This window comes from Giraffa tippelskirchi, chromosome X (genome assembly GCF_054371585.1).
Source record: "Giraffa tippelskirchi isolate mGirTip1 chromosome X, T2T-mGirTip1v1.2.pri, whole genome shotgun sequence".
NCBI classification, from domain to species: domain Eukaryota; kingdom Metazoa; phylum Chordata; class Mammalia; order Artiodactyla; family Giraffidae; genus Giraffa; species Giraffa tippelskirchi.
The window spans coordinates 81,947,982-82,092,160 of NC_137289.1; the positions used below are offsets into that span (position 1 = coordinate 81,947,982).

General features: G+C 37.8%; 1 protein-coding gene across 1 annotated transcript; it reads right to left on the reverse strand.

Annotated features, from left to right (window-relative positions):
• Positions 1-31,017: 31,017 nt before the first annotated feature.
• On the reverse strand, positions 31,018-33,056 carry LPAR4 (lysophosphatidic acid receptor 4). Its single transcript, XM_081567901.1, has one exon. It carries the CDS (start codon positions 33,054-33,056, stop codon positions 31,944-31,946), a length of 1,113 nt encoding a protein of 370 aa, XP_081424027.1. The 3' UTR covers positions 31,018-31,943.
• Positions 33,057-144,179: the final 111,123 nt, after the last annotated feature.

Sequence of the window (144,179 nt, forward strand, 5' to 3'; positions counted from 1 at the left end):
GTCCAAGAAACCCAGAGAGTCCCAAACAGGATAAACCCAAGGCGAAACACCCCAAGACACATAATAATCGAATTAACAAAGATCAATCACAAAAAAAAATATTAAAAGCAGCAAGGGAAAAACAACAAATAACACACAAGGGGATTCCCATAAGGATAACAGCTGATCTTTCAACAGAAACTCTTCAGGCCAGAAGTGAATGGCAGAACATACTTAAAGTGATGAAAGAACATAATCTACAGCCCAGATTACTGTATCCTGCAAGAATCTGATTCAAATACGAAGGAGAATTCAAAAGCTTTACACACAAGCAAAAGCTCAGAGAATGCAGCACCACCAAACCACCTTTCCAGCAAATGCTAAAGGATCTTCTCTAGACAGGAAACACAGAAAGGGTGTATAATCTCGAACCCAAAATAATAAAGTAAATGGCAATGGGATCATACTTATAAATAATTACCTTAAATGAAAATTGGTTGAATGCCCCAACCCAAAGACAAAGACTGGCTGAATGGATACAAAAACAAGACCCCTATATATGTTGTCTACAAGAGACCCACCTCGAAACAAGGGATAAATACAGAATGAAAGTGAAGGACTGGAAAAAGATATTTCAAGCAAATACAGATCAAAAGAAAGCAGGAGTAGCAATACTCATATCAGATGAAATAGACTTTAAAACAAAGGCGGTGAAAAGAGACAAAGATGGACAGTTCATAATGATCAAATGATCAATCCAACAAGAAGATATAAAAATTATAAATATACATGCACCCAACATAGGAGCACCACAATATGTAAGGCAAATGCTAACAAGTACGAAAGGGGAAATTAACTATAGCACAATAATAGTGTGAGACTTTAATACCCCACTCACACCTATGGACAGATCAACTAAACAGAAAATTAACAAGGAAACACAAACTTTAAATGATACAATCGACCAGTTACACCTAATTGATATCTGTAGGTCATTTCAGTGCAAAACGACGAATTTCACCTTTTTCTCAAGAGCACACGGAACCCTCTCGAGAACGGACAACATCCTGGGCCATAAATCCAGCCTTGGTAAATTAAAAAAAAATGAAATCATTGAAAGCATCTTTTCTGACCACAATACGGTAAGATTAGATGTTAATTACTGGAGAAAAACTATTAAAAATTCCAACATATGGAGGCTGAAGAACACACTGCTGAATAACCAACAAATCCCAGAAGAAATCAAAAAAGAAATCAAAATATGCGTAGAAACGAATGAAAATGAAAACACAACAACCCAAAACCTATGGGACACTGTAAAAGCAGTGCTAAGGGGAAGATTCATAGCAATACAGGTTCACCTCAAGAAACAAGAAAAAAGTCAAATAAATAACCTAACAACACCTAAAGCAACTAGAAAAGGAAGAAATGAAGAACCCCAGAGTTAGCAGAAGGAAACAAATATTAAAAATTACGACAGAAATAAATGCAAAATAAACAAAAGAAACCGTAGCAAAAATCAATAAAGCCAAAAGCTGGTTCTTTGAGAAGATAAATAAAATTGACAAGCCATTAGCCAGACTCTTCAAGAAACAAAGGGGGAAGAATCAAAACAACAAAATTAGAAATGAAAACAGAGAGATCACAACAGACAATACAGAAATACAAGGGATCATAAGAGACTATTATCAGCAACCTTTTGCAAATAAAATGGACAACTTGGAAGAAATGGATAAATTCTTAGAAAAGTACAACTTCCCAAAACTGAACCAGCAAGAAATAGAAAATCTCAACAGTCACATCACAAGCACAGAAATTGAAACTGTAATCAGAAATTTTACAGCAAACAAAAGCCCAGGACCAGAAGGCTTCACGGCTGAATTCTACCAAAAATTTAAAGAAGAGCTAACACCTATCCTACTCAAACTCTTCCAGAAAATTGCAGAGGAAGGTAAACTTCCAAACTCATTCTATGAGGCCACCATCACCCTAATACCAAAACCTGACAAAGATGCCACAAAAAAAGAAAACTACAGGCCGATATCACTGATGAACATAGATGCAAAAATCCTCGCAAACAGAATCCAACAACATATTTAAAAGATAATACATCATGACCAAGTGGGCTTTATCCCAGGGATGCAAGGGTTCTTCAATATCTACAAATCAATCAACATAATACACCACAGAAACAAATTGAAAAATAAAAACATACGATTATTTCAATAAAGGCAGAGAAAATCTTTGACAAAATTAAACATCCATTTGTTATAAAAACCCTCCAAACAGCAGGAATAGAAGGAACATACCTCAACATAATAAAACTATATATGACAAACCCACAGCAAACATTATCCTCAATGGTGAAAAACTGAAAGCATTTCCCCTAAAGTCAGGAACAAGACAAGGATGCCCACTCTCACCACTGCTATTCAACATAGTTTTGGAAGTTTTGGCCACAGCAATCAGAGCTGAAAAAGAAATAAAAGGAATCCAGATTGGAAAAGAAGAAATAAAACTCTCACTGTTTGCAGATGATATGATCCTCTACATAGAAAACTCTAAAGACTCCACCAGAAAATTACTAGAGTTAATTAATGGATATGGTAAAGTTGCAGGATATAAAATTAACACACAGAAATCCCTTGCATTCCTATACACTAAAAATGAGAAAACAGAAAGAGAAATTAAGGAAACAATTCCATTCACCATTGCAACAAAAAGAATAAAACACTTAGGAATATATCTACCTAAAGAAACAAAAGACCTATATATAGAAAACGATAAAACACTGGTGAAAGAAATCAAAGAGGGCAAAAATAGATGGAGAAATATACCGTGTTCATGGCTTGGAAGACTCAATATAATGAAAATGAGTATACAACTCAAAGCAACCTATAGAGTCAATGCAATCCCTATCAAGCTGCCAATGGTATTTTTCAGAGAACTAGAACAAATAATTTCACAATTTGTATGGAAATACAAAAAAAAAAAACTCGAATAGCCAAAGCAATCTTGAGAAAGAAGAATGGAACTGACTTCAGGCTCTACCACAAAGCCACAGTCATCAAGACAGTATGGTACTGACACAAGGACAGAAATATAGATCAATGGAACAAAATAGAAAGTCCAGAGATAAATCCACACACCTATGGACACCTTATCTTTGACAAAGGAGGCAAGAATATACAATGGAGAAAAGACAATCTCTTTAACAAGTGGTGCTGGGAAAACTGGTCAACCACTTGTAAAAGAATGAAACTAGAACACTTTCTAACACCATACACAAAAATAAACCCAAAATGGATTAAAGATCTAAACATAAGACCAGAAACTATAAAACTCCTAGAGGAAAACATAGGCTAAACACTCTCCGACATTAACCACAGCAGGATCCTCTATGACCCACCTCCCAGAATATTGGAAATAAAAGCAAAAATAAACAAATGGGACCTAATTAAAATTACAAGCTTTTGCACAACAAAGGAAACTATAAGCAAGGTGAAAAGACAGCCTTCAGAATGGGAGAAAATAATAGCAAACGAAGCAATGGACAAACAATTAATCTCAAAAATATACAAGCAACTCCTGCAGCTCAATTCCAGAAAAATAAACGACCCAATCAAAAATTTGGCCAAAGAACTAAACAGACACTTCTCCAAAGAAGATATACAGGTGGCTAACAAACACATGAAAAGATGCTCAACATCACTCATTATCAGAGAAATGCAAATCAAAACCACTGAAGTACCATTTCACACCTGTCAGAATGGCTGCTATTCAAAAGTCCACAAGCAATAAATGCTGGAGAAGTTGTGGAGAAAAGGGAACCCTCTTACACTGTTGGTGGGAATGCTAACTAGTACAGCCACTATGGAGAACAGTGTGGAGATTCCTCAAGAAACTGGAAATAGAACTGCCATATGACCCAGAAATCCCACTGCTGGGCATACACACTGAGGAAACCAGAATTGAAAGAGACATGTGTACCCCAGTGTTCATCTCCTCACTGTTTTTAATAGCCAGGACATGGAAGCAGCCTAGATGCTCATCAGCAGACGAATGGATAAGGAAGCTGTGGTACATATATGCAATGGAATATTACTCAGCCATTAAAAAGAATACATTCGAATCAGTTCTAATGAAGTGGATGAAACTGGAGCCTATTATGCAGAGTGAAGTAAACCAGAAAGAAAAACACCAATACAGTGTACTAACACATATATATATGGAATTTAGTAAATCGGTAAAGATAACCCTGTATGTGAGACATCAAAAGAGACACAGATAAATAGAATAGTATTATGGACTCTATGGGAGAGGGCAAGGGCAGGATGATATGGGAGAATGGCATGGAAGCATGTAAATTATCATATTTGAAATGAATCACCAGTCCAGGTTCGATGCATGATACAGGGTGCTTGGGGATGGTGCAGCGGGATGACCCGGAGGGATGGGATGGGGAGGGAGGTGGGAGGGCGGTTCTAGAAGGGGAAATCATGTACACCCGTGGTAGATTCATGTCAATGTATGGCAAAACAAATACAATATTGTAAAGTTAAAAAATAGATAAATAAACTAATGTAAAAAAAAGAAAAAGAAAAAACGCAGAACCAAGCCTGTGCACCTATGGCCAATTGATCTATGACAAAGAGGCAAGAGTACACAATGTTAAAGACAGTCTCTTCAACAAATGGTTCTGGGAACATTGGACAGCTGCATGTAAAAAAATAAAATGAGGTTATTTATTAATGCCATTCTCAAATATAACAGATTGAAGACAAAATGGATTAAAGACCTAAATCTGAGATTAGACACCATAAAACTCCTAGAGGAAAGCATAGGCAGAACACCCTCTGACATAAATCACAGCCATATGTTTTTCAACCTGTCTCCCAGAATAATGAAAGTGAAAAAAAAATGATAGCTACTTAAACTCAAAAGCTTATGCACAGCAGAGCAAACAATAAAAAGAAGATTAAAAGAAAACCTACAGATTGGGAGAAAACATTTGCCTATAATGTGACCAATAAGTGATCAGTCTCCAAAATTTACAAACAGCCTTTGATGTTTAACAGCATCAAAACAAATAACCCAATCAAAAAATTGGCAGAAAACCTAAATACACAATAAAGAACAGAAATGGTGTGGACCTAAGAGAAGCACAAAATATTAAGAACAGGTGGCAAGAATGAACAGAAGAGCTGTACAAAAATCTCTTGTTCAATCACTCAGTCATGTCAGACTCTTGGTGACCCCATGGAATGCATCACGCCAGGCTTCCCTATCCACAATTTCCCAGAGTTTGCTCAAACTCATATCCATCCAGTTGGTGATGTCATCAAACCATCTCATCCTCTGTAGTCCCCTTCTTCTCCTGCCTTCAATCTTTCCCAGCATCAGGGTCTTTTCCAATGAGTCAGCTCTTTGAAACAGGTGGCCCAAGTTTTGGAGCTTCAACATTGTCTTTCCAATGAATATTCAGGGTTGATTTCCTTTAGTATTGACTGGTTTGCTCTCCTTTCAGTCCAAGGTATTCTCAAAAGCCTTCTCCAGCACCACAGTTAGAAGGCATCAATTCTTTGGTGTTAACCTTTTTTTTATTGTCCAGCTCTCACATCCATACATGAGTACTGGGAATGCCATAGTTTGACTATATGGATCTTTGTCAGCAAGTAATGACCCAGATAACCATGATGGTGTGATCACTCACCTAGAGCCAGCCATCTTGGAGTTCAAACTCAAATGGGCTTTGCAAAGTATTACTATGAAAAAAGCTACAGGGTGTGATGAAATTTCAGCTGAGCTATTTCAAATCCTAAAAGGTGATGCTGCTAAAATGCTGAACTCTGTATGCCATCAAATTTAGAAAATTCAGCAGTGGCCACAGGCCTGGAAAAGGTCAGTTTTCATTCCAGTCCCTTAAAGGAAAATGCCAAAGAATGTTCAAACTAATGCACAATTGTGCTCATTTCACATGCTAGCAAGGTGACGACCAAAATTCATCACTCTAGGCTTCAACAGTACATGTACCAAAAATGTATAGGTGTATAGGCTGGACTTAGAACAGGTAGAGGAACCAGAGATAAAAGTGCAAACATCCGTTGGGTCAAAGAAAATGCAAGAGAGTTCCAGAAAACATCTATTTCTGCTTCATTGACTATGCTAAATCCTTCAACTGTGTGGATCACAACAACTGTGAAAAATTCATAAAGATATGGGAATACAGACCACCTTACTTGTCTCCTGAGAAACCTGTATGCAGGTCAAGAAGCAACAGTTAAAACTGAACTTGGCACAATGAACTGGTTCCAAATTGGGAATGGACTATGTCAAGGCTATATATTGTCACCCTGCTTATTTAACTTACATGCAGAGTACATCATGTGAAATGCTAGGCTGGAAGAAGCACAAGCTAGAATTAACATTGCCCAGAGAAATATCAATAACCTCAGATATGCAGATGAAACCACCATAGTGGCAGAAATTGAAGAGGAACTAAAGAGTCTCTTGATGAAGATTAAAGAGGAGAGTGAAAAATCTGACTTAAAACTCAACGTTCAAAAAACAAAGATCATGCCAGCTGGCACCATCATTTCATGGCAAATAGATGGGGAAATGATGGAAACAGTGACAGACTTTATTTTCTTGGGCTCCAAAATCACTGCAGACTATGACTGTGGTCATGAAACTAAAAGATGCTTACTCCTTGGAAGAAAAGCTGTGACAAACCTAGGCAGTATATTGAAAAGCAGAGACATCACTTTGCAGACAATGGTCCATCTAGTCAAAGATATGGTAGTTGGATCATAAAGAAGGGTGAACACCAAAGAATTGATGTCTCCAAGCTGTGGTGCTGGAAAGACTCTTGACAGTCTCATGGACACCAAAAAGATCAAAACAGTCAATCCTAAAGGATATCAACCCTGAATATTCATTGGAAGGACTGATGCTGAAACTGAAGTTCCAATACTTTGGCCACCTGATGAGAAGAGTTGACTCATTGGAAACTCTTTCCTTGTTGCTGGGAAAGATTCGGCATAGGAGGAGAAGGTGGTGACAGAGAATGAGGGGGTTGGATGGCATCATCTACTCAATGGACATGAGTTTGTGTAAACTCCAGGAAATAGTGAAGGACAGAGAAGCCTGGAGTACTGCAGTCCACGGGGTTGACTGAGAGATTGAACAACAGCTAAATAAATAAATAGATATTCTCCAAAGAGGACATACAGATGGTCAAGATACCCATGAAAAGATGTTCAGCATCCCTATTAGAAAAATGCAGATCAAAACTACAATGAGATGTCACCTCATACCAGCCAGAATGGCTCTCATCAAAAAATTCACAAATAATAAATACTGGAGAGAGTGTGAAGAGAAGGGAACCCTCCTACACTGTTGGTGAGAATGTAAATTGGTACAGTCACTGCGAAAACAATATGGAGGTTCCTTAAAAAACTAAGCATAGAGCCACCATATGACCCTGCAATCCCATCCTGTTCATATATCCAGATAAAAACATGATCCAAAAGGAAACATGAACCCCAGTTTTCATCACAGCACTGTTTACAATAGACAAAACATGGAAGCAACCTAAATGTCCATCAACAGAGGAATGGATAAAGAAGATGTGGTACATATATAAATGGAATATTATTCAGTCATTAAAAAGAATGAAATTATGCCATTTGCAGCAACATGGATGGGCCTAGAGAGTGTCATACTGAGTGGTATAACTCAGACAGAGAAGGAGAAATACCGTATGACATTCTTTATCTGTGGAATCTAGAAAGATATGATACAAATGAACTAACTTACAAAACAGAGACTCACAGACTTAGAGAAAGAACTTGTGGTTGCCAGGGGTATAGGATAGTTAGGGAGTTTGGGATGGACATGTACACACTGAAATATTTAAAATGGGTAACAAACAAGGACCTATTTGTACACAACATGGAACTCTGCCCAATGTTATATGGCAGCCTTGACAGAAGTGGGGTTTGATGGAGAACACAAGCCGTATATGTATGGCTGAGTCCCTTTGCTGTTCACCTGAAACTACCACAACATTGTTAACTGGCTATGCCCCAATGCAAGTTAAAAAGTTTAAAAGAAAAAAAAAAGATTAAAACAAAAACAAAAAATAAGTGGCAGACCAGGAATGTCAGGCTGTACACTTAATTCTTATTTTATCCTGATTCACCTTATAATCTTCCTTCTTCTTTAATTTAATCAGACGTCTAATGCAAAGTTGTAATTTAGAATGATTATGAAGATAGGCTTTGGATTTAGACCTGGATTTGAATCCTGCTCTACCATTAACTAGCTGCCTGACCTTAAGCATTTTACTTAACTTTTCTGATCTTTCACTTCTTGCCTTTCATACAATAAGCCTAAAAACAACAACTAGGGGTTTATGTGACAAATAAATTTGCATGCTGAATATCACAGGCTTTGTACACAGTAGATATTCAGTTCATTATCCCCTTTCCTCAAAGAAATATACATATTGGCCATGACAACTAACCTCTAGATATTTAGCCTGTGTGTTTCACCACTCTTACTCTCACTATTACCACCAAAACTACTCAACTAGACCCATCCTTTGCTACCCAGCCTAATAACACCTCAAATTCATGTTTATACTGGTGTTCAAACTGAAGAATTTTTTCGCCTCCTCCCAAACTTCACTTACAGATCTCTGTGTTCTGTGAATGATAATGGCTATTAATATGTTACTCTTCTAAAGTTCAACATTTATTTGTGTTTTACTAGGACCACTTAAATACTTATCATCTAATCCCAGGGATAGCATCTATTTTTGTCTGCCCAGGACCATGAAGCCACAGAACAAAACAATCACAAGTTAAATGAAAAAAGGTATAAAAATTAGAACCTTGAATTCTAGTAAAATTAACTTTCAAAAATTTCTCACTGCCTCAAAGTGTTTGGGTTTGCTTCTTTTTGAGAACAAATAAAACACTCCTTTTACCCAAGTGTAAAGAAATAGAGAAAAATAAATTAAAATCAACAAATAAAATAAACAATAAGAGGTCAATCTCAAATTTCTTTGAGACAATTAGCAAACCCTGCATTAAGTGGCTCTCTTGCAGCTTCATCAAATAGTGACTTTGGTTCTCCTATGATTTCCACATCTCCAGGGGTGGCATTAGTAGCCTCCTTGCTCTCGTTGCCATGGCCAGACCAAAAATCTTTATCATGTATCACAATTGTTGTCCTTTGAGATAAATTCCATATGGCTCTACCATCCTATCCTTCCATTTTGATGCTATTTGTTGATCACTGCTCTATTCCTTTCACTTCAATTCAGTTTAGTCTCTCAGTCGTGTCCGACTTTTTGCAACCCCATGAATCGCAGCAAGCCAGGCCTCCCTGTCCATCACCAACTCCCAGAGTCTACCCAAACCCATGTCCATCAAGTCAGTGATACCATCCAACCATCTCATCCTCTGTCGTCCCCTTCTCCTCCTGCCCCCAATCCTTCCCAGCATCAGGGTCTTTTCCAATGAGTCAACTCTTCACATGAGGTGGCCAAAGTATTGGAGTTTCAGCTTCAACATCAGTCCTTCCAATGAACACCAAGGACTGCTCTCCTTCAGGATGGACCGGTTGGATCTCCTTGCAGTCCAAGGGACTCTCAAGAGTCTTCTCCAACACCACAGTTTAAAAGCATCAATTCTTCGGCACTCAGCTTTCTTCACTGTCCAACTCTCACATCCATACATGACCACTGGAAAAATCATAGGCTCGACTAGATGGACCTTTGTTGGCAAAGTAATGTCTCTGCTTTTCAATATGCTATCTAGGTTGGTCATAATCTTCCTTCCAAGGAGCAAGCGTCTTTTAATTTCATGGCTGCAATCACCATCAGCAGTGATTTTGGAGCCCAAAAAAATAAAGTCTGACACTGTTTGCACTGTTTCCCCATCTATTTCCCATGAAGTGATGGGACCAGATGCCATGATCTTAGTTTTTTTGAAGGTTGAGCTATTGAAGAGGTGGCAAAGCTCTTCAATGGTTTCAGTGTGTCTGCCCTCTGATGCCCTCTTGCAATATCTACCGTCTTACTTGGGTTTCTCTTACCTGTGATCCACACAGTCAAAGGCTTTGGCATAGTCAATAAAGCAGAAATAGGTGTTTTTCTGGATCTCTCTTGCTTTTTTGATGATCCAGCAGATGTTGGAAATTTGATCTCTATTCCTTTCATGAAGGCCCTATATCTAAGCTACTTTTCCACTTTAAATCTGCATGTCATCTAGAGAGATTTTTATGTCCATGTAAATAATCCAACTACTACCTTAGCCCTCTTTCATGGATCACAACATTGTTGTGGTGAAGGGGCTTGCATAACTCAATGAAACTGTGAGCCATGCCAGGCAGGACAACCAAGATGGACAGGTCATAGTGAAGAGTTCTAACAAAACTTGGTCCACAGGAGGAGGTAATGGAAAACCACTCCAGTATTCTCACCTGAAGAAACCCATAAGCATTATGAAAAGGCAAAAAGGTATGACATCATAAGATGAGCACCCCAGGTCAAAAGGTATCAAATATGCTACTGGGAGGGGGAGCAGAAGGCAATTATTAATAGCTCCAGAAAGGACGAAGTGGCTGGGCCAAAGCAGAAATGATGCTCAGTTGTGGATGTGTCGGGTGGTGAAATTAAAGTTTGATGCTGTAAAGAACAATATTGCATAGGAACCTAGACTGTTAGGCCCATGAATCAAGGTAAATTGGACGTGACCAAGCAGGAGATGACAAGAATGAACACTGACATTTTAGGAATCAGTGACCTAAAATGGACAGCCATGATTGAATTTAATTCAGATGACCATTATATCTACTACTGTGGGCAAGAATCCCTGAGAAGAAATGCAGTAGCCCTCATAGTCAACAAAAGATTTTGAAATGCAGTACTTGGGTGCAATCTCAAAAACAACAGAATGATCTGGGTATGTTTCCAAGGTAAACCATTCAACATCACAGTTATCCAAGTCTATGCCCCAACCACTGATGCTGAAGAAGCTGAAGTTGACCAGATCTATGAAGACCTACAACACCTTCTAGACCAAACACCAAAGACAGATGTCCTTTTCATCATAAAGGATTGAAATGCAAGAGTAGGAAGTCAAGTGATACCTGGAATAAGACACAAGTTTGGCCTAGGAGTACAAAATGAAACAGGGAAAAGGTTAACAGAGTTTTTTGTCAAGAGAAAACATCCTCTTCAAACAACACAAGAGACAAATGTACACGTGGACTGGTCAACACCAAAATCAGATTGATTCTATTCTTTGCAGCTGAAGATGGAGAAGCTGTATACAGTCAGCAAAAACAATACCTGGAGCTGACTGTGGCTTAGATCATGAGCCCCTTATTGCAAAATTCAGCCTTAAATGGAATAAAGTAGGGAAAACCACTAGGCTATTCAGGTATGACATAGATCAAATCTCTTATGATTGTACAGTGGAGATGAGGAATAGATTCAAGGGATTAGATCTGGTAGACCAAGTGCCTGAAGAACTGTGGATGGGAAAGCAGTGACCAAAACCATGCCAAAGAAAAATAAATGCAAGAAGGCAACGTGGTTGTCTGAGGAGGCCTTATAAACAGCTCTGAGAAGAAAAGAAGCAAAAGGCAAGGGATAAAGGGAAAGACACGCTAGCAAAGTAATGCTCAGAATTCTCCAAGCCAGGCTTCAACAATATCTGAACCGCGAACTTCCAGATGTTCAAGCTGGTTTTAGAGAAGGCAGAGGAACCAGAGATCAAATTGCCAACATCCACTGGATCATCGCAAAAGCAAGAGAGTTCCAGAAAAACATCTATTTCTGCTTTGATGACTATGCCAAAGCCTTTGACTGTGTGGATCACAATAAACTATAGAAAATTCTTAGAGAGATGGAAATATCAGACCATCTGACCTGTCTCTTGTGAAACCTGTATGCAGGTCAGGAAGCAACAGTTAGAACTGGACGTGGAACAACAGACTGGTTCCAAATAGGAAAAGGAGTACATCAAGGCTGTATATTGTCACCTGCTTATTTAACTTCTATGCAGAGTATATCATGAGAAACGCTGGGCTGGAGGAAACACAAGCTGGAATCAAGATTGCCGGGAGAAATATCAATAACCTCAGATATGCAGATGACACCACCCTTATGGCAGAAAGTGAAGAAGAACTAAAGAATCTCTTGATGAAAGTGAAACAGGAGAGTGAAAAAGTTGGCTTAAAGCTCAACATTCAGAAAACTAAGGTCATGGCATCCAGTCCCATCACTTCATGGGAAATAGATGGGGAAACAATGCAAACAGTGTCAGACTTTTTTTGGGGGGGCTCCAAAATCACTGCTGATGGTGATTGAAGTCATGAAATTAAAAGACACTTACTCCTTGGAAGGAAGATTATGACCAACCTAGATAGCATATTGAAAAGCAGAGACATTACTTTGCCAACAAAGGTCTGTCTAGTCAAGGCTATGGTTTTTCCAGTGGTCATGTATGGATGTGAGATTTGGACGGTGAAGAAAGCTGAGCGCCAAAGAACCGATGCTTTTAAACTGTGGTGTTTGAGAAGACTCTTGAGAGTCCCTTGGACTGCAAGGAGATCCAACCAGTTCATCCTAAAGGAGATCAGTCCTGGGTGTTCATTGGAAGGACTGATGTTGAAGCTGAAACTGCAATACTTTGGCCACCTCATGTGAAGAGTTGACTCATTGGAAAAGACCCTGATGCTGGGAAGGATTGGGGGCAGGAGGAGAAGGGGACGACAGAGGATGAGATGGCTGGATGGCATCACCGACTCGATGGACATGGGTTTGGGTAGACTCCAGCTGTTGGTGATGGACAAGGAGGCCTGACGTGCTGCGATTCATGGGGTCGCAAAGAGTCGGACACGACTGAGCGACTGAACTGAACTGAAAGGGAAAGATATACCCAACTGAATGCATAGTTCTAAAGAAGAGCAAGGAGAGATAAGAAGGCCTTCTTAAATGAACAATACAAAGAAATAGAGGGATAAAATAGATTAGGAAAGACTAAAGATCTCTTCTAGAAGTTCTACCAATCTTGAGGATGACAAAAAGGTAATACCAAGGCTGCTTGCTATCAGGGGGCAGTTTTTCTTAAAAACTGTCTTTGGATTGTTTGTCTACAGTTTACCTTTAAAGTTCAGGTGCTACTTACCAGCTTCCCTGGGAGTTTCTCTGAGGAGCCAGTAAAAGAAGAAAAAATGAAAAGGGGAAAAGGGACCTTCTCAAAGTATAAAATCATAGTGTTGGCTTATTTCCTTCACCGTCACTTCAGCTGCACCTTCGGGAATGGTTATAGGCATTAAGCAAAGTTACCAAAGAGTTAAGAACTATGCTCCAAGAAGACTGAAAGCACACCCAGCTTTCCTAGCATCTCCAGGGAAACAGCTTCTACGTTAGTCATGATCTCTGATCATTACAACAGCACTGTGAGGTAGATATTATTATGTATTTTCATTAAAAAAAAAAAGAAGCTATAATCCAAGAGTCAAGTAATTTGCCAAAAACTCATGTAAGTGCTAACTGAAAAAGTTGAGGTTTAAACTCTGGTCTAATTCCAAGGTGAATGTTCTTCAAACTACTTTTTTGCCTCTCACTTAGTGGTTAATTAGCCAACACAACTGCTCAGCAAATAGCATTTTTTTTCAAGCTAAGTGATCTGCTCTGGCTGGTTATTCCTCTCAGAAGAAAAGTAATTATTTCTTTCTGCAATACAGCAGAAACACTCTTTGTGCTAAATATTTCCTTCACCAGGTCAATAAAACCTCCTTTCCATAAGCTATTTCCTAAACCTTGGGAATGCTTCTGCTACAGTGAATTTCTCACCACAGAGACATTCCTTGCAAAGGGACTTGACGTATAGACAAATAGTGCCTATAACTCATTTTGCAAGAAAATGCATACACTATTAACATTTTATGGCATAAATTCCACAGAATAAAACAACATTTTAAATTTCTTGGAAACACTTGGTAGTTCCATTATTTATGGACACCTGGAGAGTGAATGAGAGGGGAATTGAGGGAATATTTATGCTTTTTTACTTTCACAGGTCTCTGCTCTGTTCCTGTGCTTGTGTGTCACTATGCCTTCTCCTTTGACCACCAAATGGAAGAAGGAGCATGTTTCCACAATTAGAACTATTCAGATACTTTTTTCTCTTGAAGCACAAACTTGCAGCTATTTTTGGTTTCTCTTTGAGGCAAATAGTAGACAAACATGAGCTATTTACTCAGGGGGAGGGATTCCAGTAACAAACTTTGGAGAGAGTGAAAACAAGTATACGGGCACTACACATTTATAAAGGCCTTCATACATGGCTCATAAAGTCGCCTCCTGGGAAAAGTATAACTAGCTGGTTTCTAGAAACCTAGCCCTCAGTATCTTCCTATCTTTCTTTCCCTACAGCTCCAGCTGCTCAGTGACATTTAGAGGCAACCTCCAACTCACTACTCACTTCAGAAGGTACATATTCACTGATACTTTGGATAACTTGCTGAGATAGCAGCCAGTCTTTAGCTTCAAAAACCCAGGAGTGCTCTGAGAGATACCCCTTCTGAGAGATGCTTCCCTATCAGCTCCAGGGCCAGAGGGGAGGAAAGTTCATATTTTATCGGTCTTACAACCTGAATGACAGTGTGTAGATTGTGAAAGTATGTTATTCACAGTCTCAAAGGTGGGCTTGCTCTTGGACACTGTTGAAAAATGGCTGACTCCTGGAATAAAAGGGAGGGAGACTGTCACAGAAGAGGGAATCACAGCTCCCTCCAGAATGAGAGCAAGGCAAACAACAAGTGCACGTTCAAAATATACCTCAAAGGTCTGGGATTTGGAAGTATTCACAGTGAGTGTCTAAGTGTTCAAGCTATCAGGTACTAACTATGTGACTTAGGCAGGTTATTTAACTTTTCTGAACCTCAGTTTCTCTATCTGGAAAATAATATCTACATTGCAGGGTTGTTTTAAGGAGTTGTTATGAGGTTAAGTATGATATATGGCAATCGTTATCATTCTGTTTAATACATGGTAATTATTTCCCCTTGCATATATGGATTTATATTAATTTAACTTGTTTAGGAGTCACTAAAGTACAGTTTCTAGATTATGAACTTTAAAGTAATATAAGTCTGTCTTTGAAATCCACCCCACCCTTTTGGGATCATTCAGACTGGGTTCAAATCTCAGTTGCACCCCTCTCAAAACTTGCTTTGATCAACTTTAAGAATGTAACCACAGAGTGGTTGAGGAATAGGATTAAATGTGAACTGTTACTGCAGCATTGGGAACATAATAGGTACTCAGTAAATAATAATCTCCTCTCCTCTCTTATTCCCAGAAGACTAGCCTGGGCCCTTGCAAAAGTCACTAGATAATCTATACATCCTCAAAAAATAGGTTTTTGCTCTTTCTCTGTAAAAATATTCCAGAGAATTTATGTCATTTCAGGTCACTCTCCTTATTTATGTATTCCACCATCCATGTTTTAAGTATCTACAGTGCACTACCCTTCTTTCAGGGATCAGGACCATCAACCATCTGACTACTACAGTAGATTGCTAACATTTATCAGTTAAAATGCACACTCCTTAATCAACCATTCTTGAGATCCTACAGCTATGGTTATTGCACATAGTTTTTGTGGGTTTTTTTTTTTTTCTAAAACAGACTCAATTTCAAGTATTGTACCCTATGTCCTATGTTCTCATAAATCACTGCAAATGCCTGGCAATTATAATAATTTGCTTTTCAAAATATATCTCTTACCTCTGCCACTCATAGCCAAAAGCAGCACAGACATTATTTATTAAGCCATAGGACCTGACAAATGATTCATAAATTGTAATCACTGTACCTAGAATGCAGTATGTACAAATGTGGCACTTCCTTACTCATTCATTCTTTCATACAACAAGAATTTATTGAGCACTCACTGTTTGCCAGGTAAATGATGCCAGAAGGGTAAATATGTTATATAGAAGAGCAGACATAGAAGTAGATAAATTATTATATAATACGACAGAAAAATAGAGTTATATAAAACTATGCCATGGCAGCCAAAGATAGAAAACAATCAGCTATCTCTATCTGAGGGTAATAAGGAAATCTTAACTAGAGAAAGTGATGATTGAACTTCGATTTAAATGATACTTAAATACATAAGTGATAAATAGCTACTGTTTTTCTGAGTAGATATTGTTGAGGTGTTAGATTGGGAGGTATTCTCTTCTATTACTGATTTCCATTTTGTGAGCTCATATACTATATTTCAGTTTTTCTAGAAAGCAACATAAAAAAAATTCTTCATGATAACAAGTCTATCCTCAAATATTTTTCCTCGAAGTGGAACTTAAAATATCTATTTTTTGTCATCAGGTAGTTAAAAATTTTACTGCTATTAGTGACCATTGTTTTCAGATATCATTACTGGCTCACAAAACATGACTTTAAAAAGAAACATATAACATTCATATTCACATATAGCAACACACATGATGCGTATGTCTATGAGCAAGTGTACATATCTCACACACACACACACACACACAACAAACACACAACACACACACATACCACTTAGAATAAGCTCTGCCTGCAGAAATGAAACTGGTAGCCAGCATTTCATGAGAATAATACTCGATTTAAAGCCTAAAAAAGATTGTAATTATCATTAAATGCTGGTTTGAGTTTCTAAAAATCATCTAAAAATTATGTTTACAAAAGCAGTATTGATGCTTTTCAACTCTGACTTTATTAAAAATATTAATTTGTTTCATTTTAACTCATCTTCTGTTGAATTAATAACGTTAAGCTTGTTCTCATTTACTCCTTTATTTCCTACTATAGTCTCTGAACCAGTTCACTGCCTAACAAAGACATGTCATTTGACACAGGGACAGGCAAGAGAGAGTGAGTAGCTCATTGAAAATCTATCTCAGCTTGCAGGAACAGCTAATCCTCAGGCATGCCCTGCTTTAGGGGGAGGTGTGTCAAGCACTCCACATGTTAAGACTTAAACATAGAGCCAAAAATGGCCCAGAAAAAAAAAGCCAAGAACCAATACGTAACTGCAAGTGTTTTTGCAAGGAACAAGCAGGTGAATTAGGAGTGGAAGAAAAAGTCTTCATGAGCAACCAGACACCACTATTGGTTTTGCAGCTCTCATCTCTCTTCTTGAGATAAGTTTAGGAGTAAATTTGAAGACATTGATCAGAAACTAGATAACTTCTTGTCAATGTTAAAGAGAAAAGCACCTTATGCAATTGGCAGAGAGAGCCAATAGGAAAAGTGAGAAAGGCTCTGAAAGCACATTCAGCTCTGGCTTAACCAAGATGGGATTTGTCCGTATCTTCAAGACCTGGCCAGTTTACAGTTCACATCTATTAGGGAACAAGCAGCTATGCATTTTCCATATAAATTCCAACTGGCCACTGCTCATTTGCATCCCCTCCTTCAAATCCAGCCATAACAGTTCCTCTGAGGTTAGCTGACCAGTAGCTGAGAAGAGACTTTTTCTCTATCAATGCATAATTGGTCATTGATGAACAAACAAGCAGTCACTCAGACTACTTGAGTCTACCTAGGAAAAAATTTCCTGACCATCTTTCCAGATGTTCATGTCAGTCACCACAATCTCCATATAATTTACAAGGTATTAAATGTCAAAATAATGAATCTTTTCAGTTAGCATCTTGGCAGATGATGATAGCAGTACAGTTTATGTAAGAAGCCAGCACAGACTTCTCCCACTAAAAGTACAAACAGAAAACTGTGAGCACTGGCCCCAGATCCTCCTAGAAAAAGGCTGCCATTATACTCCATTACAGTTAAAGCTATGTATGCACTTCCTGGATGGCATCCAATCACATAGCACTTTTCCCTCTGTTACTTTTTTTTTTTTACTCTTTTTTAATAAAAACATGCCCTCTTAATGGCTAGGCAGTGGTTTCCAGTAAAGAAATAGGCTGAAAATCAACCAGGGGAATGTGTGCTGAAAGTAATTAGAGATTTTTCAAAATAACCATTAACAAGATAATTCTTTGTAGTCAAATTTATGTGCTATGTGGCATGCCATATGGATCAAAGACTCCAGCCTAATATATAATTCAGAAGTGCCAGCAAGTGCCAGAAAGTACAAATTAAATGAGGGGAAACTGCAAAGGAAAGGTGGAGTTATTTACTTAAGACTTGAATATAGCTTACAAATTTTAAACATGTTCAAGATTTGTCTCCTTTCTTTGAGTTCTTCCTTGAATAGTTGGAAAGATATTTGGGAATCCCTAGGTTCTGCATAAACTCCAAAGAAGAAAAAGATAGAGTAATGAAAGTAGTCTCTTTAGGAAATTAGTTATGTACTTTTCCAACTATATCCTAAAATAAAGAAGATTTGCTCTTCAGTGTTCAGATTCTGAAGAAAGTCAGCATAAAGCTATTGGAAAAGACGTTGAGCTTTAGGGAAAAGAGAAGGTTCAAGGAATAAACGAAGAGACACTATAACAGCAAGAGCCTTGAAATCAAGCAGACCTCGTTTCCTATCCCAGATCTACCACCTTGATTCATTCAACAATTATTACTTGAATGTCTACTATGTGCTAGATATTGTACTGACAAAAGCAACATGATCACTGTCCGCTTACATTATATGAAGAATAATGTAGACAGATCTCTAGTCTTTCCCATTCTGTTGTTTTCCTCTATTTCTTTGCATTGATTGCTGAGGGAGGCTTTCTTATTTCTCCTTGCTATTCTTTGGAACACTGCATTCAGATGGGAATATCTTTAATTTTCTCCTTAGCTTTTCACTTCTCTGCTTTTCACAGCTGTTTGTAAGGCCTTCTCAAACAGCCATTTTGCTTTTTGCATTTCTTTTCCATGAGGATGGTCTTGATCCTTGTCTCCTGTACAATGTCACCAACCTCTGTCCATAGTTCAGGCACTCTGTCTATCAGATCTAGTCCCTTAAATCTATTTGTCACTTCCACTATATAATCATAAAGGATTTGATTTAGATCATACCTGAATGGTCTAGTGGTTTTCCCTACTTTCTTCAATTTAAGTCTGAATTTGGCAATGAGTATTGTTCATGATCTGAGCCACAGTCCGCTCATGGTCTTGTTTTTGCTAACTGTATAGAGCTTCTCCATCATTGGCTGCAAAGAATGTAATCAATCTGATTTCGGTGTTGACCATCTGGTGATGTCCATGTATAGAGTCTTCTCTTGTGTTGTTGGAAGAGGGTGTTTGCTATGACCAGTGAGTTCTCTTGGCAAAACTCTATTAGCCTTTGCCCTGCTTCATTCTGTACTCCAAGGCCAAATTTGCCTGTTATGCCAGGTGTTTCCTGAGTTCCTACTTTTGCATTCCAGTCCCCTATAGTGAAAAGGACATCATTTTTGGGTGTTATTTATAAAAGGTCTTGTAGGTCTTCATAGAACCGTTCAAGTTCAGCTTCTTCATCGTTACTGATCGGGGCATAGACTTGGATTACCGTGATACTGAATGGTTTGCCTTGGAAACGAACACAGATCATTCTGTGTTTTTGAGATTTCATCCAAGTACTGCATTTCGGATTCTTCTGTTGACCATGATGGCTACTCTATTTCTTCTAAGGGATTCCTGCCCACAGTAGTATATATGAGGGTCACCTGAGTTAAATTCACCCATTCCTGTCCATCTTAGTTTACTGATTCCTAGAATGTCGACGTTTACTCTTGCCATCTCCTGTTTGACCACTTCCAATTTGCCTTGATTCATGGACATAACATTCCAGGTTCCTATGCAATATTGCTCTTTACAGCATCGGATTTTGCTTCTATCACCAGTAACATCCACGCTGGGTACAGTTTTTGCTTTGGCTCCATCCCATCATTCTTTCTGGAGTTATTTCTCCACTGATCTCCAGTAGCATATTTGATACCTACTGACCTGGGGAGTTCATCTTTCAGTGTCCTATATTTTTGCCTCTTCATACTGTTCATGGGGTTCTCAAGGCAAGAATAGGATGGGAATGGGAAAGACTAGAGATCACTTCAAGAAAATTAGAGATACCAAGGAAACATCTCATGCAAAGATGGGCTTGATAAAGGATAGAAATGGTATGGACCTAACAGAAGCAGAAGATATTAAGAAGAGGTGGCAAGAATACACAGAAGAACTGTACAAAAAATATCTGCATGACCCAGGTAATCACACCCAGATGGTGTGATTACTCTCCTAGAGCCAGACATCCTGGAACGTGAAGTCAAGTGGGCCTTAGAAAGCATCACTATGAACAAAGATAGTGGAGGTGTTGGAATTCCAGTTGATCTATTTCAAATCCTGAAAGATGATGCTGTGAAAGTGCTGCACTCAATATGCCAGCAAATCTGGAAAACTCAGCAGTGGCCACAGGACTGGAAAAGGTCAGTTTTCTTTCCTATCCCAAAGAAAGGCAATGCCAAAGAATGCTCTAACTACCACACAATTGCATTCATCTCACACGATAGTAAAGAAATCCTCAAAATTCTCCAAGCCAGGCTTCAGCAATACGTGAACCGTGAACTTCCAGATGTTCAAGCTGGTTTTAGAAAAGGCAGCAGAATGAGAGATCAAATTGCCAACATCTGCTGGATCATCACAAAAGCAAGAAGTTCCAGAAAAACATCTATTTCTGCTTCATTGACTATGCCAAAGCCTTTGACTGTGTAGATCACAGTAAACTGTGGAAAATTCTGAAAGAGATGGGAATACCAAACCATCTGACCTGTCTCTCGAGAAACCTGTATGCAGGTCAGGAAGCAACAGTTAGAACTGGACATGGAACAACAGGATGGTTCCAAACAGGAAAAGGAGTACTTCAAGGCTGTATATTGTCACCTGCTTATTTAAATTCTATGCAGAGTACATCAAGAGAAACGCTGGGCAGGAAGAAACACAAGCTGGAATCAAGATTGCCGGGAGAAATATCAATAACCTCAGATATGTAGATGACACCACCCTTATGGCAGAAAGTGAAGAAGAACTAAAGAGCCTCTTGTTGAAAGTGAAAGAGGAGAGTGAAAATGTTGGCTTAAAGCTCAACCTTCAGAAAACTAAGATCATGGCATCTGGTCCCATCACTTCATGGGAAATAGATGGGGAAACAGTGGAAACAGTGTCAGACTTCATTTTTGGGGGCTCCAAAATCACTGCAGATGTTGATTGCAGCCATGAAATTAAAAGACGCTTACTCCTTGGAGTAATCCTTGGTGTTCAATGGAAGGACTGATGTTGAAGCTGAAACTCCAATACTTTGGCCACCTCATGCGAAGAGTTGACTCATTGGAAAAGACCCTGATGCTGGGAAGGATAGGGGGCAGGAGGAGAAGGGGACGACAGAGGATGAGATGGTTGGATGGCATCACTGGCTCGATTAACACGGGTTTGGGTAAACTCCGGGAGTTGGTGATAGGGAGGCCTGGCGTGCTGCAGTTCATGGGGTCGCAAAGAGTCGGACACTACTGAGCGACTGAACTGAACTGACTCCTTAGAAGGAAGGTTATGACCAACGTAGATAGCATATTTAAAAGCAGAGACATTACTTTGCCAACAAAGGTCCGTCTAGTCAAGGCTATGGTTTTTCCAGTAGTCATGTATGGATGTGAGAGTTGGACGGTGAAGAAAGCTCAGCGCTGAAGAATTGGTGCTTTTGAACTGAGGTGTTGGAGAAGACTCTTGAGAGTCCCTTGGACTGCAAGAAGATCCAACCAGTCCATCCTAAAGGAGATCAGTCCTGGGTGTTCTTTGGAAGGACTGATGTTGAAGCTGAAACTCCAATATTTGGCCACCTCATGCAAAGAGTTGACTCACTGGAAAAGACCTTAATCCCGGGTAGGATTGGTGGCAGGTGGAGAAGGGAACGACAGAGGATGAGATCGCTGGATGGCATCACCGACTCGATGGACATGGGTTTGGGTAAACTCCAGGAGTTGGTGATGGATAGGGAGGCCTGGCGTACTGTGGTTCATGGGGTCCCAGAGTCGGACACGACTGAGCGACTGAACTGAACTGAACTGAATGTAGACAGACACTGAACGAATTAATTAAAAATAACATCAGGGAATTTTATGAAGAAAATTATAATAGGGTAAACTGACAGGGGTATCTTCAAATCTGCTATAGATTGGATGATCAGGGAAGGCCTCTCTGAAGAGGTGACATTTGAACCTGAATGATGAGGAGCCATCATGTGAAGACCTACTGGAAAAGTATTCTAAGCAGAGGGAAAAGCAAAGACAAAGGCTCTAGGACAAAAATGAGTTTCACTTATTAAATAGTGGAAAGAATATCAATGTATTTGGAGTTCAAGTATGAAGGAGAGAGTATAAAGATGAGGGTGGGCAATAGGTATGAGCTTCATCTGGAGGGGGGAGCTACCATGGTTAAGTGCTGTATTTCATAAAGACTCATTTGTTTTCTGAGACTTTGGGGAATTTCCTTAACTCTCTATCTCAGCTCCCTCACTTGTAAAAGAGAGGGATAATAAGAGCACTTATCTCAGAAGATTATTATGAAGGTAAAAAGAGATATTTGAAAGCATCCTAAGGGATTTCATTTAGGTCATACCATAATAGGCCAGTTGTTTTCCCCACTTTCTTCAATTTAAGTCTGAATATGGCAATAAGGAGTTCATGATCTGAGCCACAGTCAGGTCCTGGTCTTGTTTTTGTTGACTGTACAGAGCTTCCCCATCTTTGGCTGAAAAGAATATAATCAATCTGATTTTGGTATTGACAATCTGGTGATGTCCATGTGTAGAGCCATCCTTTGTGTTGTTGGAAGAGGGTGTTTGCTATGACTGCTGTGTTTTCAGGGCAAAATTCTGTTAGCCTTTGACCTGCTTAACTTTGTACTCCAAAGCCCAAACTTGCCTGTTACTCCAAGTATCTCTTAACTTCCAATTTTTGCATTCCAGTCTTCTATGATGAAAAAGACATCTTTTGGGGGTGTTAGTTCTAGAAGTTCTTGTAGGTCTTCAAATGGATTCAAGGGATTATATCTGATAGACAGAGTGCTTGAAGAACTATGGGAAAAGGTCTGTAACATTGTACAGGAGGTGGTGAAAAAAAAATTGCCCAAGACAAAGAAATGCAAAAAGGCAAAATAGGTGTCTGAGGAGGCTTTACAAATAGCTGAGAAAAGAAGCGAAGCAAAAGGTAAAGGAGAAAAGGAAAGATATATCCATCTGAATGCAGAATTCTGAAGAATAGCAAGGAGAGATAAGAAAGTCTTCCTCGGTGATCAATGCAAAGAAATAGAGGAAAACAATTGAATGGGAAAGATTAGAGATCTCTTCAAGAAAATTAGACATACAAAAGGAATATTTCTTACAAGATGTGCAAAATAAAGGACAGAAATTGTATGGACCTAACAGAAGCAGAAGATATTAAGAAGAGGTGGCAAGAATACACAGAAGAACTGTACAAAAAAGATCTTCATGACCCAGATAACCATGATGGTGTGGTCACTCACCTAGAGCCAGACATCCTGGAATGCAAAGTCAAGTGGGCCTTAGGAAACATCACTATGAACAAAGCTAGTGGAGGTGATGGAATTCCAGTTGAGCTATTTCAAATCCTAAAAGATGATGCTGTGAAAGTGCTGCACTCAATATGAAAGCAAATTTTGAAAACTCAGCGGTGGCCTCAGGACTGGAAAAAGTCAGTTTTCATTCCAGTCCCAAAGAAAGGCAATGCCAATTTTCAAACTACCACACAATTGAACCCATCTTACACACCAGCAAAGTAATGCTCAAAATTCTCCAAGCTACGTTTCAACAATACTTGAACTGAGAACTTCCAGATGTTCAAGTTGGATTTAGAAAAGGCAGAGGAACCAGAGATAAAATTGCCATCATCTGTTGGATCATAGAAAAAGCACAAGATTCCAAAAAACCATCTACTTCTGCTTCATGACTATGCTAAAGCCTTTGACAATGTTCAGTTCAGTTCAGCTGCTCAGTCGTGTCCAACTCTTTGTGACCCCATGGACTGCAGCATGCCAGGCTTCCTTGTCCATCACCAACTCCTGGAGCTTACTCAAACCCATGTCCATCAAGTCGGAGGTGTCATCCGAACATCTCATCCTCTGTTGTCCCCTTCTCCTCCTGCCTTCAATCATTCCCAGCATCAGGGTCTTTTCCAATGAGTCAGTTCTTCGCATCAGGTGGACAAAGTATTGGAGCTTCAGCTTCAGCATCAGTTCTTCCAATCAATATTCAGTACTTTTGACTTTGTGGATCACAGCAAAATGGGGAAAATTCTTAAAATGATGGGAATATCAGACCACTTTACCTCCCTCGTGAGAAATCTGTATGCAGGTCAAGAAGCAACAGTTAGAACCGGACATGGACTGGTTCAAAATTGGGAAAGGAGTACACCAAGGCTGTACATTATCACCCTGATTATTTAACATATGCAGAGTACATCATGCAAAAGGCTGGACTGGATGAAACATAAGCTGGAATTAAGATTGCTGGGAGAAATATCAATAACCTCAGATATACAGATGATACCATCCTTATGGAAGAAAGCGAAAATCTAAAGAGCCTCTTGATTAAAGTGAGAGAAGAGAGTGAAAAAGTTGGTTTAAAACTCAACATTCAAAAAAAGAAGGTCATGTCATCTGGTCCCATCACTTCATGACAAATAGATGGGGAAATAATGGAAACAGTGACAGACTTTATTTCTTGGGCTCCAAAATCACTGTGGACTGTGATGTGAAATTAAAAGATCCTTGCTCCTTGAAGAAAACCAATGACCAACCTAGACAGCATACTAAAAAAGCAGAGACATTACTTTGCCACGAGAGGTCCATATAGTCAAAGCTATGGTTTTTTCAGTAGTCATGTATGGATGTGAGTTGGACCATTAAGAAAGCTGAGTGCCAAAGAATTGACAGTTTTGGACTGTGGTTTTGGAGAAGACTCTTGAGAGTCCCTTGGACTGCAAGGAGATCCAACCAGCCAATCCTAAAGGAAACAAATCCTGAATATTCATTGGAAAGACTGAAGCTGAAACTTCAATACTTTGGCCACCTGATGCAAACAGCCGACTCATTAGAAAAGACCCTGATGCTGGAAAAGATTAAAGACAGGAGGAGAAGGGGACGACAGAGGACAAGATGGTTGGATGGCATCACCAACTAGATGGGCATGAGTTTGAGCAAGCTCTGGGATTTGGTGATGGACAGGGAAGCCTGGTGTGCTGCAGTCCATGTGATCACAAAGAATCGGACAAGACTGAGAGACTGAACTTGTAAAGCATAGTGTCTGGCACATAGCAAACATTTGATACTTAGTTATTACATACTAAAACAAGTTTCTCAGCTGCTGATTTTAACTAGCCTGTTTAAATATGTAAGTCCTGGTTCTGCCTTTTATTGGCTGTATGACTTTGGGCATGTTACTTAGGCTCCCAATTCCTCAGTTTTGTCACCTTTAAAATGAGATCATAGGATTATGTGTGCTACTTCCTGACGCTTATTGAGCATTTGAAATATGTCCATTAATATTGCTATTGCTATTATTTAAACTCGTTCTGGCCTCCCAGGGGAGTGGTGGTGGTTTATTCAGTAAGTCGTGTCTGACTCTTGGGACCCGCCAGGCTCCTCCGTCCATGGGATTCTCCAGGCAAAAATACTGTAATGGGTTGCCATTTCTTTCTCCAGGTAATCTTTCCCACCAAGGAATCGAATGCAAGTCTCCTGTATTGCAGGCACATTCTTTACTGACTGAGCTATGAGGGAATCCCTAAAGTGAAAGTGAAAGTCAGTTGTGTCTGACTGTTTACCACTCCATGGACTATATAGTTTATGGAATTCTCCCAGCCAGAATACTGGAGTGTGTAGCCTTTCCCTTCTCCAGGGGATCTTCCCAACCCAGGGATTGAACCCAGATCTCCCGCATTGCAGGTGGATTCTTTACCAGTTTTTCTGAAAAGAATGGTGGAGAGAGAGGAAATCAGAGAAAGTGACAGAAACAGAGAGAAAACAAGCGAGCCTCTTGCTGTAGGATGAAGCCTGAGGGAGAGGAGGCTGAGGTCATGACATTATCAGCTTTGATGACTGAAAGTTGCTTATGCCTGGGTTTTCAGTAGCCTTTTGAGGTCTTTGGCTTGGGCAAGAGCATAAACAGCTAAAGGTAGACAGACTAACCACAGAATTTGGGCAATTCAGGGCTGCATAACCCCTTTAAAAACAAACATTAGTGATGTGATTTTTTTTTTTTAGCTTTCTTTTTTTTAATTAGTTTATTTTCTATTTTTTAACTTTACAATATTGTATTTGTTTTGCCACACATTGACATGAATCCACCATGGGTGTACATGTTTTCCCCTTCCAGAACCCCCCTTCCACCTCCCTCCCCATCCCATCCCTCCGGGTCATCCCGGTGCACCAGCCCTGAGCACCCTGTGTCATGCATTGAACCTGGACTGGAGATTCATTTCACATGTGATAATTTACATGCTTCCATGCCATTCTCCCATATCATCCCGCCCTCACCCTCTCCCATAGAGTTAGAACTTTTTTGCACTTCCTTATATGCATTGCATAAACTTAATTAAAATAATTTATTTAGAGAGAGGTATCCTTTTCTTTGTAATGTTTATGATCTTTAACGTTTTAATCCAGTACTGCTGTGGAGCCCAAAATTTGGTTTTAGGCATGTGTTCTCCTTTACTTCACTTTATTTTCTCCATAACACTTATTATCATCTGTCATATTACTTTTTAGCTTATTTTTTGTTGTTGTTTTTAGCTCTCCATGTTCTGAGTCTAGAACATAAGATCTAAAATGCCTTTTTGTCTGTTATTTTCACCACTGCATTCTTAGTGTCTAGAAGAATGTTTGGCACATGGTTGGTGTTCAAGGAATTTGTTGAAAAAGTAAATGAATGAATTATGAGTCGCTCCCCCAGCCAAACTTTCCCAAGAACCTCAAACTGCCTTGAATCAAGACTAGTCCAGATGTCCCATAATCTCAACTGAGGAAGACGATCAACTTGAGTGAGGAAGGTAAAAAGCTGAGCAGACAGTTTATCCTAGACTAGCAGTGGAAGCAATGAAGGCTCTTTGTAGCAAGCTTTTCATCTTTTAGGGCAGAGCTCCACCATGATAAGAAGGAAAACAAGGGATTCACAAGTCATCCCAATCCTAGGGCTTGCCTGGTTTCCCTCACTGCCACATTTTAGGCTTCACGCTGGCTCTACTCCTCTGCCTTCTTGGATTCAGTACCTCTCTGGGTGTTTGGGACAGAAGAGCTTTATTTCCAGACACTCAGAGAGAGAAAGAAGTAAAGCAGTGGGAAGTATATAGCTATTCAAAACTCTGAATACCGGCAAATTTTTACTCAGTCATCTGTTCTTTGGCTTCTCCATTGAAACAGACTGCTTCATATTTTAAGAACCACTTCACCAAGTCCACCAGGATCAGGAGACATTTGAGGGAAATAATCCAAGTATGTATGAAATGACAGCATGTGTTCCCAGTCATCAGGGGGCAATTTTGGAAAAAAAAAAGACTGTCTGGAGGAAAGCACTGTATATTTTAGACTCAGTGGTACGTAGGGTAGTGTCAAGAGAGTGGGAGAAGAGAGTTGCAGTACAGAGGCCTTACCATGAGATGAGGGAGGCTGAAGTTCAAGAGATGATTTACCACTAACAAGGACAGTCATCTCTCCCCATCCCAACCCTGCTTCAGTCATTTGAATTACCCAGACTCCTTTTATAAGATGCAAACACCAAAGTGAGAATTAAAAGCAGTGGGTAGAGGTGTCTTAATGTAAATCTGTTCAATATGTCACTGTCTTTTTTATTATTATTATTTTTTTTATTTGTTTTGCCATACATTGACATGAATCCACCATGGGTGTACATGGACAGACATTTATGTCATTTATGTATTGGTTTTGGTCCACAAAGAAGTACTAGTTCTGTAAGAGGTGGGGAGAGATGTTAAAGGGCCACAAGAAACATAGGTAAAGAGTTTGGGAAACAATAGCAAACATAAACTGCAGGGCTTTGGGGGTACAGACAGAGATGGAAGATGGTTAATAAGGATGTGAAACCAATGGTATATCCCCATTTCTTCTGAGGATCTGGCTTAGAAAATCACTAATGACAAAGTTCTTATAATTTTAAACATAGCCTAGGGTTGACCATGCTGGTCATGATGTTAGAAAAGGCAGTGTTCGCTGTCATCACATGGGGAACCAATATACAATGTGCTTTATGAAATGCTGACACTGCTTTCCCTGAGAGTTAGAAGACATAAGGATAATGACTAGGAACTCCCGGTGCTGCTATCCTGGGACCACCACTTGTTTTAGTTATTGATCAGTCAGCCACCTCTTTCCAAAATCATATCACTGTTGTCAGATGTTTTTCCCCCCTGACTTTCTGCAGGCCTCCCAGTCATCCTAGGGTATTTCAGCAAATCTGAAAAGTCAGATTCAAGCATCAACTTGGCAATAAACTGCAAATAAATCAAAGCCAAGTTGGACAAGCTTAACCTTTCAGTTTGATCCCTGAAAAGTCACCTAGGGATTTTCCTTTTGCAACTGTACATTAGTCTTCAGACAACTTCAAAAACAAAGTATTGGAATTGATTTGAGATCACATATCCTTTAATAAGTTATTTACTGAAGGATGGAGGGAAGATAAAAGAAAATTGTCTCTGGATGCCCACAGATAAAGGCAAAGTTCAGGGGTCCCTTTTCTCCATATTCTTGCCAACATTTGTTGTTTCTTGTCTTTTTAATAATAGCCATTCTGACAGATGTGAGGTGGTATCTCATTTTACTTGCATATCCCTGATGATTAGTGATGCTGAGCATCTTTTCATGTGATATGCCTGTTGACCATCTTCCTTGTAAAAATGTCTATTCAGGTCTTCTGCATACCTGAAACTAATATAACATTGTATATCAATTATAATTCAATAAAAAGAGCAAGTTGAATAAATATTTGACCGAAGTATAACTGCTAGATAATCCAAATGTATTTTATTACATTTAATAAGCACTTAAAATCCAAGTTGTAACTACAGTTGAATGACTGCTTTTGCTTTTAAATGTAAAATAAAAGGTAATTTTATATTTAGCTTACATTACATTTTGTTGGTTACATTGTATATGACAAAAAATTTAATATTAGCAAGCTATATTAACTATAAAATTGGAAATTAAAATAAATTGAAAAATGGAAAAGTAAACAAAACTAAATATGGAAATTATACAGAAAGAAATTGGTTTATTGATATATTTTATGCCAACTTGGTTAATATATTCTATTAAATGGCTTGGTGTCATATTCCTAAAATTTCATAATTTTGAGAGTCAAGGGCACAAACAAAAGTACACATATAGTTTATATTTGTAAGAAACAGAAGAGAAAGAATACTAAAAGAAACAAAAAGATTATTCATACTTGGATAACTAATTTGATCTTACAATATAACCTAACAACCAAACTTTACCTAACTTAACCTAATTTCATCTAACTTAATCTAATGCCTTACACATTCTATCTATAACCTGTTTTCATAAGACAATGTAATGCCTGATTATTTTTAGGAATTTAGATTGTGAGGAAAAAGTAATGCCATTTTTGAGAATTCTGTTTTATTATTGTTCTATTGTTTTAGACTTTTTCAATCAGTTCTTAATCTAGGCACAGATTTAGCAGTTTTTAAGAGTTACATTTTGCTCATGAATTTTTATCTTAAAATTTTAGTATTTTTAATCTACACATATCTGAAAGACAAAGGTTAATAAGAGTTTTAACAATCAGCTTATTGCTTTAAAAGTTTTAATCGTTTGTCATTATTTTATGTTTTTTAACCTTTTTTAAATCACTCTCTGGTGCAAGTTCAGCAACTTATAAAATGTATTGTTTCTTAAATTTTCACTTAAGATGTCTTAGCATTTTAAAATTAGCACATCTCTAAATAATTAAAAAATTGATTAAAACATACTTTAAGAATATTTTGGTTTTGTTTTGCAGTGCTTTAATTATGTGTGTATTTGTATGTAGTATGTATGCAGGATATTTATTTCCACTACTTCTTACCTGAGCACAAATCTTTCAAGCTATACCATGCTCAGAAGTTTTGTTTAAGGTTTTAATATTCTTAAATCTATACTTCATTCAATAAATGGTAAGTGATTGTAAAGATGTTTTTGCTGCTTTTGTTGTTTAGTGAGTGAAGTCGCTCAGTCGTGTCTGACTCTTTGCAACCCCATGGACTGTAACCTACCAGGTTCCACCGTCCATGGGATTTTCCAGGCAAGAATACTGGAGTAGATTGCCATTTCCTTCTCCAGGAGTTTGCTGTTTAAGTTAGTTACAAAAAGTTTTCCTGTATATACTTTTAAATATTGACTTGAATTGCTCCTGAAGTAGATAGCCAGTTTAGTAACTTCCTAGTTACATTTTAATTCAAAGCATCATAAGAAAGTTACAGTATCTTGTAAGTTTTAAAAATGCTCGGAAAAGAAAAGTTCTGTTTTGTGTGTGTGTGTGTGTGTGTTGTTGTTGTTGTTTTCTAAAGAGTTATTTTGCTTTTATTTTTTTCCAATTAGGTCCTGACTTGGGCACAAATGTAGTGGATTTCTACTTGACTCTAAAATTTTATACAAATAATACAGTAATTTAAAATTTACATATACTCTAATAATAAATAAAATATTAATGAAAGTGTTAGGAATATTTTTGTGGTTTTCCTTGTTTTAGAGTTTTTCTTTTTGTGTGTGTTTGTTTGTTTGCATTGGTTTAGTTTGTTTTATGTTCTTTTTTTCAATATGCTCCCAACCGGGGCACAAATTCAGCACCTCTCTGGCTACACTGTGCTCCAAAATTAATATGAAAGCATAAGTAATTTAAAGTTACAGATCTCTGCTCCCTCCCTAAAAAAATGATTAATGAAAGTTTTAAGAAAGTTTTTTGTTTTATTATTATATTTTTGTTGTACTTTTGTTTCTTTTTTTTTTTTTTCAATTTGCTTCTGACCTGGGCACAAATGCAGCAGCTTTATGGTTGCACTGTGCTTCAAAATTTCACATATGGAATATTTATAAAAATTAGTCTCTCAAAAGAAAAATAATTGAAAATTCTTAGAGTAAATGTTAATTTCTCTTAGTTTTTTATGAACATTTGTTGTTTTATGTGATTTTCCATTTTGCCCTGTTTTGGGCACATACTTAGCAGCTTTCTGGATTTGACATTTCATATAAGAAATTTAATATAGTGTAAAAAAAGTAAAAGTTTTTAAAAGCTGACACTGCTGGTAACTGCAAATATGTAAATCCAGTGAATTTTCCATTTCTTCCCAGCAATATTCATACAAACACAATTTATGTTTCTGCTTTTACAATATATACAATACATTTTACTAGCTTTTTAAATTTTGATACTTTTTTATTAATAAACTAAAGTATATTCTTGTACTAAAATAAACTCAATAACAATTCAAAAAGCAAAAAAAGACTAGTATATATCAGTAGTAACACCAAAGGTTGTTTTTAAAAAAAATACCTGAATTTGTTCTATATTTATAGGCCCAAACTAATTACCAAATATTGGAATGGAAATATATTTTTTCAAAGTTTTTAAGTAACCTCTATATCACTGAAGTCAAGGCTACTGTCCACTTATATAATGTGGTACAATGAATTTCCAACCCAGAAGAAGAGTTTGGCGATTCCTTTTGGCTGTTGTAATTAGATGTGACCTATAATTATTGAACAAAACAATATATGTATTACAATAAACATTCAAATAAATGTATCTGACTCTATTCAGTACATTAATCTATTCTCACTATCATTAGCTTCAAATTTTTTATTCATAGCATAGGAAAATCATAGAAGAAACCATATCTTGACCTAAAGAGAGTTCTTGTACCTAGAAGGTGGATTCTAGCATTAATTCACCACCATTATGTGTTGTTTGATCACTAACTTCCTCTTGAATAGCTGGAAGGGAAGGCTTTGTGGTCAGAGGTGTTTCAGTCTTAAACAGAGACTCCATCTTGATATGGGTATTGATATAGAAGGACTTCTGAAAGGACTCAAGGGTGAAGTAATAGATGAAAGGGTCAAAGCAACAGTTTAGAGTTGCAAGGCACAAGGTGATTGGATACATAATCTTTGCAAATCTTTCCAACAAGCAATTGGTAATGGCTTGGGAGCGCACCAGGGCATACAGGAAGAGAACAGAGTTATAGGGTACAAAGCATACCACAAAGACTGCCATATGCACTGTGATCATCTTCAGCACTTTTTTCTTATTAGTCCCAATTTGAGACAATGTAGCAGGTTTACGGAGGGTTTTTAGCACCACAGAAGAGCAAGAGACATTCAATATCAAAGGAATGATAAAACCAACAACTTCAATAAATATGGTTATCTTGGACAGATATGTCTTCCATACACGTTTGGAGAAGCCCTCAAAACAGGTGGTGGTTGCATTGTTGACATTAGTGGTGGAGAATAAAGAGGCTGAAATACCACCACTGAGGACTAGGATCCAGACTCCAGCACACACAATGGCAGAATTCCTCCTGGTCCTAATGGTACGGGATCGGAAGGGATAGACAATGGCCAGGAAACGATCCACGCTAATACAGGTAAGGAAGAGCATGCTCCCATAGATGTTGGTTAGGAATGCAGTCCCAGAGATCTTGCAGAGGGTATCACCAAAAGGCCAGTGGCGGTTGAAATTGTAAAATATTTTGAAAGGTAGAGTGCAGACAAAGAGCAAATCAGAGAGGGCCAGATTGGTGATGAAAATAGCCGTCTCACTTCTCATTTTCATGCGGAAGCAGAAGACGAACAGAGAGGCACTGTTGGTTATCAAACCCAGGATGAATACAACACTGTAAACAGCACCATTCAAATTATACTTGAAGGAATCATCAACAATGCAAGTACTATTGGCAGTAGCATTGCCCAACCTGGGTCTGAGGTTTGAATTTAAATCTTGGAATTGGAAGTCAATGAATCTTCTGTCACCCATGGACTTTTATTCAGGAGGCCTGCGGGCTGCAGGGTTCAGCACTCTGAGACTAAAGACTGGTAGGAAATGTTTTCCTCCTATGGGAGATAAGATTAAATGAGTCATCAAATCTACCTTCCATCCATTTTTGTGGAGTAAAAGATATTCTGTTCACACAGACTGGAAATAGCATGCACATTCAGTTCGTTTAACAAGTATTTTTTGAATACCTACCATATGTTAAAAGGTACTACAAAAGTATGTTGTGGGAACAGGAGGGACCACACTCAAGACAGTAAGCACAATACTGTAGCATTGCAATTCATAGGAATAAGGTATTTGTTCCGTGGGAGCCCTAGGCTAGCAGGGGTAGGGATACAGAGATTCTGATAGTTAAAAAATACTAATACTTGGAAATTTGTATAATTTTTTAACTTAAAAAACATGTTTTATTTGATTCCCACAAGAACATCATAAGATAGGCAAGGCAGGAATTTATCATCATGTTGCAGAAGCAAAAACTGAGGCTTATATAGTTTAGAATTACAATAATGTCAGAATTGGAAGAACATGTAAATGGTATAGTCAGAACCAGAATTCAGGTGTTCTTTTTAAGATCCTAACCAGAGGATTATTAAGCTTCTCTAAATTATATTGTCTACTCTCTGGTATTACTAAACTTAATTGTTGAGTATTAGTTCTACTGCACAAGACTAAAGGTGGATATGGGACCTTCAGGAAAACCTCTTTAAAAAGTTATAACTAAACTCCTGAATTAAAATGTTGATTTACCTTTTTTTCTAAAATACAGGTTCAGAGAGCAGGAATTCCTCAGTACATTAAAACTTCTGGCTGAAACTTTTTTCACTCCATTACAATGCTTTTATATACAGAGAATTCAAATGACAATCTCAGTGTTTCTCTCCTTTAGATTGTGGTCCCTTACCAAGGTTCTTTCATGCCAGACCCTAAGCCTTGGATATTGTCCTGCTTCCTCTCTCACAACCCATTCCATGAGTTACATTCATGCTTTTAGCTTTTAAAATCGCCCGGATCAATGAAGCCTTTTCTGGCTAAATACAAGTGAAATATGAAAGGTAGATTTGAGTTGAACAGCCATTCTTGTATGCGTGGAGGTCAATGACTAATTATCTTTGTTGGATATCTGAACCAATATCGTTAAAAGGTACATATAGAAATCTTACTAACATGCTCCAAGGTCAACAGCTGCCATTGGAGGACTGTCTTCTGAATGCTCTATAATGCACTATGAATAAGTTGCAGCTGAATAAATTCTTTTCAATAAAGAGGATATGGAGTGAAAGTGATCTTTGTTCCTGACATACCCAGTAATGTGTTTGCACATGATTATATTTTAAAATGTGAAAGCCATTTTTCTGAATTGATTCCTCCTTATGTCACTCTTTCTTTCTAACTCCTGGAACAGGTCACAGGGCCTCATATATAATAGAAAAGGGAGTGGCAGAAGGAACCTGCCAGAGATATAGAGGTCTGAAGTCACTTCAACTAGTGTTTGTCCTGAGGGAAGAAAACATGATTTGAGAGAAAAAAAAAATTCACTCACTGTAGTGCCTAGAATGAGAGCTGACTTTGGAGAAAACAGAGTGCAAAAAAAGTGTTGGCATTTTTAATAGCTAAAGTTTAAAGTTAAAATTGGAAGTGTGTTGTTTCTGAATTCTCATTTGATGAGCTTTATGGAGTGCCTCCCCTGAGTCTAACACTTCTGTAAAATCATATTCCTTCTTGGCCATTTCATCTCATATGAAATGGCTCAACTCAAAAGTCAGCTCAACTTTTGCCAGAAGCGACCTTGATATATGAAAGCAGGGTATAGTAAGAATCTTGACACAGTAAGGTCCAGGAGGAAAAAAGAGCCAGAAAAGGAAGAAATAAAAATAGATGGGGAGAGCAGAAGAGGAGATAACAAAGAAAGTAGCAGAGAAAGAAAAATAGAAGAATTGAAAGAAAAGGAAGAATAAAACACACAAAAAAGATCTTGCTGGAGAGAGGTCACTATTTCCATCTAATTTGTATTAAGGGCTCAGAAGGTACCCCAATTTATAATTCCTCTAATTCCATCCTCTCTACCTTGCTTCATCTGACTTCTTCCATTTTTCTCAGGAAAAAAAAAAAAAAAACAGTACACAATTACTGCTTAAGGTCAATGAATCTAATCTGAAACAGAAAAATGAAAAGCCAGGAAAATCTCAGTCAATGGGGTTCAAACCTCACTTTGAGAGCTGTAAATCCAAGTTTCTACAGATTGCTTCACCAAGGGGGTGGCAGAAAGGAAAACAACAGCAACTTCTCAACTGCTTAAACCACATTATATACTATTTTACACCCGACATGCTACCCATTAGTCTGGAAGTCATTTTTCTTATTGCTGAAAGAAATCAAAATAGCCAAAAATATCCCTCTAACATAATCACATAATCTAAAGAAATTATGGGACTGAAAAACCCCTAACATTAAGTGCCTTCTACAATAAGTACTGTCAATAAATTTTACTTGGAAAATGCTTTCATAATAGAAGACTTTCCATATTTTCTCAGAGTCCCTCCAGTCTGCCCACTGGTGATCCCTTTACAGAGTATACTTCTAGCTCACTGGCTCTATATTATTTTGTACTTCCCAAGATGGCATGTTTCAAATAGCTGAGCTGTGCTCCCCAGTTTTCTATTCAGTTTTATATCTCTCAGAACATATACACTATATCCACAGCAGACAGTCTGCAAATGCCTGGCACTTCTGTTCTTCTGCTTTGCATAACCAAATTCTGTGGGAGAGAAAGGACCAAAGACAATAAAGCATTACAGTCTCAATCCTGAAGTGAGAGCATGGGAAAACTGTCACTAAGGCCCTATTCATAGCTTTCCCTTGCTCAAACACACAGCACCTTTTGCTGTCTGGCAGAGAGGGTGTGGTGCTGGGATTTAACACAGCACTGGAAGCAAGGAGTTCTATTTCTGATTCAGACATTGGTTCACTCTGTAACTTGGCTATATAGTTTCTCTTCCCTGTACAAACATTACCTCTGAGCCTCACAGCTGAGGCTAGGAAGATTCAACAGGGTTTGTGAGTAGCTTTATGAGTTTGCCCAGCATTGAGTCCTACCTAACCACAAAGAAATATTACAGGAGTTTTCACATTCTCCTTCATCTAGCACAGCTGGACACCTATGTCTCTGTCTTTCTTGGTATGCTGAACTTCATGTTAGTAACACATCTTCCTCCTAACACCTCCTAACACTCTACTTCAGAATCTTCTCTTGAGTTTCAACCTTAATTACATAATTTTGTCATAACAGGACAATCCAGGAGTGTGTACCAAAAGGAATATCTTCCCACTTAGCTATGGTTAAAAAAAAATCAGAGAGGCATTTGACTCTTAAAACTAATTCTGAAGAAAAAAATCAATGAAAAAGAGAAACAAGATATCTTTTCTGACTGGCTTTCCTTTCTTTCCACTGAAATAAATAGTGTGTTTTTAACCACGAGATTTTCCTAAATGGCTAACATATTGTGTACTGAATGGAGGCAAAGGGCCAACACATGAGCTTCAGATGAGATGAAGGAAAAAAAAAAAAAAGATTGACACAGTTAATTACATCTTTCACTGCAAGTAGCATTAGACTATTATCTTGTAGCATTAGACTATTACCTTTACAGCCAATTATTCTAAATTAATCAGCTAGGGGTTCAGAGTGCTGAATAGATGTATTTTCAGTAACAACAGGCAGGAGGCAAGTCACCTGGAGGTTGGCCAAAGAGAAATCTGACTTTCATGAATTTTTAACTTTGGCCTACACATATGGAGTTCACAGTAGTGTTCACATTGTTTTTCCTTTATAAAAAATTTCTAATGATAACAAAATATAACATGCTTGGGGTCTTTGGGGCTCCTGGAGGAAGCAGAGTTAGACCATTTTTCCTGTAAAGATGAATATCTAAATCACTATCAGTTCAGTTCAGTTACTCAGTCATCTCTGACTCTTTGCAACCCCATGGACTGCAGCACGCCAGGCATCCCTGTCCATCAACAACTCCCGGAGTCAACCCAAACCCATGTCCATCGAGTCAGTGATGCCATCCAGTCATCTTATCCTCTGTCGTCCCCTTCTCCTCCTGCCCCTAATCCTTCCTAGCATTAGGGTCTTTTCCAATGAGTCAACTCTTCACATGAGGTGGCCAAAGCATTGGAGTTTCAGCTTCAACATCAGTCCTTCCAATGAACAACCAGGACTGACCTCCTTTAGGATGGACTGGTTGGATCTCCTTGCAGTCCAAGGGATTCTCAAGAGTCTTCCCCAACACCACAGTTCAAAAGCATCAGTTCTTCAGTGCTCAGCTTTCTTCACCATCCAACTCTCACATCCATACAGGAATACTGGAAAAACCATAGCCTTAACTAGATGGACCTTTGTTGGCAGAGTAATGTCTCTACTTTTAAATATGCTATCTAGGTTGGTCATAACCTTCCTTCCAAGGAGTAAGCATCTTTTAATTTCATGGCTGCAATCACCATCAGCAGTGATTTTGAAACCCAAAAAATAAAGTCTGACACTGTTTCCCCATCTATTTCCCATGAAGTGATGGGACCAGATGCCATGATCTTAGTTTTCTGAACGTTGAGCTTTAAGCCAACATTTTCACTCTCCTCTTTCACTTTCATCAAGAGGCTCTTTAGTTCTTCTTCGCTTTCTGCCATAAGGGTGATGTCATCTGCATATCTGAGGTTATTGATATTTGTCCCGGCAATCTTGATTCCAGCTTGTGTTTGCTCCAGCCCAGCATTTCTCATGATGTACTCTGCATAGAAGTTAAATAAGCAGGTGACAATATACAGCCTTGACATACTCCTTTTCCTATTTGGAACCAGTCTGTTGTTCCATGTCCAGTTCTAACTGTTGCTTCCTGACCTGCATACAGGTTTCTCAAGAGACAGGTCCGATGATACGGTAGTCCCATCTCTTTCAGAATTTTCCACAGTTTATTGTGATCCACACAGTCAAAGGCTTTGGCTTAGTCAATAAAGCAGAAATAGATGTTTTTCTGGAACCCTCTTGCTTTTGTGATGATCCAGCAGATGTTGGCAATTTGATCTCTGGTTCCTCTGCCTTTTCTAAAACCAGCTTGAACATCTGGAAGTTCACGGTTCACGTATTGCTGAAGCCTGGCTTGGAGAATTTTGAGCATTACTTTACTAGCATGTGAGATGAGTGCAATCATGCGCTAGTTCGAGCATTCTTTGGCATTGCCTTTCTTTGGGATTGGAACGAAAACTGACCTTTTCCAGTCCTGTGGCCACTGCTGAATTTTCCAGATTTGCTGGCATATTGAGTGCAGCACTTTCACAACATCATCATTCAGGATTTGAAATAGCTCAACTGGAATTCCATCACCTCCACTAGCTTTGTTCGTAGTGATGCTTTCTAAGGCCCACTTGACTTCACATTCCAGGATGTCTGGCTCTAGGTGAGTGATCACACCATCGTGATTATCTGGGTCGTGAAGATCTTTTTTGTACAGGTCTTCTGAGTATTCTTGCCACCTCTTCTTAATATCTTCTGCTTTTCTTAGGTCCATACCATTTCTGTCCTTTATCTTGTCCATCTTTGCATGAAATGTCCCCTTGGTATCTCTAATTTTCTTGAAGAGATCTCTAGCCTTTCCCATTCTGTTGTTTTCCTCTATTTCTGTGTATTGATTGCCGAGGAAGGCTTTCTTATCTCTCCTTGCTATTCTTTGGAATTCTGCATTCAGATGGGAATATCTTTCCTTTTCTCGTTTGCTTTTCACTTCTCTTCTTTTCACAGCTATTTGTAAGGCCTCCTCAGACAGCCATTTTGCTTTTTTGCATTTCTTTTCCGTGGGGATGGTCTTGATCCCCGTCTCCTGTACAATGTCACGAACCTCTGTCCATAGTTCATCAGGCACTCTGTCTATCAGATCTAGTCCCTTAAATCTTTTTGTCACTTCCACTGTATAATCATAAGGGTTTTGAATTTTCAGATGATATATGGAAAACAAAGGTATAATTTCTGGCATATTCCCAGTAGCCTAGAAAGCCTGACTTGCTTTTGTTCCTTACAGAAGACAATCCAAAATTCAGGGAGTCAAGGCCTTAAAGTAAAAGAATACTCAATTTTCCTTGCTTTGCTCCCTTTTTAATGAGCTTGGGTCAGATAAGAGTTCTTCTGATGCCCAGAGCCATTTCTTCTTTCTACTCTGTTCAAAGCTTAGGAACACTGCCACAATAGTTTTCAGAGGAAGCTGAAACATATTGGGTCTTTGTCTATAAATATTTAGCAGTGAAGCAACCTAAAAATACAAAAATGTTGCAAAAATATAGGTTAAAATTATGCCACTGGAGTAATAAGTAATACGTCCAGATTGCCGTTCCTCAGACGAGTGGCTGTTAACATAGAAGACTCCTTAAGGAAATCTTCTAGGTCAAGTCACAAGCACAGGTCACAATCAAACACATGGTTCCAATTGATGTTTCTGTGCACTGGTTACTGTTTCATAATAGTTTTCAAAACACAACCTAGCCATATAAAATCACATGTGGAGGAAACCATTGGTAAATGTTTCACTGTATAACTGAGCTGGGAAATTGATCTATATCAGGTCTCATCTCAAACAAGCCTCTCTCTGTGTCAAATATTTATATTGATAAGCCTTATTTATTTTATTTTTTATCCTCATTTATTGTTTATACAAGAAATATCCTTTTGAAGAAGTCTCTTTATGTTAAATTTGGTTCACACTAAGATTGTTATGACAGTTTTGTCCTCCTGCTTTATTTGAAATGAGCAGGAAATTGACATACATCCTAATCTGAGCAGTTCTATCCTTAGTGATTAACTTAATTTTTTTCACCAAAAAATTATTCTAGTCTCTCACTAACCCTTCATCTGATAACACAGTCTAATATTTGGAAAATAATGTAGTTTAGTGCTCAACATGATGGGGTCAAAAATCTCATCAATCCTACTAAAGCAGAATTTTCCTTAGCAGTAAGTTATAGAGTAAGACAACTGTAGATAAATTGTCCAACATAATATCAAGAATTTGTCTAGAGTCTTGAGACGTAATATCTGATCTTAGCAGAAGCCCCAGACATTTTGAGGAAATTTTTAGGTGTTCCTAAAAGAACCTATTTCCAAATCCTGTGAGATTCATAAATGCCAGCTAAGAATCTGACTTTATTTCACATATTTGAACAAGTAAATTAGTTACCAATTTGCATATCAATTCATCTGATATACTTGAATACTGATCCTGATAATATGAACAAAAGCCATGTCTCCCATGAGAAGGCTTAAACCAAAGAATCAATATTTTTCCATGCCAAATCTGCCTGGATTACAATAAACAATTACAACTCTTCCATACATTCTGGATTTTTTAAAACATATAATCTGTAATAAACTGGAAACACTGGTTAGAAAAAAAGTTGGAGAATAAAATTAAGAATTTTAGAGAGAGTTATTACCAGGACAGTGGTACTCACCACATTAGCTCAAACCAAATTCTGGCACCAATTTTATCCAAGACTTGGTTGATCAATGAACTTTCTGGAGGTACTGTGGTTAGAGATTTCCTCCAATGGATGCTGTAAAATAGAAATAATCACAATAGCATGTCATGGAGAGAGCTTTTCAATAAAATGTATACCAAAATCATAAGGTAAAAAATTTATTATATGATATAAATCAGAGTAGATGCGAGCCAACACATTTAAAAATTGTATATAAATGCTTTCGATTTCATTACTACAGAGTTGCTGATAACATTTTATTTTTGAAACTTGTTACTGCTATGTCATATTTTATTAGTTATATTAACACACACGAAGTCCATGAGTTTATGTAACTTATAATCAGTTAAGGATAACTAGTGACAGAAGGCATAAAAGACTTCTTCCTCTTTATAAGGTAATTGTTTTTGTTGTTGTCATTCAGTCACTAAGATGTGTCTGACTCTTTGTGACCCCATGGACTACAGCACGCCAGACTCCTCTGTACTTCACTATTTTCTGGAGTTTGCTCAGATTATTTTATATTAAAAATAACTGAAAAAAAGATTTCTTTATTTTGTCTGAAGTTGTATTGGTTCTTTGGGTTTTGTTGTAGTTGTTGCTTTTCTCCTTTCTTTTTCCCTGGCAATGACTATTACTATTGAGCAGGAGCCTTGATAGGGGAAGAGGAAAGAAGACTGGAACAACATATGGAGACCTTACTGCCTTGTCTCTAACCTGCATCCCTAGTTCAGCTGGATTTCTTCCTTCTCTGAACTGTAGTCATATGAGCAAGTCTTCAATTACTGGATATTAGCACACTGACAGTCACCACTGCCTCTACTAGGATGTCCAGGCCAACCTAATATAACATGTCTGTAACATCTTCAAATCACAAATCTACCTAAAATATCTGTATAGAGCCAGAAATATTCTGCAATGGTATTCTTACAAGTAGCAATCACTGCCTGTAAAGTGGCAAACTTATACTATCATCACATCTCACTCCCTTCTGAAGGTGGCCTAAACAAAACAAAGTAGACTACTATGCTTGAACTCTCCTGAAATAATTTTTCTCTAATCTAAAGGAATCAAAACTTAAAAATAAAATCATGAGACAATTTTAAATATATGTGAGATCACCTTAACATTAAGGAGAATTGATTTTCACACTCCTCCAGAGACCAGTATTCCTGGAAAGAAATTAATATTACTTTATTGGTTTACCTTAAAGAAAGACAGAACCATTAACATTTCTTTCTTTTTGACTTTCACAGTTGACACAGATTATAAAGAAAAAATTTCTCTTTGTTTAGAATCAAAGGAAACTGAGAAGTTCAAATACCTAGAAGTTTTCATATTTGGTATTAATTCAGTGTAGCCACATCCAGCCCCATCACTAGCTAACTGTGTGAGACCAAGTCACAGTCCCCTTCTGGTCCTCAGTTTCTATTTTTCCTCCATCTTTGCCTTGATTATTAGCAGCCTTCAACAGGCATCGTGGTAGTGTGACTTTACTGGCTGTTCCCTCCTATCAGTTGTTTTCACCTGCTCCTATTTGTCACTGCAAAAAAAAAATTTAATCCCTCAAAGTCTGAGATAAGGGGAATTAATTTTTATTAGACTCAGTAAAACTATTGCTAATTTATATTATTTTTAATTGAGGTATAATTGATATATTATTAGTTTAAAGTGTACATTATAATGATGATTTGATTTATATTTGTATGCATTGTGAAATGATCATCACAGTAAGTCTAGTCAACATCCATTACCATACATAGTTTAGATTTAACATCAGAAGTAAATAGTATTAATTTTTATCAGAACCTAAGAATCAGAGATCAAGCTGGCATTTATATGGTAAAGTCTCCCTCATACCTTCATTTTCCTCCTCTTCTTTCCTCATGCTCATATCAGCTCTAATTGTCTAGTTCTTAATCCTTGACCTATTCTACCTGTTCCACAGTCACCTCTCTCGTCAAAATATAAGCTTATTGAAATACTTCAGAACATAACTATAAGGAGTCAGTAGACTACTTATCCTATGCCTTGCTCTAATAACCAATTATTTATCTACTAAAAGTGGGACTGGATAACCAATGGTAGGTGAACTCCTATTAAGCTCCCAATTTTTAGTACTAATATTCACAAGTACATTATTGAGCTTTATCCTCTCCCTTAAAAAGGCCAAGAGTAGACTATACACAATGACATTATAGACAGAAAAAAGGCAACTACACAATTAATCTTTGACCACACCACAGTAAGGGCAACACTTTTCATTACATTTTCTGTCAGATGGAATTGAATAAATTAAGCTTTAGCTAAACTTAGCCTATCTCTGTAAGTCATATTCCCAGTCCTCTTTTTAACTTTTGTGAGTATACATTCAGAAAGGCTGGTCTGCTTTTTCCAATAGGGCTTTCATTTGCATCTCTGATTAGCAGGAGATGCTTTAGAGTATAGCAGCCACCAAGTGTATCAGCTGAACTCATTTTTTCAGCAAGAGCACATTTCATCTGTGACAAGGCAAAATAATTTACAGTCTATGTTGATGGGATATGTTATTTGAAATTCTGTTCTGAAAAATAAACGTTTCAAAGCCACTGAATAATTTGGAGCTTAGGTTATTATTGCTGTCTCCTTCATATTAGCTAAGGAAAAAGAAAGTTAGTATAATTTGGTAAGGTAGCAAAGTGAACAACCCAACTAAGCTCTGAAATATTCTAATCTTAGAATTTGTCTGGTCTTTTACACAGTGGAATAATAATAAATTACAGTGTTCAGTGTCCTAAAACAAAGTAACTAAAAGACAATATTTATCAATTCAACAAAATCTTGTTGAATTGATAAATATTGTATTTACCTAAAAAAAAATCTTAAAAATATTCAGGATATACAAGAAGAGAATTTTAAATGTCACATTATTGCATTTGTTTGGAAAATGGTAATTAATTTCACATATAAGAGCAAATTCCATTTATGCCAGAATTAGTTTTCTATTAAACTGTGTTTCTTCCTTTATGGTTCAGTTCATGAATTATTCAATAAAGCAAATGTCACATTCTCCACAAATCAATTAGGCATCAAAGGCATGCTGCTGTATAGTTTTACTAGAAGAAACCTCATCATAATAGAAGCCACATTAGCTCACAATCAACTGTAAACCAAAGAAATATAAAGCTAGCCAAAGAAATTTATAAATTGCTTTACTCCGTGATTTTAAATCAGCTTTTTAGGACAACTGTGTTAACATGAAACAGCCTGAAAATATTGTATCTCTTCCACTGAAACAGTATTATTGCCAAAACAATAGAAAATCCTCTTTTGTAATCATTCAACACAAAGATCCCTGCTCAGCATTTCAGAGTTGAAATCTAATTTCTTTCCCCAAACCCTCAAAGCCTCAGTGCTTCCACTGAAGTTTGTTACGCCATCCCCCACCCCCAAACGCCCGAATCAAATCTTTCTCAAAGAGACTTACCCCAAGAAATAGTGTGCTAGATGAGAGAGTGTGCTCATGCCTGTAGACAATTAGCTAATAAACATGTAAACGGGAAACTCGCACTTTAGAAGTGCATATTTTAATCTATTATTATTTTTTACAGGGAAAGTTTATCCCAGCCCAAAGTAGCAGACTCTGGCTGCTGAAGCTTCTTACAGCAAACTGCTCCTTCTGAAAATGTGAGCTTATTTACATTTATCTCTTTCCCTTTGTTAAGGAACGGCCCTCTTGAATGCTGTAGCTGGCATGCCTTTAAAACCGGGACACAAGAAAAGGCCCAAAGTCCGGGCCTGAGCGGAGGGCCTGGGGAACTCTTGGGGGTCTCAATAGGAAATGCTTTTCATTGGATAAGAAGGCATTATTAGGAACCAAGATCCCGCCCAATCCTCTGTGCTCCACGGTTCCCTCAGTCACCAATCACTGAACTGAAGAAGTTTTTCCTTAAAGAGCATTGCCCAGGAAAAGCAGTTTTCACAGTCAAGAACTGGCGGCTTAAGTGCCACTTCACAATGTAAAAAAATGTCTTCCCTGGCCAATTAATCCTCTGGGAAAGCCTGTGTGCCTGTCTTTGCTGCAAGACTGCTATCTTCCCCCACCCCCTTACAATTCTAATGAGGAGGATGAGACGAAACTCCAAACTGGGAGGAGTGTTTCACTTTTGAGCAGCCCATATTTGTTCCCACTTGTTTAAAATAATTGCAATAACAATATTAATAATAATAGGGGCAGGGAAAGGCAAAGTTATTGGTACCATAAATACACTCCTATGCAAAATACACTCCTAACTATGCAAAATTAAATCTCCCACCACCACAATAAAGTGAAATTTAATACTATACTCACTTACTAAAGCCAGTGAAGTGCCCTCAGATGGAGATGTGCTGGGGTCCCAGAGCTTTAGTACCCACCTTACATGTACTAGGGAGTGCTCTGTGACAGAAAGAAGGTCTACACTTTGCTTAACTAACTTCCTGGCAGGACATCTAATTACCATGAGATTTTTCAGAGTTTTGCTAAAAAAACAAAATAAATAGTACAGATGCAATTTGTTTATAATGGGAACTTATCTTCAACTGTATACCTACTTCCCCCTGGGCAAGTTATTTTCCTATAGGTTTACCACCTTGGTTGCTCACACAGGTTTTTTTCCTCTTCTCTGCCTCTCTTTTTTTTTTTTTTTAAGTATATGACTTTTAAGTATATGATTTATTTGAATTTAATAGATGTTAATGTATTTTACATTCCTGGAGCAAGAGTAAGGAAATTTCTAGACAGTTTAATTCTAAAATAATTGGGTTTTTGCATAGTTTTAAAGTAGTTCATACAACTGAAGAGCTATTTCACAACAAGCAGACTCTACCATTTGAGCCACCAGGGATGCACATAAGCTTTTAAAATCATGGTGCCTGAGCAATCTGGGGAGGCTCCATGGAGGAGATGCCACAGCTGGATATTGAAAGATGGAGTCAAAAGACTGAGGGTCTGTGAACTGGAGTGGTGATGGTAGGATCAGATGAGATCTTTTTTTTTTTTTTTTAATATTTTTTATTTGGTTGCACTGGTCTTAGTTGTAGCACTTGGGATGTTTAGTTGAGGCATATAGAATCCTTAGTTGCACCATGCAAACTCTTAGTTGCAGCATGTGGGATCTGATTCCCTGTCCAGGGATCAAACTTGGGCCCCCTGCACTGGGTGCATGGAGTCCTAGTCCGTAGACCACCAGGGAAGTCCCAGGATGAGATGTGATCTTGAAGGAGAGAGCAAAGAAAAAAAAAAGGCATGTAGCTTCTAACATAGAGGGAAATATCCATAACATTCCTTAACTTTGAATAATGTAGATACTTTTGTCTAGCTTACTTGTAATTGAAAATCATGCATAATTTCCAACCTATCAATCTTTTGCATTTGTAGGAAAATTAATGAAAGTTTCTCCCTCTCTTTGATTTGAATTTGTTGCAGAAATTCATTCACCCATCTGTAACTTCTCACTAATCCTTCCCTTCTGTCAGCTTCATTCATCCTTCTCTCCTCTATTGCCACCCACTGCCAATGCTACCACCAGCAGCCACCCCTCCCCCTTCTCTGGAATGAAACTCTTGGGCCAGGGATAAGGTGCTTTCTTACTCTGGGCAGAACAGTGTTCCTGGAGAATTGAGGGATTCTCTGACTGCTTTAAAACTTTGGTCTATATAATTAAGCTGCCTCCCAAATAAGGCATGCTTCATCTTTATTAATTCCCCCTCTTTTTATAGCTCTATTGTGACTTTTCACTAAGAGTCAAGACTAGTAAGCAAGTGTGAAGCTGATACTAGCCTTATTATTTGTGACTGACTCTAAAAAGCACTCTCGCTGTTGTTTTCCTTCTCCCCCACTCCCAGTCTCTGCTCTTTCTGTTCCCCTCTCCACTTATCTCAGGTATGTCTATTTCTGTCAGTTGCAGAATTGGCTATGTCTCCACAAATGGTCATTCACCCACTCTGAGCCTGAATCAGTCCTTGGCATATTTATCAATCTACAAGAGAAAGACATAGTCACTGTCCTGCAGTGCCTCACAGTCTAGCTGGGGACACAAGACACATGAAAGGGTGAGTTACCAAAGGAAATTTCAAAAAATATTAAACTCATTATATGGAGAGTAAATTCTGTAATGGATCAGAGGATGGAGATGAAGTCCCATGGATAAGGCCAGAAGGGCTTCCCAGAAGAAGTGGAATTCAAACTGGACCTTGATAGATAATCGGTATGTAAATAAGCCAAGAAAACAAGGAGAAATCTTTTCAGGGGGCCAGATAATAAGTGATCAGATGCAGTCTGTGTAGAATGAGACGAGAGGAAAATGAAACTGGTTTGTGAAGAGGAAAAAAAAAAGGATGATAAGAGCTTTTTTGCCCGAGTGCTCAATTGTAGCAACTCAGTGCACCACACTGATTAAAGTCAAATTTTAGTCATAGAAAGTGAAAGTCACTCAGTCGTGTCCAACTCTTTGCGATCCCAAGGACTATACAGTCCATGGAATTCCCCAGACCAGAATACTGGAGTGGGTAGCCTTTCCCTTCTCCAGGAGATCTTCCCAACCCAGGGATCGAAACCAAGTCTCCAGCATTGCAGGCGGATTCTTTACCAGCTGAGCCACAAGGAAATTTTAGTCATGGTCACTGTCTATTTGTCTGTATGATCAGCTCATTATCTTTCTCCTCTTTGGATTAATATTCCTCAGTCTTCCAAATCATCTGCCTTCATTTCTCCTTAAGGTACTCAATTACCTTTCTGATTAATCTCACAAATGACTCCCAGATTATTTACCATTTCACTGGGTCGCATGGCCTTCTTGCATCACTGGTTCTCTGAGCTCTAGCCTAACTGACCTACTTCAGCTTCCTAGAATGATATATGATCCTTCACACCATAGCCCTTCCCACTTTAGTCTCCTTGCCTGTAACACTCTCCCTCTCTCTAGCTTCCCCTTCACCAAGGTAATTCCTACTCCTCCTTCAGAACTTATCACAGTAATCGTGTCTTCAGGGAACCTTTCCTTATCCCTAGTTCAGGTTACATACACTTATTATATGTTCTTACAGCATTATGGACCTTTTGTTCAGTGTATTCATCACAGGCAAAAGTTTATATGATTTGGCAATTTTTTTTATTTGTATGATAATTTGATTGTCAGTCTCTCCCAACTGCAAACTCCAAGAAGATAGGGTCTATATCTGCTTAATTCAAAATTAATATTAGTAGTGTTCTCAAAAACTGTTAAGTAGAGCAACAACATTTCTTGTTTTATTTTGTTTTATTTTACTCATTAGCTGAAAACCTGTGTCATTTCATCCTTTACAAACAAGTCCACATCAAGGTGCTATTTTACAACAAAGGGTACAAACATATAAATAAAAAAAGTCCTATTAACAAGAAAGTGCTAAAGCGTATCCACTAACATCTCCTTTGGCTTGCATCTCAAAATCCTCACTGTGAACATTATGGTTCTGCTTGCTCTAATATTTGTAAGGTGGAAGGGGGAAAATTAAAGCTTTCCAAAGCGTTTTCCAAACAGCCAGTTTATAGCCACACAGCTTAACCCAAAAAGTCCTTTTAAAAATGTCTTCATTGAGTTGCTGATGTCTTTGCTACTGGGAGGTAAGGGATGAATAAGCAGCTGAAAAAATGCTTTCAGAACTACCTGGGAGGGTGTAAATTTCATTTTATCTGAATAGAGAGTAACAAAATATGACTAAGTTCTAACTGGGAATTAAGATCTAAACACTGCAAACTCAAATCACTTTTTTTTCCACCAACAATATCAAACAACTGGGTGAATTCACCACAAGTTCCAAAGACTCAAAACTATGCTAGTTTCCTTAGAAACAGTACAGATGTAACCAAAGGATTTTTACTATGCCTATGGCTTAGGGTCCCACTAAAAATTCTGATGACTCTCATATTCTCTAAATGAACACAGTGCCTATATAAACCTGGGCAGTGTTGCAGGAAGAGAGGTTATTTAATTACTTATTTTGCATTAATTAGCAGATGTCTTGAAACCTTTCATAAAACAAAGGCAAGATCCTGAATCTTACAGACTTCCCTCTTAATACAGTCTTTTTTGCTTCAGTGGAAGGAAAGGACCACCAGTTAAGTTCCAAACCAGTTCATAACACTGGACACTACATCACTGAAAGGGCAGAAAATATTTTTTTCAATCATAGTCCCTGAAAGATTTTTTAGCTCATCCTTCATACTGGAGCACCATGACCTCTTAGCACTTGCTCTGGCAACTGGGATTTCCTTCTCATTTAACTGAAGAGCCTTAGATAATAGCAAGGTTCCATTGCTAAAGGCAGGATTGATGGTTGAAGAAAATGAACGTTTTAACCAGTGAGCTTTGTAAAGCACCCAGAAGCCTTGAATACTTAGCATGGGTTAGAAAAACATCAGGGTAATAATAATAATAATAGCAATAGAAAACCATTCTTGAACATTACTATACCCCTGGTAATATTCTAAGTGCTTTTCCCATATTCATTTACCTAATCTGCACAACAATGCCACGTCCCAGTTACAGTTATTATTCTTCTTTTATACTTAAAAATCAGACGCAGAAAGGTTAAGAGACTTGCCCAAAGCCATACATCTAGTAATTCCTCCAGTAATTTTGCCAATTTTCAGGCTAATAATCATAATCACATATTCTTTTGATAGAGCACTTACAACTCTGTCCCAAATATATTCTTCATGAGCAAGCATAAGGATCTATGTTTTGTAATGCAAATTGACCACCAAAAGCAGACAAATTCCACTAATAGAATGTATGTTTTTTTAATCTTTCTAAGGTTTAAAAATTTCTTTTTAAAATTTGTTTATTTTTAATAGGATAATTGTTTTACAGTATTATGTTGGTTTCTGCCATACATCAACATGTATCAGCCATAGGTATACACACACACACACACATATATATATATACACACATACATATATATATATACACATACATATATATAATATATATATATATATATATCAGTTCAGTTCAGTCGCTCAGTCGTGTCCAACTCTTTGCGACCTCATGAATTGCAGCACGCCAGGCCTCCCTGTCCATCAACAACTCCTGGAGTTTACCCAAACCCATGTCCATTGAGTCGGTGATGCCATCCAACCATCTCATCCTCTGTCGTCCCCTTCTCCTCCTGCCGCCAATCCTTCCCAGCATTAGGGTCTTTTCCAATGAGTCAACTCTTCGCATGAGGTGGCCGAAATATTGGAGTTTCAGCTTCAACATCAGTCCTTCCAATGAACAACCAGGACTGATCTCCTTTAGGATGGACTGGTTGGATCTCCTTGCAGTCCAAGGGACTCTCAAGGGTCTTCTCCAACACCACAGTTCAAAAGCATCAATTCTTCGGCGCTCAGCTTTCTTCACCGTCCAACTCTCACATCCATACATGATTACTGGAAAAACCATAGCCTTGGCTAGATGGACCTTTGTTGGCAAAGTAATGTCTCTGCTTTTCAATATGCTAACTAGGTTGGTCATAATCTTCCTTCCAAGGCGTAAGCGTCTTTTAATTTCATGGCTGCAATCACCATCAGCAGTGATTTTGGAGCCCCCAAAATAAAGTCTGACACTGTTTCCACTGTTTCCCCATCTATTTCCCATGATATATGCATATATATGTCCCTTCCCTCTTGAACCTCCTTCCCACCTCTCACCCCATCCCACCCCTCACCCCATCCCACCCCTCTAGGTTGTCATTCACAGAGCACCAGGTTTGAGCTCCCTGAGTCATACAGCAAATTCCCACTGGCAGTCTATTTTATATATGGTAATATATATGCTTCAATGTTTCTTTTTAATGATGTAGCTATTACATTTTAATGGTATTGATGAACCTACTTGCAGGTTTAAAAATTTCTGAATCTAGATCTGCCTGTATGAGACCTTAAAGGAGGGAGATGGGGAGAGGGTTCAGGATGGGGGACACATGTATACCCATGACTGATTCATGTCAATGTATGGCAAAAACCACTACAATATTGTAAAGTAATTAGCCTCCAATTAAAATAAATCAATTAATTAAAAAAAAATCACAGGCTAACTCTCAAAGGCATAAGGGAAAAGTTGACTTACCTAATACAACAAAGCTAACAAATAGCAGAGCCAAATCAAAATACAAGTTTCTTTGAATTATGTTAGTGCAAATCTGAGGTAGATTTGATAAATTAATCTAAATATTGGAAACCCAAGAACAACCACTAAGAAAACATCTCAAAAATATTGTAAAAATCTTTAAAACAATTGGAAAAAGTATACAAGAAAATAGCCATTCAAAACAAAGAGAAATAGTAAGTGAGGAACATAAGACAAAAATATTCATGAACTGGATAGAAAACAAAAAGCAAAATGGTATCAAAATTCAACTATAACAATAATAACATTAAGTAGGATAGATTAAACAATCCAATCATAAGGCAAAGAAAAGATTATTATAAAACTGTATTTAAAAATAAGATCCAACAATATGCTGTCTATAAAGCATACACTTTAGATCAAAAACATAAATAGCTTGCTGGTAGCTTAGGTTGTTTCTATATCATGGAAATTGTAATTAATGTAGCTATGAACACAAGGTGTATGTATCTTTTCAAATTAGTGTTTCTGTTTACTTTAGATATTGATAAATAATATGAGGTGGAATTGCTGGATCATATGGGAGCTATAGTTTTAGTTTTTGGAAGAACCCTCATACTGCTGTCCATGGTGGGTGCACCAATTTTCATTCTCACTAATTATGTATTCAATTCAGTTCAGTTCAGTTCAGTCACTCAGTCGTGTTTGACTCTTTGCGGACCCGTGAATCGCAGCATGCCAGGCCTTCCTGTCCATCACCAACTCCCAGAGCCTACCCAAACCCATGTCCATCGAGTCGGTAATGCCATCCAACCATCTCATCCTCTGTCGTCCCCTTTTCCTCCTGCCCCCAATCCTTCCCAGCATCACGGTCTTTTCCAATGAGTCAACCCTTCGCATGAGGTGGCCAAAGTATTGGAGTTTCGGCTTCAACATCAGTCCTTCCAATGAACAACCAGACTGATCTCCCCGAGGATGGACTGGTTGTATCTTCCTGCAGTCCAAGGGACTCTCAAGAGTCTTCTCCAACACCACAGTTCAAAAGCATCAGTTCTTCAGCGCTCAGCTTTCTTCACCATCCAACTCTCACATCCATACATGACTACTGGAAAAACCATAGCCTTGACTAGACGGACTTTTGTTGGCAGAGTAATGTCTCTGCTTTTCAATATGCTATCTAGGTTGGTCATATCCTTCCTTCCAAGGAATAAGCATCTTTTAATTTCATGGCTGCAATCACCATCAGCAGTGATTTTGGAGCCAAAAAAAATAAAGTCTGACACTGTTTCCACTGTTTCCCCATCTATTTCCCATGAAGTGATGGGACCAGATGCCATGATCTTAGTTTTCTGAATGTTGAGCTTTAAGCCAGCTTTTTCGCTCTCCTCTTTCACTTTCATCAAGACGCTTTTTAGTTCTTCTTCACTTTCTGCCATAAGGGTGGTGTCATCTACATATCTGAGGTTATTGATATTTCTCCCGGCAATCTTGATTCCAGCTTGTGTTTCTTCCAGCCCAGGGTTTCTCATGATGTACTCTGCATAGAAGTTAAATAGCAGGGTGATCATATACAGCCTTGACATACTCCTTTTCCTATTTGGAACCAGTCTGTTGTTCCATGACCAGTTCTAACTGTTGCTTCCTGACCTGCATACCGGTTTCTCAAGAGACAGGTCAGATGGTCTGGTATTCCCATCTCTTTCAGAATTTTCCACAGTTTATCGTGATCCACACAGTCAAAGGCTTTGGCTTAGTCAATAAAGCAGAAATAGATGTTTTTCTGGAACTCTCTTGCTTTTGCGATGATCCAGCAGATGTTAGCAATTTGATCTCTGGTTCCTCTGCCTTTTCTAAAACCAGCTTGAACATCTGGAAGTTCACGGTTCATGTATTGCTGAAGCCTGGCTTGGAGAATTTTGAGCATTACTTTACTAGCATGTGTGATGAGTGCAATCATGCGCTAGTTCGAGCATTCTTTGGCTTTGCCTTTCTTTGCAATTGGAATGAAAACTGACCTTTTCCAGTCCTGTGGCCACTGCTGAATTTTCCAGATTTGCCGGCATATTGAGTGCAGCACTTTCACAACATCATCTTTCAGGATTTGAAATAGCTCAACTGGAATTCCAACACCTCCACTAGCTTTGTTCGTAGTGATGCTTTCTAAGGCCCACTTGACTTCACATTCCAGGATGTCTGGCTCTAGATGAGTAATCACACCATTGTGATTATCTGGGTTGTGAAGATCTTTTTTGTACAGGTCTTCTGTGTATTCTTGCCACCTCTTCTTAATATCTTCTGCTTCTCTTAGGTCCATACCATTTCTGTCCTTTATCGAGCCCCTCTTTGCATGAAATGTTCCCTTGGTATCTCTAATTTTCTTGAAGAGATCTCTAGTCTTTCCAATTCTGTTGTTTTCCTCTATTCCTTTGTATTGATCACTGAGGAAGGCTTTCTTATCTCTCCTTGCTATTCTTGGAACTGTGCATTCAGATGGGAATATCTTTCCTTTTCTCCTTTGCTTTTCACTTCTCTTCTTTTCACAGCTATTTGTAAGGCCTCCTCAGACAGCCATTTTGCTTTTTTGCATTTCTTTTCCATGGGAATGGTCTTGATCCCCGTCTCCTGTACAGTGTCACAAACCTCTGTCCATAGTTCATCAGGCACTCTATCAGATGTAGTCCCTTAAATCTATTTGCCACTTCCACTCTATAATCATAAGGGATTTGATGCAGGTCATACCTGAATGGTCTAGTGGTTTTCCCTACTTTCTTCAATTTAAGTCTGAATTTGGCAATAAGGAGTTCATGATCTGAGGCACCCCTTTTCACTACATCCTTGACAACATTTGTTATTTGTAGTCTTTTTGATAATAGTCATTCTAAGAAGTGTGAGGTGATGGCTCATTGTGGGTTTTTCTTTTTTTGTTGTTGTTCTTTTTAAAAATGTATTTATCTTTCATTGAAGGATAATTGCTTTACAGAATTTCACTGTTTTCTGTCAAACCTCAACGTTAATCAGCCATAGGTATACATATATCCCCTCCTTTTGAAGTTCACTCCTATCTCCCTCCCCATCTCACCCCTCTAGGTTGATACCGTGTCCCTGTTTGAATTTTCTGAGCCATACAGCGAATTCCCATTGGCTATCTATTTTACATATGGTAATGTAAGTTTCTATGTTACTCTTTCCATACATCTCACCCTCTCCTCCCCTTTCCCCATGTCCATAAGTCTATTCTCTATGTCTGCTTCTCCACTGTTACCCTGTAAGTAAATTCTTCAGTACCATTTTTCTAGATTCCGTATATAAGTGTTAGAATACAGTATTTATCTTTCTCTTTCTTACTCACATCACTCTGTATAATATGTTCTAGGTTCTTCCACCTCGGTATGGAGATTCCTTAAAAAAACTAGGAATAAAACCACCATATGACCCAGCAATCCCACTCCTAAGCATAAACTCTGAGGAAACCAAAATTGAAAGAGACACATGTATCCCATTGTTCATTGCAGCACTATTTACAATAGCTAGAACATGGAAGCAACCTAGATGTCCATTGACAGATGAGTGGATAGAGAAGTTGTGGTATATATACATAATGGAATATTACTCAGGCATAAAAAGGAACACATTTGAGTCATTGTGGTTTTGATTTGCCTTTCCCTGATGATTAGTGATGTTGAATATATTTTCATGTGCCCGTGGCCATCAGTATGTCTTCTTTTGAAAAATGACTTTTTAGGTCTTTTGCCTATTTTTTAATTGGGTTGTTTGTTTGGTTGTCTTTTTATATTGTTTTGTGAGCTGATTGTATATGTTAACTCCTTTTCAGTTATATGATTTGCAAACATCTTCTCTCATTCAGTATGTTGACTTTGTGTATTGTTGATAATTTCCTTTGCTATGCAAAAACTTTTAAGTTTAATTAGGTCTCATTTGTTCATTTTTGCTTTTGTTTCCTTTGCCTAGGGAGACAGACTCAAAAAAAGTACTGCTATGACTTATATAAAAGTGTTCTGCCTATGTTCCCTTCTAGGAGTTTTATGGTCTCAGCTCTCACATTTAGGTCTTTATTCCACTTTTTAATTTTGTATGTGGTGTGAGAGAATGTTCTAATTTCATTTTTTTTACATGTATCTGTCCAGTTTTCCCACTATCACTTAATGAAGAAATTGTCTTTTCTCCATTATATGTTCTTGCCTCCTTCACAACATACCAAAACCTACATGATACAACAAAAGTAATTCTCAGAAGGAAATTTATAGCTGAAAATAACTGTATTTTCTGTAAATCTCAAAGTATTGTCCTATCTTTTAAACTTAAGTAACTTAAAAAAAGGGCACTCTAAACCCAAAGCAACCACAAGGAAGAAAATAAAAATCACTAGAGCAAACATAATGAATTTGGTAATAGAAAAATAATATTGGAAAATCAATGAAACAAAAAGTTGGCTCTTTGACTAGATCAACAAAGTTGACAAACCTGTAGCTAGACTGACCAAGAAAAAATATATATAAGACTCAAGTTACTAAAGTTGGGAATGAAATAGCAAACATTACTGCTGACCTTACAGAAATAAAAAGTATTATAAGGAATATTATGAATAATTGTATACTAACAAATTTGATGACATAAATGAAATGGGCAAGTTCCTAGAAACAAACTACCAAAATTGATTCAAAATAATGGGAAATGTGAGTAGTATAATAACAAAAGAGTGAATCAGTATTTTTAAATCTTTCAACAAAGAAAATTTCAGGAGTAGATAGCTTCATTGTTGAATCTTGCCAATCATTTAGGGAAGAATTAACACCCATTGTCCACAAATATTCCTTAAGAATAGAGGGGAAAAAAACACTCTCTAATTTATTTTATGTGGCCAATAATACCCTGACACTAAACAGAAATAAGCATCACAGGAAAACGAATCTACAGATCACTATCCTTGAATACGGATGGGAAAATCCTTCAAAAGTACTAGTGAATCTAATCTAGTAACATATAAAGAGGATTGGTATATCATAACCAAGTAGAACTTGCTCCAGGAATATAAAGTTGTTTCAATATATGAAAAATCAAATTAATTTACCATGTTTATAGAAAAAAAGGAAAAACCACATGATCATCTCAATGTATGTTACAAAAGCATTTGACAAAATACAATACCCTTTCAAACTAAAATCACTGAAAAAGCTAGGCTAGAAGGGAAACTCTTTAACATGATGAAGGACAGCTATGTAAAACCTGTTAACATCATACTCAATGGTGAAAGAATAAAAATTTTCTCACTAAGATTAGAAATAAATCAAAGATGCTAGATTTTTACTAGTTTTATTCAACATAATACTGGAAATGCTAACCAGAGCACTTAGACAAGAAAAACAAACCAAAGGCATGCAAATCGGAAAGGAAGAAGTAAAACTGTCTCTGTTCACAGATGATGTGATGTTATATATAAAAAATTCCAAAGAGAACAAAAATTAGTTATTAGATATAGTAAATAAGGTCAGCAAGGATTCAGAATATAAGATCAATATACAAAATCAATTGAGTTGTTATACACCAGTAATGAACAATCTCAAAAGGAAATTAAAAAAAAGAATCCCACTTATAATACCAACAAAAGAAATAAAACACTTGAGAATAAATATAACAGAAAAATGCAAGACTTACATACTGATAATTATACATAAACATATTTGTATATTATTATAAATATATCTGATAATATGTAAATAATGGAAAGAGAGCTACGTTTATGGTTTGGATGCCAATATTTTTAGGATAGCAATATTCCGCAAATTGAGCATAGATTCAAAGCATTTTCTATCAAAACTCCAGTTGGCCACTTTGCAGAAAATGATAAATTAAAAATCATATGGAAATGTAAGGTACTCAAAATAGCCAAAATAATCTTTTAAAAAATAACAAAATTTGCAGACTCATATTTCACCAATTTTAAAGTTTAATACAGTTCAGTTCAGTTCATTTGCTCAGTCGTGTCTGACTCTTTGTGACCCCATGAATTGCAGCATGCCAGGCCTCTCTGTCCATCACCAACTCCCGGAGTCTATCCAAACCCATGTCCATCGAGTCAGTGATGCCATCCAACCATCTCATTCTCGGTCATCCCATTCTTCTCCTGCCCCCACTCCTACCCAGCATTAGGGTCTTTTCCAATGAGTCAACCCTTCACATGAGGTGGCCAAAGTATTGGAGTTTCAGCTTCAACATCAGGCCTTCCAATGAACACCCAGGATTGATCTCCTTTAGGATGGATTGATTGGATCTCCTTGCAGTGCAAGGGACTCTCAAGAGTCTTCTCCAACACCACAGTTCAAAAGCATCAATTCTACGGTGCTCAGCTTTCTTCACCGTCCAACTCTCACATCCATACATAACCACTAGAAAAACCATAGCCTTGACTAGACGGACTTTTGTTGGCAAAGTAATGTCTCTGCTTTTAAATATGTTATCAAAGGTGGCCACAACCTTCCTTCCAAGGAGTAAGCGTCTTTTAATTTCATGGCTGCAATCACCATCAGCAGTGATTTTGGAGCCCAAAAAAACCAAGTCTGACACTGCTTTCAATGTTTCCCCATCTATTTGCCATGAAGTGATGGGACCAGATGCCATGATCTTAGTTTTCTGAACGTTGAGCTTTAAGCCAACTTTTTCACTCTCCTTTTTCACTTTCATCAAGAGGCTCTTTAGTTCTTCTTCACTTTCTTCCCGAAGGGTGGTGTCATCTGCATATCTGAGGTTATTGATATTTCTCCCGGCAATCTTGATTCCAGCTTGTGTTTCTTCCAGTCCAGGGTTTCTCATGATGTACTCTGCATATAAGTTAAATAAGCAGGGTGACAATATACAGTCTTGATGTACTCCTTTTCCTATTTGGAACCAGTCTGCTGTTCCATGTCCAGTTCTAACTGTTGCTTCCTGACCTGCATACCGGTTTCTCAAGAGACAGGTCAGATGGTCTGGTATTCCCATCTCTTTCAGAATGTTCCACAGTTTATTGTGATCCACACAGTCAAAGGCTTTGGCTTAGTCAATAAAGCAGAAATAGATGTTTTTCTGGAACTCTCTTGCTTTTGCGATGATCCAGCGGACATTGGCAATTTGATCTCTAGTTCTTCAGCCTTTTCTAAAACCAGCTTGAACATCTGGAAGTCCACGGTTCGTGTATTGTTGAAGCCTGGCTTGGAGAATTTTGAGCATTACTTTACTAGCATGTGAGATGAGTGCAATTGTGCGGTAGTTGGAGCATTCTTTAGCATTGCCTTTCTTTGCAATTGGAATGAAAACTGACCTTTTCCAGTCCTGTGGCCACTGCTGAGTTTTCCACATTTGCTGGCATATCGAGTGCAGCACTTTCACAGCATCATCTTTCAGGATTTGAAATAGCTCAACTGGAATTCCATCACCTCCATTAGCTTTGTTCATAGTGATGCTTTCTAAGGCCCATTTGACTTCACATTCCAGGATGTCTGGCTAGGTGAGTGATCACACCATCGTGATTGTCTGGTTCATGAAGATCTTTTTGTACAGTTCTTCTGTGTATTCTTGCCCCCTCTTAATATCTTCTGCTTCTGTTAGGTCCATACCATTTCTGTCCTTTATCGAGCCCATCTTTACATGAAATGTTCCTTTGGTATCTCTAATTTTCTTGAAGAGATCTTTAGTTTTTCCCAATCTGTTGTTTTCCTCTATTTCTTTGCATTGATCGCTGAGGAAGGCTTTCTTATCTCTCCTTGCTCTTCTTTGGAACTCTGCATTCAGATGGGAATATCTTTCCTTTTCTCCTTTGCTTTTCACTTCTCTTCTCTTCCCAGCTATCTGTAAGGCCTCCTCAGACAGCCATTTTGCTTTTTTGCATTTCTTTTCCATGGGGATGGTCTTGATCCCTGTCTCCTGTACAATGTCACAAACCTCTATCCATAGTTCATCAGGCACTCTGTCTATCAGATCTAGTCCCTTAAATCTATTTGTCACTTCTACTGTATACTCATAAGGGATTTGATCTAGGTCATACCTGAATGGACAGGGGCCATAGCCTTGTCTATCTCAGTGAAACTAAGCCATGCCGTGTGTGGCCACCCAAGCAGGACAGGTCATGGTGGAGAGGTCTGACAGAATGTGGTCCCCTGGAGAAGGGCATGGCAAACCACTTCAGTATTCTTGCCTTGAGAACCCCATGAACAGTATGAAAAGGCAAAAAGATAGGACACTGAAACATGAACTCCCCAGGCCAGTAAGTTCCCAATATGCTACTGGAGATCAGTGGAGAAATAACTCCAGAAAGAATGATGGGATGGAACCAAAGCAAAAACGATACCCAGCTGTGGATGTGACTGGTGATAGAAGCAAAGTCCGATGCTGTAAAGAGAAATATTGCATAGGAACCTGGAATGTTAGGTTCATGAATCAAGGCAAATCGGAAGTGGTCAAACAGGAGATGGCAAGAGTGAACGTCGACATTCTAGGAATCAGCGAAGTAAGATGGACTGGAATGGGTTAATTTAACTCAGATGACCATTATATCTACTACTGTGAATAAGAATCCCTTAGAGGAAATGGAGTAGCCATCATGGTCTACAAAAGAGTCCAAAAGGCAGTACTTGGATGCAATCTCAAAAACGATAGAATGATCTCTGTTTTTTTCCAAGGCAAGCCATTCAATATGACAGTAATCCAAGTCTATGCCCGGACCAGTAACGCCGAAGAAGCTGAAGGTGAACGGTTCTATGAAGACCTACAAGACCTTCTAGAAATAACACCCAAAAAAGATGTCCTTTTCATTATAGGGGACTGGAATGCAAAAGTATGATGTCAAGAAACACCTGGCATAACAGGCAAATTTGTCCTTGGAGTACAGAATGAAGCAGGGCAAAGTCTAATAGAGTTTTGCCAAGATAACACACTGGTCATACAAACACCCTCTTCCAACAACACAAGAGAAGACTCTACACATGGACATCACCAGATGGTCAACACCAAAATCAGATTGATTATATCCTTTCCAGCCAAAGATGGAGAAGCTCCATACAGTCAGCAAAAAGAAGAGCGGGAGCAGACTGTGGCTCAGATCATGAACTGCTTATTGCCAAATTCAGACTTAAATTGAAGAAAGTAGGGAATACCGCTTGTCTATTCAGGTATGACCTAATACAAAGCTAGATTAAATCAAGATTGTGCGGTACTGGCATAAGAATAGATCGACATATAGATCAATAAAATAGAAGAGAGAATCCAGAAATAAACTCACATCATTATGCCAATTCATATTTGACAAGGGCACTAAGACAATTAAATGAAAGAATTTTTTTTGCATATGGTAATAGGCCAACTGGAAATTAGAATGCTCTCAAAAGAATGACTTTGGATTTCTACCTCACATCAAACACAGTGCAAAAATTAACCTAAAGCGAGCCACCTACCTAAATTAAGAGTAAAATTAGAAAACTCTTAGAAAAATAAGTGTAAATCTTCAAGATGAGGGATTCGGCTATGATATCTTAGCTAAAATATAAAATTCAAGGGCTGTAAGAGATTGAAAATTTCAGTTCAGTTCAGTTCAGTCATCCAGTCGTGTCCGACTCTTTGGGACCCCATGGACTGCAGCATGCCAGGTTTCCCTGTCCATCACCAACTTCTGGCGCTTGCTCAAACTCATGTCCACCAAGTTGGTGATGCAATCCAACCATCTCATCCTCTGTCATCCCCTTGTCCTCCTGCCTTCAGTCTTTCCCAGCATCAGGGTCTTTTCTAGTGAGTCAGTTCTTTGCATCAGGTGGCCAAAGGATTGGAGCTTCAGCATCTCTCCTGCCAATGAATATTCAGGGCTGATTTACTTTAAGATTGACTGGTTTGATCTCCTTGCAGGCCAAGGGACTCTCAACAGTCTTCTCCAACACCACAGTTCAAAAGCATCGATTCTTCAGTGCTCAGTCTTCTTTATAGTTGAACTCTCACATCCATACATGACTACTGGAAAAACCATAGCTTTGACTAGATGGACCTTTGTTGGCAAAGTAATATCTCTCCTTTTTATTATGCTATCTAGGTTGGTCATAGCTTTTCTTCCAAGGAGTAAGCGTCTTTTAATTTCATGCCTGCAGTCACCATCTGCACAGATTTTGGAGCCCCCCAAAATAAAGTCAGTCCAATCCCAAAGAAAGGCAATGCCAAAGAATGCTCCAGCTACCACACAATTGCACTCATCTCACACGCTAGTAAAGTAATGCTCAAAATTCTCCAAGCAAGGCTTCAAAAATACATGAACCGTGAACTTCCAGATGTTCAAGCTGGTTTTAGAAAAGGCAGAGGAACCAGAGATCAAATTGCCAACATCCGCTGGATCATCGACAAAGCAAGAGAGTTCCAGGAAAACATCTATTTCTGCTTTATTGACTAAGCCAAAGCCTTTGACTGTGTGGATCACAATAAACTGTGGGAAATTCTGAAAGAGATGGGAATACCAGACCATCTGACCTGTCTCTTGAGAAACTGGTATGCAGGTCAGGAAGCAACAGTTAGAACTGGACATGGAACAACAGACTGGTTCCAAATAGGAAAAGGAGTACATCAAGACTGTATATTGTCATGCTGCTTACTTAACTTATATGCAGAGTACATCATGAGAAACCCTGGACTGGAAGAAACACAAGCTGGAATCAAGATTGCCGGGAGAAATATCAATAACCTCAGATATGCAGATGACACCACCCTTATGGCAGAAAGTGAAGAAGAACTAAAGAGCCTCTTGATGAAAGTGAAAAAGGAGAGTGAAAAAGTTGGCTTAAAGCTCAACGTTCAGAAAACTAAGATCATGGCATCTGGCTCCATCAGTTCATGGGAAATAGATGGGGAAACAGTGGAAACAGTGTGAGACTTTATTTTGGGGGGCTCCAAAATCACTGCTGATGGTGATTGCAGCCATGAAATGAAAAGATGCTTACTCCTTGGAAGGAAGGTTATGACCAACCTAGATAGCATATTTAAAAGCAGAGACATTACTTTGCCAACAAAAGTCCGTCTAGTCAAAGCTATGGTTTTTCCGGTAGTCATGTATGGATGTGAGAGTTGGACAGTGAAGAAAGCTGAGCACTGCAGAATTGATGCTTTTGAACTGTGGTGTTGGAGAAGACTCTTGAGAGTCCCTTGGACTGCAAGGAAATCCAACCAGTCCATCCTAAAGGAGATCAGTCCTGGGTGTTCATTGGAAGGACTGATGTTGAAGCTGAAACTCCAATATTTGGCCACCTCATGTGAAGAGGTGACTCATTGTAAAAGACCCTAATGCTGGGAAGGATTGGGGGCAGGAGGAGAAGGGGACGGCAGAGGATGAGATGGTTGGATGGCATCACTGCTCGATGGACATGGGTTTGGGTAAACTCCGGGAGTTGTTGTTGGACAGGGAGGCCTGGTGTACTGCGATTCATGGGGTCGCAAAGAGTCGGAGATGACTGAGTAACTGAACTGAACTGAACTGAAAATAAAATCTGTCCCTGTTTCCATTGTTTCCCATCTATTTGCCATGAAGTGGTGGGACCAGATGCCGTGATCTTATTCTTATGAATGTTGAATTTTAAGCCAACTTTTTCATGCTCCTCTTTCACTTGCATCAAGAGGCTTTTTAGTTCTTCTTCGCTTTCTGCCATAAGGGTGTTGTCATCTGCGTATCTAAAGTTATTGATATTTCTCCCAGCAATCTTGATTCCAGCTTGTGCTTCATCCAGCCTGACATTCCGTATGATATAGTCTGCACATAAATTAAATAAGCAGGGTGACAATATACAGCCTTGACATACTCCTTTCCCAGTTTGGAACCAGTCTATTGTTCTATGTTCAGTTCTAGCTGTTGCTTCTTGACCTGTATACACATTTCTCAGGAGGCAGGTCAGGTGGTCTGGTATTCTCATCTCTTGAAGCATTTTCCAGTTTGTTGTGATCTATACAGTCAAAGGCTTTGGCGTAGTCAATAAAGCATAAGTAGATGTTTTTCTGGAACTCTCTTGCTTTTTCAATGATCCAACGGATGTTGACAATTGACAGTTAGATTAAGAATTTGCACTTACTCAAAATCAAAACATTTGATAAAAAGACAATCTACAGAATAAGAGAAAATATGTCCTGATTACATATCTGGTGTGAGGTTAGTATGCAGAGAACAGAATGAACTCTTACAATTCAATAGGAAACAAGACAAACAGCTCAATTTAAAAACTGGGCAAATTATAGGAATAGATGTTCATCCAAAGAAGATAACTAAATGGCCAATAAGCACATGAAAATGTGCTCACATCACTATTTATGCAAGTCAAAGCCATGAGATATCACCTTACAACTGTTAGGATGGCTATTATCAGAAGAAAAAAAAGTATTGGACAGGATATAGAGAAATTGCAACACTTGTGCAAAATTCGTAGGAATGTAAAATGATGCAGCCAGTATGGAAAACAGTATGGAAGTTCTTTAAAATGCTTAAAATAGAACTATCATTGTTGTTAGGGCTTCCCTGGTCTCAGACTGTAAAGAATCCACCTACAACGTGGGAGACCTGGGTTCGATTCCTGGTTTGGTAAGATCCCCTGGAGGAGGGCATGGCCACCCACTCCAGTATTCTTGCCTGGAGAATCCCCATGGACAGAGGAGCCTGGCAGGCTACAATCCGTGGAGTCTCAAAGAGTCGGACACTACTGAGTGACTAAGCACATCATTGTTGTTTTTCAGTCCCTCAGTTGTGTCCAAATCTTTGCAACCCCATGGATGCCAGGCTTCCTTGTCCTTCAACATTTACTGGATTTTGCTCAAACTCATGTCCATTGAGTCAGTGATGACATCCAACCATCTCATCCTCTGTCGTCCCTTTCTCCTCCTGCCTTCAATCTTTCCCAGCACCAGGGTCTTTTCAAATGAGTCAGCTCTTCGCATCAGGTGGCCAAAGGATTGGAGCTTCAGCCTCAGCATCAGTCCTTCCAATGAATATTCAGGATTTATTTCCTTTAGGATTGACTGGTTTGATCTCCTTGCAGTCCATGGGACTCTCAAGAGTATTCTCCAGCACCACAGTTCAAAGGCATCAATTCTTTGGCGCTCAGCCTTTTTTATTGTCCAGCTCTCAAATCCATACATGACTACTGGAAAAAACAAAGGTTTGACTACACGGACCTTTGTTGGTAAAGTACTGTCTCTGCATTTTAATGTGCTGTCTACCTTTGTCATTGCCTTTCTTCCAAGGAGCAAGTGTCTTTTAATTTCATAGCTGCAGTCACCATCCACATCAATTTGGAGCCCAAGAAAATAAAGTCTGTCACTGTTTCCATTGTTTCTCGTCTATTTGACATGAAGCGATGGGACCAGCTGCCATAATCTTTGTTTTTTGAATGTTGAGGGTTTTTTTTTTAATTTATTTTAATTGGAGGCTAATTACTTCACAATATTGTCGTGGGTTTTGCCATACATTCACATGAATCAGCCATGCGTGTACATGTGTTCCCCATCCTGACCCTCCCTCCAACCTCCCTCCCCATCCCATCCGTCAGGGTCATCCCAGTGTACCAGCCCTGAGCACCCTGTCTCATGCATCGAACCTGGACTGGCCATCTATTTAATGTTGAGTTTTAAGTCAACTTTTTCACTCTCCTCTTTCACTTCCATCAAGAGGCTCTTTAGTTGCACTTTGTTTTTTGCCATAAGGGTGGTGTCATCTGCATATCTGAGGTTAGTGATATTTCTCCCAGCAAACTTGATTCTAGCTTGTGCTTCATCCAGCCCAACATTTCACATGATGTACTCTGCATGTAAGTTAAATAGGCAGGGTGACAATATACAGCCTTGATGTACTCCTTTCCTAATTTTGAACCAAGCTGTTGTTCCATGTCCGGTTCTAACTGTTGCTTCTTGACCTGCATACAGATTTCTCAGGAAGCAGTTAAAGTGGTCTGGTTTTCCCATCACTTTAAGAGTTTTCCACAGTTGGCTGTGATCCACACATTCAAGTGTTTTAGTGCAGTCAGTGAAGCATAAGTACATGTTTTTCTGGAACTCTCTTGCTTTTTCTATGATCCAACTGATGTTGGCAATTTGATCTCTGGTTCCTCTGTTTTTTCTAAATCCAGCTTGAACATCTAAAAGTTCACGGTTCACGTACTGTTGAAGCCTCCATTGGGGACTTTTGAGCATTTCTGTGCTAGCATGTGAGATGAGGGCAATTGTGCGGTAGTTTGAACATTCTTTGGCCTTGCCTTATTTTGGAAATAGAATGAAAACTGACTTTTTCCAGTCCTGTGGCCACTGCTGAGTTTTCTAAATTTGCTGTCATAGTGAGTGCAGCACTTTCACAGAAACATCTTTTAGGTTTTGAAATAGCTCAGCTGGAATTCCATCACCTCCACTAGCTTTGTTCATAGTGATTCTTCCGAAAGCACACTTGATTTCGCATTCTAGGATTTCTGACTTTAGGTGAGTGAGGACACCATCATGGTTATCTGGGTCATGAAGATCTTTTTTGTATAGTTCTTTCATGTATTTTTGCCACCTTTTCTTAACGTCTTCTGCTTCTGTTAGGTCCATAACATTTCTGTGCTTTATTGTGCCCATCTTTGCATGAAATGTTCCCGGGGTATCTCTAATTTTTTTGAAGAGATCTTTAGTCTTGCCCATTCTATTGTTTTCCTCTGTTTCTTTGATCACTGTGGAAGGCTTTCTTATCTCTCTTGCTATTCTTTGGAACTCTGCATTCAGATGGGTATAGATTTCCATTTCTCCTTTGTGTTTAGTTCCTCTTCTTTCCTCAGCTATTTGTAAGGCCTCCTCAGACAACCATTTTGCCTTTTTGCATTTCTTTTTCTTGGGATGGTCTTGATCACTGCTTCCTGTACAATGTCATGACCCTTTTCCATAGTTCTTCAGGCACTCTGTCTATCAAATCTCATCCCTTGAATCTATTTACACTTCCACTGTATAATCGTAAGGGATTTGATTTAGGTCAACGCGAAACGGTTCTAGTGGTTTACCCTGCTTCCTTCAACTTAAGTCTGAATTTTGCAAGAAGGAGTTCATGATTTGAGCCACAGTCAGCTCCCAGTCTTCTTTTTGCTGACTGTATAGAGCTTCTCCATCTTTGGCTGCAAAGAATATAATCAATCTCTTTTTAGTATTGACCATCAAGTTGTCCTTTGTGTAGTTGGAAGAGGGTGTTTGCTATGACCAGTGTGTTCTCTTGGCAAAACTATGTTAGCTTTTGTCTTGCTTCATTTTGTACTCCAAGGCCTAATTTGTCTGTTACCCAAGGTATCTCTTGACTTCCTACTTTTGGGTTCCCGTCCCCTATGTTGAAAAGGACATCTTTTTGGGGTGTTAGTTTTAGAAGGTCTTGTAGGTCTTCATAGAACCATTCAACTTCAGCTTCTTCAGCATTAGTAGTTGGGGCATAGACTTGGATTACTGTGATCTTGAATGGTTTGCCTTGGAAACAAACAGAGATTATTCTGTCGTTTTTGAGATTACACACAAGTACTGCATTTCATACTCTTTTGTTGACTATGAGGGCTACTCGATTTCTTCTAAGGGATTCATGCCCACAGTAGCAGATATAATGGTCATCTGAATTAAATTCTCCCATTTCAGTCCATTTTAGTTCTCTGATTCCTAAAATGTCGATGTTCACTCTTGCCATCTCCTGTTTGCCTTGACTCATGGACCTAATATTACAGGTTCCTATACAATATTGTTCTTTACAGCATCAAACTTTACTTCCTTCATCAGTCTCATCTACAGGTGGGCATTGTTTTTGCTTTGGCTCCATCACTTCATTCTTTCTGGAGTTATTTCTCCACTCTTCTCCAATAATATATTGGGCTACTACTGACCTGGAAGTTCACATTCAGTGTCATATCTTTTTGTCTTTTTATACTGTTCATGGGGCTCTGAAGGCAAGAATACTAAAGTGGTTTGCCATTCCTTTCTCTAGTGGACCACATTTTGTCAGAACTCACCACTATGACCTGTCCATTTTGGTTGGCCCTACATGGCACAGCTCATAGTTTCACTGAGTTAGACAAGGCTGTAGTTTATGTGATCAGTTTGGTTAGTTTTCTGTGTTTGTGGTTTTCATTCTCTCTGCCCTCTGATGAATAAGGATAAGAGGCTTATGGAAGCTTCCTGGTGGGAGAGACTGACTGTGGGGGAGACTGGGTCTTGTTCTGATGAGCTGGGCCATGCTTAGTAAATCTTTAATCCAATTTTCTGCTTATGGGTATGGCTGTGTTCCCTCCCTGCTGTTTGGCCTGAGGTCAAACTGTTGACCCATGCCTCCACTGGAGACTCCTGGACACTCATAGGTAAGTCTGACTCAGTCTTTTGTGAGGACACTGTTGCTTTCTCCTGGTTCCTGGTTTGCACAAGGTTTTGTTTGTGTCCTCCAAGAGTCTGTTCCCCTAGTCCTGTCGAAGTTCTATAATCAAGTCCCACTGGCCTGCAAAGTCAAATTCCTTGGGGGTTCTCATCTGCTTGGCGGCTGTATGGTGGGGCTAATGGCAAACTCCTCCAAGAGGGCTTATGCCGCATTCTGCGTGACCCAGGTTTGCTGCAGTCAGAGCCCCTGTCCCTGTGGCAGGCCACTGCTGACCTGTTCCTCCTCAGGAGACACTCCAAGGAAGGCCTAGCTCAGTCTCTGTGGGGCTTTGGGTCATGGTGCACACAAGGTTTTGTTTGAGCTCTCTGAGTGTATCTGGTTGGTATGGGGTTTGATTCTAAATGCGATTTTGCCCTTCTACGATCTTGTTTGTGGCGCAACTGGTAAAGAATCCGCCTGCAATGCGAAAGACCTGGGTTCGATCCCTGGGTTGGAGAGATCCCCTGGGGAAAGGAAAGGCTACCCACTCCAGTATTCTGGCCTAGAGAATTCCACGGACTGTATAGTCCATGGGGTTGCAAAGAGTTGGACACGACTGAGAGGTTTTCAATTTCACCATCTTATTGGGGCTTCTCCTTTGCTTTTGGATGTGGGGTACATTTTTGGTTGGATCCAACATTCTCCTGTTGATGATTGTTCAGCAGCAAGTTCCAGTTTTGGAGTTCTCACTGGAGAAGATAACCACATGTCCTTCTACTCCACCATCTTGAATATTATGGAACCCACAAGGGATTTCTGAAGCAATGTCCTGGAGCAGCTCATTACTGTGTGCAACAGGCACAGTGATACATGGCAGCAGGTTTCACCCTGGGGAGAATAATATAATCAATCTAATTTCAATATTGACCATCTGGTGATGTTCATGTGTAGAGTCATCTCTTGCATTGTTGACAGAGGGTATTTGCTGTGACCAGTGTGTTCTCTTGGCAAAACTCTGTTACTCTCTGCCCTGCTTCATTTTGTACTCCAAGGCCAAACTTTCCTGTTACTCTAGGTATCTCTTGACTACCAACTTTTGCATCCCAATCCCCTATGATGAAAAGGACATCTTTTTTGGGTGTTAGTTCTAGAAGGTCTTGTAGGTCTTCACTGAACTGCTCAGCTTCATCTTCTCTGGCATTAGTGGTTGGTGCATAGACTTGGATTACTGTGATATTGAACGGTTTTCCTTGGAACTGAACAGAGATCATTCTGTCATTTTTGAGATTGCACCCAAGTACTGCATTTTAGACTCTTTTGGTGACTATGAGGGCTACTGCATTTCTTCTCAGGGATTCTTGCCCACAGTAGTAGATATAATGGTCATCTGAATTAAATTCGCCCGTGCACATCCTTTTTAGTTCACTGATTCCTAAAATGTTAATGTTAATTCTTGCCATCTCCTGTTTGACCACTTCCAATTTACTTTAATTCAGGGACCTAAAATTCCAGGTTCCTATGCAATAATGTTCTTTACAGCTTTGGACTTTACTTCCATGACCAGTCACATCCACAACTGGGTGTTGTTTTCACTTTGACTCAGACTCTTCATTCTTTTTGGAGCTCTTTCTCCCTTTCTACTCCAGTATTTTTCTTTATATCTGTTTAAGGGCCTTCTCTGTTCTCCTTTTACTGAAAACTATTTTCCTTTTTATCCACTATATATTATTTTTACTCTGTCAAAATTTCAGTTTAAGGATCATCTTTTATATTTGATTCTTGGTTAATGTAGCTAAAAGTTTGTTTTTTGGCTTACTATACTTCAGTTCCATGGCTATTTAGTGTAGTAGTTAAGGCATAGACTCTTAATCCAGACTTTTTAAGTTTCAATCTTAACTCTGCCACTTACTACCTATGTGCCCTTGAGCAAGTTACTTAGCCTCTCTGTGATTTCACTTCCTTATCTATTAAAAGATATTAATAATAATTGAACCTATCCCATAGTTTATTGGAGGTTGAATGAGTTAAGATTTTTCCAGGTGCATATAGTATGTGCTGCATGAGCATTTGCTATCATTAATATGGCAGTTCTCAAAGCATACTTTGTGATTTTTCATGAGATGTTAAATTGTATAAATTCTAACTTCAAAAGAAACTGGCAGAAGGGGGTTCAGGAAGAGTTCAAGAAGTGGGAAGGGAAAAGTTAAGAGAGGCAGTATACCATCTATCAAGATACAAAAATAGAGTATGCCTTTTTTTTTTTTTAATCAACAAGAAAGCACTTGCTTTAGACATATTTATTTGGCAATAGAACCTCCAAGTGGACATTTCTGGAGACAGTTTGAGAAACTGATTTGGAGCTCAGATGCAATGTCAGGACTAGAATACAGATTTGAGAATTATTCTACAGAGCAAATACTTGAAGAGTTGAGATTTCACCAAGGGAAATCACAGGGTGCTAAGACTGACTTCTGGGAATTGCCTGCATTTAAGAAGTGGGAGAAAAAAAAGAGAAAGAAGGAGTCATTGAAAAGATCAAGGAACGTTCTGTGACCCCATATTCACCAAATAGTTCCAAGAAAGCAAGGACAATCAGCAGTTCTTGTTAAATGCTTAAGAACACTCTTGTTTTGCTTGAGTTTGGCAATTAAGTCTAGTGAATAAGAAATCACTGATGATCTCCAGAGAACAAATTAGGTAAAGCCACAGGAAATAAAGAATGCAGGGGTTCATGAGGCAGGAAGTTTGGCAAAGAAAATAACTAAGGAAGATAACATTAGGACAGTGAGAGAGTCAAGTAAATGATCTCCTGAATTCACACCCAAAGTGGATACTACCTATGAAGCTTTCATCAATTAGCATTCCATCCTGTCACAAAAAAATCTAATTATTTTCATTTACATTAGTTGTATTCTGCAAACATCTGAATTTATTGTAATATATTATAAACGTCTTGTGGTCTAATTAAAAAAAATAAATGCAATTTGCTATATTACAATAGGCTAAGTAAAAGTAACATTAGTTACACGTATTTCAAGAAACTGATTGAAAATTATATATGAATAGCTTATTGGATAGCTATTTAATATCATGAAACTTTGTGTATATATGTGTGTCTCTGTGTGTAAGTGTGCACTCAAAATATAAAATGTTTTTTTTATTTTTATTGAGGTACATTTGATATACATTATATAAGTTTTAGGTATAAACATAGTGATTCATATTTTTAAAGATTATGTTCAATTTACAGTTACTCTAAAATATTGGATCTATTCCATGTGTTGTACACTATATCCTTTTAGCTTATTTATTTTACACATAGTAATTAATACCTCTTAATTCCTAGGCTTATCTGGTCCCTCTCCCTTTCCCTCTCCCAATTGGTAACCACTAGTTTGTTCTCTATATCTGTGAGCTTGCTTCTTTTTTATTGTATTCATTAGTTTGTTTTTGTTTGTCTGTTTTTAGATTTCACATTTAAGTGTAACATAAAGCATTTGTTTTCATTTGTCTGGCTTATTTCATTTAGCATAATACCATACAAGTCATCCATGTTATTGCAAATGGCAATTTTTTTTTTGTTTTATGGCTGAATAATATTCAAATATATATGTATATATTTATATATACACACCACATCTTCTTTATCCATTCATCTGTCAATGGACATTTAGGTTGTTTCCATATCTTGGCAACTGTAAATAATGCTGCCATGAATATTGGGACGCACATATAGATTAGTCTTTTTTTTCAGTTATATACACAGAAGTGAAATAGCTGAGACATATGATATTCTATTTTTAGCTTTTTGAGGAACCTCCATAATGTTTTTAACAGTGCCTTCACCAATTTACATTCTCACCAAGAGCATGCAACTGTTCCCTTTTCTCCACAACCTCACCAACATTTGTTATTTGTGGGTTTTTTTATATGAAAGATTTGAGGTGATATCTCACTGTTGTTTCAATTAACATTTCTCTAATTTTTGATAGTGTTAATCATCTTTTCTTGTGCCTGTTGGCCATCTGTATATCTTCTTTAGAAAAATGTCTATTCAGAACTTCCACCTATTTTTTGTTGGGCTGTTTTTTCTTTTAAAAATTTTTTATTGGAGAATAATTGCTTTACAATGTTGTGTTAGTTTCTGCTGTACAACGTAAATCTGTGACGATCTAGAGGGTAGAGGTGGGGAGGTTGGAGCAAGGATGTTTGATTTTTTTTATTCTGAGTTGTTTGAACTGTTTTATATCTTTTGGATATTAACCTCTTATTGGTTATATCATATGCAGGTATTTTTCCATTCAGTAGATTGTTTTGCCATTCTTTCCATAATTTCCTTTGCTGTGCAAAGACTTTTAAGTTTGCTTACATCCCATTTGTTTATTTTTGCTTTTATTTCCTCTGTTTAGGAGATAGTTCCAAAAAAAATATTGCTATGATATATGTCAAAGCATGATCCAAATATATTTTCTCCTAGGAGTTTTATGTTTTCTGGTCTTACATTTAGGTCTTTAATCCATCTTGAGTTTATTTTGTATTTGGTGTTAGAAAATGTTCTAATTTAATTCTTTCATATGAAGCTGTCCTATTTTCCCAGTACCAGACTTTTATGGCTTTTCTCCATTGTTTATTTTTGCCTCCTTTGTCATAGATTAACTGACCATAGGTACATGTATTTATTTCTGAGCTTTCTATTCTGTTCCATTGATATATATCTTTGTTTTTGTGCTGGTAGATTCTGTTTTGATTACTGTAGCTTTGTGATATAGTCAGAAATATGGGAGTATGAATCCTCCAGCTCTGTTCTTTCTCAAAATTGTTTTGGCTATTTGAGTTCTTTTGTGTTTCCCTACAAATTTTAAAATTATTTGTTCTATTTCTGTTAAAAATGCCATTGATATTTTGACAGAGATTGCATTGAACCCGTAGATTGCCTTAGGGTCATTTAAACAATAATAATTCTTCCAGTCCATGAACAAGGTATATTTTTCCATCTGTTTGTGTCATCTTCAATTTCTTTCAACAGTGTCCTGTAGATTTCTGAGTACAGGTGTTTTACTTTCTTAGGTAGGCTATTCCTTGGCATTTAATTATTTTTGATATGATTATAAATGAGATTACTTCCTTAATTTTTCTTTCTGATAACTCATTTCTAGTGTATATAAGTGCAGCATATTTCTGTATATTAATTTTGTATCCTGAAACACTATCAAATTTATTGATGAGTTCTAGTGCTCTTCTAGTGGCATCTTTAGAATTTTCTATCTATAATATCATGTCATGTGCAAATAGTGGCGGTTTAACTTCTTTCCAATCTGTATTCCATTTATTTATTTTTCTTTTATGATCACTGTGGCTAGGATTTCTTATCTTAAGTGTAATAAAAGTGACAAAAGTGAGCATTCCTGTCTTGTTCTTGATCTTAGGAGAAATGATGTTAGATGTCAGCTTGCTGTATGTGGCCTTTATATTAAATTTTATATATATATAAAATATTGAGGCATTGTCCTATGCCCACATTCTGGATAGTTTTTTTCCTGAACAGATGCTATATTTTGTCAAAAGATTTTTTGCATCTATTGAAATAATCATATGATTTTTACTCTTCAATTTGTTAATGTGGAATATCACATTGATTGATTTCTGGATATTGAACAATCTGAATCCCTCAGATAAGTCCCACTTGATCATAGCATGTCATCCTTTTAGTGTATTGTTGAAATCAGTTACTAATATTTTGTTGAGGATTTTTATATCTATGATCATCAGTGATATTTACCTGTAATTTTCCTTTTTTTGTGATATTTTTCTCTGGCTTTGATATCAGATGATTTTGGCCTTGTATAGTGAGTTTAGAAAAGTTCCTTCCTTTGCAATATTTGGAATCATTTGAGAATGATAGTTTTTAACTCTTCTCTAAATGTTTTGATTAGAATTCATCTGTGAAGCCATTTGGTTCTTGACTTTTACTGGTTGACATCTTTTTATACCTGATTCAATTTCATTACTGGTAATCGGTCTGTTCATACTTTCTATTTATTTCCTGTTCAGTCTTAGAAGATTGTACATTTTTAGGAATTTGTCCATTTCTTTTAGTTTGTCCATTTTATTTGTATTTAGTTGTTTGTACTAGTATATTATGATTCTCTGTATTTCTCTGGTTTCCTTTTTTATTTCTGCCTTTACTGATTTGGGCCCTCATATGTTCTCTTGATAAGTCAGGCCAAAGGTTTATCAATTTTGTTTATCGTTTCAAAAAATCAGCTCTTTTACTTTCATTGATCTTTTCTATTGCACTTTAGTCTCTATTTCATTTATTTTTGCTCTGATCTTTATAATTTCTTTCCTTCTACTAATTTTGAGTTTTGTTTGTTCTTTTTCTAGCTCCTTTAGGTTTAGGTTGTATATTCGAATTTTTTTCTTATTTCCTGAAGTAAGCTTGTATTGCTATAAAATTCCCTCTTAGAATTTCTTTTGCTGCATCTCGTAGATTTGGGATAATGACTGTGGATATAGATGATTTTACAACTTTTGTCTTTTAACTTCCCTACTAGCTTTGTGTGTGAACTATTTCCTACCTTTACTGTAAGTTTTCCTTTTCTGTGAGCTTTTTCATTTCATAATTTTCTTGTTTCTAGTAGTGGTGGTTTCTTTTTTACCTAGAGAAGTTCACTTAACATTTGTTGTGAGGCTGATTTGGTGCTACTGAACACTTTTAGATTTTGCTTGTCTGTAAGTATTTTGATCTCTCCATCACACCTGAACAATAACCATGTCAGGTAGAGTATTCTTGTTTGTAGGTTTTTCAAGTTCATCACTTTAAATATATCATGTCACTTTTCTGGCTTGTAGACTTTCTGTTGAAAAGTTAGTTGATAGCCTAATGGGAGTTGCCTAGTGTGTAATGTTGCTTTTCCCTTGATGCTTTTAATATTATTTCTTTTTCTTTATTTTTCCCATTTTAGTTACAATATGTATTGCTGTGTTCCTCTCTGGGTTAATCTTGTATGGGATTCTCTGTGCTTCCTGGAATTCGATGGTCATTCACTTTCCCAAGTTATAGAAATTTTCAAATATCATGCCTTCAGTTATGTTCTCAAGCCTTTTCTCTTTCTCTTCTCCTTCTGAGACCACTATAATGCAAATTCTAGTACACTTGGTGTTGTTCCAGAAGTCTCTTAAACTATCATCATTTTTTTCATTCTTTTTTTTTTTTAGCATAATTGATTTCCAACACTCTGAACTCTAGGCCCATAATCTGCTCCTCTGTATCGTTTAGTCTACTGCTGATTTCTTCTAGTGTATTATTCATTTGAGTTCTGGTTTTCTTCATCTCTGTTTGGTTGTTCTTTATATGTTCTCTTTGTTAAAACTTCTGATTTCTCACTGTGTATCCATTCTTCTCCCAAGTTCTTTGATCATCTTTATAATTACTACCCTGAACTCTTTCCCATGTAGACTGAGAAAGAGTAGGCCTATCTCTACTTCACTTAGTTCTTCTTCTAGGGTTTTACCTTGTTCCTTCATTTTGAACGGGGGCTTCCTTGATAGCTCAGTTGGTAAAGAATCTACTTGCAATGTGGAAGACCTGCGTTTGACCCCTGGGTTAGGAAGATCCTTTGGAGAATAGAAAGGCTATCCACTCCAGTATTCTGGCCTGGAGAATTCCATGGACTGTACAGTCCATGGGTTCACAAAGAGTCTAACAGGACAAAGTGGCTTTCACTTTCACTTTCATTTTGAACACGCTCTGTTTTTGCCTTATTTTGCCTAAGTTGCTGTTTTTATTGTTATATATCTGGTTAGTTGGTTATATTTCCTAAACTTGGAGAAGTAGCCTTCTTTAGGAGATTTCCTGTGAGTCCCAGTAGGATTCTCCCCTCTCATCACCAGAGCTATATACATTAGGGATTTCCCCAATGAAGGTTGCACATGTCTTTCTGTTGTGACAGGCTGATTACATCGTCAGCCTGGTAGGCTTCGTTGGTCACCAGTCTGGTTGGTTGCCAGGCCCTGTCTGCTGCCTCCTGTGAAGGTTGCTGATTGCTCATTGGTGGGAATGTGTCATGAGACAACTTATTGCAGGACTCCAGGGACCCCCAGGGCTAGTGCTAGTTTACTGGTGAGTAAAGCCAGATATGGGGTTAATGCCAGCCTACTGGTGGGGAAAATCAGGACCTAGGGTCTGATTGAACTGGTGTAGGGGTTTCCAGAACTGGTGTAGGGTTGCTGGTGGATAGGGCCAGTTCTTGAAAGAGTTGGCTATAGGTCTGGGGTTTTCTAAAGCTTGTGTTGGCCTATTAGTAGATGGAGCCAGGACCCAGCCAATCTCAAGGCAATATTCTGTCTGCTGTCCATAGGCTTCAAGACTGCATTTTTCTTGCATCTGTTATCTGCCCACCAGTGGGTGAAACTGGGCCTGAGGCTAGAGAAGGCTCACTGGTGAAAAAGGCTGGGGCCAAGCCAGTCCCAGGGCGGGAACTGGCCTACTAGTGGATAGGCTGCAACTTCAGATCACAGAGCTGTGTGGTTTTGGTTTTGTTTTTTTTATGGCTGGTGTCTGCCCCCTGGTGGGTAAGGCTAAGCCCAAGGCTAGAGCAGACTCCTGTGAGGGAGTAGTCAGGACTCATGGCATTCTGGGGCTAGAGCCTACCCACTTGTGGGTAGGAAGTTGTATCATGGGGTCTCTGGCTGGAGGGCCTTGGGATCCTAAGTCTAGTGACTGTGCATCAATGCATAGTCCTCCCTAGTGGCAAGACTATGTCCAGGGTTTGCTGTTTGCTCAGGGGGGTCTTAAGACAGCCTGCTGGCTGATGGGTGGGACTGTGTCCATGCCCAGTTAGTTACTTGGCCTGAGATATCCCAACACTGGTGCCTAAAGGTTGTTGGGTGGGGACAGGGATGACTTCTGGGGCTAAAAAGATAAAGGGAGGATTTCAAAATGGCACTTTCCAGCACCAGTGTCATAATAGAAGAAGCTCCTTAAATGGCTCCTGCCAGTGTCTGTGTCCCCAGGTTGAGGTGCAGTTGCTTCTTGTCTCTCCAGGAGGATCTCTAAGACCATTAGGTAGGCCTGATCCAGGTTCCTATCAAAATTACTGCTTATATCCTGGTTCTCAGAATGTATGAGATTTTGTGTGCACCCTTTAAGAGTGAAGTCTCTCTTTTCCCCAACCCTTTGAGACTCCCAAAATTAAGCTCCACTGTCTTGTAAAGCCAAATGCTCTAGGGTCTCAAGTTAGTGCAGGACTCCTGGGCTGGAGGTCCAAGCTGGGGCTCAGAACTCTTACTCCTTAGGGAGAACCTCTGCAATTACAACTGCTCTTCTTTCTGTGGATTGCCCAACCTTGGGTATGGGACTTGACTATGGCATGACTTCACCTCTCCTACCTGTCTGGATATGGTTCTTTCTTTATATCTTTATTTATAAATCTTTTATGGAAGGTTCCATTCTTTCTCTTCATGATTGTTCTGCAAATAATTGTTATTTTGTTGTGCCTGTGAGAGCAGGTGAGCTCAGGGTCTTTCTACTCCCCCATCTTGCCACCAACCTAAATTGTTTTTTAAAATACCCAATTAAAATTTCATCTCTTCCATAAAATCTTTGCTGATAACTCCAGTATGCATTTGTTCAACTTCTAAACCGATAACTGTCCTTTTTATTTGGATTTCACATTCACTGGTTTGTCATATTTCTTCTAGCTTTCTCAAACAGTCCTTTAAATGTTGTTATTGAGCTCTCATCCATTGTTCCTGTCTACCTATATCCTTCATTAATGTGTAAAACTCACAAGAGCTCTTATTTTGTTAATAGTTGTAACCTCAAAATATTTAGCATAAAACTTGCACATAGTATAAAATTGATGATTGTTTATTGCTTTGAATTTTTTAATATCCTGATAATTTGCACATAAGTTCCATGTATTTTCATATTATTGGCTCATGCAATGTAGTCATTTTAAACAGCAAACTAATAACAAACAGATGTCATTTTTAGCCTTCATGTTCTTATAAATTTTAACTTAATTTTAAATTTTAACCTCCTGTGTATTTGAAAGGTGGTAGACTTAGAAAGCCTTGCACCATTATTGATCTTTTGAACAGTCTCCTCCTCAAAGTTTCTGGTATCTTTTAGTCTTCACTTTTACAGTGGTTTCACCCTTAGCTTTTACATATGTATCATTTATTCATTTAACATCTCTGATTATTCTCTACTGAGGACTAAATAATTTTTCAAGCTTTCCCTTTCATTTATGAGTTATTTTTCCATTTTATCTAGAAATAAATGCAGACAAAATTGATAGACTGATGCCATAGATGTATCAAGACAGGAAAGTTTGCACTTGACAAAACAACTGCAAATCCAAATGTCTACTTTCCACCTTTTTCTCTGCCTGTGTAAACCTAAAGCATAACTGTAATTCTAACACAAGGACCTAGGTGAAGGAGTCTGAGAGACTGATAAAGGAAGGAGGAAAAAGACAAGTGAGGAAAAAAACAAGTCAGGATTCAGGCAACAAGATGAAAGGCAGTATTAGAAGGAAAAGAAAAGGAAAGCTTATTTTTCATATTGAATGTTTCTCAGACACTAGTTTTATCTTTATATGATGTTCTCTTTTCTGGGAAAGAAATCAAATGGGAGGAATCTTTATTCCTTCTTCTACCTACAGAGAGTCAGACATGGCTGAGTGAATGAACTGAACTGAACTACCTACAGAACAGAAATTTTCTTTTTTTTTTTTTTGGTGGGGGCAGTTGTATTTGCATTATTTATTTATTTATTTATTTTTAATAAATTTATTTATTTTAGTTGGGGGCTAATTACTTTACAATATTGTAATAGTTTTTGCCATACATTGACATGAATCAGCCATGGGTTTACATGTGTTCCCCTTCCTGGTCCCCCCACCCACCTCCCTCCCCATCCCATCCCTCTGGGTCATCCCATTGCCCCGGCCCTGAGCCCTTGTCTCATGCATCGAACAAGGAATGGTGTTCTGTTTCACATATGATAATATACATGTTTCAATGCTATTCTCACAGAACGTCCCACCCTCACCTTCTCCCTCAGAGTCCATAAAATTGTTCTATGCATCTGTGTCTCTTATTCTGTCTCGCATATAGGATTATCGTTACCATCTTTCAAATTCCATATATATGCATTAATCTCAAAAATATACAAGCAACTTCTGCAGCTGAATTCCAGAAAAATAAACGACCCAATCAAAAAATGGGCCAAAGAACTAAACAGACATTTCTCCAAAGAAGACATACAGATGGCTAACAAACACATGAAAAGATGCTCAACATCACTCATTATTAGAGAAATGCAAATCAAAACCACAATGAGGTATCATTTCACACCAGTCAGAATGGCTGCTCTCCAAAAGTCTACAAGCAATAAATGCTGGAGAGGGTGTGGAGAAAAGGGAACCCTCTTACACTGTTGGTGGGAATGCAAACTAGTACAGCCACTATGGAGAACAGTGTGGAGATTCCTTAAAAAACTGGGAATAGAACTGCCATATGACCCAGCAATCCCACTGCTGGGCATATACACCGAGGAAACCAGAATTGAAAGAGACACGTGTACCCCAATGTTCATCGCAGCACTGTTTACAATAGCCAGGACATGGAAGCAACCTAGATGTCCATCAGCAGACGAATGGATAAGGAAGCAGTGGTACATATACACAATGGAATATTACTCAGCCATTAAAAAAAATACATTTGAATCGGTTCTACTGAGATGGATGAAACTGGAGCCCATTATACAGAGTGAAGTAAGCCAGAAAGAAAAACAACAATACAGTATTTATTTATTTTTTAATTGAAGGAAAATTGGTTTACATTGTTGTGTTGCTTCTGCCATACAACATGAATCAGCAATAACAATATGTATATCCCCTCCCTCTTGAGCCTACCTCATCTCCCTGCATTCCACCCCTCTAAGTCATCACAGAGCATGAGGATGGGCTCCCTGTGTATTTAGCAACTTCTCACCATCTATTTTACATATGATAGTGTATATATGTCAGTGTTACTTTGTCCATTCATCCCATTCTCTCCTTCCCTCGCTGTGTCCACAACTTCCTTCTCTACATATACATCTCCATACCTTTCCTGCAAATAGGAAATTCCATTTTCCTAGATTCCGTATATATGCATTAATATATGGTATTTGTTTTTCTCTTCTTGACATACTTCACTCTGAATAACAAGTTCTAGTTCATCCACCTCACTAGAATTGACTCAAATCCATTCCTTTTATAGCTGACTAATATCTACATCTTTCAATGGACATTGACACACACACAAGTTTACATATATATATATATATCCATCCTTTGATGGACATCTAGGTTGCTTATATGTCCAGGCTACTGTAAATAGTGCTGCAATGAACACTGGGGTGCATGCATCTTTTAGAGTTGTGGTTTTCTCAGAGTATACGCTCAGTAGTGGAATTCCTGGGTTGTATGGTAGTTTTATTCCTTGTTTTTAAAGGAATCTCCATATTGTTCTCCATAAAGGCTGTATCAGTTTATATTCCCACCAACAGTGTAGGAGGGTTCCCTTTTCTCCACATTCTCTGCACAATTTATGTTTTGTAGATTTTTTTGATAATGGCCATTCTGATTGGTGTGAGGCAATATCTCATTGGAGTTTTGATTTGCATTTCTTTAATAATTAGTGATGCTGAGCATCTTTTCATGTGTTTATTGGGCATCTGTATGTTTGTATGGAGAAGTCTAAGTCTTCTGCCCATTTTTTGATTGAGCTGTTTTTTTTCCTGATATTGAGCTGTATGAGCTGCTTATATATTTTGGAGACTAATGCTTTGTCAATTGTTTCATCTGCAATAATTTTCTCCGATTCTGAGGGCTGTCTTTTTTCATAAAGCTTCAATTTTTATTTTTTTAATTATAAAAGTATGATAACACATTTACAGGAGACCTGGAAATTCCAAACAAGATTACATATGGTTTCACTATATAATGCAGTTATTCTTTAAGTAGACAAATTAAGATTTTTAGTTGCAGTTTCAATATCAACTCTCAGATATTATCAGAATAAATATACAGAGAATTAGGATATAGTAGACCTGAAAAGCATCGTGCACCAGTTCAACTTAATTAAAATTTATACAATTTTCTCACACTAGTAGGATACAAATTCTATTCAAGTTTCCATAGACCCTAAACTAGAAGACACTGAAATATATCCAAGGACATAAAACAAGGTGTAAAACTTTCATGATCTAAAGGTATTGAAATCCTACATAGTCTGTTCTCTTATCACTGTGGAATTATGTTAGAAATCAATAACAAAATATATTTGAAAATAAACCACATATTTTCAAGTGCAATGTGACATTTATCATGAGACATCTTTTACTTACCCATCAAAAGCCTCAATAAAGTTAGACTGAAAGAAACACAAAAGGTGACTACTGAAAAGAAAGCATAAATTTAAAAATGAGAAATTAGAATCAAAAGGATAAATTAATATGAAAAGTACTTTAAACAAAATTCCATGTATTTGCAAATTAAATGTCCACTTTTAAATGATGAGTGTATCTAAGAAACCATAACAAGGAAAATTAGAAAATATTTGTAATAGAATAAAAATGAAAAGAGAATTTACCAGAATTACTTACATGCAGCTGAAGCTGCTCAGTGCAGGTGAATACAATGTGGAGTCTGGAATAAGGTATAAAAATAAATAATGGACACTAGCATAAAATTTTGTGAACTTTGAACAAAATCTGTACTTTAGTTGATAATGCTGTCTCACTTGTTAATTTCTTATTTTTTTTTACAACATGGTATTTCTTTATATTCTTAGAATTGAATTAGGAGTTTAAGCCTTCAAATTTTTTCTTAAATCACTAATATAATAAATTTTTTAGGCTTTAAGCAGTAATACTAGATGTCGAAATACATGGAACAATAACAAATTTAGAGTGAATATAAATTAGAAATATGGCATTCTATTAATACTAACTCAAACAAGTGGAGTCAAAATGTCATAAAATTTTTTAGTTAGGCAAAAATTCATAGATTTTCTAAAATATATATATTAAACATATATATATGTATATATATATATATATATATAAATGCTTTTCTACTATACTTGATAAAAGCTGGAGAAAGAACAACAACAACAAAATAGAGATGGAGAAATTGGAAAATATAAGCTAAATGAAACGGGACATTTAATATGAAATAGAAAAATTAAAACAAACTAGATAAAAATAAAAGATCACCATATAGTCCATCTGTTTTTAAACATGGCTGCTCAATAGAATCACATCTGGAACTTTAGAGAGGAATAGCAACACCTGGGCATTTGTATTTTTCAAAAAAATCCAAGATAATTCTGTTATGCATCTGGATTTCAAAAAGTGATTAAAATTTTTTCTATTAAATGGTAGTTTTAGTGACACGGAATTCTATTATTTTCTGTTGACTAATTATACAATGGCATTAAGTGAATTATAGTTACATAATCACAATAATAAAAGATATTTATCAGTTTTCACAATCAATAGCCAGACAAAAAATAAAAGACAATTATAATTGCAAGCCATAATGGAAGCATGATTAACCTAGCAATATAAAATAATTACATACAACTTGGGGGATTAAGTAGAGTGATGTGGTAAGTGGAAGTGCATACATTCACATGTTCTCATTTATCCAGCCAGTCTATATTTTTTGGGTGATGCACTCTATCCATTTACAGTTAAAGTAATTGTCAATATGCATGATCCTATTACCATTTTCTTAATTGTTTTAGGTTTATTTTGTATAGGTCTTTTCCTTCTCCTGCATCTCCTGCCTAGAGAAGTTCCTTTAGCATTTGTTGTAAAGCTGGTTTGGTGATGGTGAACTCGCTTAAGTTTTTGCTTGTCTGGAAAGCTTTTGATTTCTCCATCAAATCTGAATGAGAATCTTGATGGATAGAGTATTCTATAACATAGGTTCTTCCCTTTTATCATTTTAAATATATCATGCCATTCCCTTCTGGCTTGTTGATTATCTGTTTCAGAAATCGGCTGATAACCTTATGGGAGTTCCCTTGTATGTTAATTGTTTTTCCCCCCTTGTTGCTTTTAATATTTTATCTTCATCTTTAATTTTCATCATTTTGATTGCTATGTGTCTCTGTGTGTTCCTCCTTGGGTTTATCCTGCCTGGGACTCTGCACTTCTTGGACTTGATTAACTATTTCCTTTCCCATGTTAGGGAAGTTTTCAGCTACTATTTATTCAAATATTTTCTTGGGTCCTTTCTCTCTTCTCCTTCTGGGACCCTTATAATGCAAATGTTGGTGCGTTTAATGTTGTCCCAGAGGTCTCTTAGGTTGTCTTCATTTTTTTCATTCTTTTTCCTACATTCTGTTCTGCAGCAATGATTTCCACCAATCTGTCTTCCAGGTCCCTTATCTGTTCTTCTGCCTCAGCTATTCTGCTATTGATTCCTTCCAATGTAGTGTTCATCTCTGTTCTTTAGTTCTTGTAGGTCTTTGATAAATATTTCTTGCATCTTCTCAAACTTTGCCTCCATTCTTTTTATGAGATCCTGGATCATCTTCACTATCATTATTCTGAAATCTTTTTTCTGGAAGGTTGCTTATCTCCACTTCATTTAGCTATTTTTCTGGAGTTTTATACTGTCCCTTCATCTGGGACAAAACCCTTTGCTTTTTCATCCTGGTTAACTTTCTGGGATGTGGTTTTTGCTCTAGCTGCTTCAGGATTGTGGTTGCATCTTTCTTCTTCTGTCTACCCTCTGGCGGATGAGGCTAAGAGGCTTGTGTAAGCTTCCTGGTTGGAGCGACTGGTGGTAGGAAAAACTCGGTTTTGCTCTGATGGGCAAGGTCATTCTCAGTAAAACTTTAATTCAATTATTTGATGATGGGTAGGGTTGAACTCTCTCCCTGTTAGTTGTTTTGAGTCTAGGGCTCTATGTTAGGGTTAATGGTGACCTCCAAGAGAATTTATGTCAAGCGGCCCCTTCCAGGACTGCTGCTGCCAGTGCCCCTGTCTCCACAGTGAGCCACTGTTGATCTACATCTTTGCAGGAGACCCTCCAGCACTAGCAGGTATGTCTAGTTCAGTCTCCTGCTCCTTTCCCCTGGGTCTTGGCACACACAAGATTTTGTTTATGCCCTCCAAGAATGGGGTCTCTGTTTCCCCCAGCCCTGTGGAAGTGCTGTAATCAAGTCCTTCTGGCCTTCAAGGTCAGCTTCCCTGGGGGTTCCCAGTCCCTTTGCAGGATCCCCAGGCTGGAAAACCTGACATGAGGCTCAGAACCTTCACAACAATGGGAGAACTTCTTTGGTATTATTGTTCTCCAGTTTGTGGTCCGCACACCCAGAAAGCATGGGATTTGATTTTATCATGCTTTCACTCCTCCTACCATCTTGCTGTGGCTTCTTCTTTGCTTTTGGACATGGGATATCATTTTTAGTTGGTTCCAGAGTCCTCCTATGGATAGTTGTTCAACATCTAGCTGTGATTTTGATACTCTCGCCCTGAGAGTTGTCTTTTAATCTCGTTTGATTTCTTTGATGTGCAAAAGTTTTTAAGTTTAATTAGGTCTCATTTGTTTATTTTTGTTTTTATTTCCACTACTCTAGGAGGTTGGTCAAAAAGAATCTTGCTGTGATTTCTGTCAAAGAATGCACTGCCTATGTTTTTCTCTAAGAGCTTTACAGTTTCTGGCCTTTCATTTAAGTCTTTAATACATTTTTAGTTTATTTTGGAGTATGATGTTAGACAGGGTTCAAATGTTGGGAATTCCCTAGAGGTTCAGTGGTTAGGACTTAGCACTTTCATTGTCCTGGCCTGTGCTCAATCCCTGGTTGGAGACGTAAGATCCTGCAAGCTGCAAGTTGTTGCTGGAATAAAAAAAAGCGAAGACACTTTCTAATATGGCCTTTTCATTAAAAAATGGTGTCCCTTTCCTGAAAAAATGACCAACTCATCTGTCCTATCATTTTTCCAGTTTTATTGAGGTATGACTGATGAATAAAAATTATGTATATTTAGGCTCTTAAATGCAATGCTTGTTAAAGTTGTACATGATTACATATATAGAGTTAAACGCTTACCACAATCAAGTTAATTAACACATCCATTACCACACATGGTTACCTTTATTTGACATCACTAATCATCAGGAAAATGCAAATCAAAATCACAGTGAGATACCACCTCACAAGTGTTAGAATGGCTATTATTAAAAAGACAAGTGGTAACAAATTTTGGTGAGGGTGTGGAAAAAAAGTAATTCTTGTACACCATTGATGGAAATGTGAATTGGCACATTCATAATGGAAAACAGTATAGATGTTTCTTTCCTATAATTTAATAATTTATTGGTACCACAACACAGAAGTACCCTAATACCAGTTCTCACAGGGACAATAATGATTTCCCTGGGTGACCCCTATTTATCCAGCATGCCAGACTCCACTCTGGCATTGTAGAATGTAGACTTGCCTGTGAAATGTGAAATGGAAACTTAGAGGTTTCCTCCCTGGGTAGTGTATTTACAAGAGCCTATTCTCAGCTTCAAGTGTGCTGATCTTAATTTCTCAAATAACAGAAACTATGCTGTACTAGTTATGTGGCCTCAGACAAATCGTTTTCCCTCTCTGGGCTTCAGAACTTCCATCTATAAAATGAAATGCTTAGACTACATGAACACTAAGGTATCCTTAATTTCTATCAATTTCTCCATCAACGGCATTTGTTAGTACCAACTCTCTCTGTCTCTATACACACACACACACACACACACACATGCATCCCACTCTTATTTTATAAAGTTGAAACAATATGGTAATAAGGAAAGAACATCAGATTTGTCCTCAAAATAATTCAGTTTCTATCGTATATCTGCTATCAAGTAACCCCAGAAAGATAACATCATATCATATACCTATATTCAATTATTCAATCTGTAAAATGGATGGAAAGAGAGATTTCAGCTAAATAAATTTCTAAAGGTATTTCCCTTCTAGCTCTGAGGATCCAACATTTCAACAGTGTGGCACTTTACAGGGATCCTTCTGTTGTTCTTAGCTTATTTATTCAAAGAACCATCTCCATGATTACCCAGGCTCTCTCCAATTTCCTGTATCCAATCAATAACTAAATCTCCCCAAATATCTCCTGCAAAAAATCTCCTTTTCTTCATTCTCATGTTTACCATACAACTTGAGTTCACCACTGTTGCCGAAGTTATCTTTCTGGAAGATGTCCTGGAACATGTTATTCTAGGGCTCAAAATCTTTCAGTGGTTCCCCATTGCCTCTAATAAAATGTTCAAATGTTGTAATCTTGTCATTTAAAGCTCTCCATGCTACCACCCCACTTATGTGTTCACTCTCTCCAGACTATGTCTTGCACTTTCCCATTTCCATGCATGTATGCAGTGATGTTCCAACAACATCTTCCCTATAGCAACCCTTTTTGCTTGCTGGATTCTGTACATATTTTAAGGTTCAGCTCACATTCTTATTGCCTTCACTTAGTATTCTTTGATTTCCCAAATGGATAAAATATCTTCCAGTGCTGCAATCCCATAGTACTTCTTCTGAATCTCTTTAATGGTACACATTATACTCTGCTATGTATCAACTCACTTACGTATATAATACTGAATGTCACTGGACTGCAACTTCATTGAGACCAGGGTCCATGTTTTACTCACTCCTGTTACTGTCCAGCTCAACATAGCTTGACACAGGGTCCTGCTGCTCTGCACTTAATAAGCACACAAAGAAATTGAAAAGTCATGGAGTGAGTAAAAATCTTCCTACCAAACCTGGATGGTGGATGAATTACCTTAGGACTCAGAGGAAAGAAAACTCAGATATGCCATGTCTATACAAAATCCAAGATCTGCACTGTGGGAGTCCTAAAAAGTAAGCTAATGTATTTAGACCTCATGAGCTAGGAAGTTTATAAATTTATAAGACACCCAAAAAGTAAATAACAAATGTAGAAATTGAGTATCATTCCCATCAAAATAAAGTAAGATATCACCTGATAGTTATCTTCTGATTGGTAAGGTCCGGATGCCACGTCAATCACTTAATTACATCTGAAGCAAAAATGAACCATGAGCAATCAGGAATATAGGATACTAACCCAAAACACACTGTACCAGACCAACTTAATTTTGCACTGGAACAAATTAGAATCATTATAAAATGAAGGCCCTCATCAGGTATCCTTGATTTCGGAAAAAGCAGTCAACAGGTGCTTTCTGGTTTATTGGTTGAGACACAATTGGCCTCAGGGATGATTTGAATGCATAGAAGAATTTGAAGGGATGTTCAGCTGATGGTTTCAGAAAGCACAAGGTCAAATAATGGGCACGAATAACTGTCTACTTATACAGAAATGTATAAACCTTTATTCCACAAAAGAATTTCTTCAAATCCCAATATGGCCATATTAGTTGAAGCTGACAACAAATGAGGGCATTCAAAGGCCACGGCTGCCTGGGACCAGAGCTGTGGAGTTCACTGAATTTGTACTCATTGGCCATGCAATATTATTTTCTACGTCTCTCTCTTTTTATGCTATCTGTCCCTTTTCCACAGTTCTTCATGTGCTTTATGGCTTTTCACTGTCTCGTGGTGACCCAGGATTCCCTTCTGTGGCCTTCCCCTAAGAGTGGGAGCCCTGGACTTCCCTATTCCCCCTCTGAACTCTAAAGTTGTTCTGCTCTGCCTCCTTCTCACCACAGTACCCAGCTCTCTAATGGCTCTATCCATCTGGCAGTACACAAGGAGAGGCTAAAAATCTACAACAGCATGAGTTAGTTACCTCTTCCAAGATGACCAGTATGTTAACAAAAATAACTAAATCCAAAAATGTGAACCTCTAGTGGTTGTGGATTTTTCAAGCGCATCAGGAAGCTAGAAGAGTGATTTTTCCTTTTAAAACAAGAGAACTTAAAATACAGACATGAGGCCCAATGCTGGCTCTGCTGCTAGTTGGCGATGTGGTTTTGTACAAGACATTTGGTTTCTATGAGTGTCAGGTTTCCTCTCTGAAAATTGAAGTGGATTGCTTAGATTCTATTTGGTTCTAATGATCTGTACTCAGCAAATCTCAGTACATTTACTACTCCATTTATTCTACCTCTCCATACACTTTGTCCTAGTTGTCACCAAACACACTAATAGAGAGAGAAGCCTGTGTTTTCTACATTTCATGTCACTGCTACCAAGCATATTTGACTCAATAGAACTAAATTCACCATAATGGACACTAAGCAAAAGATGTTGGCTAAAGTGGTATGAGATTCTTTTTGCACAATAGGTGGATATACCTACAAAAGGGTACATGTAGAATAAGATATTTATGACCTATAATGGGAAGAATATTGAACTTAAAGTCAAGCAAAAAAAAAAAAGTTCTTTCGCTCAGTTGTGTCCAACTCTTTGTGACCCCATGAACTGCAGCACACCAGGCTTCCCTGTCCATCATCAACTCCGGGAGCTTATTCAAACTCATGTCCATTGAGTCAGTGATGCCATCCAACCATCCCATCCTCTGTCATTCCCTTCTCCTTGGAATCAAATCCTAGATCTACCGCTTAGTAGCTCTAGGAAAGTCTTTTAATTTTTTGAACACTCATTTCCCTGTTTTCTAAACCAAACTCTCTTTAGACTTTCCAAATCTAAAGATTGCTGTAAAGGTTAAAAGAGAAAATGCATGTGGAGTATTTGACAGACAGTCTGGAAAATAGTAGGGTTTCTGTTCACATTTCTGAAATCTGGGTTGGAAATAGGAATTTCTCAAGTTTTCACCTGAGAAAAACTTTGATGCCAATTAGACAGGTATAACGGAGAAGGCAATGGCACCCCACTCCAGTACTCTTGCCTAGGAAACCCCATGGACGGAGGAGCCTGGTAGGCTGCAGCCCATGGAGTCGCTAAGAGTCGGCCACGACTGAGCGACTTCACTTTCACTTCTCACTTTCAGGCACTGGAGGAGGAAATGGCAACCCACTCCAGTATTCTTGCCTGGAGAATTCCAGGGATGGAGGAGCCTGGTGGGCTTCCATCTGTGGGGTCGCACAGAGTCGGACATGACTGACGCGACTTAGCAGCAGCAGTAGCAGCAGCTAGGTATAATGTCCTCAAGGTTCATGCATGTTGCCTCATAGGGCAGAATTTCTTTCCTTTTTAGGGCTGAATAATATTTCATTCTATGTGTATAGCACGTTTTCTTTATTCATCCATTTGTCAAGGGAAATTTAGGCTATTTCCACTTCTTGGAATAATTCCACTTACAGGAGGTGTTTAAAATAATCAAACTCATAGAAGCAGACAGTAGTTACCAAGGTTGGGAGATATGAAATGGGGAAGTGATTTTAGTGGGTATAAAGTTTCAGTTATGAAAGGTGTAAAAGTTTTACAGACCTGTTGTACAACACTGTGCTAATAGTTCACACCTGAAGCAAAACTGAATTATAAGCAATACTATATTGTACTCTTAAAATGTGCTAATAAGGTTGATGTCAAGTGTTCTTACCATGATTTAAGAGTCGATGGTATATGGACTAGACTTACGATGGTAAGGAGTAGGTTGACATGGAGTACCCCTTCACGGATGTATCAGAAATACACCTTTGACACAGAAGATCTCTAAGAACATTAGCTGAGAGTGGGCAGAGTCCCTGACCACTGGAAAGGAATATATAGACCCACCCAAAACTCAGTAGGACAAAGGAAGTTGGAGAAAAAGAGGAGAGTGAGCAGGATTGAACATGCACTCAGGGATTAAGGTACTGAGGCAGAAGCAAAACACCCAAATTGGGGCAATTGTTTGGGACAGTGGAGAAGCACTTAACGCTGTTACAGAGTGCAGCAGCTGATCTATGACAGTCTCGATGGAATGAGAACCACACAGACAATCCCTGCCACAGTCCTATATACCCTGGACAAGGATACAAGTCTCCTGGAATATGCAGTGGCTAGGAGCTGGACCATAGGCATTGGAGAACAAGCCCAGGGTGAAGTCTGTTGTTGACTGATGGGAGACGGCCCAAGGGAACATGAGGGAGGAGAGCACAGTGGGAAATGCCTTTGGAAGAAAGTTGATCTGCCATGGAGGCAAGGCATACAGCTGAGTCATGTGCAGGGTGTGGAGTCATCACTTTAGCCTCTTCTCACATGCCAGCAGGGGCAGTAGACTAATAGAGAAGGGTCATAGCCAGGGTGGCCATTTAAGTGCCTGATGTGCTGAGCAATACAGAAGGACCTTAATCAAGGTGGTCTTTTAAGTGGTTGATGCACCAGGTAGAAGAGAAGGTCCAGCCAAGGAGGCCCTTTGAATGCCAGCTGCCAGAGGCTAGAAAGACTCTAACAGCAACATAGCTCCTGTGGTTGAGATTACCAGCATCCCTATGTACTTGGTGCCACCAGGGTCTCTGCGATCCAAGCAGTCATGCCACTTCCATACTTGATCCCCTCTGGGACAGAGCTGCCAGAGGCTAGAATAAACCCTAAGAGCACCATCTTTCCCACTCCCCTGACCACAGGCTTCCCTATGTATCTGACACTGCCAATGTCCCTGTGATCCAACCAGCTGCATCATCTCCACAACTGAACTTCACTAGGGCAGACTCAAGTCCTCCAGGGCAGCCCAGGATCAAATTTCTGTGGACGACCCACATGCAGAGGAGGAGATAAAAACATAATTGAGCCGCAGGGGCAATGTGGCTAAACCAGCTGTACAAGCTGCAGATTAAATCTACATGATCAAAAGGCAGACTCTTTGTCTACAGAATATATAAAAGGACAACGAGAGTTTCCACAATAGAAAATGCACTAACTCTGGTAGTTGTGGACATTGGAGGCAAGTACATGCAGGAGTAGGGCCAGATTAGAGTTTGAGATGTCCCCACAGCAGGTCCAGACCCCAGCCCATTATTGGAAGACATTCTAGGGAGGTGGAGGTGGACTGCGACTTAAAGCGAGGGAAAGGATGCTGACAGCTGAGATCCAAGAAAAACATTAATTACTATTCTTAGATTTTGATTTGTTCTGTAATTGGTTCTGGAAGTTTTTTTCTTCTTCTTTCTTTTCTCATCTGTTGCTGAGTCTGTTGATTTTATTATTACTATTAACTCTAAGCTTTTGAGAATTCTTTTTATCACATTGTTAAGTTCCTTTATATACTTCTACATCTATGTTGGCATTTTGCTGTACTGTGAGGGGTTTTGTTCTTTGTTGTTGTTGTTGTTTTGTTTTGTAAGTTTGATTGTTTTTCTTATTGTTCATTTCCTGCTGTAGCTATTTTTTAATATATGTAAATCTCTTATATACTTTTATTTAACTTTGCTTTTCTATTTTTAAATTTTTTCTACTTTTATTACTTTTCTTTCTCTTTTTCAACATGTTCGTTAGTTTACTCTGTTTTCTTTGTTTTATTCTCCAGATGTCACTCTGCTTTGGTATTGTTTTCCAGTTTGTGTTTTGGTTAGTTTGTTTTTAATTGGTTGATACCATTTTTAGTTTCTTTTGCTCACCAGGACACTTTCTCATACTTACTTTTCTTTAAACATTTGTGATTGTGTGTGTGTGTGTGTGTGTGTTCCACTCTTTTTCTTATTACCAGTCTGATTCTAAATATAACATTTGTTTGGGTTCATCTTTTGTTTCTTACTATGTTTTGCTTACTGATTTTGAGTGTTTGTTTTAATCTCCTTTAATGCCAAAACAAAAACAATCAGAATCTCAGTTGCCTGGCCAGAGATCGGGCCTTGCCACTTGGAGTGGGAGCACTGAGTCCAGGGCCCTAGACTGCCAGCAAACTCCTAACCCCAGAGTGTATTCCCACATGAAAACTCTCATGAAGGCCTCTACCTATATACAAGACCTGGCATCACCCAACTGCAGGCAGCATCCAGTGCAGGACTCCTCACTCAAACAACTAGCAAGATGAAAACACAAACCCAAACATTAGCAGACAGGATTACAACAGACACCCCAAGACATACCACCTCATGCAGTGCTGCCCATCCAAGAGAAAAAAACCCACCTCCTCCTAGCAGAATGCAAGCACAAGTCACTCCCAACACAAAGCCTACACAAACGAATGGACCAACTTTACACACCAAAGGCAAAGGCCAAAAGAAACAAGTAATATGACCCTAAGTCTGGGTAAAGGAGACCTCAAACACAGTAATTAGAAAAGAATGAAAAAACAGAGAAATATTGTGAAAATGTAGAAACAAGGTAGAAATTCACAAGACCAAACAAAAGAAAAGGAAAAAGGCAAACCACTTGAAAAAGAATTCAGAGTAATGATAGTAAAGATGTTCCAAAACCTCAAAAATAGAATGTAGAAAATGGAAGAATCAATCAACACACTTACCAAGGAACTAAAAGAAATGAAGAATAAACAAACAGAGGTGAACAATTACTGAAATTAAGAATACTCTAGAAGGAAACAATAGCAGAATAACTGAGGCGGAAGGAAAAATAACTGAGATGGAGCATAGAATGGTGGAAATAATTTCTGAAGAGTAGAATAATGGAAAAAGAATGAAAAGAATTGAGGATAGTCTCAGAGACCTCTGGGAAAATATTAAATGCACTAACATTCGAATTATAGGCATCCTGGGAGAAGCAGAGGGGAAAAAAAAAAAGGTCTGAGAAAAATTTTGAAGAGATTATAGTTTGAAACTTCCCCAACATGGGAAAGGAAATAATCAATCAACTTCAAGAAGTGCAGATAGTCCTATACAGGATCAACCTAGTGGAGAAACACACTGAGTCACATACCAATCAAGCTAACAAAGATGAAACACAAAGAAAGAATATCAAAAGCAGCAAGGGAAAAGCAACAAGTAACATACAAGGGAAACCTCATATGATTAATGGCTGATCTTTCAGCATAAACTCTATAGGCCAGAAGGGAATGGCAGGATACATTTAAATACTGAAAGGAAAATATCTAAAAACAAGGTTACTATACTGACAAGGATTTCATTCAAAATTGATGGAGAAATAAAATGTTTTACAGATAAGCAAAGGCTAAGAGAATTTAGCACTACAAAACCAGCTTTGCAACAAATGTTAAAGGAGCTTCTACAGAAAGAAAACACAAGAAAAGGAAAAGACCCACAATAACAAACCCAAAACAATTAAGAAAAAGTCAATAGGAACATATATATCAATAATTATTTTAAATGTAAATGGATTAAATGTTCCAACCAAAAGACATAGACTGGCTGAATGAATACATAAACAAGATCCATATATGTGCTGTCTACAAGAGATCCACTTCAGACGTAGAGAACACACACAGACTGAAAGTGAGAGGATAGAAAAAGATATTCCATACAGATGCAAATCAAAAAAAAAATTGGAGTGGCAAACCTCATATCACACAAAATAGATCTTAAAATAAAGAATATTACAAGAGATAAAGGACAGTACATAATAATCAAGGGATCAATCCAAGAAGAAGACATAACAATGGTAAAATTTATGCAACCAACATAGGAGCACCTCAATACATAAGGCAAATACTAACAGACATAAAAGAGGAAATTGACATTAACACAAAAATAGTAGGGGACTTTTACTATCCCACTTGCACCAATGGAAAGATCATCAAAGTAGAAAATTAATTAGGAAACACAAGCCTTAAATGAAACATTAGACCAATGGAACTAATTGATATTTTTAGGACATTCCATCCAAATGGAGAGGAATAAACTTTCTTCTCAAGTGCACATGCAACATTCTACAGGCTACACCACACATTATCAAGGCTCAGTAAATTTAAGAAAACTGAAATTGCATCAAGCATCTTTTCTGAATACAATGCTATGAGACTAGATATAAATCACAGGGAAAAAAAACTATTAAAAACACAAACACATGGGGATCAAACAATGTTTCTAAATAATAAACAGGTTATTGAAGAAATAAAAAGGGAAATCAGAAAGTTCCCCTAAAAAAATGACAATGAAAACATGACCATCCAAAAATTATGGGATGCAGCAGATGCAGTTCTAAGAGGAAAGTTCATAGTAATACAATCCTACTTCAAGAAACTAGAAAAACGTTGAATAGACAACCTAACTTTACACCTAAAACAACTGGAAAAATGAGAACAAAAAAACAAAAGTTAGTAGAAGGAAAATAATAATAAAAATTAGAGCAGAAATAAATGAGAAAGAAATGAAGGAAACAACAGTACGCATTAATAAAATTAAAAGCTATTTCTTTCAGAAGATTAAAGAAAACTGACAAACCATTAGCCAGACTCAACAAGAAAAAAGGGAGAGAATCAAACCAACAAAATTAAAATGAAAAAGGAGAGGTTACAACAGGCAATGCAGAAATATGAAGGATCATATGAGACTATTACGAACAACTTTATGGCAAAAAGTTGACAACCTGGAGGATTCTTAGAAAAGTTCAACCTTCTAAGCCTGAACCAGGAAGAAGTAGAAGCTATGAACCAGCCAATTACAAGCACAAAAATCGAAACTGTGATCAAAAATCTCCCAAAAAAGCAAAATCCCAGGGCCAGATATCTTCACAGGGAATTCCATCAAGCATTTAGAGAAGAGTTAATGTCCATCCTTCTGAAACTCTTTCAGAAAATTGCAGATGAAGGAACACTTCCAAACTCCTTCTTCAAGGCAACTATCACTTTGATACCAAAATCAGACAAAAATATAACCAAAAAAAAAAAAAAAGAGAGAGAGAGAGAGAATTACAGGCCAATATTTCTAATGAACATAGATACCAAAATTATTAAAAAATTCTAGCAAACAGAATTCAACAGCACATTAAAAAGATCATACACCATGATCAAGTTGAGTTTGTCCTAAGGATGCAAGGAATCTTCAAAATAAGCAAATCATTGTGATGACCACATTAACAAATTGAAAGACAAAAACCATATGATAATCTCAATAGACACAGAAAAAACTTTTGACAAAACTCAGCACACATTTATGATTTAAAAAAAACTCTTGAAAAAAATGGGCATAGAAGAAACCTACTTCCACATAATAAAGGTCATATACAACAAATCCACACCAAACATTATTCTCAAAGGTGAAAAACTGAAAACATTCCCTCTAAGATCGGGAATAAGACATGGGTGCCCACTCTAACCATTATTATTCACCATGGTTTTAGAAGTCCCAGGTACAATAATCAGAGATGAAAAAGAAAGAAAAAAAAAATACAGGTTGGAAAAGAAGAACACTTGCGGGTGGCATGGTACAATATATAGAAAACCCTAAAAATATTATCACAAAATTACAAGAGTAATCATTGAATTTAATAAAGTTATAGGATAAAAAATCAATATACAGAAATCACTTACATTCATATACACTAACAAAATAATAGCAAATGAAACAACTGACAAAGGATTAATTTCCACAATATATGTGCAGCTCATACAACTGAATTCTAGAAAAAAAAACAATCAAAAAGTGGGCAAAAGACCTAGATAGACATGTCTCCAAAGAAAATATACAGATGGCTAATAAGCTCATGAGAAGATTCTCAATATCATTCATTATCAGAGAAATAAAAATCAAAACTACAATAATATATCACCTCACAGTAGTCAGAATGGCCATCATCAAAATACCTACAAGCAATAAATGCTGGAGAGGGTGTGGAGAAAAGGGAACCCTCTTTCACTGTTGGTGGGAATGTAATTGCTACAACTACTATGGAAGCCAGTGTGTAAATTTCTTAGAAAACCAGGAATAAAACTACCATATGACCCAGAATCCCACTACTAGGCATATACCCTGAGGAAACCAAAATTGAAAAAGTCACATGTACCCCAATGTTCCAATGTTCTTTGCAGCACTATTTCCAATAGCTAGGACGTGGAAGCAACATAGATGCTCATTGACAGAAGAACTGATAAAGAATCTGTGGTACATATGTACAATAGAATATTATTCAGCCATAAAAAGGAATGCATTTCAGTCAGTTCTAATGAGGTGGGTGAATCTAGAGCTTTTTATACAGAGTGAAGAAAGTCAACAAGAGAAAAACAAATACCATATATTAACGCATGTATGTGGAATCTACAAAGATGGTACTGAAGAAGCTGTTTGCAAGGCATTAATGGAGATGCAGACAGAAAGAACAGACTTATCGACACTGGCATGGGACTGGAAAGAGAAGGTGAAACAAATGGAGAAAGTAACGTTGAAACATATACACTACCATATGTAAAATAGATAACTAATGGAAATTTGCTGTATGACTCAGGGAATTAAACCAGGTTTTTGTAACAAGCTTGAGAGATGGGATTGATAGAGGTAGGAGGGGGGTTCAAGAGAGAGGGGACATATGTATACCTATGGCTAATTCATGCTGATGTATGGCAGAAAGTAACACAATATTATAAAGCAATTATCCTTCAATTATAATTTTTTTTAAAAGAACGTTGGTGTTCTGGGATAACAGCGGGATAAGGTGGGGAAGGAAGTAGAAGGGGGGGTTCAGGATGATGAGACACATGTACACCCATGGCTGATTCATGTTGATGTGTCGCAAAAACGACAATATTAAAATAATTAGTCTCCAATTAAAATTAATTAATTAATTTTTTAAAAAGAACACTATTACTCATGAAGGCTGTTCTGGCAAGCCAGATGGAAGTTTCAATTTGTCTCATTTACTTTTCAGAATGAAAACTTGAAGATAGAAACTCCCACCATGGAAGTAATTTCAACTTTTCTACTCTCTTGTTCCTTCACCTACCTACTTCTCCTGAAAGTTTGTAATATACTTGGAAATGATGCTGTTTACTTTCACATAAGGAATAGGTGACTAAAAGTGCCATATTAAGCTTCCTACTTTGCTCTTCCTTAATGAGTTTCATATTTTCTTATTTGTTGTTGTTCCATTATCTGTGTCCAACTCTATGTGACCCCATGGACTGCAGTATGCCAGGCTTCCCTGTCCTTCACTGTCTCCTGGATTTTGCTCAATTTCATGTCCATTGAGTTCATGATGCTACCTAACCATCTCATCCTCTGCCACTGACTTTTCCTTTTGCCTTCAATATTTCTCAGCATCAGGTCTTTTCCACATCTCTTCACATCTACAGTTTACTAAAGCAGAGAAACTGAGCATTGCTGTTTCTACAGAAAACCTTCTCAAATTTTTTTTAAAAAATCAAAAAATTGATCATATATGAGTGAAATTAATAGGCTCATCTGGAATATGATCTGTGGTAAAGATCCATAAGCATATATTCTCCACATTACATTATTAAAGAGTATAAGGAAGAACTTAAGCCATTATAAAATCCAAAGAAATATCACAAGGATATACATGTACAATTTTATTTCCTTCTGTTTAGAGACAGCAAAAGAAAAAGGGAAAATAGCATTTATACTTCTGGTGTATTAATTCTACTTTTCTATGTGCCCCAGAGGTTGTTATTATTGTTGTTATTCTGTATTTATAAAAAAAAAAAAAAAAGAACATGAAATGCTTCCTCAGAAAGGTAATAGCAATCTGTATTGGAAGTATTTGTGATAGTTAACACTTGATACTTTACAGTAATAATTCCTGGCACTTTCTGAAGAAACTTTAAAGGTCTTTATTGAGACACAATGAGTTAATCTTCTAATCAGAATTTTACTTACAGAGATATATACAGTAAGACAAAATACACAATTGCTTTTATTTCCACATAAGAACTCAACTGGGGAGTTCCCTGGCAGTACAGTGGTTAAGACTCTTCATTTTCAAGGTAGGGGGTGAGGGTTCATTCCCTGGTTGAGGAACTAAGATCCCACATGCTCTTCAGTGTGGCAAAACTGTTTTCAAAACAAAAGATATGATTTTAAACGTTGTGTAACTTGGTCTTGTGTCAAGTACTAATTTCATAAAAGAAGCAATATAACTACATATGAACTAAACACATTGTTATTTTTGTCTATGTATGACTTTAGCCATGCTCTATATTTAGACATGAAAAGCAAGTTCTCATAAATTTAATAAACTTTTATATGAATGGCTTCCCTGGTAGCTCAGCTGGTAAAAAATCTACCCGCAATGCTGGAGACCGTGGTTCAATTCCTGGGTCGGGAAGTTCCCTTGGAGGAAGGATAGGCTACTTACTCTAGTATTCTTGCGCTTCCCTGGTGGTTCAGATAGTAAAGAATCTGCCTGCAATGTGGGAGACCTGGCTTCAATCCCTGGGTTGGGGAGATCCCCTGGAGGAGGGCATGGTAAGACACTCCAGTATTCTTTCCAAGAGAATCCCCATGGACAGAGGAGCCTGGTGGGCTACTATCCATGTGGTCACAAAGAGTCGGACACGACTGAATAACTAAGCACAGCACATGAATGCCTACTCTTATTATTTGAGGAACTGGGCGAATAATTAGGGGATCCAGAAATGAAGGAGACATTGTCTCTTCCTTTCATGAAGAACACAGATTCCTTGTTAGGGAGATGGATGATCATGACTCTGAGTTTTTAGCTTAGGTGACAGAGTGATACCATTAGCTAGGAGAAGAAAGACGAGAGGGAGAACTAGTTTGAAGGACTATAAGCTGGATTTGCATAAGTCAGAGGAACCAGAGATCAAATTGCCAACATACGGGGGATCATAGAAAAAGCAAAAGAATTCCAGAAAAACATCTACTTCTGCTTCATTGACTATGCTAAAGCCTTTGACTGTGTGCATCACAACAAACCCTGGAATATTCTAAATGAAATGGGAATACCAGACCACATTACTTGCCTCCTGAAAAACTTGTATACAGGACAAGAAGCAACAGTTAGCACTGGACATGGAACAATGAACTGATTCAAAATTGGGAAAGGAGTACATCAAAGCTGTATATTGCCACCCTGTTTATTTAACTTACATGCAGAGTACATCATGTGAAATGCCAGGCTGGATGAAACACAAGCTGGAATAAAGATTGCCGGGAGAAATATCAACAACCTCACATGTGCAGATGATATCACTTTAATGGCAGAAAGTGAAGAGGATCTAAAGAGCCTCTTGATTAAGGTGAAAGAGAAGAATGAAAAAGCTGGCTTAAAACTCAACATTCAAAAAAGTAAGATCATGGCATCCGGTCCTCATCACTTCATGGCAAATAGATGGGGAAAATGTGGAAACGAGGTCAGATTTCATTTTCTTGGGCTCCAAAATCACTGCAGATGATGACTGCAGCCACGAAATTAAAAGATACTTGTTCCTTTCAAGAATAGCTATGACAAACCTAGACCGTGTATTAAAAACAGAGACACCACTTTGCTGACAAAGGTCTGTATAGTCAAAGCTATGGTTTTTCCAGTAGTCAAATATGGATGTGAGATTTGGACTATAAAGAAGGCTAAGCACCAAAGAATTGATGCTTTCCAACTGCAGTGCTGGAGAAGACTCTTGAGAGTCCCATGGGCAGCAAGGAGATGAAACCAATCAATCCTAAAGGAAACCAACCCTGATTATTCATTGGAAGGACTGATGCCAAAGCTGAAGCTCCAATATTTTGGCCACCTGATGTGAAGAGCTGACTCACTGGAAAAGACTCTGATTCTGGGAAAGATTGAAGGCAAGAGGAGAAGGGGACGACAGAGGATGAGATGGTTGGATGGCATCACTGACTCAATGGACATGAGTTTGAGCAAACTCCAGGAGACAGGACAGGGAAGCCTTGAGTACTGTAGTTTATGGGGTCGTAAAGAGTTGGACACAACTTAGGTACTGAACAGCAATAGTTTGAAGGAAAGAGATGAGTTTGGTTTTGAACAGGTAGTAATTGACATGCTTATACTGTATCTACATGGAGAAATCTAGTGTATAGATGAATGGTTTGAGGCTCAAGAAAAAATTCAGGACTGAATGTCATATTAATAAAGGACATAGTTGAAGACAAAGGAGTAAATATGGTCACCTGGGGGAAACATATAAGTATGCGAGAAAGGAATCTGAGAGTAGTGAAATGAGGAATACTCTTAAGGGGCAAGCAGAATAATAGAAGACAGAAAGAGAATGACAGTTTCAAACAAGTATCCCTGATTGAACCTAAGTAATTTTTTCCCTTCTGAAACCCTGTTAATACAATAGTATGGATATTTTTGAGTCATCAACCAACAAATGTCAATACAAAGAGAACAAGAGAGGAGACAACAACACAATTCAGAAACTGAAAAGCAGGCAGTTGAGTGGTAACTGATTTAGTCCCCAGAAGTGTTGAAGTTATTGCTTCTGGAAAAACACTAATTTATATAACTCATTTGTGACAAGCCTAATAGAACTCTAAGGTTCAACATCTGAATACATGTAAGTTGAGGAATAAATCAAAATTAATAATTAGATTCATCAAATAGTAAATATACCTTCAAAATGTTTGGTTATGAAAGGAATGAGGTAGATGTAGCTTGAGGAGTAAAGAGGAGAAATAAAAGTTTTGGTGCTTGTATAAAACAGTTAAGACTAGAACATATTTGCAAGCTATAAGAAAAGATAAAAGTTAAAATAAGGTTCAGTGATACAAGAGAGGGGAACAAAAAGGATCAACGCCTATAGGGACATTGGATATGGAAGTAAGAAAGCATTGTCACCTGGTGGCATTTTTTAGTAAAATAGAAATGCAAGTCATTTGCTCAAAGTGAGGAAGTCAAAACTGTGGCACTGAAAGGGAAATGAGGATGTTTTGGAATGGCTGCAGTGGGAAAAGGAAAAGGAGCCAACTATGGATGAGAAAAGGATTAAGGATGAGAGTTGAGGGTCCAGATGAGGTTGGAAATCACACATTTGTAGTGGAGCCAATGAACATGGATATGCAGCTTTCCCCAGATAGATATTCAGAAGTCTGTGAACAAAAACAGGCAAAGTAGACCCGTGATCTCAGCCAGACCTGGGGAGGGATTGCGAAGGCTATGGGAGGAAAGGTGAAGGAGTCAATGTAAAATACTTGTGAGTGTTGCTGAAATGGGGTCCAGATTAAGGATGAATAGAGATGACAGAATGTGGCTGCTAGTCAAAGGAATTATGTAAGAAAGAAGGGAATGGAGATCACAATTATCAAAAATCTGATCACAAGGCCACTCCACAGTGTTTTACGTAAAAGTTCAGGTGACCAAACATTTGAACTGCTTTTAGTTGGAGAGCTGTCAATTTTCCAGCAAGTATAGTGTTAATGCGATTAGAAAGACTCCTTCCCACCACGAATTATTTCACTGTGATTTTTATCCCAGTTTTCCCACTGTTTTTAAGGTATTTCTCTTAAATAATATTAGCTAATTCTTCTTGAGTGGGGGAGGTGAACTGAGGCATAATGAGAGGAAGTAATCTTGAATGATCTCTGTTTGTATATAGCTCTAGGTCTGGCTCTGTCCCAGAAACTCTTTGATGTAGGGAAAACAATGAATTTTTAGAATCTCTCAATCTTCTGAAAATCCCAAAGTACAGCCTGCCCAGAAGAGAAATCCTAGCTAATCCCCTTTTCAGTCCTCCTCTAGAGGGCGCGTGTTTACACCATCTATTTGGAAACACATCTCCTTGCCTATAGAGCGGTTCACAATTGCTAAAAAAAAACCAAACAAACAAAAACACACACACACACACACACATTACTCTACATTCTGATTTTACAGCAGTAGGGAAGTAAGGTGTGAAGTGGGAGGATTCTTTCAGAGAATGTAGAAGACTTAAGGCCTATCAATTCATGGTTCATAAAAGCCTCTTCAGCCTTCTTGATATAGTTTCAAGATAAATTTTTATTTCTACCCGCAAAGCGATGGTGGATTCAGAATTATTTGCCTCAGTAATAATTGCCCCTGACTAGCAAACTGAATAGGAGTAACTCTAGCCTTCCTTCAATCATGCAAAAATATCCAATACTCTCATTTCATCATTATTAACTGATTTATTTAGGATAAATATTTTTGAGGGAAAACATTTTCAATTATTTTAAGACTGTAAGCTGTGGTGTATGGCAGCACAATCTTTAGAAGTGTCCCTTACATTTGCAGGGACAAAAGCTTATGCCCACAGAAACTAAGACATATTAACAATCCATCATTTTGATATCCCACTGTTGGAAAATAGGAACTTACTGGGGTTATCCAACACAGTCCTTCCGTGTTATTATGTTCAAAGACATAAAAGTTCTAAAAGTGTATGGCTACTCAATTCAACTGAAGCTCTGTAATTAATTCTATCTACTGCAAATCAACCACTATTTATCCAACTGGGAAATAAAATCCAACGAGAGAGGCTTGAAAAGACAATATCAATTGTCCATAGAACAAATGTTCAAGAGCTGTGTAAAATAGTTGTTAAAAAAAACAGGTAGGTTAAGATACCATTTTTTACTGTAACTCTTCTTCATCCTTTTATTATGAACAGTCAATTTTGGTATCAATATATTGGTTTTGTTTGCAGAAAGATTTCTGAGAAAAATTTGTAAGAACAATGCAGCTCTCATAGAATACATAGGTCTGCAGGATATTTTTAAGACTTTGTAATTATAGGAGCAGAAAAGGACTATAGGTCTGCACAAAGTTGGAGTATTTGCAGTTTTACAAGTTTAAACAAAATAAAAATAACTTAGTCCTATATAAAATGTAAAAGGTGTTTACTTGGCTTAACTGGGAGCTAAATTATACTTGATGATAAAGCCCTTTGGAGACCTAATTGAATACTCCTTCAGAAAATAAATCTAGATGGTATATCAGTTCAGTTCAGTTCAGTCGTTCAGTCGTGTCCGACTCTTTGTGACCCCATGAATTGCAGCATGCCAGGCCTCTCTGTCCATCACCAACTCCCGGAGTCTACCCAAACCCATGTCCATCGAGTCGGTGATGCCATCCAACCATCTCATCCTCTGTCGTCCCCTTCTCCTCCCGCCCCCAATCCTACCCAGCATTAGGGTCTTTTCCAATGAGTCAACCCTTCACATGAGGTGGCCAAAGTATTGGAGTTTCAGCTTCAACATCAGACCTTCCAGTGAACACCCAGGATTGATCTCTTTTAGGATGGATTGATTGGATCTCCTTGCAGTCCAAGGGACTCTCAAGAGTCTTCTCCAACACCACAGTTCAAAAGCATCAATTCTTCGGCGCTCAGCTTTCTTCACTGTCCAACTCTCACATCCATACATGACCACTGGAAAAACCATAGCCTTGACTAGACGGACTTTTGTTGGCAAAGTAAAGTCTCTGCTTTTAAATATGCTATCTAGGTTGGTCATAACCTTCCTTCCAAGGAGCACATTTACAAAATGTATATATGACTATATATAAAGAATTCCGAATTCTGGTTCAAGATGGTGGAGTAGAAGGACATGTGCTCATCTCCTCCTGTGAGAACACCAAAATTACAACTAGCTGTTTAACAACCATCAACAGGATGACACTGGAATCTACCAAAAAAAGATACCCCACATCCGAGGATAAAGAAGAAGATGCAGTGAGAAGGTAGAAAGGGCAAAATCATGGTAAAAATCTAATCCCATACCCGCTGGGTGGGTAACCCACAAACAATAATACCAAAGAAGTTCTCTCACATTTTGAAGTTTTGGAATGCCACATCAGGCTTTCCAACCTGGGGACGCTTCAAAGTGACTGGGAGTCCCCAGGGAATCTGACTTTGAAGGCCAGAATATTTGATTATAAGACTTCCACAGCACTGGGGGAAAGAGAGACTCTAGTCTTGGAGGGCACAAACAAAACATTGCTCCCACCAAAACTAAGAGGAAAGGAGCAGTGACTCCACAGTAAACTGAACCAAAACTACCTTGCCAGTGTTGGGGGGGGTCAGCTGTGGAGACGTTTGTCAGCAGGGACTCACCACAGGGACAGGGGGACCCACAACAGCTGCCTAGGAAGGTACCCTTTGGTGTAAACCCTCCTGGAGTTTGCCATTAACCCAACCGTAGAACCAGTGCATTCAAGGGCTGGGTGGCCTCAGGCCAAAAGACTACCAGGGAGGGAGTTCAACCCAACCCATCAGCAGATAATTGGATCAAAGCTTTACTGAGCAAGGCCTATTTCACACGGTTGATGGGGTCCTCAAGACAAGAATACAGAAGTGGTTTGCCATTCCCTTCTCCAGTGGACCACTGTGCAATCTCAAAAAAGAGAATGATCTCTATTCCTTTCTAAAGCAAACCATTTAATATTACAGTAATCCAAGTCTATACCCCAATCACTAATGCTGAAGAAGCTGAAGTTGAAGTGTTCTATGAAGACCAACAAGACCTTCTAGAACAAACACTGAAAAAAAATGTCCTTTTCATCATAGGGAAATGGAAGGTAAAAGTAGGAAGTCAAGAGATCCCTGGAGTAACAGGCAAGTTTGGCCTTGGAGTACAAAATGAAACAGGGCAAAGGCTAACAGTGTTTTGCCAAGAGAATGCACTGGTCATAACACACACCCTCTTCCAACAAATAAGAGACGACTCTACACATAGATATCACCAGATGGTCAATACCAAAATAAGATTGATTATATTCTTTGCAGCCGAAGATGGAGAAGCTCTATATAGTCAGCAAAAACAAGACTGGGAGCTAACTGTGGCTCAGATCATGAACTTCTTATTGCAAAAATCAGACTTAAATTGAAGAAAGTAGGGAAAACCACTGGACCATTCAGGTATGACCTAAATCTAATAGACAGAGTGCCTGGAGAACTATGGACAGAGGTTCATGACATTGTATGGGAGACAGTAATCAAGACCATCCCCAAGAAAAGGAAATGCAAAAAAAGCAAAATGGCTGTCTGAGGATGCCTTACGAATAACTGTGAAAAGAAGAGAAGCGAAAAGCAAGCAGAAAAGGAAAGATATACCCATTTGAACACAGAGTCCCAAAGAATAGCAAGGAGAGATAAGAAAGCCTTCCTCAGTGATCAGCACAAAGAAGTATAGGAAAACAACAGAATGGGAAAGTCTAGAGATTTCTTCAAGAAAATTAGAGATATGAAGGGAATATTTCATGGAAAGATGGGCTCAATAAAGGACAGAAATGGTATGGACCTAACAGAAGCAGAAGATATTAAGAACAGGTGGCAAGAATACACAGAAGAACTATACAGAAAGGATCTTCACAACCCTGATAATCACGATGGTATGATCACTCACCTAGAGCCAGACATCCTGGAATGTGGAGTCAAGTGGGCCTTAGAAAGCATCACTATGAACAGAGCTAATGGAGGTGATGGAATTCCAGTTGAGCTCTTTCAAATCCTAAAAGATTATGCTGTGTAAGTGCTGCAGTCAATATGCCAGCAAATTTGGAATACTCAGCAAATGGTTACAGTACTAGAAAAGGTCAGTTTTCATTCCAATCCCAAAAAAAGGCAATGCCAAAGAATGCTCAAACTACCACACAATTGTACTCATCTGGCATACTAGTAAAGTATTGCTCAAAATTCTCCAAGCCAGGCTTCAACAATACATGAACCATGAACTTCCAGAGGTTCAAGCTGGATTCAGAAAAGGCAGAGGAACCAGAGATCAAATTGCCAACAGCCGTTGGATCATCGAAAAATTGAGAGAGTTCCAGAAAAACACCTACTTATGCTTTATTGATTAAGCCAAAGCCTTTGACTATGTGGATCAAGACAAACTGCAGAAAACTCTTAAAGAGATGGGAATACCAGACCACCTGACCTGCCTCTTAAGAAATCTGTATGCAGGTCAGGAAGCAACACTTAGAACTGGACATGGAACAACAGACTGGTTCCAAATAGGGAAAGGTGTATGTCAAGGCTGTATATTGTCACCCTACTTATTTAACTTATATGCAGAGTACATCATGAGAAACTCTGGGCTGGATGAAGCACAAGCTGGAGTCAAGATTGCAGGGAGAAATATCAATAAACTCAAATATGCATATGACACCACCCTTATGGCAGAAATTGAAGAGGAACTCAAGAGCCTCTCGATGAAGGTGAAAGACGAAAATGAAAATAAAAACCAGCTTAAAACTCAACGTTTGATAATCTAAGATCATGGCCTCCACTCCCATCAATTCATGTCAAATAGATGGGGAAACAATGGAAACAGTGACAGACTTTGTTTTTGAGGGCTTCAAAATAACTGCAGATGTTATCTGCAAGCATGAAATTAAAAGACCCTTGCTCCTTGGAAGAAAATCTATGATCAAAGTAGACAGATTATTAAAAAGTAGAGACATTACTTTGCCTACAAAGGTCTCTCTAGTGAAACCTATATTTTTTTCCAGTAGTCATGTATGGATCTGAGAGTTGGACCATAAAGAAAGCTGAGTGATGAAGAATTGATGCTTTTGAACTGTGTTGTTGGAGAAGACTCTTGAGAGTCCCTTGGCCTGCAATGAGATCCAACCAGTCCATCCTAAAGGAAATCACCGACTTGATGGACATGAGTTTGAGTAAGCTCTGGGAGTTGGTGATGTACAAGGAAGCCTGTCATGCTGCAGTCCATAGGGTCACAAAGAATTTGACATGACTGAGAGAATGAAATGAACTGAACTGAGCAAAGCCCTGCCCACCAGAGCCAGATCCATGTTTTCCAACCATCAGTCTCTCCAATCAGAAGCTTACCTAAGCCTCTTAGCCACCTCAAACAGAGGGCAGACTGAAGAAGCAAGAAGAAACACAATCCCACATTATAAACAAAACCATGTTACAGAAAGTTAATCAGCATGAAAGAGCAGAAAGTTACATCCCAGATGAAGGGACAAGATAAAACCCTAGAAAAATAACTATATGAAGTGGAGATAGGTAACCTTCCTGGAAAAGAATTCAGAATAATGATAGTAAGGATGATCCAGTATCTTGGGAAAAGAATGGAGGCAAAGATTGATAAGATGCAAGAAATGTTTACCCAAGACCTACAAGAACTAAAGAACAAACTGACAGAGATGAATAATACACTAGAAGGAATCCATACCAGAATAGCTGAAGCAGAAGCACGGATAAATGACCTCTAGGACAGAATGATGGAAATCACTGCCACAGAATAGAATATAGAAAAATTAATTAAAAGAAATGAAGAAAACCTAAAAGACATCTCAGGCAATATTAAATGCAGGAATATTGTCATTATAGGGGTCCCAAAAGTAAGAGAGAGAGAAAGAACCTGAAAAAATATTTGAAGAGATAACAGCTGAAAACTTCCTTAACGTGGGAAAGGAAATAATCAAACAAGTCCAGGAAGCACAGAGAGTCCCAGGCAGGATAAACCCATGGAGGATCACACCAAGACACACAGTAATAAAACTGATAAAGATTAAAGACAGAGATAAAATATCTGGGGATATTGGGGAAAATGGCAAATAACATACAAGGGAACTCTCATCAGGCTATCAGCTGATTTCTCAACAGAACCTCTACAAGCCAGGAGGGAATGGCATAACATTTTTTTTTTAATTTATGTATTTTAGTTGGGGGCTAATTACTTTACAATATTGTAATAGTTTTTGCCATACATTGACATGAATCAGCCATGGGTTTACATGTGTTCCCCTTCCTGGACCCCCCACCCACCTCCCTCCCCATCCCATCCTTCTGGATCATCCCATTGCCCCGGCCCTGAGCCCTTGTCACATGCATCGAACATGGAATGGTGTTCTGTTTCACATATGATAATATACATGTTTCAATGCTATTCTCCCAAAACGTCCCACCCTCACCTTCTCCCTCATAACATTTTTAAAGTGAAAAAATGGAATGACCTACAACTAAGAATACTCTACCCAGCAAGACTCTCCTTCAGATTTGATGGAGAAACCAAAATGTTTCCAAACAAACAAATTTAAGAGAATTCAACACCACCAAACCAGCTTTAAATAAATGCTAAAGGAACTTCTCTAGGCAGAAAATAAGAGAAGAAAAAGCCATACCTACAGAAAACAAACCTAAAACAATTAAGAAAATGGTAATAGGATCATACTTATTGATAATCTTCTTAAATGTAAATGGATTAAATGCACCAACCAAAAGACATAGCCTGGCTGAGCAAATAAAAACATAAGTATATATGCACTTCCACTTAACCACATTACTCTGCTTTACCTCCCAAGTTGTGTGTAATTATTTTATATTGTTAGGTTAATCATGTTGCCATTATGGCTTGCAATTGCAATTATCTTTTATTTTTTGTCTATTGAATAACTTTGACTATTGATGTGAAAACTGATAAATATATTTTACTATTGTCATTATGTAACTATTACTCAATATCATTGTATCATGATTGGTCAACATAAAATTTCACGCCAGTCAGAATGGCTGCTATCCAAAAGTCTACAAGCAATGAATGCTGGAGAGGGTGTGGAGAAAAGGGAACCCTCTTACACTGTTGGTGGGAATGCAAACTAGTGCAGCCACTATGAAGAACAGTGTGGAGATTCCTTAAAAAACTGGAAATAGAACAGCCATATGACCCAGCAATCCCACTGCTGGGCATACACACCAAGGAAACCAGAATGGAAAGAGACGCGTGTACCCCAATGTTCATTGCAGCACTGTTTATAATAGCCAGGACATGGAAGCAACCTACATGTCCATCATCAGACGAATGGATAAGGAAGCTGTGGTACATATACACGATGTAATATTACTCAGCCATTAAAAAGAATACATTTGAATCAGTTCTATTGAGATGGATGAAACTGGAGCCCATTATACAGAGTGAAGTAAGCCAGAAAGAAAAACACCAATACAGTATAACTAATGCATATATATGGAATTTGAAAGATGGTAACGATAACCCTATATGCAAGACAGAATACAAGACACAGATGCATAGAACAGTCTTATGGACTCTGAGGGAGAAGGTGAGGGTGGGACATTCTGAGAGAATAGCATTGAAACATGCATATTATCATATGTGAAACAGGACACCATTCTAGGTTCGATGCATGAGACAAATGCTCAGAGCTGGGGCAATGGGATGACCCAGAGGGAAGGGATGGGGAGGGAGGTGGGAGGGGCGTTCAGGATGGAGAACACATGTAAACCCATGGCTGATTCATGTCAATGTACCGCAAAAACCACTACAATATTGTAAAGTAGTTAGCCCCCAACTAAAATAAATAAATTAAAAAAAAATTATAGAATCATATATCACCAAAAATACCATTTAATAGAAAAATCTATAATCACTTTTTAAAATCCAGATACAGCTTAAGATGGTGGAGAAATAGGACAAGGAGACCACTTTCTCCTTGACAAATTTATCGAAAGATGTTTTGAACACTGAGCAAATACCACAAAACAACTTCTGAACGCTGGTGGAGGACACAAGTACCCAGAAAGGCAGCCCAATGTCTTCAAAAGGAGGTAGGACAAAATACAAAAGATAAAAAGAGAGACAAAAGAGTTATGGATGGAGACCTATCCCGGGTAGGGAGTCGTAAAAGAGGAGAAGTTTCCAAACATCAGGAAACCCTCTCATTGGCAGGTCTTGGGGAGTTTTGGAATCTCAGAGGGCAACATAACCAGGAGGAAAAAATAAATAAATAAAACCCACAGATTACTTGCCTAACTTCAACTCCCACTGGAGAAGTAATCCAGATACTCACATCTGCCACCAGCAAGCTGGGGCTGAACAACGAGGTGTGGGCTGCATTACTTAGGGTAAGGACCTGGCCTGAATGTCCTGAGGGCAATCTGAGGGAGCTAACGTGAGATAGCAACCCAAACTGTAGAACAGCCAGAGAGAGGAAAAAAAAAATAGAGGAGAGAGAGAACTTTCCCAGGAAAAGTGATATTCTAAGGCACTGCAGGGCGCTCACAGAACAAAGGACTGAACTAATACCAGAGGAGAGCTTGCCGGCTGCAGATCGGCCCATCCCCCACCGGAGGCAAAGAGGCAGGCGGGCGACAGCTAGAGCCAGAAGGCAAGGGGCAAACTCGTCCCCAGAAACGGCATCCACTACCAAACTGAAGCAGGCTCCCAGTTGCTAACCAAGTCTTCCTGGGATCCTGGACGGTTGACATCTGCCAGGAGGGTCACCACCAGAGATAGCTCCCCAGAAGAGACACACGGCACACCAGAGATGGTGCTCCTGCAAAGCACCCAGGAAACATTGGCAGAGACCAGGGAGGTGATAAGACACACCCCTCACCTGGGGAGATGTGCTCACCAAGCACCTGGTCACCTGAGCTGCTCGGACCTGGGAAGGGCACAAAACGCAGCCCCAACCGAGTCTGTGCCTTTGTGGAGTACCCAAGAATCCGAACCTGAGCGGCTTAGACATGGAAAGTGCACGTAACCCAGGGCCCGCTTTAGACAGTTTCCCTGCAGAGCAACCTGGAGCCTGAACAGTGTGGGCCAGGAAATCACACACATGGTGAGCAGCGGCAAACCCAGTGTGGCCCAGACACTGCGAGCACTCCCCACACACACCAGTGATATATGTTTCAGTGTTCCTCCCTCCCCGCAGCACAATTGATCAAGTGAGCCTAAATAAATGACCATCTTCACCTCATTGTGTCAGGGTGGAAGTTAAATACTGAAGAGACTTGCAAATAGAAGAAGCCAAAATAAACAAAGAAGAGGGAACTGCTTTGGAAGTGACAGGTGCAACAGATTAAAACTCTGTAGTTAGCATTGACAACATTGGAAAGGACCTATAGAACTTGAGAAGAAATATAAGCTGGAACAAGGAACGATCTGAAACTGAACTGACCCCACACTGCCCCCAACAGCTCCAGAGAAATTCCTAGATATATTTTACTATTATAATTTTTTTAAATTTTTAATTTTTTTTTAATTTTTAAGTTCCTTACTACTCCTTTAATTTTCATTTTTTAAAAATATTATTACCTTGCAAAAAAGAATTGAAAGAGACGCGTGTACCCCAATGTTCATCGCAGCACTGTTTACAATAGCCAGGACATGGAAGCAACCTAGATGTCCATCAGCAGACGAATGGATAAGGAAGCTGTGGTACATATACACAATGGAATATTACTCAGCCATTAAAAAAAATACATTTGAATCGGTTCTACTGAGATGGATGAAACTGGAGCCCATTATACAGAGTGAAGTAAGCCAGAAAGAAAAACAACAATACAGTATACTAATGCATATATATGGAATTTGAAAGATGGTAACGATAACCCTATATGCGAGACAGAATAAGAGACACAGATGCATGGAACAATTTTATGGACTCTGAGGGAGAAGGTGAGGGTGGGACGTTCTGGGAGAATAGCATTGAAACATGTATATTATCATATGTGAAACAGAACACCATTCCATGTTCGATGCATGAGACAAGGGCTCAGGGCCGGGGCAATGGGATGATCCAGAAAGATGGGATGGGGAGGGAGGTGGGTGGGGGGTCCAGGAGGGGGAACACATGTAAACCCATGGCTGATTCATGTCAATGTATGGCAAAAACTATTGCAATGTTGTGAAGTGATTGGCCCCCAACTAAAATAAATAAATTTATTAAAAAAAAAAAAAAGACCCATTTTTTAAAGCAAATTTCATATATTTTTAAAATAATTTTGTGATTTTTTTTTAACATTGTATTTTTGAGAGTCTAACCTCTACTCTAGATTTTTAACTGTTGCTTTTGGTATTTGTTATCAATTCTGTACCTTTAAGAATCTTCAGTACCCATTATTATTTAAGAGTGTGATTACTGGCTTGATTGCTCTCCCCCCTTTTGACTCTCCTTTTTCTCCTCCAGGCCACCTCTATCTCCTCCCTCCCACTTCTCTGCTCTACTTAACCCTATGAATATCTTTGGGTGTTCCAGCCTGTAGAGAACACTTAGGGAACTGATGACTGGTAAGATTGGTCTCTCTACTTTTGACTCCCCCTATTCTCCTCCTAGTCACCTCTATCTCCCTCCTCCTTCTTTCTTCTCCATGTAACTCTGAACCTCTCTGGGTGTCCCTCACTGTGGAGAATCTTTTCACCATTGACCTAGATGTTTTATCATCGGTGCTGTATGGATGGAGAAATCTTGAGGCTACTGTAAGAATAAGACTGAAAGCCAGAGGCAGGAGGCTTAAATCCAAAACTTGAGATCGCCAGAAATCTCCTGACTCCAGGGAACATTAATTGACAAGATCTCATCCAAAAGCCTCCATACTTACACTGAAACCAAGCACCACCCAAAAGCCAACAAGTTTCAGAGTAAGACATACCAAGCTAATTCTCCAACAACACAGGAACATAACCCTGAGCACAAAAATACAGGCGGTCAAAAGGCACACCAAACCCATAGACACCTCAGAAATCACTACTGGACACTTCATTGCACTCCAGAGAGAAGAGATCAAGCTCCATCCACCAGAACCCCAACGCAAGCTTCCCTAAACAGGGAACATTGACAAGCCACTCATCCAACCCCAACCACAGGAAGGAACCTCCACAATAAAGAGGAATCACAAACTTCCAGCAGACAGAAAGGCCAACCCAAACACAGCAACCTAAACAAGATGAAAAGGCAGAGAAATATTCAGCAGTTAAAGGAACATGATAAAAGCCCACCAAACCAAACAAAAGAGGAGGAGATAGGGAGTCTACCTGAAAAAGAATTCAGAAGAATGATAGTAAAAATGATCCAAAATCTTGAAAACAAAATGGAGTTACAGAAAAATAGTCTGGAGACAAGGATTGAGAAGATGCAAGAAAAGTTTAACAAGGACTTAGAAGAAATAAAGAGTCAATCAATAATGAATAATGCAATAACTGAGAACAAAACCTCTCTGGAGGGATCAACAGTAGAATAACTGAGGCAGGAGAAAGGATAAATGACGTGGAAGATATAACAGTGGAAATAAATGAAGCAGAGAGGAAAAATTTAAAAAAAAATTAAAAGAAATTAGGACAAACTCAGAGACCTCTGGGACAATGTTAAACGCCACAACATTCTAATCATAGGAGTCTCAGAAGAAGAAGACAAAAAGAAAGGCCATGAGAAAATACTTGAGGAGATAATACTTGAAAACTTCCCTAAAATGGGGAAGGAAATGGTCACCCAAGTCCAAGAAACTCAGAGAGTCCCAAACAGGATAAACCCAAGGCCAAACACCCCAAGACACATATTAAACAAATTAACAAAGATCAAACACAAAGAACAAATATTAAAAGCAGCAAGGGAAAAACAACAAATAACTCACAAGGGGATTCCCATAAGGATAACAGCTTATCTTTCCATAGAAACTCTTGAGGCCAGAAGGGAATGGCAGGACATACTTAAAGTGATGAAAGAGAAAAACCTACATCCCAGAATACTATACCCAGCAGGGATCTCATTCAAATATGAAGGAGAAATCTAAAGCTGTACAGACAAGCAAAAGCTGAGAGAATTCAGCACCACCAAACCAGCTTTTCAACAAATGCTAAAGGATCTTCTCTGACAGGAAACACAGAAAAAGTGCATAAACTCGAACCCAAAACAACAAAGGAAATGGCAATGGAATCATACTTATCAATAATTACCTTAAATATAAATGAGCTGAATACCCCAACCAAACAACAAAGACTGGATGAATGGATACAAAAATAAGACCCCTATATATGCTCTCTACAAGAAACCCACCTCAAACCTAGGGACACATGCAGACTGAAAGTGAAGGGCTGGAAAAAGATATTTAATACAAATGGAGACCAAAAGAAAGCAGGAGTAGCAATACTCATATTAGATAAAATAGACTTTGAAATAAGGGCCATGAAAAGAGACAAACAAGGACATTACATAATGATCAAAGGATCAGTCCGAAAAGAAGATAAAGCAATTATAAATATACATGCACCCAACATAGGAGCACAACAATATGTAAGGCAAATGCTAACAAGTATGAAACAGGAAATTAACACAATAATAGTGGGGAACTTTAATACACCACTCACACCTATGGATAGATCAACTAAACAGAAAATTAGCAAGGAAACACAAACTTTAAATGGTACAAAGGACCAGGCAGTTCAGTTCAGTTCAGTCGCTCAGTCATGTCCGACTCTTTGCGACCCCAAGAATTGCAGCACGCCAGGCCTCCCAGTCCATCAACAACTCCCGGAGTTTACCCAAATTCATGTCCATTGAATCAGTGATGCCCTCCAGCCATCTCATCCTCTGTCGTCCCCTTCTCCTCCTGCCCCCAATCCTTCCCAACATCAGGGTCTTTTCCAATGAGTCAACTCTTCACATGAGGTGCCAAAGTATTGGAGTTTCAGCTTCAACATCAGTCCTTCAAATGGACCAGTTACACCTAATTGATATCTTTAGGACATTTCACCCTAAAACAATGAATTTCACCTTTTCCGCAAATGTACATGGAACCTTCTCTAGGATAGATCACATCCTGGGCCATAAATCTAGCCTTATTAAATTCAAAAAAAAATGAAATCATATCAAGCATCTTTTCTGATCACAATACGGTAAAATTAGATGTCAACTAGAGGGAAAAAAAACTATTAAAAATAAAAACATATGTAGGCTAAACAACACACTTCTGAATAATCAACAAATCACAGGAGAAATCAAAAAAGAAATCAAAATATGAATAGAAACGAATGAAAATGAAAACACGACAACCCAAAACCTATGGGATACAGTAAAAGTAGTGCTAAGGGGAAGGTTCATAGCAATACAAGCTTACCTCAAGAAACAGGAGAAAAATCAAATAAATAACCTAACTCTACACCTAAAGCAACCAGAAAAAGAAGAAATCAAGAACACCGGGGTTAGTAGAAGGAAAGAAATCAAAAAAATTAGGGCAGAAATAAATGCAAATAAACAAAGGAGACCATAGCCAAAATCAATAAAGCTAAAAGCTTCTTCTTTGAGAACATAAATAAAATAGACAAACCATTAGCCAGACACATCAAGAAAATAAGGAAGAAGAATCAAATCAACAAAATTAGAAATGAAAATGGAGTAATCACAACAGGCAACACAGAAATAAAAAGGATCATAAGAGACTACCATCAGCAAATGCTGCTGCTGCTGCTGCTAAGTCGCTTCAGTCGTGTCCGACTCTGTGCGACCCCATAGACGGCAGCCCACCAGGCTCCGCCGTCCCTGGGATTCTCCAGGCAAGAATACTGGAGTGGGTTGCCGTTTCCTTCTCCAGTGCATGAAAGGGAAACGTGAAAGTGAAGTCGCTCAGTCGTCCAACTCTTAGCGACCCCATGGACTGCAGCCTACCAGGGTCCTCCATCCATGGGATTTTCCAGGCAAGAGTACTGGAGTGGGATGCCATTGCCCTCTCCGCTATCAGCAACTATATGCCAATAAAATGGACAACTTGGCAGAAATGGACAATTTCTTAGAAAAGTATAACTTTCCAAAACTGAACCAGAAAGAAATAGAAGATATTAACAGACCCATCACAAGCACAGAAATCGAAACTGTAATCAGAAATCTTCCAACAAACAAAAGGCCAGGACCAGATGGCTTCACAGCTGAATTCTACTAAAAATTTAGAGAAGAGCTAACACCTATCCTACTCAAACTCTTCCATAAAATTGCAGAGGAAGGTAAACTTCCAAACGCATTCTATGAGGCCACCATCACCCTAATACCAAAGCAGACAAAAATGCCACAAAAAGAGAAAACTACAGGCCAATATCACTGATGAACATAGATGGAAAAATCCTTAACAAAATTCTAGCAAACAGAGTCCAACAACATAATAAAAAGATCATGCATCATGACCAAGTGGGCTTTATCCAAGGTATGCAAGGATTCTTTTATATTAGCAAATCAATCAATGTGGTACACCACGTTAACAAATTGAAAGATAAAAACCATATGATTATCTCAACAGATGCAAAGAAAGCCTTTGACAAAATTAAACATCCATTTATGACAAAAACCCTTCAAAAGCAGGCATAGAAGGAACATGCCTCAACATAATAAAAGCCATATATTATAAACCCACAGCAAACATTATCCTAAATAGTGAAAAATTGAAAGCATTTCCCTAAAAATCAGGAATAAGACAAGGATGCCCACTCTCACCACTACTATTCAACATTGTTTTGGAAGTTTTAGCCACAGCAAACAGAAGAAAAAGAAATAAAAGGAATCCAGTTTGGAAAAGAAGAAGTAAAACTCTCACTGTTTGCAGATAACATGATCCTCTACATAGAAAGCCCTAAAGACGACACCAGAAAATTACTAGAGATAATCAATGAATATAGTAAAGTTACAGGATACAAAATTAACACACAGAAATACCTTGTGTTCTTATACGCTAACAATGAGAGAACAGAAAGAGAAATTAAGGAAACAATTTCATTCACCATTGCAACAAAAAGAACAAAATATTTAGGAATAACTCTACCCAAAGAAACAAAAGACTATGTATAGAAAACTATAAAACACTGATGAAACAAATCAAAGAGGAGATGGAGAAATATACCATGTTCATGGATCAGAAGAATCAATATAGTGAAAGTGAGTATACTACCCAAAGCAATCTATAGATTCAATGCAATCCCTATCCAGCTACCAATGGTATTTTTCAGAGAACTAGAACAAATAATTTCACAATTTGTATGGAAATACAAAGAACCTCGAATAGCCAAAGCAATCTTGAGAAAGAAGAATGGAACTGAAGGAAACAACCTGCCTGACTTCAGGCTATATTACAAATCTACAGCCATCAAGGCAGTATGGTACTGGCACAAAGATAGAAACATAGATCAATGGAACACAATAGAAATCCCAGAGATAAATCCATGCACCTATGGACACCTTATCTTTGACAATGGAGGCAAGAATATACAATGAAGAAAAGACAATCTCTTTAACAAGTGTGCTGGAAAACTGGTCAACCACTTGTAAAAGAATTAAACTAGAACACTTTCTAACACCATACACAAAAATAAACTCAAAATGAATTAACAATATAAATGTAAGACCAGATACTATAAAACTCCTAGAGGAAAACATAGGCAAAACACTCTCTGACACAAATTATAGCAGGATCCTCTATGACCCACCTCCCAGAATATTGGAAATAAAAGCAAAAATAAACAAATGGGACCTAATTAAAATTAAAAGCTTTTTCACAACAAAGGAAAGTATAAGCAAGGTGAAAAGACAGCCTTCAGAATGGGAGAAAATAATAGCAAATGAAGCAACTGACAAAGAATTAATCTCAAAAATATACAATCAACTCCTGCAGCTCAATTCCAGTAAAATAAGCGACCCAATCAAAAAATGGGCCAAAGAACTAAACAGACACTTCTCCAAAGAAGACATACAGATGGCTAACAAACACATGAAAAGATGCTCAACATCACTCATTATCAGAGAAATGCAAATCAAAACCACAATGAGGTACCATCTCACGCCAGTCAGAATAGCTGCTATCAAAATGTCTAAAAACAATAAATACTGGAGAGGGTGTGGAGAAAAGGGAACCCTCTTACACTGTTGGTGGGAATGCAAACTAGTACAGCCCACTATGGAGAACATAGTGGAGATTCCTTGAAAAACTGGAAAAAAAAAAAAACTGCCATACAACCCAACAATTCCACTGCTGGGCATACACACTGAGGAAACCAGAATTTAAAGAGACACATGTACCCCAATATTCATTGCAGCACTGTTTATAATAGCCAGGACATGGAAGTAACCTAGATGTCCATCAACAGACGAATGGATAAGAAAGCTGTGTTACATATACACAATGGAATATTAGTCAGCTATTAATAAGAATGCATTTGAATCAGTTCTAATGAGGTGGATGGAACTGGAGCCCATTATACAGAGCGAATTAAGCTAGAAAGAAAAACACCAATACAGTATATTAATGCCTATATATGGAATTTAGAAAGATGGTAACGATGACCCTATATGCAAGACATCGAAAGAGAGACAGATGTAAAGAACAGACTTTTGGACTCGTGGGAGAAAGCGAGGGTGGGATAATTTGAGAGAATAGTGTTGAAACATGTGTATTGTCATATGTGAAATAGATCGCCAGTCTAGGTTCCATGCATGAGACAGGGTGCTCAGGCAGCCCTGGGTGCACTGGGATGAATCTGAGGGATGGGATGGGGAGGGTGGTGGGAAGGGGGTTTAGGATGGGGAACACATGTACACCCATGGCTGATTCATGTGAATGTATGGCAAAATGCACCACAATATTGTAAAGTAATTAGCCTCCAATTAAAATTTTTAAAAATAAAATAAAATAAAATCCAGATACATATCAGAATCATCTTGGAAGTTTTTGATAAATATGAATGCCCAGGTATTGTTTTTTTTTTTTTTTTGACAGAGCTCCAGATATGTTTCTAATGAGCAGCCATGTTTAACAACAACTGGACTATATGAGAATCTTTTACTTTTATCTAGTCTGTTTCACTTTTCCTATTTCATATTCAGTGTTCCCATTTCATTTAGTTTATATTTTCCAATTTTTCCATCTCTCTTTTTGTTTTGGATGTTCTTTCTCAACCCTTTATCAAACACTGCAGAAAACCTTATATATATATATATATTCCCCCGCCCCCTTGGGCTCCAAAATCACTGCAAATGTTGACTGCAGCCATGAAATTAAAAGTCGCTTGCTTGCTCCTTGTAAGAAAAGCTATGACCAACCTAGATGGCATATTAAAAAGCAGAGACATTACTTTGCCAACAAAGGTCCATCTAGTCAAAGCTATGGTTTTTTCCAGTAGTCATGTATAGATCTGAGAGTTGGACTATAAAGAAATCTGAGCGCCAAAGAGCTGCTGCTTTTAAACTGTGGTGTTGGAGACGACTCTTGAGAGTCCCTTGGACTGCAAGGAAATCAAACCAGTCCATCTTAAACGAAATCAGTCCTGAATATTCATTGGAAGGACTGATGCTGAAGCTGAAACTCCAAATCTTTGGCCACTTGATGTAAAGAACTGACTCCTTGGAAAAGACCCTGATTCTGGCAAAGATTGAAGGCAGGAGGAGAAGGGGTCAACAGAGGATGAGATAGTTGGATGGCATCACCAACTCAGTGGACATGAGTTTGAGCAAGCTATGGGAGTTGGTGATGGACAGGGAAGCCTGATGTGCTGAAGTCCATGGGGTCGCAAAGAGTTGGACATGACCGAGGGACTGAACTGAACTGATATATAGATAGATAGATAGATAGATAGATAGATAGATAGATAGATAGATAGATAGATATAATATGTATAATATATATTTTATAAAGCATGAATTTTTGCATAAATTTTTTTGACATTTTGATTCCAATTGTTTGATGTAGAATGAATAGAATGCTATATTTCTCATTTAAAAAATACATATGCAGCAAGCATAAAAAGTTTACTGTATAATACAGGTAACTATAGTCAATAGCTTGTAATAACATATAATGGAAAATAATTTCAAAGATATCATATATGTGCATGTATAACTGAATCACACACATAAAAAAGAATTCTACTTTTTGAAATTTTGTAATGTTTACCTTTTGCCAGTTTTTCTAAGTGTCCTATGGACATCTGACAATGATGTATGAGATATAAAATTTTAAATATATTTGTGTAAGATATGATTAATATAAAATAATTAGATATAAATCTATTACATTTAAATTACTAATGACATTATTCAAAAAGATCCTATTCTTTTTTTCTCACTTCATAAAATATTATCAAGTATATATTAATATGTCTAACTATGATTACATATTTTTCTTTTCCCTTATATTGCTTTTTAAGGAAATCTGATTTTTGTTTTCTGTATCTTTGTTTCTTTGTTGTTAAGATGTCTAATGCTTTATGATGTCTTTCTTCTTTGTGAATTGTACCTTTTATCATTAAAAACATTCATCTTCATTTCATCTAAAATAAATTAATAAATTTAAAATAAAGAATTCATACAATTCAGTGTAAAGAAAACAGAAAAATGGCAGAGATTCTGAATAGACATTTTTATAAAGAATACATACATAGCGACAAAAGACTCATCAAAAGATATTCAACATTATTAATTATCAGGGAAATGCAAAAGAAAATCACAGTGAGATATTACTTGACATCTGTAGAATGGGTATTATCAAAAAGACAAAACATAGCAAGTGTTAGAAAGGATGTGGGGAGAAAAGGGAACACTCTTGTAATTTTGGTGGGAATGTGGTGCAGCTACTATGTAAAACAGTATGGAAGTTCCTTAAAAAATTAAAATGCATTGAACCTGGACTGACAATTCGTTTCACGTATGATAATTTACATGCTTCCGTGCCATTCTCCCATATCATCCCGCCCTTGCCCTCTCCCATAGAGTTCATAATACTGTTCTATTTATCTGTGTCTCTTTTGATGTCTCGCATACAGGGTTATCTTTACCGATTGACTAAATACCATATATATGTGTTAGTATACTGTATTGGTGTTTTTCTTTCTGGCTTACTTCACTCTGTATAATAGGCTCCAGATTCATCCACCTCATTAGAACTGATTCGAATGTATTCTTTTTAATGGCTGAGTAATATTCCAGTGTGTATATGTACCACCGCTTCCTTATCCATTCATCTGCTGATGGGCATCTAGGCTGCTTCCATGTCCTGGCTATTATAAACAGTGCTGCAATGAACATTGGGGTACACGTGTCTCTTTCAATCCTGGTTTCCTCAGTGTGTATGCCTAGCAGTGGGATTGCTGGGTCATATGGCAGTTCTATTTCCAGTTTTTTGAGGAATCTCCACACTGTTCTCCATAGTGGCTGTACTAGTTTGCATTCTCACCAACAGTGTAAGAGCATTCCCTTTTCTCCACACCCTCTCCAGCATTTATTGCTTGTAGTCTTTTGGATAGCAGCCATTCTGATGGGCGTGAAATGGTACCTAATTGTGGTTTTGATTTGCATTTCTCTGATAATGAGTGATGTTGAGCATCTTTTCATGTGTTTGTCAGCCATCTGTATGGTGGATTCATGTCAATGTATGGCAAAACAAATACAATATTGTAAAGTTAAAAAATAGAAAATAAACTAATTAAAAAAAATAGCGAGAGAGACAATGCTTTACAGTCAGTTTACAAGAACAAATGATTGACATCAGGGAAGACAGAAATTTCCTAGCTCAATTTCAACAACAAATCCTACATAATTAACGGGTGGGAATAAAAAATGAGTATCATGAATTGATAAGCAAAGCAAATACACACTTCTAGTCAGATCTATGTATCTTTGTGCGATATCTTTTTCAGCTATGATAGACATAAAATCAAGTATCAAAATAAGCTGAAATTAGAATCAGACCTTTGGATTACATAGTACAAAATGTTAAATCAAGATTTTCAAAAATAGTGAAGCTTATTTGATTACTTTGTGGCAACTAAAAATATTATTACTATTAATAATACTTAGTCTTGGGTATAAGCAATGCTTTGAAAACAAAAGATTTATGTACCATAAATAATTAAAACTATTTAAAATAAAAAAATTAAAATGCAACTATCATATGAATCAGCACTTCTACTCCTGGGTGTATATCTGAAGAAAACAATAACACTAATTCAAAAATATACAGACACTCCAATGTTCATTATGGCATAATTTACGATATCCAAGATACAAAAAAAAAACAACCTAAGTATCCATTGATGGATGAATGGGAAAAGAAAAAAAATATATGCACATACATATACATACACACATAAACATATACAAAGGAAGTAGAATGCTACTCAACCTTTAAAAAAGAATAATTAAAGGATCATACACCACAATCAACCATGATCAAGCGGGATTTATCCTAGAGATGCAAGGATTTTTTTTAATATCCACAAATCAATCAAAGTGATACAACACATTAACAAATTGAAGAATAAAAATTTATATGATCATCTCAATAGATGCAGAAAAGGCTTTGATAAAATTAACAACAGTTTATGATTTTTAAAAAAATTCTCTAGAAAGTGGGCATACAGGGAATATGCCTCAACACAAAAAAGGCCATATATGATAAATAAACCCTGGATGAAGAAATGGCAACCCACTCTAGTATTCTTACCAGGAGAATCCCAGGGACAGAGGATCCTGGCAGGCTGCAGTCCATGAGGGTGAAAAGAGTCGGACATGACTAAGTGACTGGGCGCATGATAAACCCACATTTAACATCAAACTGAACAGTGAAAAGCTGAAAGCATTTCCTCTAAGATGAGGAAAAAGACAAAGATGTCCCCTCTCATCACTTTTATTCAACATAGTTTTGGAAGCCCTAGCCACAGCAATCAGAGAAGAAAAAGCATAAAGGAAATCCAAATTGTAAAGGAAGAAGTAAAACTTAAACTGCAGATGATTTGATACTGTACATAAAAATCCTAAAGTCACCACTAAAAAACTACTGCAGTTCATTAATAAATTTGATAAGGTTGCAAAATATAAAATCAATAGACATAAATCTGTTGCATTACTATACACTAATAGTGAAGTAGCAGAAAGAGTAATTAAGGAAACAATTTACCACTGAGTCAAAAAAATAAAACACCTAGGAATAAGCCTACCTAAGGAGTCAAAAGACCTGTACTCTGAAAACTATAAGATAGTGAGGAAAAAATTTTGAAGATGACACAAACAGATGGAAAGATACACTGTGTCCTTTGATTAAAAGAATCAACATTGTTAAAATGACCATACTATCCGGAGCAATCTGTAGAATTAATGCAATACCTTTCAAATCACCAATGGTGTTTTTCACAGGATTAGAAAAAAATTTGTATGGAAACACAAAAGAACCTAAATAGCCAAAATAATATTGAGAAAGAAGAACAAAGCTGGAGAAATCAGGCTCCCTGACTTCAGACTATACTACAAAGCTACAATCATCAAAATAATATGTTGCTGGCACAAAACATCAATGGAACAAGATATAAAGCCCAGGAATATACTCATTTACATATGGTCAGTTAATGAAAGACAAAGAAGGCAAAAATATACAATGAAGAATAGACAGTCTTTTCAATAAGTGGTATTGGGAAAACGGTACAGCTACTTGTAAAAAGATGAATTTAGAACATTCTATAACACCACACACAAAAATAAATTCAAAATTAATTAAAGACCTAAATGTAAAACATATTAACAAATTTGTAGGGCAATTTTTTCCTAGGCAGAACACTCTTTGCCATAAATCACAGCAGTATTTTTTTGGATCCATCTCCTAAATGAAAGGAAATAAAAGCAAAAATAAAAAAGTGGCATCTAAGTAAACTTAAAAGATTTTGCCCAGCAAAGGAAACCATTGACAAAATGAAGACAATCTACTTAATGGGAGAAAATATTTGCAAATGATATGACCAATATTGGATTAATGTCCAACATATATAAACAACTCATAATTCAACACTATAAAAAACAAACAAGCCATCTAAAAGATGAACAGAATAACTGAACAGACATTTTTTTTTTCCAAACAGGAAATACAGATGGCTAACAGGCACATGAAAGATGGTCAACATCTCTAATGATCATGGAAATCCAAATAAAAACCAAAATGAGATATCATTTCATACATGTCAAAATGGTTATCATCAAAAAGAACACAAATAATAAATGTTGGAAAGGATATGGAGAAATGGGAACACTTATACACTATTAGTGGGAGCATATATTATTGGTGCAGTCACTGTGGTAAACAGCATGGAGACTTCTCAAAAAACTAATGTGTCATGAGGATGTAATATACATCATGGTGACTATAATTAATAATACTGCACTGTATATTTTAAAGTTGCTTAAGAAAGTAAATGTTAAAGTTATTCTTTACAAGAAAAAAAACTTTTTGTAACCGTGTATTCTAACAACTGGTGACTAGAATTACTGTGCTTATCAATTCACAATGTATACACATATCAAAGCATTATGTTGTACCTATGAAAAGGTCTCCTGCATTGCAGGCAGATTATTTACCAGTTGAGCTACCAGGGAAGGCCTATATGTCAATTACACTTCTATTTCAAAAAAAAATGGTATATGTAAATGACTTCAACCTGCTAGCTAATTCTTTGCTGATTCTAAATTGTATTCATTTTCCAACCTCACTCTCAATTTGAAACAAAAGATTATGCAAACTAAGTTTGATGAAATTTAAATGTGAGATACTTGCTCCTGTTTAGGTTTGAAATGGAGGGAAAACATGTGCTTTTGCCATTCCCCTAGGATGGTCTAACTTTAAGTGAATTCAGCTCAGTAAAACTATCCACAGCAACTTGCATTTCACTTTTGACTCTTGTATACTCTTGCTTCTTTCAAATAAATGTTTGTGATCTTAGCATCTCTTTCCGCTCCAGATCCTTTGGTTTATTGGGTTTCATTCCTCAAAAAGCAGCATACCATGAAGAAAAGGTCTTTCGACTATCTTATATATACTGTTTGACCATGGAGAAGCCCACTCTATTATACAGTTTTTAAAAGAAAAAAGCATCTCTTATGGAAAACCAGAGTATACTCTTGGTTGGGGATTGGAGGCGGCAGGTAGAGGGTGGAGAGAATCTTCTCAACTGTAATTTCTATGAGAATAAAGAGAAAGGCAGCAGTAACTTTTTGATACATATGTGCATGTCACGGTTTTCATCAGGCTGGCTTCACAGCTCAAAGAATAAATCATTCTAATATGTTAGGGTGATTACAAGACTACTACATTTCAAAATGTTTATAGGTTAGCTTTACACAAAGAACAGCTTCATCTAATGGATCAAAGACATTTAAGGCAAAAGAAGCCAAGGAGTTTGTTTTCAAAAATATTTGCAATAGGAAAAAGTACCCAAAAAGCACTCCTTTTTGTAGAAAGGCTGGAAACATTTTCTGGGTGATTCAAACTGCTCTCCAGTAAACCATAGCCAATTTATGATTAAAAGCAGAAATAAAACTGCAAAATATCCTTTTTGTATGGTTTTCTTTCCAGAAATCTATAATAGGTCTGATTTATGTTTTATCAAGATCCAATGTACTGGTAAGTCACTGAAATTTCCTTTAAAGAGGCAGTTTAGGATTAAGGACTCAGTTCCTAACTATGAGACCACAGTAAATGTGAGCAAAAATAACTGGCAGCTTTTAGTAGTAGGCCATTTTAATACCCCAAAAGTGAAGAAGCCACTATATCAGAACAAATATCAACTCATTGTTTAGTCCAAGTAGGTATTCATGTACATGGTATGATTTGGAGAACCCTAAAAAGACCATCTGATCCAAAATATCTCCTCAGAAGCCTGCTTTGCTGATTGAAATTTCCATCATGACACTCTATCTTTTGGGTTATGGATGCTGTTACAAAAGGTCTCTCTCTGGGAAATTAAGTGAGTCACTCAGTCATGCCTGACTCTTTGCGACCCCATGTACTCTATCTAGCCCACCAGCCTCTTCTGTCCATGGTATCTCCCAGGCAAGAATACTGAAGTTTGTTGCATTTCCTTCTCCAGCGGATTTTTCCAACCCAGAGATCAAACCCAGGTCTCCGGAATTTCAGGCAAATTCTTTACTGTCTGAGCCACCAGGGAAGCCCAAGGTAACATACAAATTACTATAAAAAATTAATATCTTTGTTATTTATTTCCTATCAGAGAGAAGAGCTTTAACAGTGATGGAGAAAGACCAAGGATGTACATCTAAAATAAAACAGTGAGTAAGAGAAACATCTGAGTTTGTTGTCGGGTTCCACTTAGAAGGGGAGCCAGAGTGCTGAGGACACTGGGGTTGGCCAGATTCTAAAGGGAAAGGTGGAACAGGAACACTTTAAACACCATTTTGTAGTAGAAAGGGCGTTGGTCGAGAAATTGAAACAGTTAATTTTATACTGCCTTTTCTAGAAATTATAACCTATGACTTTGATGAATCCTTTCTCCTCCCTAGATCCCTGACCCAGGAATTGAAGCGAGGTCTCCTGAACTGTAGGCAGATTCTTTACTGTCTGAGCCACCAAAGGGAAATTTATAACCTATGATCTTGGATAAATCTTTTCTCCTCCCTGGATGCAAATTTGTCCTTCTATCAAAAGGGGATAGAGTTGACAGAATAAGTAATCTCTGAAGTCCTACTCAACACTCTCCTAATCGTAAAAGTTGTAGATAGAGTAAAGCTGAAAACAACTGGCTATTTCATTATTTTTTCTAGCCATATTCTTAACCTCTGGGCCCCAAATAACCTCTGTGGGGACACTATGGAAACAGTAAGAAGCGAAATGGATTTCCCTATCAAAGAAATAATTCTTCTGCTCCCCTTGCTCCTTCTAGTCTGTCATTGTTTTGGTTGCTAAAATTAACATTCCAATCCCAAAGAAAGGCAATGCCAAAGAATGTTCAAACTACCACACAACTGCACTCATCTCACACACTAGCAAAGTAATACTCAAAATTCTCCAAGCTAGTCTTCAACAGTACACGAACTGAGGACTTCCAGGTGTTCAAGCTGGATTTAGAAAAGGCAGAGGAACCAGAGATCAAATTTCCAGCATCTGTTGGATCATCAAAAAAGCGAGAGAATTCCAGAAGATATCTACTTCTGCTTCATTGACTACACTAAATCCTTTGACTGTGTGGATCACAACAAACTGTGGATGTTTCTTAAAGATATGGAAATAGCAAATCACCTTACCTGCCTCCTGAGAAACCTGTATGCAAGTAAAGAAACAACAGTTAGAACTGGACATGGAACAATACACTGGTTCCAAATTGGGAAAGGAGTAAGTCAAGGCTGTATATTGTCACCCTGTTTATTTAACTTATATGCAGAGTACATCATGCTGATTGCCAGGCTGTAATTAAGATTGCCAAGAGAAACATCAGTAACCTCAGATATGCAAATGACACCATCCTTATGGCAGAAAGCTAAGAGGAACTAAAGAGCCTCTTGATGAAAGTGAAAGAGGAGAGTGAAAAAGCTAGCTTAAAACTCAACATTCAAAAATGAAAATCATGGCATTTGATCCAATCACTTCATGGAGAATGGAGGGGGAAACAATGTAAACAGTGACAAACCTTATTTTCTTGGGCTCCAAAATCATGGCCACTGCAACCATGAAATTAAAAGACACTTGCTCCTTGGAAGAAAAGCTATGATCAACCTAGACAGCATATTAAAAAGCAGAGACATTACTTTGCCAACAAAGGACCATCTAGTCAAAGCTATATTCCAGTAGTCATGCATGAATGTGAGAGTTGGACCTTAAAGAAGGCTAAGCACTGAAGAATCGATGCTTTTGAACTGTGGTGTTGGAGAAGAATCTCGAGAGTCCCTTGGACTGCAAGATCAAACCAGTCAATTCTAAAGGAAATCAGTCCTGAATATTCATTGGAAGGAATGATGCTGAAGCTGAAGCTCCAATACTTTGGACACCTGATAAGAAGAGCAGACTCATTAGAAAAGACCCTGATGCTAGGAAAGATTAAAGGCAGGGGGAGCAGGGGATGAAAGAGGACGAGATGGTTGAAAGGCATCACTGACTCAATGGACTTGAGTTTGAGCAAGCTCTGGGAGATGGTGAAGTACAGGGAAGCATGGCGTGCTGCATTCCATGCAGTTGCAAAGAGCCAGATATGACTGAGTGACTGAACAACAACAAAATAAAAGAAGACATACAGATGGCTAACAAACACATGAAAAGATGCTCAACATCACTCATTATTAGAGAAATGCAAATCAAAACCACAATGAGGTATCATTTCACACCAGTCAGAATAGCTGCTATCCAAAAGTCTACAAGCAATAAATGCTGGAGAGGGTGTGGAGAAAAGGGAACCCTCTTACACTGTTGGTGGGAATGCAAACTAGTACAGCCACTATGGAGAACAGTGTGGAGATTCCTTAAAAAACTGGGAATAGAACTGCCATATGACCCAGCAATCCCACTGCTGGGCATATACACCGAGGAAACCAGAATTGAAAGAGACGCGTGTACCCCAATGTTCATCGCAGCACTGTTTACAATAGCCAGGACATGGAAGCAACCTAGATGTCCATCAGCAGACGAATGGATAAGGAAGCAGTGGTACATATACACAATGGAATATTACTCAGCCATTAAAAAAATACATTTGAATCGGTTCTACTGAGATGGATGAAACTGGAGCCCATTATACAGAGTGAAGTAAGCCAGAAAGAAAAACACCAATACAGTATACTAATGCATATATATGGAATTTGAAAGATGGTAACGATAACCCTAAATGCGAGACAGAATAAGAGACACAGATGCATGGAACAATTTTATGGACTCTGAGGGAGAAGGTGAGGGTGGGACGTTCTGGGAGAATAGCATTGAAACATGTATATTATCATATGTGAAACAGAACACCATTCCATGTTCGATGCATGTGACAAGGGCTCAGGGCCGGGGCAATGGGATGATCCAGAAGGATGGGATGGGGAGGGAGGTGGGTGGGGGGTCCAGGAAGGGGAACACATGTAAACCCATGGCTGATTCATGTCAATGTATGGCAAAAACTATTACAATATTGTAAAGTAATTAGCCCCCAACTAAAATAAATAAATTTATTAAAAAAAAAAAAAAAGGAATGTATTTGAATCAGTTCTAATGAGGCGGATTAACCTATAACCTACTATATGCTGCTGCTAAGTCACTTCAGTCGTGCCCGACTCTGTGCGACCCCACAGACGGCAGCCTGTCAGGCTCCATCAGGATTCTCCAGGCAAGAACACTGGAGTGGGTTGCCATTTCCTTCTCCAATGCATGAAAGTGAAAAGTGAAAGTGAAGTCGCTCAGTCGTGTCCGACTCTTCGCGACCCCATGGACTACAGCCTACCAGGCCTCTCCATCCATGGGAGTTTCCAGGCAAGAGTACTGGAGTGGGTTGCCATTGCCTTCTCCAAACCTGCTATATAGACTGACATAAATCAGAAATAGAAATATAAATATTGTATATTAGTGCATATATGTGGTATCTAGAAAGATAGTACTCACAATCCTCCCTGCAGGACAGCAAATAAGACGCAGACATAAAGAACAGACGTTTGGACACAGCTGGAGAAGAAGAGGGTGGGATGATTTAAGAGAATAGCATTGAAATATATATGCTACCATATGGAAAACAGATAGCCAGTAGGAGTTTGATATATGACACAAGGAACCCAAAGATAGTGCTCTGTGACAACCTGGAGGGATGGAGTCGGGAAGGAGTTGGGAAGGCAGTTCAGGAGGGTGGGGACACATGCATGCCTAAGGCCAATTCATGTCGATGTATGGCAGAGGACATCACAACATTGTAAAGTAATTATACTCCAATTAATATAAATAAATAAATGCTAAAGTTTGAAAATAATTAATGCTTGAATTAAAATGAAATTCACTTATATATAGAAATTTAGACAAAAAAATTAAGATATAATGTATGACCTTATTTTTGGTATCAATTAATTTTCCTACCTTAAGCTTTAAAAATCAAAACCACTTTCATATTTATGGAATGGGATTCAGTGTACCAACTAATAATCAAATGTCTCAAAATTGACTCTCATTTTTGTCTCCTATAAAAGTGAGACTTCCACACAAAATACCTTTATCCAGGGGAAGCTAAGTTACTGAATTGAGAAGTTTAAACTCTATTCCCATGAATCAGGTTTTATTGACTAAATGTTTTTATTTCATTCCTATTGCTGTTGCAACAAATTACTGTATCATTGCCTTAAATATTAAAGTTCTATATTTCAGAAGCTGTAAAAAAGAATGTATATAAAATCACTATTCCTGATTCACTTATATAAATAATCAGGCCAATTTTAATGAAACTAGTTCTTGTATACTAAGTGGCTTATATCTGAGTTTCTATAGTACCAGAAGTGTTGACCATGTACAGAAGGAGGTATTTCCTAATCCACAGCACTCTCCAGCACCAGGAACAGAAGCATACAGATATGACCAGTAATGGGGTTTCAATGCCAACATTCAAAACATACAAGGTTAGCTCTTATAAATCACATTTTTACTGAAGACATTTTTTAAAAAAAGTAACAGCTTCACTGGTGAATTTTACCAAACATTTAAGGAAGAATTAACACCAATTGTTCTCAAACTCTTCCAAACAATATACAAGGAGGGAACAATTCCAAACTCATTTTATGAGGCCAGAATTACCCTGATACAAATATCAGGCAAGAACTTCACAAGAAAAGAAAATTACAGGCCAACATCCCTGATGAATATTGATGAAAAAGTTCTTAACAAAATATTACCAAATCAAATTTAAAAGAATGCATTAAAAGGAGCATACACCGTGATCAAGCAGGATTGATTCCAAGCATGCATGGATGGTTCAACATCTGAAAATCCGTGAATATGATACACCACATCGACAAAATAAAGAGTAAAAATTGAATGATCATCTCAATAGATAAAAAATACATTTAATAACACTCAGTATGCATTTATGCTGAAAACTCTGAAGAAAGTGTCAAGGGAACATAGCTCAACATAATAAAGGCAATATATGACAAGCCTAGAAATAACATTATATGTAACAGTAAAAAGCTAAAAGCATTTCTTAATCAGGACCAAATTGAGGATTTCCATTCTTGCCAATTTTATTCAACATAATATTGAAAGTCCTAACCAGAGCTATTAGGTAATAAATAAATAAAAGGATTCCAAATTGAAAAGGAAGAAGTAACATTATCACTATTTGCAGATAACATGATATTATATGTAGGAACCCCTAAAGAATTCAGGCAAAAATCTGTTAGCACTAGTAAATGAATGCAGTGAAGTTGCAATATACTAAATAAATATACACAAATCTGTTGCATTTTTATACACTAATAATGAATTATCAGAAAAAAAATCAATTTTATTTGCAATTGCAGTAATATACCTAAGAAAAATCTGAGTAAGGAAGTAAACGACCTGTACATTGAACAATGAAGGAAACAGACTGCTCATATAACATACAGAAACCTGGATGAATCTCAAAATCTTTACAATAAGTTAAAGAAGACAGACTCAAAGAGTGTATATCATATGATTCCATCTATGAAATTCTAGAAAAGATAAATATAATCTCTAGTGATTGAAAACAGATCAATAGTTGTCTGAGGCCAGGTGTGGGGAAATCCTCTGGGATGGGAGTGATGGAATGTCTCCCTACATTGATTATGGCGGTGACTCCATTTGTCAAAACTCATTGAACATTTACTTAAAATGAATTTACTTACTGCATGTAATTTACTGATAAGCTTGTTTTACAGATTCCTTTGTTCAAATATGTTTGAGAAATATTACATCCTGTATCCTCCTCTCACAAATTCATGATTAATCAATTAAAGACTCTTAATTCATAAAAAGCAATTGAATTATTACAGGCCCTGAGAAATCATATGTCATACAATACTGATTAATTGTTGATTTCCACATTTCCCTAATCTGTATACTTCCAAATCCCCTCATTTGAAAAATTGAATCCTATTAACATTATTGGTTTATTAATCTATTAGCTGTGTGATAGTGGATAAGTCATTTAAATTTTCTATACTTCTATTTCCTCACCTGAAGAATGGAATACCTAGTCTCTAGCTCATAGATATAATGAAGATGAAATAAGTTAGACATTTGCAATGCACTTAAAACAGTGCCTGGAGGGAGGTTCAAAAGGGAGGGGATAGTTGTGACTCCTGGGCTCTAGAGAACAGGCTCAACAGTTGTGACTCTCAGGTTTAGTTTCTTCTAGGCATGTGGAATCTTCTTGAATCAGGGATTGAACCAGTGTCTCCTGCAATGGCAGAAGGGTTCTTTACCGTTGAGCCACTAGGGAAGCCTATGGATTCTGTTTTTAGAAATGTTTCATGCTTTGCTTTCCACCTCCCCATTAGACTCCCTCTGACAAGTATTCCTTTAAATTTGGCCCTCAGGATGATTAAGAAATCAGGAAGAAACTTCAGGACAACTCATTCCCTTCCCTATACACCAAGCTTAAAACATGTTTTTCTTCTTTTATTAAATTAGTTTATTTTCTATTTTTTAACTTTACAATATTGTATTTGTTTTGCCATACATTGACATGAATCCACAGAACCCCCCTTCCACCTTCCTCCCCATCCTATCCCTCTGGGTCATCCCAGTGCACCAGCCCCGAGCACCCTGTATCATGCATCGAACCTGGACTGGTGATTCATTTCACATATGATAATTTACATGCTTCCATGCCATTCTCCCATATCATCCCGCCCTCGCCCTCCAGGAGTCACAACTACTGAGCTCACGTGCTGTAGCTACTGAAGCCTGTGGACCCTAGAGCCAGTGCTCCACAACAAGAGAGGCCACTGCAATGAGAAGACTGCCCACTGCAACTGGAGGGTAGCCCCAGCTCACTGCAACTAAAGAAAAGCCCAGGCAGCAATGAAGACTCAGCACAGTCAAAAATAAATAAATAAAATTATTTTTTAATGGAATACATAAAGACTAAACTTTGCCTTATTAACTTAATTCTGCCTGCCAACATTTTAAAGCTTCAAGGCTAAGTTTAGTACTGCAAAAGTATTGAAAAAAATCTTTGAAGACCATTTAAACTGTAACTAAGATGGTAACTACCAAAACTCAGAAACATAATAAAATTATTTAATATTTACAAAAAAAAAGGAGGGGATATTTGTATACCTATGGCTGATTCATGTTGAGGTTTGAGAGAAAACAACAAAACTCTCTAAAGCAATTATCCTCCAATAAAAAATAAATTAATTTATTTAAAAAAACAGCACCTGGACAATATGTTGGCTACTCTTGGAACACATGTTGGAAAACAGAGAGCCTTCCTTCAATCATTCACTTAAATTATTATCTTACACATCGCTGAAAAAGAGGGCAAAAGTGAATGAAACTTCTTTTTTTTTTAAATTAGTTTATTTATCTATTTTTTAACTTTAGAATAGTATATTGGTTTTGCCATACATTGACATGAATCCACCATGGGTGTACATGTTTTCCTCTTCCAGAATCTCCCTCCCACCTCCCTCCCCATCCCATCCTTCCGGGTCATCCTAGTGCACCAGCCCCGAGCACCCTGTGTCATGCATCGAACCTGGACTGGCGATTCATTTCACATATGATAATTTACATGCTTCAATGGCATTCTCCCATATCATCCAGCCCTCACCCTCTCCCACAGAGTCCATAATACTGTTCTATACATCTGTGTCTCTTGCTGTCTCTCATAAAGGGTTATCTTTACCAATTGACTAAATACCATATATATGTGTTAGTATACTGTATTGGTGTTTTTCTTTCTGGCTTACTTCACTCTGTATAATGGGCTCCAGTTTCTTCCACCTCATTAGAACTGATTCGAATGTATTCTTTTTAATGGCGAGTAATATTCCATTGTGTATATGTACCACCGCTTCCTTATCCATTCGTCTGCTGAGGGACATCTAGGCTGCTTCCATGTCCTGGCTATTATAAACAGTGCTGCGATAAACATTGGGGTACACGTGTCTCTTTCAAGCCTGGTTTCCTCAGTGTGTATGCCCAGCAGTGGGATTGCTGGGTCATATGGCAGTTCTATTTCCAGTTTTTTGAGGAATCTCCACACTGTTCTCCATAGTGGCTGTACTAGTTTGCATTCCCACCAACAGCGTAAGAGACACTTCTTAATATAGACGTTGCTCAAACTGATTTATATGTGAAATAATGCAAAATGATGCTCTAGAAAGGAAATCAGACTGATGTCCCAGCTCTGAGGTTTACTGACTGTGTAACCTGGGATGTCATGTGATGTCTCTGGATCTGAGCTTCCCTTCATTTAAAAATAAGGTGGTTAATAGAGGCAAAAAGCAAATCAGTGATTGACAGGGACTGGGGAGGGGGCTGAGAAGTAGCTATTCAGTGGGTACAGGGTATTTTGGTAAGAAGTCTGGTGGTGATGAAAATGATCTGGGACTAAATAGTGGTGTTGGTTGTACAGCACTGTGAATTATTAAAAGCTACTGAATTGTACACTTTAACATTGTTAAAGTAGTGAATTTTATCTCAATAAAAATATAAGGTGGCTGTATTGGATGATATTCAAGATCCTTGATAGTTTGTTCATTCATTCACTTCTTCAGTAAATTTCTATGACGTCTCCACTATATAAAAGGTGATATGTTCCCCTGGAGTAGAAAATGACCACCTACTTCAGTATTCTTTCCTGGAAAATTCCATGAACAACAGGAGCCTGGGAGGCTACAGTCCTTGAGGCTGCAAAGAGTCATAAACTACTGAGCGACTGAGCACACATTCTCCTGTGAGGACACAATAATGAATAAAAAATACATGGTCCCTAACCTCACCAAATTTTATCTTTGGAGTTTTCCTTCCTAATGGTGCCCTTAGTTTAGGGTATTATACTCTATTCTCTTTAAGTCAATCAATGGTTTGAAGGTTGGAAGGCATGCTAAGGATTAGATGCTATGGCATGAGTTACTATTTGATATTATACACAGAAAAAGTAAAAGGAAAGGATTGTCATTTACTCTGCCCCAAGTAGCAGTCACTGTGGACTTGATCATGCTTATCTCATTTAATTCTCAACAGATTCTTCTAAAATAAATGTCATCATGTGTATTGCACAGATAATCTAAGCCTTAAGGTCCCTGGTGGTTCAGACAATAAAGAATCCTCCTGCAATGCAAAAGACCCCGGTTCAGTCTCTGGGTCTGGAAGATCCCTTGGAGAAGAGAATGGCTACCCACTCTAGTATTCTTGCCTGGATAATCCCATGAACAAAGGAGCCTGGTAGGCTACAGTCCTTGGGGTTGCACAGAGTCAGATATGACTGAGCGACTAAGACACACACACAAGGACATTAAGTAAATCTTACTTTGGTTACAGATTTTACAAGCAGTGTAGCATGGAGTTGAAATGAATAAACCTGTGGATTTCATATAATGCTGTATTTGTAACCATAGTGTAATTTTAATATTCCTAACATTATTTATATAAAATGTAGAGGACATATGACATTAAGATTTACAATATTTCCTATGAATTTGGCCTATGACAGATGCCAGCTGAGTTAACAAGGTGAAGAAAACTAATTAGAGGCCAGAGAGCCAGTGATGCCTAGAGAAATACCTTTTGTGGTATTTACATATTCAGTGTACTTGTTATTAAAAATATTCAAAACCATCATTTAGGATGTTTTTATTTTTTTGTTTTTTAGGATTTTTTGCAACTAAGGGAGGGCATTGCTATAAAATTTCTTGTGCAACACCTAAAAGACTCTATTAAAATAAAAGCTTGTGTTTACCATAAAAAAGAACTGTACATTGAAGACCATAAAATATTGATCAAAAAATAGAAGACATAAATAAAAATATTCTCTGACCATGGATTGAGAATAATCGTAAACATGTCCACACTTCACAAATATACAAATCAACGACAGATTTAGTACAATTCCTATCAAAATTTCAATGGCATTTTACACAGAAACAAAGCAAAACTAAAATTTATGTAGAACCACAAAAGCAAATTTGAGAAGAACAAAGCTGGAGGCATCATACTCCCTGGTTTAAACTATAGTTAGCAAAACAGTATTGTGTTAGTATAAAAACATAAACATAGATCAATGGAACTGAACAGAGAGCCCAGAAATAAAACCACACATATAAGGCCAATTAATTTATAATTTAAAAAAAGCCAAAAATTTGCAATGGGCAAATGACAGTCTTTCCCATAAATGACATTGGGAAAACTGAATAACCACATGCAAAAAAAATGAATCTGGATCACTATCTTACACCATTCACAAAAATAACTCAAATTGGATTAAAGTCTTAAATGTACGACTGAAAACCATAAAACTCCTACAAGAAAACATAGGCATTAGCTCCTTGAACTCCATCTCGATGATGATTTTTTGAACCTGACACCAAAAGCAAAAGCAAAAACAAAAACAAACAAATGAGAATATATCAACCTAAAACGTTTCTGTCTAGCAAAGGAATGGGGGTTTCCCAGGTGGCGCTAGTGGTGAATAACCCGCCTGCCAATGCAGAACTAAGAGACTTGGGTTCAATCCCTGGGTTGGGAAGATCCCCTGGAGAAGGAAATGGCAACCCACTCCAGTATTCTTGCCTGGAAAATCCCATGGACAGAGAAGGCTGGCAGGTTACAGTCCACAGGGTCGCAAAGAGTCAGACACGAATAAAGTGACTTAACACACACAGCAAAGGAAACCATCAACAAAATGAAAAGGCAACTGCAGAATGGGAGAAAATATTTGTAAATCATATATTCGATAAGGGGTTAAATTCCAAAATATATAAATAAATCATACAATTAAATAGAAAAGCAAATGAGCAACACAATTTTTTAAGTGGGCAGAGGATCTGAATATATTATTTTTCCAAAGAAGACATAGATGGCCAACAGGCATAAGAAAACATGTTCAACATCACTAATCATCAAGGAAATGAAAATCAAAACTACAATGATATTATATCACACCTGTTAAAATGGTTATCATCAAAAAGACAAGAGATTACAAACCCTGGTAAATGGAACCATACGGTGTTGGTGGGAATATAAATTTGGTGCAGCCACTATGGAAACAGGATGGAGGCTCCTCAAAAGATTAAAAATAGAACTACCATATGATCTTTAAGTTCTACTTCTGCTCATTTATCTGAAAAAATAATGAAAACACTAACTATAAAAGGGATATGCACCTCAATGCTCATTGCAACATTATTTACAGTAGCCAGGATACTGAAGCAACCCAAATGTCCACTGATGGATGAATGGATAAAGAAAATGTGGCATATATATATGAAGTATCTTAGCTATAAAAAATGCATTCTTGCCATTTGAGGAAACATGCATGAACCTTGAGGGCATTATGCTCAGTGAAATAAGTCAGACACAAAAATAATACTGTGTCATCTCCCTTACATGTAGAATTAAAAATAAAAAATAAAAAAGCAAGGTCATAGATACAGAGAACAGATTCAAAGTTGCTAGAGGTTGGGGTTGAGTGAAATGCGTGAAAAGGAACAAAACATACAAACTTCCATTTATGAAATGAGCCATAAGGAATATGGCTATAGTAAAAAATACTGTATTGTATATTTGAAAGTTGTTAAGAGAACAGATTTTTTTTGGAGTAAGTTTTGTGTGTGTGTGTGTGTGTGGGTGTGTGTATTTGAAAAACAATTTTTGCGTTTGTTTACTTTTTTAAAATTACAATATTGTATTTGTTTTGCCATACATTGATATGAATCCACCATAGGTGTATATTTTTTCCCCTTCCAGAACCCCCCTTCCACCTCCCTCCCCATCCCATCCCTCCGGGTCATCCCGGTGCTCCAGCCCCAAGAACCCTGTATCATGCGTTAAACCCGGACTGGCGATTCGTTTCACATATGATAATTTACATGCTTCAATGCCATTCTCCCATATCATCCTGCCCTCGCCCTCTCCCATAGAGTCCATAACACTGTTCTATTTATCTGTGTCTCTTTTGATGTCTCGCATACAGGGTTATCTTTACCGATTGACTAAATACCATATACATGTGTTAGTATACTGTATTGGATGAGATGGTTGGATGGCATCACCGACTCGATGGGCATGGGTTTGGGTAGACTCTGGGAGTTGGTGATGGACAGAGAGGCCTGGCATGCTGCAATTCATGGGGTCGCAAAGAGTCGGACACGACTGAGCGACTGAATTGAACTGATTGGTGTTTTTCTTTCTGGCTTACTTCAGTCCGTATAATAGGCTCCAGTTTCATCCACCTCATTAGAACTGATTTGAATATATTCTTTTTAATGGCTGAGTAATATTCCATTGTGTATATGTACCACCGCTTCCTTATCCATTCGTCTGCTGATGGGCATCTAGGCTGCTTCCATGTCCTGGCTATTATAAACAGTGCTGCAATGAACATTGGGGTACACGTGTCTCTTTCAATCCTGGTTTCCTCAGTGTATATGCCAAGCAGTAGGATTGCTGGGTCATATGGCAGTTCTATTTCCAGTTTTTTGAGGAATCTCCACACTGTTCTCCATAGTGGCTGTACTAGTTTGCATTCTCACCAACAGTGTAAGAGTGTTCCCTTTTCTCCACACCCTCGCCAGCATTTATTGCTTGTAGTCTTTTGGATAGCAGCCATTCTGACGAGCGTGAAATGGTACCTCATTTTGGTTTTGATTTGCATTTCTCTGATAATGAGTGATGTTGAGCATCTTTTCATGTGTTTGTTAGCCATCTGTATGTCTTCTTTGGAGAAGTGTCTGTTTAGTTCTTTGGCCAACTTTTTGATTGGGTCATTTATTTTTCTGGAATTGAGCTGCAGGAGTTGCTTGTATATTTTTGAGATTAATTGTTTGTCTGTTGCTTCGTTTGCTATTATTTTCTCCCATTCTGAAGGCTGTCTTTTCACCTTGCTTATAGTTTCTTCTGTTGTGCAAAAGCTTTTAAGTTTATTTAGGTCCCATTTGTTTATTTTTGCTTTTATTTCCAATATTCTGGGAGGTGGGTCATAGAGTATCCTACTGTGGTTTATGTCAGAGAGGGTTTAGCCTATGTTTTCCTCTAGGAGTTTTAAAGTTTCTGGTCTCTCGTTTAGATTGTTAATCCATTTTGAGTTTATTTTGTGTATGGTGTTAGATTGTGTTCTAGTTTCATTCTTTTACAAGTGGTTGACCAGTTTTCCCAGCACCACTTGTTAAAGAGATTGTCTTTTCTCCATTGTATATTGTTGCCTCCTTTGTCAAAGATAAGGTGTCCATAGGTGCATGGATTTATCTCTGGGCTTTCTATTGTGTTCCATTGATCTATATTTCTGTCCTTGTGCCAGTACCATACTGTCTTGATGACTGTGGCTTTGCAGTAGAGCCTGAAGTCAGGCAGATTGATTCCTCCAGTTCCATTCTTCTTTCTCAAGGTTGCTTTGGCTATTCAAGGTTCTTTGTATTTCCATACAAATTGTGAAATTATTTGTTCTAGTTCTCTGAAGAATACCATTGGAAGCTTGATAGGGATTGCATTGAATCTATAGATTGCTTTGGGTAGTATATTCATTTTCACTATGTTGATTCTTCCAATCCATGAACACGGTATATTTCTCCATCTATTTGTGTCCTCTTTGATTTCTTTCACCAGTGTTTTATAGTGTTCTATATATAGGTCTTTTGTTTCTTTAGGTAGATATATTCCTAAGTATTTTATTCTTTTCGTTGTGATGATGAATGGAATTGTTTCCTTAATTTCTCTTTCTGTTTTCTCATTTTTTGTGTATAGGAATGCAAGGGATTTCTGTGTGTTAATTTTATATCCTGCAACTTTACTATATTCATTGATTAGCTCTAGTAATTTTGTGGTGGAGTCTTTAGGGTTTTCTATGTAGAGGATCATGTCATCTGCACACAGTGAGAGTTTTACTTCTTTTCCTATCTGGATTCCTTTTATTTCTTTTTCTGCTCTGATTGCTGTGGCCAAAACTTCTAAAACTATGTTGAATAGTAGTGGTGAGAGAGGGCACCCTTGTCTTGTTGTTGACTTTAGGGGAAACGCTTTCAGTTTTTCACCATTTAGGATAATGTTTGCTGTGGGTTTGTCATATATAGCTTTTATTATGTTGAGGTATGTTCCTTCTATTCCTGCTTTTTGGAGGGTTTTTATCATAAATGGATGCTGAATTTTTTCAAAGGCTTTCTCTGCATCTATTGAAGTAATCATATGGTTTTTATTTTTCAATTTGTTTATGTGGTGTATTACACTGATTGATTTGCAGATATTGAAGACTCTTTGCATCCCTGGGATAAAGCCCACTTGGTCATGATGTATGATCTTTTTAATATGTTGTTTGATTCTGTTTGCTAGGATTTTGTTAAGGATTTTTGCATGTATGTTCATCAGTGATATTGGCCTGTAGTTTTCTTTTTTTGTGGCATCTTTGTCAGGTTTTGGTATTAGGTGATGATGGCCTCATAGAATGTGTTTGGAAGTTTACCTTCCGCTGCAATTTTCTGGAAGAGTTTGAGTTGGATAGGTGTTAGCTCTTCTCTAAATTTTTGGTAGAATTCTGCTGTGAAGCCTTCTGGTCCTGGGCTTTTGTTTGCTGGAAGATTTCTGATTACAGTTTCGATTTCCATGCTTGTGATGGGTCTTTTGAGAGTTTCTATTTCTTCCTGGTTCAGTTTTGGGAAGTTTTACTCTTCTAAGAATTTATCCATTTCTTCCAAGTTGTCCAATTTATTTGCATAGTTGCTGATAATAGTCTCTTATGATCCTTTGTATTTCTGTGTTGTCTTTTGTGATCTCTCCATTTTCATTTCTAATTTTGTTGATTTGATTATTCTCCCTTTGTTTCTTGATGAGCCTGGCTAATGGCTTGTCAATTTTGTTTATCTGAGAGAATAGATCTCAAAAGTTCTCATCATAAGAAAATAAAAATTCTGTAACTGTGCAGGGTGTTGGATGTTAACTAGACTTAGTATGCTGCTCATTTCATTATATATACAAATTACAAAACATTATGTTGTTCTTGGAATTAAGGTTGTATGTCACTGTACTTCAATATAAATGAATAAATAAATAAATTGAAACTTTGATCAACTTAATCTCAAATGCTGTTCAATTGCTTCAAAAATTATGTAAATAGAGTATTATAAGCTTCAGAGAATAACAAATATGTTTTTACATGATATATTTTGTAGTGAACTAGACTAAGCCTACTTTTGAGAGAACTTTTTTGATGTCTTAGTGACAAATGTATAAGTATGTTCAAAATATAAAACATCTGAGTTTCTTTACTTTTCCCCATTAATCTTTTCTATATATCACATATATTTTCATTCAGTTGTTGTTCATATTCAGGAAAAGTTTTATGTCTATTCTTGATTACAAGCAACAGTCCTAACCTTCAAAATGTTGTTTACTTCCCTTGTCATTTATAATGAACACATGGCTTTACTTAGGACAAGCTTGGGTTTCATATTAACTATGACTTGAATGTGTATGGGACATGTTTAATATTTGCTAAAATAACCAATTTCTGCTGCCCACAGTAATTTGTACTTCCATGTAAAGATTTTCCACCTGCTGGTTTCTAACTTTTAGCAATGATTCTATTTTTGCCAATGAAGAAATTGTCCCTTATTTGAGTAGATACTCTGTCCATTGACATAGAAATGGGGTAAGAAGTTAAGCCTGTCACCTCGTAGATTATTCTATCACAGTTAAGGATATTTGCTAGCATTTCCAAACATCAGCACAGATGACATACTAGCAGCCCTTGAGGCATGAACCCCCCGTCCCTAGAGGTACTACTGGAACTGTAAGCAGGTTAATTCTGACTTGTAACACTTTTTGGATATTTGCTGGGAATTCCTGTGTCAAGGAAATACACATAGAGTTACTTGACTAAGAGGCTTTATTGTTAGCAGTATCCCAGTTTCCATCTGAGTCCCCAATCCACTCATTCTAATGAGCTATTTCTTCAATAAAATCTAAAGTAGTCGCTCCTCATGAAAATATAAGAAACATCTGACCTTAATGAGATTCATATGATTCATTATAACTTTTTCACAAATTTTAATGAATAGGGTAATCTTATAGTCTAATATTGTAGTCTTATAATCAGCCTCAAGACCACTTTATTGGGGTAAAAGATTCCACTCACCATCTACATTACTGCCTTTCTAAAAACTCCTTCCCTGGAAGGAGAGGGTGGGATAAATTGAGAAAGTAGCATTGACATATATACACTACTATGTGTGAAATAGTTAGTGGGAAGATGCTATATAACACACGAAGCCCAACCTATAGGGGTGGGATGGGGGAGGCTGGAAGGCTCAAGAAGCCTCCAAGGGGACATATGTATACTTATGGCTGATTCATGTTGTATGGCAGAAACCAACACAATGTTGTAAAGCAATTATCCTCCAATTACAAAAACAAAATCAGCTAAATAAATAAATAAATCCCTCCACAGAATTGATTAGAAGACTGGTATCATTTATAATAAAACAACAGTGTAAAACAGAAATCTGACTCAGTTGCCTAGGCCAACTAATAATTCATGGCAGAAATAGGACAACTACTCTCATGTTTTAAGCACAAATATTATAAGAGGCTGACCCAAGGACTCCCAATGAAAAAGGCAGAAAGATCCCAATGGTGATCTACTATCCTGGAGATTAGTGAACAAGAACAATGTTAGATAAATCAAGTGAACAGAGCATAAAAGAGGGAAATATTTGGTTGGTAAAAAGTTGTTGGAATTTAGGACAAAGAAAGGCATGAGAAATAGGTGAGAGGCTTGAAATTTCTGAAGAGAAAAAAATGGAAGAAATAGGAATGCAACTGGTGTTGGGTAGTGGGAGAAGAAAACAGGATATAGGAGTATTTACAGTTCCTTCCAAGGGATTTCTGAGCTATTAATAAATAATTTGTCCAAAATCACGTAGTAAGTAAATGATGAAACCAAGATTCCAATCTAGACAGTCTTACTGCAGAGTTTCTCCTCCATATTTATCTCTCCTACTCTTCCTGAAAGGGACACAATGAGAAAGGTCAAACAAAGATTAACAAGTTGGGACTAAAAATCAGAAAGGAGGGTGAGCCCAAATAGAAATAATAAAGAATTTGCCAGTTGGAAGCAGTCTTTTGTGCTCACAGATTAAACATATTGCCAATGGCCATGGGGGAAAAAACTTCTCAAGGAAATTGTATCATTAGCAAGTCATTCTTTAGGCTTAAAACTTGAATCTTTGAAAAACTGTAAATCCATCTTAAAAGGGATAACCCAACAATGTTTTCCAGTTAGTACATCTCAGTGCACATCTACATATTAAGTTCTTTCCAAAAATGTCCATCTTGAAAGTGGAATAAGGAGAGTTTGAGATCACTGTGGACCTGAAAGTGAAGGCCAAACTAAGCTCCCACTGTACTTCTTTTACAATGTGACCAAGTATCTACCCTGGAGAAAGTGATGAGGTGGGATCTGGTGCATTACAGTTCAGCCATGAACATGAATCTCTGTGAAAGCAGGTTTTGTCAAAAAATAAAATAATATGAAGCTAATGAGATATGTTGAAAGAGATTCAGACATATGATAGGGCAATTATTAACGTCTTTTTAGCAGGAGGTAAGAAGTCTCCTCCAGCAAGGTTGAGGAGTTGGTGATGGACAGGGAAGCCTGGCATGCTGCAGTCCATGGGGTTGCAAAGTGAGACATGACTGAGCGAATGAACTGAACTGAACTAAAGAAGTCTTACCTATATATCCCCAAAACCAACGAGGAAGGGAAATAAAATCATAGCTATGAAAAGAGAGGGAGGGAATGGCAATATGTATAACCAGACTTCAAGTGTTACAAGAGAATGCTTTCTGCATTATTCTATCCTTTATCTTTTTCCTAGCAAAAGAAAATACAGGTGTACATGTGAAAAGACGTGAGAAAAATCCAGGCTAGGTGGGTAGTCATTTATATTTTCCCAAAAATCCAGGCTTACAGTTTTGCAGAAAGGATACCTTAGCCTCATTTGTATCATTATCCTTTGTTTAGTACATTAATAGTCACTACAGCTGGAAGACATTAGTGTTGTCCAAGTCAATAATTTTCCATAAGCCAGAAAGAAAAGAATTTTCAGTGTTTGTTGTGACACATGAATATTGGAGTCTTAATCCTACTTATAATTAAAGTGACTTAAGGTGAGAAGAAATGAGAAGCAAAAAAATGCTAAAGTGCTATAGTAAGGTCAGCCACTGCTGGACCACATTGAAATTAGAACCAACCAGAGGACCACATCAGATCCATAGGTAACTTGCTATAAAGAGATATTAGAAAGGCTAACGGGTTTTGAATTAGCTTAAAAGTTTGGTTTTATTTGGATAGAATATATGTTATTGTATCTTTCACTTCACTGCTTCCTGCTCTACTGCTCAGATGCTCACATACATCACCAGTGCAAATATTCTATTCAGCACAAACCCTCTGCTGGACTGAAGATATCAGCCAAGTTTTATGTCAATACTCTCAGATTTTCCTTTCTGGGTTCCTTTTCTTCCTTTTCATTGTCCACTTTTACTTCTTTTAACCCTACATTAACCAGGGTTGAAACTCGTTTCTGTGAAGTACTCCATGTTAAAAATGTTTGCTTTTTTTTTCATTCAGCAGTTAGTCATCAGTGCCTTCAAGGAGAAAAGTCTCTGCCAGATGCTGAGGACAGTGAAATAATCCAGATCTGAATTCTATCAATAGCTTCAGGAATTTATAATAAATGATAATCACATTTCCTTGCATTTGTCTCTAAAATCTGGCATTCTGGTATGATTTCAATGCTTCACTTGAATCAGTGTAGAAAAGGGAAATCTAACAAGTCAAATTTAGGTGTTTTGGTTTTTGCACATTTCATTAAAGATGAAAAGGCAGAGAAGTAAAATTAAATGTCATCATTTTATAATTTTGAGGCTCTGTTCAAAGTATATATAATTACTGAAAGAATGTAAAATGATTGTTAATCTTACACTGCAGACCAAACGAATCACTAAGAGGAGCACAGCTCTGATCAGAGAAGGTTGGAAAATTTTAAATAATTTCCCCTTTCAATAGGAAATGGTAAAATAGAACATAAAATTTATTTGTTCATGAATAAAATTTGTTATTGAGCTCAGACTGTGTGTCAAGTGTTGAATTAAACTGAATTTGAAGCAAAGACAAAGCAAGTTCCATATTTGGGTCTTTTGCCAATGTTTCACTGTTTCTTTACTGAGGAAACAGCAAAATGATCTGAGCGAGTTTCTTTGTATAACTCCTGTTACATTTTCGCTATACTTTGTTAAAGTATAGTGATTCATGAATATTTCATTTACTGTGGGCTGAAAAATTAAGCATGTCAGCTATATAGGTATCAAAAACCTAATAATAACAATTAAGAAAACACCAATGGGAACATATATGTCAATAACCACTTTAAATGTAAATGGATTAAATGCTCTAACCAAAAGACACAGACTGGCTGAATGGATACAAAAATAAGATCCATATACATGCAGTTTGCAAGAGACCAACTTCAGACCTAGAGATACACACAAACAAAGTGAGAGGATGGAAAAAGATATTCCATGCAAATGGAAATCAAAAGAAAGCTGGAGTGGAAATTCTCATATCAGACAAAATAGACCTTAAAATATATGAGATAAAGAAGGACACTGCAAAA

Coding starts and splice junctions, on each gene's coding strand:
- LPAR4 (XM_081567901.1), bottom strand. CDS start 33,056: ATGGGTGACAGAAGATTCATTGACTTCCAATTCCAAGATTTAAATTCA.